This window comes from Ciconia boyciana, chromosome 2, assembly GCF_034638445.1.
Source record: "Ciconia boyciana chromosome 2, ASM3463844v1, whole genome shotgun sequence".
Taxonomy (NCBI): domain Eukaryota; kingdom Metazoa; phylum Chordata; class Aves; order Ciconiiformes; family Ciconiidae; genus Ciconia; species Ciconia boyciana.
In genome coordinates, this window is record NC_132935.1 from 25,109,395 (window position 1) to 25,222,069 (window position 112,675).

A 112,675-nucleotide genomic window follows, 5' to 3' on the forward strand; every position below is an offset into this window, starting at 1 on the left:
TAGCAAACTCCAAGCCAGGTTAGCATCGAGTAGAGGGAGACCCGTACACCGGGTAAGAGGGTCAAGGATCTGGGCAGGGGTATTGGACGGGCTCGGAGGCCATGCTGATGTTTGAGGGTCCATGAATGCAGCTATGCTTGTGAACCTGAGACTGAGGGTGTGGGGTTTCTTTAGGGAACCCCGGTCCGGACCAGCCGGAGCGGAGCAGCAGGACTGGGCTAGCTGCACTTACGGTGTATGTGGTATATGTAGGTGCTGCTAAATGCAGTCTTAGCATCCCGGGGGTGCGTGCTTGTACACATGCAGGGGGCTCAGCCTCGCTACTGGCCCTCCCTGCAAACAGGAACAGCAGCGGATGCATCTGTGGGACTGGGATGGGGAGACCTCTGGGCTCTCAGCAGCTGGGAGGCAAGAAGGAATCCCCAGGTTGCAGAGTCCTCTGGATTCAGCAGCCACCTGTAACACCCTTACCATCAGCCTTAAAGGTAAAATAAAGACAATATGATTTTTATATTTGCATATAGGCAAATCGGCAGATGTCCAGGGAAGTCCAGGTGGCTTAGAAACTTTCCAAAGAGTAAGAAGGAAGAATGTTTGCCATATATTTGCTTGCATAAGCAGGTCCAGTGTATTTTATTTATTGCACCCAAGACATGTTGCATTATGCCCTTCAAATTTAGAGTAATCACCCGTTCTTCTAAATAAATGTTTTTTATCCATCCAGAAACTTGTCCAGACAAATCATATTGTTTTTGGGCATTTTTCCAGGGTTTGTTGATGTACTGCAGCCAAGGTGGAGCAGTAGCAGTAACTCCAGCCAGGCTGCAGGACATACAGAAATCCTGGACGTGGTACACCGTATGGTATGCGTACTATCACTGTAGCACGAGTGTCAAGCTCTGGCACACCTGGGAAAGACTGATACAGATAAGGTATGTATTGTATGGATATAAGGTGTACCCTAGAGCCGTCAGACTCACTGCATGGGCAATGCGCACTGCGTGCACCTGTGTCACTGTGGGAAATCACCTGGCAAACATACGAGGAGCAACACAGGAGGGAATACACCAGGTAAGCCTAAACACATTAACTTCTGCTTCCTCCACATGAGTTCATTTCTAGGACACTTTTTAAAAATAATAGAAAAAACTGTAGGCTGTGTGGATTTCTCTGTGGCTATAGATAAGATTTCTACAGGACACTAGACAGTGAAACGCTGGTAACTTTAGCATTAGCAAAGCATGCTGCTGTGTAAGCACAGAAGCAGAAGTGCAACGAAAGGCTTAGCAACTTAAAAGTTAATTTCAGAAATATCTGACGTTCATGCTGCTGGTGTGAAATCCCGACAGCACTGTGGTGGGAGCTGGGTTGGTTCCCTACACAGCACCTGAGGGTTCCCTGTACAGCACAGATGCGGGTGCCTCAGCGTCAGAGGTGGATGTGCGTGCAAAGACACCTAGGGACCCACCTATTGCCTGCCAACTGGGACGGGCTCTGCTGCCACAGATAGGAAAGTAGAAGCGTCTGTGCTTGCGAAGGAGTCCCAACGGCTGAGGAAGCTGCCTGCAGACAGCACATATGCAGGGGTGGGATGGCAAACATATCTGATATCCCACCTTTCTTCTATGATGTGCTTTCAGAGAACAAAGCAAGGAGGCCGGGCCACCAGGACAAGCTCATCAAGCACTGGGCACTGAGGAAAATAATAAAAAAGGGAAGGCTACATTCTGTTCCTTCTCTTGCCTGCAGAGGAAAATAAAAAAGGGAAGGCTACATTCTGTTCCTTCTCTTGCCTGCAGAGCTTTGTACCTGCTTCCCTCCGTGTCCTAACCAGAGGATAAGTTGTGCAGAGTGCACCTACCATCCATCTTACTGAAACAGTGGAGAAAGGAATTCAAGATTTACGAGGCCAGAGAGAGGGACCACGTGTGGGCATGTATTGACAGCCAAGGGCACTCACCCGGGAGGGCCAGGGCTGCTCTGTACTTTACGTTCTTTAAACAGTCCTTGGATAAGGTACAGAAATAGGAATGGGAACCCAAGGGCCATTTGGCAGGTGACTCCCAGAATCACTAAATAACAATTTCTTGGTATTCTTCCATCCTCCCACAAGTAAAGGAGAAGTTGCATCTTTTCAGCAGGAAGACAACAGAGCCAGTGCTGGAGCTGGACGTAGGTAGGGCCATGGTAGGACAAGGCTGCAGCTCAGTGTATCAGCTGTGTTGCCACGTACCAGGTCAGGCTTGGACAGCCTGTGCTCTCTGCAGACCATTCAGCACACACGCATTCCCACGGGGTAACATGCTGCTCTGCAGCTGCCTCTGTGCCACTGTCCTACTTTGCTGGGAGCACCAAGGTGCTCACCCCGGCCCCAAAAGCGGTAACTCCATGGGTTTACCATGGGGGCAGGTTACACATGCTGATGTAGATCAGGAGTTTACTGTGCAAACACAAACTGGTGCATGCTCCCTTATTCAAGCCTCTGTATGTCCAAGCAAACACCACTGAGGCCAAGCTAGGGCTGGGGCTGATGCCAGTTAGGCTCAATTTTTTTATTTCTACTTTCTAGATAGTGAGTATCACTGTGTTAGCATGCTCACCTATTGGCCAGGGTAAGTGGTAGTGACATGCACGTTCCAGTGAAGATGCAGGGTGAGGAGCTTTGGAAGTAGGAGTCTCGGGGTTGGGGAAGTGAGACGTAAGTGTGAGACTGAAAATGAGATGAGGTTCCTGGGTGTGTGACAGGTGGGAGAAGGCAGGGGCAGGGAGTGAGAGGGAATGGGAGCAGGGGCTATGGCAGAAGCACTCACAAGCTATGCCCCGTGCTTGTACAGAGTCCCAAAAAAATGACTGCAAGTGATCCAGTGGCTGCAGCATGATGTTGGCAGATGAAAATCCTTGGTAGCCTTCCCATCCCTTCCCCTGGGCAGGGCACCTCTCCACAGACTCCCTGCCTTCTCTAATCGGAACCACCCTGGTACTGCCCCAAGTGAAGGCAGTACCAAAGTAGCTTAAAATAACCCTTAACAACAAACAAACTAAACAATCATCTTGAATTAGTTATTTTTACAAAGGAAAACTATTTTATTCAGGAATATAAATTGCAAAATTAAAATAAAGTGTAAACCGGGAGCATTAAGGAATAGCTGTACCTCCAGAGGTAAAGCAACAAATACCTATGTCCTCTTATACGCAAGCAGAAATACACTTCCAAAAGCAAACTTCATGAAGATTTCTCTAAGGTCCTGCCAATTTTTAAGTTCCCCAGGCTAGTCCTACATGATCAAACTTGTTTCACTCATTCCAGAGCTCACTAGCTGTTAATAATTTTGAATATTTTAGATATGATTCCTACTGCAGCTATTAAATTTATATCTACTTTCTGATAGACCCAAATCCTGGGACTTTCCAAATCACAGTAGAACTTCCAAAACATTATATTATTCATGAGTTTTCTTTTTTAAACTGTGACTCCTTTTCTCAACTCTTTGGCTATTCTGTACAGAAAGACCAGTACTGAGCAGGCAATAAAATATTGTAAATTGTTTACTGTGGCAGATAATTCAGGCCAAAAGTTCCACTGATGCAAATCTGTGTAGCTCCGCTGAAGGCCGCTCTGTGATGCTGATTTATGAACTGCAGAGAACTGCCTTCTGAAACCGCTATTTTTGTTTTGTCTGGGATGGCAATGACCTTGGAACTTAGCTCCTAGGACATACCTTGTAATTTTCTGGAAAGGAGGGAATCTGAAGACCTTCTTATCAGACTAATTACTATCTTTAGAAATCTGCGCCTGTGGATTTCTGCACAATTTGGCCCTTAGAAAATGCAAGTATCTTCTTGTACTGGCACTATATTTAAGCTGGCTACACATATAGGTATACAAATGTATGTATTTACATATGTATATATTTATATATGTGCATACAGACATACTCCTTAGCATCCTTTTACTGGCTGAAAATATATCCAAGGTGTGCAGATATCCAGGTATTCACAATAGACAGTATTTAACCTCAAGATTTTCCCTGTTCCCTAATGAGATACCTTTCTGCATTTGGCCCATTCTCCTCTACAGCTCTTTTCTTTCCTTCCTTCCTTTCTCATAGTAAAGCCGCGAGAAGGGTGGCCGAGGAGAGGTTTGCATCCGGGTCCAGCGGACCTGTGCATTACTGGGATTCCAAATTCCCAGCGATCTGAAACAAAGAGCTGCGTTTGTCTGCCTGACAATACCGGGGACAGTTCGGTGCATGACCCTGTGAAAATTGGATGAACTTGTTTGCATTTGCTGTAAATGCGATGATTATCAGAGAACACAGTCTGTCACTTCTAATAGCCCTGACAAGTGCAAAAGGAGAAAGTAATGGCTGCAGGTGTTCACACAACGTTGTTGTGTAATTGTGCAGAGATTTTGACAGAACTAAAAATGTAAGAAAGAACAGGACTGTATTTTCGCATATTTTCATCCTATCAAAATAGTATGCTTTGGTCATATTGGTAAAATAAAGATGTAGGCCTAGCTTTTCAAAAGATCACTTTTTTTTGAATTGAATCTTGCCTTTCAGGGTTAGCGTGTGACCCCTGGCACCTGAAGGATAGCTGAAGATACGCTGCCTCCCCCTTGCAGTGGCTTTAGCAGAAGTTACAACTTGAAACCCCCCCCAATCACATCACACAACATTTCCTGGTGCTTTGCTGGTAACGGGTCAGTACCTGTTATCGTCTCAGGCACCCAGCAGCTCTGACAGGGAGCAACTCCTGAGCTTTACCCCTTGCTTGCTGATGCTCAGGGAAGGGGGGTAAGCAGGGGTACAGCTTCAGATGTTCCTCTGCGTCCCCGGCTGTCAGGGTGATCCCCACTTTCTCTCAGGGTCAGCAATGCTGCTGCTTCAGCTTTATAAAGATCTCCGAAGTTCAGAGAATTTAACGGAATGATCTATCCTGGGCTGTGCCTGGGTGTCCTGGGTCTCCATGTACCACTCGCTTTTTAGACTTCAGTATTATTTTTTCTGTTTCTTCTTTTCTCTTTCCCTTCTTCTTTCCAACCTTTTCTCTCAGTTAACTATGCACCGTCTACAACAGCACATGTAATTAGCACACCTACCTTTGTTCCTAGTGCCTCATTTTACCGTCATTGGATTACATGTCATCTTTTGATGAGCAATGAGACCACCCTGTTACCAAGCTGACAGTGTTATTACCATTGCATTTGAGGGGGCAATGTTTGGGGTTCCATAACGTGGAGAAAAAGTTGCTTTGGTATCTCTCTGCAGAAATGCGTGTGCCTGTGCTGCACCGACGGGCCCGCATCTGCAGTATGCCCAGTGCTTATTCCTTGCAGCTGAACTGCTGCAAGAGACCCCACGGGTGATCCTAGCCCCAACTGTGAAGCCCCGATCTCCAGCCCCAACTGTGAAGCAAAACACATGAACTTGCTTGTTTGTTCTCAAGTATGAGTATACTCGGCCACCATGGCTTGCACTGTCATTTGCCGATACGCTGGCGTCGGTGTCAGTGCTGCCACGGGAGCTCCCTGCCTTGCCCTTTCGTCTCCCCCTCCCTGGCCGCACATTTCCACGCCCAGCAGGACATCCCACCGGCTGTGCCAGTGCTGCTGTGGGACGCATGACCAAATGAAGCACTGACTTGACTTAAAAACAACTCTGAAAAAAAAAATATAAAAAGGCTCAGGGTGGGAATTCCTTCAGCCATCTCTATTGAAGTCGAGGTATCATGAAGTTATGGTCCCAGCTAAAGGATGGCCATTAGACTGCTACTCCAGCCATGACTCAGGGATCTGTGCTTGCATGTCCAGACTCAAAAAAAATAAGGCTTCTTTGTGATTTTAGATATTTTCCATCTTCTAGATCACTTAGAATTTCTCCGATACACTGAGTTGGTTTCATTTTCCTCCAGGCCCAAAATGATGAAGTTGCACTCCAATGTCTGGCACAGGTCGATGCTCCACCAGTGACTTTTTTCGCAGTGCTCTCACTCTCCTAAGTCACCTCTGGCTGGTGCTTTCTTACACAACCTTATCAATGTTGGGGGGGGGGGGGGGGGAGAGGAAAGTGGTGAGATACCTCCTTTAAGTCCACTGCTCTCCAGGTTTGAATTAAATTATCTCCCTCTCCATTGGAAACCCTGTCCCTGCCCTCTCACTAGGCAAGCGCAGAGTAAGGCCAGGGTGCGAGAGGCAGTAAGGGAGGAGTGGCCCTGCTTTCCCTGCATACTCTCCGTTCTCTACGTGCTCATCTTCACTGCCAAACTGAGCACCAGCCTGCAGAGCCCCTGAGCCAGAGCAATACCCGACTCAGCCCGTGAAGGAGCTGATCTCTCAGGCTGAGCGTGGCTGGCGGGGCAGGCAGGAGGGCTGGATGTGGCCACGGTGCCTGCTGTTAGTGCTGGGAGAAGTAATGCTGCTTTACCTGAGGTTGCCAGCTGCTCCCTGGATCTCTCCATCTTGAGACTTGTTTGTTGGAGATGGAGATGTTGCCTGCTGCTTCCCTCCCCTTCTTTTATTTCTGCTGTATCATGGCCTCGTCATGGAGGGGAGCTCAGCATGGAGGGTGCCTGGGTGCCAAACTCTGCCTGACGTGCCTTCCCCAATGCTTTAATTCTCAAACACCTGCATTGTAAATGCCCATCTACTCCTAGCTGCTGATTTTTAACAAAACAGTGGCTGTGCAATATCATTTAAGGAATTTTGGTGGGGCCAAAGCCTTTTCTTCCTTCTAGTGTTGCTTTCATCTGACGTGGACTGGCCCTTTGCCTTTATAAAGGACATTTTATGGACCACAGACCCCCAGGAGAGACCTTAATGGCCACAGAAGGGAGATTTGGGAGGTGAGAGACAATAGTGCCCATTTCTGCAGGTATTTCCCCCCCCCTCAGATCCTTATGCCACCCAGATTTAGGGACAGAATTTGGGGTCCAATGACCAAAGTGTCTGTCAGAAAGTTCTCTAGGAAATCCAGGGTTTTTTTAAAAACACATCACTGGAAATAACTAGTTTTATAAACTCTTAAGGAAAGTATTGCATTCTCTCATAATTTGAGTGGAGGTTGCAAGGGTACCCTTGAAAACAGCTCCCTCTTCCGGAGCCGTGCATGGCTCCCACATCTTGCAAGATAACATAAAAAATGGCATAGTCAAAAGGAATTGCGCTGAGGACTCCACAAGGCCCACTGAGCTTTATATTCTCTTGCCAGTAATTTCAACAAGCAAGAAAAGATGAATGTTTCACCTGACCACAACCAACCAGGTAAAAGTGTAAACAATTAAAAGCAAAGTCACAATTTGATGGTAGGAATAACAGCAATCCACCTGAGTTCTGGGGCACGGAGACGAAGAGGAACAAGGAAAGAATGAAACGTAGAATGGAGTTTACTTTTCAGCTGCCAAAGAAAATAAAAGTTTGAAGTACACTTCAAAATTAACTATACTCTGTAAAGGGCTGAACATTATTTTGTTTCAGTTAGTGAAATTGGACTATAGAGACACATCAAAATGTAACATTTTAATATTATTTTTTATATAGTTCATATATTATTTATATGTGTGTCATGGTTTAGCTTCAGTCGGTAACTAAGCACCACACAGCCGCTCGCTCACCCTCCCCCCCTGGTGGGATGGGGGAGAGAATCGGAAGAGCAAAAGTAAGAAAACTAGTGGGTTGAGATAAGAACAGTTTAATAATTGGGAAAAAGAGGGGGGAAAAAAAAAAATAAATTGTAATGAAAAGAAAAACAACAAAAGAGAGAGGAGAACAAAACCCAGGGGGAAAAAAACCAACCAAGAGATGCAACCGCTCACCACCTGCTGACCGATGCCCAGACAGTCCCCGAGCAGCGGTCGCTGCCCCCCGGACAACTCCCCCGGTTTCTATACTGAGCATGACGTCGCATGGTATGGCATAGCCCTTTGGCCAGTTGGGGTCAGCTGTCCTGGCTGTGCCCCCTCCCAGCTTCTTGTGCCCCTGGCAGAGCAGGGGAAGCTGAAAAGTCCTGGACTGGTGTAAGCACTACTTAGCAACAACTAAAACATCAGTGTGTTATCATCATTATGCTCATACTAAATCCAGCACACAGCACTATACCAGCTACTGGGAATAAAATAAACTCTATCCCAGGTGAAACCAGGATAATGTGCTTAATCTAGAAATTACTCCCAGAGGACTTTACAATTAGAGATGGACCAATGTCTGGGTTTCATCTGGGATATTTAAGCTCCACTTAAGTTTGGTGATATTTTTTCGAACATACTTTTATCTCATCCTTATCTCAGTGTTAGCAGCTTAGATCTTAATCTAGGTGCTTAAACTGATCTGTCAAAACCCAAGGTTGTTACCCACTGTCTACACAGAAAAAATGGTTGGGATGATGGTGTGCATTTTGACCAAAGGCTACTTGTCACTGAGAAGGTTATCCTGTTATAAATATTTTGGCAAGGTGTGTGATCATATACCAGAAAAAAGTCAGCATGGAGGTACCCATATCAGTAGAAAGGCATAACAGTACATTCCTATAAATTTCTCTTATTTGAAATAAGCTCTAATAATACAAGCATACTAGAATAACTGAATACAACGTTTCGGCTTGGATTTTCAGCTTGTTGCTACATATCCCATATTGGCAAAGGCATCAAACTTCCTAAAGCCAACAAGCACAATGGTCTCCCATGCTTGTGCTAACCCAGGCAAGTCTAGAAAAGCTCTTATTCTAGCTTTGTATTTCATAAGAAAATGTATACGCTGGGGTGTCTTTCTGGTGCGGTGTGTCCTAAGAGCATAAAGTCATACCAGGAGAAGACTTGCTGTCCTGTGGGTGGACCCCCATGCCTCCTCCTGGGGGGTCTCGCAGGGGGACCCCCCAAACTCACACCCTGAGCACCCACACTGCTCATCCCCGCAGCGCCCAGGCAGGCGCCAGCTGAACTGGTGCTCGCTGCTCCTCCCTGCACCAACCCGGGGTGTCTGTGCTAGGCCGGACACCACCATGGGATCGACCGCAACTGTTCTTAGCCTGAAACTGTGGGACCCTCATGTCATAGCCATGTTCATAGCTAGTGCGTGTGTCTTCAGCAAGCTAATTTTCAAGCTGATGGTTTCCAGAGCCCATGGGGGGCAGGAGGAGGTTTCCCTGCGCCGTGACTCCAGCACAGCAGAGGCCTGAGCTGCTCTTGCATGGGCCAAGGCCACTGCACAGCTGGGTGGAAGGGAAGTGCCATCGCCCCCAGCAAGCCTGGGGGCTTTACTAGGGGTGCCCAAAGCCGCACCCGCTAACGCAGGCAGCCTCAGGCCCAGAGCTATTCCCAAGCTCAGTGGCATGCTTAATGCTTGAAATCCAGGTGCTCGCTCAGCCCAGGGCTCTCTCATGGGGACAATTTACGGCCGCAGTGCAGAACTGGGGGCAGGCAGCTGCTGTCGGGCCTGGTGAAACGAAGGCACTGCTGCCTTACAGAAAGCCAGCGTGCTCAGCACTTACAGCAGGGAAACGTGGAGTCAGACCCGCATGTGTGTCTATTGCTCCAGCGGCTTGCGACGCCAAAGAATTTATTTTCTCCATACCGTAATTTTGCACATCAGCCCTGTGGCAGAAGTGACAGCCCCACAGGGGACAGGAGGCTCGGGGCCCTTGGGACTCTTTCCTGCAAGGGGCCTCCTTGATCAGCGCCCAGAGTCTCCCGCAAGGCTGTGACGGGAAAAAGGGCATTTAAAGTCGCTCTCTGAAACACAGGACACACTGCGGCTGGGGAAGGGCAAGGCGAAGGGAGGCGGGCAGCGACGCAACCCCCCACCCGCTGAGACCCGGCGCGGCAGCCATGGCGGCGGCCCGGCTCGCTGGCCCCGCCCCGCACTCAGCCAGGCCCCACCCCCGCCAGCCGCCCCCACGGGCGTCCCTCCGCCGCCGCGTCCCGCCCGGGCTGACCACTGGCGGTTGGGCGCAGGCGCATTGGCAGCTGGAGGGAGGGGCGGGGAGGCTGCGCGCGGCTCTCGCGAGAGCTGCCGCGCGGGGATCCGCGATGCCTTGTGGGAGCTCGCTCCTTTCTGGCTGCCCGGCCATCTTGGCGGCGCGTCTTCGGTGAGTGGGGCTCGGCCGGGGCGGCGCGGGCGGGCGCGGGGGGCCGCAGTCGGGTGCTAACCGCTACCCCCGTTCACCCCTGTGTTCTAGTCACCGCCCGACCCGACGCGAGGCAGCAACATGGTGGCCGCGAAGAAGACGGTGAGTGGGAGCGGGCCGCGCCGGCTTCACGTGGCGGCGGCTCGGCCTTCGCCAGCGGCGGGCGCTGAGCGGGACGGGGCGGCGGAGGGCGGCGGGTCGCGGTGCGGTGAGGCAGCGTGGACCCCGGCATGGTCTGGGGCGGGGACCGGGGGCGGCGGGGGGCCCTGGCCACAGCCGGAGACGCCTGTCGCGGCCCTCGGAGCTCGGGCCGTGCCCTCCTTGCACAGGCTGCGGTCGCCTCCCACCTGTTTCTCTGTCCTCGGTTCCCTGCTGTGCGCTGTCCCGGGCTGCTCATAGCGTCTCTGTGCTAGCTGGAGGAAGGGGAGCTGGTCCTGAGTTCCTAGTGCGGGTGGAGCTCAGCTTTTGCATTTCCTGCCATGTTTTTGCTTTTCTTTTGAAGCGACTCTGGCAAGTATGGGTTTCTTGTGAGATGGTGGTGTTCGTCTTTGTAAATGCACTTACCTGTTGTCGTGAGCACCACGCTCTCCTGTTGGAGTGTCAGCTCATATCGCATGTGATTACTTGTTTCTGCTGACCAATATAACGCTATTAGTATGTGTCCTGGGAAGAGACATACTCCAAACCTGGCTTAGATTTGCAAAGCAGAAGTAGTATTTACTTGGACTTGACTAGCTGCGCTTTGATAAAGGCCTGTCAAATACACCTGGACATTACTGATTAATGTAGATAGCAGCAACAATGCTTTCAGATGTATTTTTCTATTGTAACAAACGTGGGTAAGAGATATTTTAATGAAGTGGGGAAAACATAGTATCAGCAACCCCCTTATCCACAAGCTTTCTCATACTCATGTGGTAGGCTGGCTTTTTTATTCCACTTTGCAAATTATTGGGAAATTATTAAAAGATTCCTTGTATTTGTAATGTCTTCATTTTGTTATGTTCTCTGCCATTTTGCAAAATGTAAAGTAACATACAATAATGCTTTTCTACCCCTTTTTCAGAAAAAGTCCCTAGAGTCCATAAACTCTAGGCTTCAGCTGGTTATGAAAAGTGGTAAATATGTGCTAGGATACAAACAGACTCTGAAAATGATTCGGCAGGGCAAAGCCAAGTTGGTCATCCTAGCCAACAACTGTCCTGCTTTGAGGTAAGCAGATGTATGAAAAAACAGTTCTCTTTAAGACAGGTTATTTTTACAAATACAGCGTGTACTTCATCTTAATTGCTGCAGTGAATTATTAGTGCAGAATACTTTGGCATATTCCAGAGTGTTACGAAATAAAAGTGATGGATTGTTTGGTGTACAATGATTTCAGGTCTGGATGTGTTGAAATGCTTCCCAACATTTTTCTTTCTAATTCAAAGAGTTTGCACTAGTGAAGATACTGTAAGCTTTTTGCACTGCGATAGCATTTATTACAAGTATAGTGGGGCTGAATTCCTGTGTTTTTTCGAAGTAGTGTATTGGAAAATAATCTTACAGGTAGGAAAACTAGTAATTGACACTGATTTAAAATATCTGAAGCACACAAAATTTGCTGTCCAAGTAAGTTAAATTTAGGTTCCTGGCCAGTGAAATTGCTTTTTTGAGAATGAAATCTTTACTAACTTCCTGACATTTTCCTTGTTGAATTTCTGGGCCCTTTTTGTCTTCAAGGGATATTGACAGATTCAGGAAACTGTAAATGCAGAAAATCAAAATTAGATGCTTGGGAAATGGCAGGACTGTTACAGTAGGCAGTATGTTAGTGGGAATCCCAGAAGTGCTTGGGGAACAATATTGACCACTAGAATCTCCTGGTGGAATTTAGAAGAAAAGAGAATACAGATTGACTTTTTTTTATTTTTTTGGTAAGAAAAATACCCAGTTTCTTTCACAGCTAGCAGCAGTCAGATCTCTATTCAGCATCTGGCCACTGGGTATCAGCATTAATAATGGTCATCGTTTATGCACTTTGGCTTAGCTCCTACAACGTTTCAGAAGTCTGAATGTTCTGAATCCCCTTCTTTCCTGTAGGAATGAGCATGTGTAGGAGCATCCTCAAGGATTTGCACTCCAAAAGTGGGTTTGCTGTTACATACCTTCAGCGTACTTCTGGATAAGGGTTCCTGAGCCACAGCACAGTAGTGATATTGGCTGGCAAGGAACAGATGAGTTTTTCTGAGTGGGAAGGAAAACTGTGTAAGGTTTAAGTATGATTGGAGTTAAAGCTGCTCTTGCTGTAGTACAGTCAGTTAGAATTGTTTGTCAGTACTGTAACACCTAGTTTTTGAATTTCAGAAAATCGGAGATCGAGTACTACGCTATGCTTGCCAAGACTGGTGTCCATCATTATAGCGGCAACAACATTGAATTGGGCACAGCATGTGGAAAATACTACAGAGTGTGCACACTGGCTATCATTGACCCAGGTATGTCTCTCTTAAGGGATAGTGACCAAATGGTATGTATCGGTGGTTCCTCTCTTCACCTGGGAGTAGCAGCACTGAGCAAGTAACATGCAGGGGTGATGACATACTTCAGTGTCCTGTAATCTCCTCTGACCAAGATCCTGTTCTTCTGTTGTGAGTCCTAGGTTCTTGGAACCTGAAATTACTGCTGCTTGTGTTTGCATATAGCTCCTTTTACTGCCTAACCCTGTGAGCATGTGGTTTGCCTCCCTGTTGGTCTGTAATGAGGTTTCAGTGGCTGGGAAGCAACGTTATGGTACATGTTTCTGAGTCCATCAGCTAGAATATGAGCTTGTGCAACATGCTGTTTACATCAACCTTGTTTGACTGTTCTTAATCTAAGACAAAGGATTGTGAGTTGTCTTGCTTCCCAGAATAATATATACAAAAATAATGCAGGTGGATACTAATCCAGGGTTGAAAATCATATTAAATGTTTTATTTTAAAACTGTAAATGTGTGTGTAATTGCTATGGTTTGGTAGCACTCTTTGTGCCAGAGTTGCTCAAGTTCCTCATAGACAGCTAATCCTTTTAGAATTGAGAAGAGGTGACTTTTCATCCTCTTTCCAAATCTTTTAAGAGAAGAAACAATCTTTTGTTCTGTTTCTTGACCAAATTGCATACACATGGATTTAATGATTTCTATAATAACTTTCACCAAATGTTCCCCAAGCGACATTGGTTTGAATTCTCTGTTTCTTCAGAAAACTTTATTAAGCTTGTTTGTATTCAAATACTAGCTGTAAACTTAGTTTTCAAAATGTTACTTTTAGGTTTGATTTTGGGCAGAGGGGGGACATGACTAACTGTAAGCTAAGGAACTGCGCGTAAAGCTTATTGCTGTGTAATGTACTGCGAATATTCTCGCTGTCCTGATATTTTCGTGATCAGGGGAGGCTAGACATTCGCTATATTAAAACTATGCATTGTGTCCTCCAGGACTAGATGATTGCTCTAGTACTGGCTTTATAAATGCTAGTGACAGGTACATAATTATCGTAAAAATACTGCATATGGATTAGCAAAATACAGTTATAAGTATTTTTTATCAAGCCATCAAAATTACTGGCCTTTTTTCTAAACAGACTGTCTTTGTATTGCTTTTAAGTTGTTTTATGTTTGTAGAATCAGTGTGTTGGATTTTGTTGTTGGTTTTTTTTTTTAACTTTTTGGCTTATTCCTGAAAACAGATCTTTCTGTGGGTCCTCTTGTAACAGTGTATTTTTGTTTTACAGGTGACTCTGACATCATTAGAAGCATGCCAGAACAAGCCAGTGAGAAGTAAATGCTGTAAAGGTGTTATTTCTACAATAAAACTGCTTACAGATCTGTTTTAAGAAAAATTTGTATTATACCTTTGCTGGTTTTAGGGAACAAACTATATAAATGAAGATTCATTACCACTGCTGTGTTTCCTGTTCTGTTAGAAATACAACCTTCACAGGACAAAACTTGCCTGTTACTTTCTTTAGAAGTTGTGGTTCTTGAGAGGTAAGTGGAGTAAGACTTGATCATGGCAAGTATGGTGTCAAATCCCAACAGGCTAGGGCTTCCTTAGTTTTTTGGTTTTGGAGTGGTAATGCAAAAACAAGTTGTAATGTGAGGTACAGTAGCAAATTTGGGATGTTGGTGGGGGACCCCAAAGGGTTTACTTACACTAAAAAAAATCACACTATTTTTACCAAGTCAATCAAAAGTACTAATGCAAATTATCCTCTTTGTCTTTTCATTCCAAGATAATACATATCTGTCAAATGGCAAATAGGGTAGCTGCTAGACATGGTGTATAACATCATACTTTCAATAAGATACCAATTAACTCTTCAAAGCTGATTTTAAATTGGCCCTTTTTTTAAGTTTTTTGAAGACATTATGTTAGAGACAGATGAGTTGGTGTTCTCAAGTGACTACTGCTGAGAACGTTGGTATCTTGCAGATTTGTGCCTGTTTTATGCGAGACCATGACTGCAGGATGTTCCTTATTACTAGTGATTATTAATTGTGGTGCCAGTGCTTTGCTGACATGTGGTAAAAGAAACACCTGACAAAAATCAGTATGCACCAGTATCCTTCCAGAACTTGAATTCTGTTTGCCAAAGTATGCCAAAGCACAAGGTACCTTAAAGCCTTGCTGCTGTGTATCCATGCACGCTTATTAGCTTATCTGATATCACTTAATCTAGTTTTGCTGAAACTACTTCTGCTTCTGGTACAGAATGGATGAAGTTGTGTATTTTCATTTGGAAATGGAAAGTAAAGAGGCAAACCAATGTGTGTCAAAGCAAAGGAGGAAGTGCTGGTGTCTCTACCTATTAAACCTCAGATTTGGATCAGTTCAAGAGATAGTTTAGATGCTGCTGTTGGTGTGAAAGTAAAGCTAGCAGAAGAGTGCTGTTGCTGCCAAGGGGAAGGAGTAAAACTTCAAGGCACTTAAGTTGTCCAGAATGGCTGGAAGCAATTTGCCGTTTTCATCTGTCTTAAGTTTTTGACAAACAGGCGTGCAGCTAGTTGTACTGCCCAAAGTATGGTTTCATAATTAAAATACTAGTTGCATTCAGGAAAGGTAGAGAATCACTGAATGCTGACCAAGGAACAGTAGGTAGAAGCTACGTGCTCTGGATGTGAGAGAAAAAGTACTTGAAACTTTGGATTGTGATGCCCTGATAATCCAGCAGACTTCCCACTTTGCTCATTTACTTTCATCAGAGTTTCCACACAAATATATACATTTCTATTTTTATTCCAACTGATACCAGTAGTCTACTCTTGTTGGAAGAATATAAGTGAAACCTAATTGCTGTGAATGCTGTCCCGCTTGTTCTGTTTTTATATATGTATGTATATATAGAACTATATATATCCACACAGATAGGGTGCTTAAAATACTAGCAGAGTGGAAGAGGGAAATACAGAAAAGCCAGCCAAATAAATTCATACCCTAAAAGTACTTCAAAACATGGAGGTTTCACTTAAAAAAAAAAAAAACAAACAGCATTTTATTGTTTTGCATAGCTTATTTCAGTTGTTTAGTTCTGTTTAATTAGAATTTTTGCTAGTTACTGAAACGTTTATATATATATAAAATTTTCAACATTCCTTATCTGCAATCAATGCAAGACAGAACACATAGTATATAGATGCAGGGATCCAAAATACTCTTCAACTTCAACTCTTCAATCCTTAGATTCAGGGATCCAAAATACTCTTCAACTTGGGATTGAACTCTCCAGTCCCAAGGATTTGTTATTTTACTTTGAACCAGTTTAAGAAAATAGCTCTGACAAGTTTGTATGTATAAATATACAGTGTAGTATACACTTTAAATTTTTATCAGTATTTTAGCCTGTTTTCCAAGTCTTCCATTCTTTTCGTCATTTCTTCCAGTAGACAAAAGTTAAGGAAAGAGCATGCATTAATAGAAAAACAGTATCAGCTGCCTGATTGGTATGGTCCATAAACTTGCTCTTGTTTCTCCTCTTTGTTACCCTCTTTGACTCCCAGTAATTTCTCATACAATACTCCCCTGTATTTTCTTATTCTGCTTTGCTCAGCTGAGTTGAGAAAGTTGTGTGAAGCCCCATTCATTAACAGGTATACCTCAACATGGAGTTCAGGCTACAGCTTATTAAAAAGGCTGGTGGTTCTGAAAATTGGTCATTTCCTTGTATTTTAAAGGGAAGCCAAGTATTTATCCTAGTTAATGCTGTTTAAAAAAATGTTTCACTTAATCACATGGAAAGCTACATGTAAGCTAATGGTAGATCATAAAACCCTACGCAGCTCTGTGACTGCAGTACCAATGTCTGTTGATGACCTTATATTCCTACCCTGTGGTGGTGTAGCATAGGGTATTGTTTTTACAAGGCCAGTGGTATCCAGACGGATGCGGAGTAGAGCACAACAAGCTCCATGGGATCTAGGGCTGGCTCCACTGCAAGTAAGAAGCTGCAGCAATGCAAAGCAGTGGAGCAAGAGTGGGAGTGCTTCTGTGGCGACTAGCCTGCCCATACAGAGGGTTTATGTTTGGTAATTCCTCAACTGTCTGTCATGCAGAAGGGATTACTATATGCATGCTAGCATCAGTTGAGCTGCTTTCTATGCAATGTCAATGTTTCTCAAGTGTTTACTGAGGCAAAGTTCAAGCAGTAGAAACTGCATTCATCTACTGATAGAAAAAAGTTAAATGTATTTGGATAGAAATCATTGACAGTTTGGATTGGTCCCTCTAAATTTGTATTCTGTAACTGGAGCTAGTCTTGTAGCCAGTTCTCCCTTCCCCCTAGATCCCTGGGATGGGGACTGGCCAGCAGAGTCTTTGGCAGTTATCAAGAGTTAGTATATTACTCAGTATCTGAGCTGCTCTTCAGCTCAGAGGAGGCGAAATGAGGTTTGTAATGGAGAGGAAACTGGATAGTTCTTAATCTGTTCAAAGCAGTGGTTGCACAGTGCTTGGCACTGTTCCTGTCAAAATGCATAGGTCTCCAGCTTGGTGTCAGCTGCTCTTCCATCAACTTGAGTCCCTCTCAGACTCTAAAAATCAGAGAGTTGCCTGCTCAAATTGTAAAGCAAAAAAGCACATGTTGCTAAGCTCTGTTTTCTTTGATTCTGAGTAAGTTCAGAGTTCCTCATAGCCCAGCTGCAGGAGATTACAGTAAAGAGGCTAAGGCTTCTGCTGAAGGGGGAAGGAGTGGTCTTCTTTCTTGTCAGTATCTTGGTTGGAACTGTGTGTGTCTGGATGACGCTTTTAAGGATGTGGGAAATGACCTAGAGATTTTCCTTTGAAGTCATCTGGACACTTTGGAGAAGTCTCTCAGAGAAGTATAAATGTTGAAGAGCATCTGAAGCACCTAGTAATAACCTTATATGATGGCTTTCTCCCCTTTCATTAAGTAATTCTACTTTGCATGGAATAACTTAATCAAGTGATCAGAACATCATTTCTTGAGCTATCTGCTGAAGGATTTACTTGGGAAGGTGAGAGAGAGGGAGGCTGGCTGCTGCAGTTACACAAAATAGCTGGAGGTAAAGTCTGAACTGGTAGGCAATATTTTGCATCAGGTTAACAGAGCGCTCTGTGGTCTTGCCTCCTGTCATGACCACTGAGGGCTCTGTTAGTCTGACTCTGGACAGACTGTTCACAGGTTCCTCAGTCTGAAGCTGTTCTTTCTAGGAAGCACACAGTTATGAGCTGCTGGTATCACTGTACTCTTCTCCGCAGGAAATAAGTACTTACTGATCTTGCACACAGTTACAAAACTTAAATAGAAGATGTGATGTTGTCTTACTATTTATTTGATTAGGCAGAAGCAGCTTTCATGAAGAAAACACAGGAATTTGCTGCATAAATACTGCATGATGCAAAATACTGCAGAAAGTTGTATTGACAATTTGCTGCTGTTGTCTCCTGAGACATGGTGGATGTTGCAGATGATAGTATAAAGGCTACTGTACTAACAGCTCCCTTGAAAAGCTGGACTAACTTGTGGGGGTGGGGGGAAAAGCTATTGATCTGCACTTAGCTAGTTTTTATCTGCATATTTGTTTATGCAAAATTAATCAGCCCTCAGTCCTCTGAATTCCTCTTCATTTGGAGTATTGTTTTAAATGACTTGCTGCATCTGGTGCTTCACCAAGCAGTTCAGAAGGGAAACATCACTTGTATTCTGACTCCTGTAGCCAGTAAATGCTATTTCGATACAATCTGAAGAAATAACCCAAAGCGAAGAGTGTTAGTCTTCAATTTGACCACTCATTTCTTTGCTGTCCCTGAAGGTGTTTAGTGTTAGGGATTATTAAAAGTTAAGATCCTTACTAATATTTTGGTCCCTTCTATGAAGGAGAGGCAGATTTCAAGTCTTAAAAGCCTTGCTTCTTGGAGGTTAACATTGTCTATTAAGTAGTTTAGCTTTTCATTACAGTAGATTGATTTGAGCTATGGAGACAGCTTAGACTTAATGTGTTACAGTTACAGTTTCGTTTAACCTGCCCCCCCGTCTTATATGTAAGAAACAATTATTCTGAAAGGATATATCGCTGGGTGAGTTTTCTTACTTCATTGGTTGCATAGTTCTGGAATGTCACAAGGTTTTCACATTTGCACTGGTCTTTATCTTTTGAAGCTTTTGCTGAAAAACAGAAACAGTCAAGCATAGGCTAAATACTGAATAAATCAGATGGGATGAAGGAGGAAATGACAAGGACTTATAAATGCAGAGCAGGTTTAATACAGCTTCCTGTTCTCCAAACAGGTCAACATCCAAAGGAATGCTCTGGGGCAGATTTTGTAAGTACTGGAAAATAGTACACAATGCTTAGGCCAATATATTCAAAGAGCAGTCTGGATTCTTCTAAACAAAGGTAACCGGATTACCTGTTGTTGAGTGAGTGTGACTCTCTTCAAAAAGATACTTGTGCTGTATTGCAAGATGGGGACAGGCAATGACATCTGTGATGGCTATTGTGGTTGATTCAGGTCCTGCAGGAAACCCCCCAAAAGTCTAAAAATCAAACCCACTTCACTTCATTATACAGCATTTTTTTTTCTACTCACATGCACTGAGTTCTCCTTAACTAGTTGAGTTAATCTCACTGACTGCAGTGAGCATCATTCATGGAGAGCACTAGGGATACAAAGATGTGAAGGAACTGAGCTGTTAGGCTCTGTTTACTGTATACATGATTTAAGTTGTGGGTTGCAGAACTGAAAGGGAGTTGTGAAGGTTCCTGTGAGAAACAGAAGTGATTGAAAGCTGAACATGCTTTAAAGTATCAAGCACAGTGTTGAAATACAAGTTTCCCCATGAAGTAATTAATTTGGATGGTGTAAGAAGCATGCAGCCATGCAAAGAATCTGAAATTTTTTTGTACAAAGCAGATGTGAATTGCAGAAAGAAGGGTTGCTTGGAGGGGGTAGGAAGGGGAATGGGATGAACAATTCTCTTAGAGGCGAGTTGTTAGGGTTCTTTACAGAAGGTGGCATGAAGAGGCAACTTAGCAGTAATCTGGGGAGACAGCAGGACACTGAGTTAAAACAGCCAACCTGAAGGCTGTGGACCAGTCTTATGAAGCCTCCGAGATGATGGATCCTGCTGGCTAGCCGAGTCTTTCAAGGCTGGTAGAAAGAAATTGCCAAAGGAAGTGAGATCACAAAAGGAGCAAAAGAAGTGTTCACATTCCCTAGAAATGGGGATGTTTCTTACCAGTAACTCGGTGTTTCTCTCTGTCTCTCATAACACGTGGAGAATGCCTGATACCTGTGCAGTTTAGAAGAGGTCCACTGTTGATGGAAACTCCAGGACTTGCCTTTCAACTCAGACTATCAGAGGAACTCCTCCAAAATCGGAAGTGCTTTACAAATAGATTAACAGTGAAGCAATCTGAAATAACAGCAACCTACTTTGTGTCCTTTAGTGAAAATTATTGTATGTTCATTGTCATCCATCAGTCCTTTGGGGTGAACTGAATAAGAATAAAAACTGCTTGGAGAAGGAAGAAAGTTCTTAATCTCCTTCAATTTTCTCCTTTATAATGGGAAACTGATCAGGGAGTAGGGAGAGGTTAGGTGAGAAGAGTGCAGTAGAGTTTATTTGATGCACTGCAGTTATAAGCAAAAATACAAGTTTCTAATTCATCAAGCACTGCCTTTAAAACGTAGGAATTTATTTCAGACTCCACATACTGATATTTTTAGTCAAGAGTGTCTGGAGAGGAATGGAAGCCTATTTTAAATGTAGGTGTAACTACGTCGAGTCATTCTGTGCACTACCCCTTTCTTGTCGCAAGAGGGTAATGTAGAGGCAGCTTTGGTTCCTTGAGAACGGGTTCTTTTCTAGAAAACAAATGCTTCACCTTCAATTAACTGTGGAGCCCTTGATGGCCCAGATGAGCTGAAGAACATACATTTAACAACTGCACGACTTGATCAACTCTGCCAGGGGAGCGGATAGAGCATCTGGGACTCCCTCCCTGCAAATATACCCAGAGTTCCTTCACTGAAAGTGAATGCGTGAGGGTAAAAGGTGATGGTGCAAACTCTCCTGATATGCCATGAAGATGCTTCTGGGACCCACAGGTTTGTTATAGCTATTGGGATCTTTGTTGGTCTAGTTAATTTTGACAGATGCACAATAATACGCAGCTCTGCTAAGTTGCACTGGGAAGGAGATGAGACCCTCTGGGTGGGGGGTGGAATGACTTGAGCATGAGGAACAGGGAATGAACCAGAGATGAGTGGTTGAGTAAGACGACTAGAGTTCAGTGGGCAGAACTACAATATTTATATATATCAAAAAGTCTGCGTGAGAACCAGCTGATGGAAGCAACACAGATTTTGGAGAAGAGTTCAGGGCAGAGAGGTGGGGGATGAGATCACAAGGTAAGGAATGAAACAAACTGGGTGAGGAGTCTAGCAGAAGAATGATCAACTGGGAACAAGGATGGTGAGATTTCCAGTCTAGGAGGGAAGAAACAGGTAAGATGAGCCTTGAGTGTTTGACCCTGTGTAATAACTTGCTCTAGAAGTCATTTAAGAGCTGTAGGCTAATGAGGAGGCTGTCTAGGAAGGGCAGAGGAACTGACCTGCAAAGTTTGAGCTTTGGACACTGGACTGGTATAGACAAGTAATTAGGATTCAGATGTAAGGGACAGGAAAGAAGACCTACAGATACACTGGTAGAGGTGTGGCAGAAGGTTTCCAGCTTGGGACAGGAATAGGGTATTTCAGAAACTCCTCTTCAGGCTTCATAAACTGGTTGGGGCCCAAAGATTTCTGATCTCATTACCTCTGTAAAGCCGTGAATAATCAGACAAGTAGCAGCAGAGGCTGCTAACCCTAAATGAGTCCCTTTGTGAAGTCAGTGCAGTGAACATAAATACTCAAATTTGTTGGGGAACAATGCTAAAGTTGGGTGTTTGTTTTTAGTGTTCTGTTTTGTAACAAAACCTAAGTATTTTCTTAGGAAAAGCCTGTGAGAAAGTGTCTTCAAAAGCAGTAGCTGACTATTTGCAACAGTGATGACGATCCACAATTTGGAAGGAGATCAGAATGTTAACCAGCAGGCTGCTGAGTACTGTCATCTGATCAGGGCTGGGGTCTTGTGCCAAAAATAGTATGTGACTATGTAATTAAAGGCTCCCATAATGCAGATGCTCAGAACAGGGGTGAAGAGGCAATCATGATGAGCACCTATTACATATGACATTGCTGTAGCCTCGTTAGTGCTTTTGGTCAGATGAGAAGTGAACATTAACCAAGGCAATGGATGGGAACCTTCCAACTGAATTCCTCTTCATAGAGGCAAAAGAGAAAACCACTTGGTATTTTTTACTACTAGTAATCAAGAATAATTAATAGTAATCAGCAGCTATTCTACAAGGCTGATGCTTTCTTGCAGAATAAAAGGAAAAAGCCTTACCCCAAAAGAGAGTTGGAGGACTTCTGCTTTACTTGGAAACATGCAGCCCATCCACAGCTGGGACTGGGGGTGAGAGGCTTTGTCAGTGGAGTCCATGAGGTTCAGAGGGTCTCCTACTGCCCTCACAGGCTGGAGCCTCCAAAGTCCTCAGCTAAGGACCATGACTGGAGTAAAAATTAAATTACTGCTGTTGCAAAGGAGGAAAAAATAAAGCTGTAAACCAAAAACAGAGGAAAAAAAAAAATGAACTTTCAGCTTGTGTAACAGGCTTGGAGGCAGAATTTCTGGTGGAGTGAGTTCATGAGCAATAGGTAGTCCTGGAGGGTCCAGAAAAACAAAGCTGGCTCAGTCCTCAGTTCACAGGTGTGAGGCATTTAGTGTTGGTGAGAGAGGAGGAGGAGGACAGAAGCTGAGAGGCACCAGCTCTGCCCAGTTACTAGAGGTGCAGTTAAGAGCTGCAGTCTAGAAACTGCCACAAAGGGGCAGGATTTACTTATTTTTCATATGGTAAGTAATGTAGTTAAAAAAAATCGTGGTTGCTAAACACTGCTGTGGGTACCTGAAGGATGCATTTCCATCACTGAGCTCTGGGGTTTGCTAATGAGTGAGAATGATTATACTGGTTGCCAGACAGTTTTGGCTTTGGCATCTCCCCAAGCTTTTAAGATGACGTGCTGTCATCAGCAGATTACGTGTCTAAAAAGAAAGTTAATTGAACAGACTTGGTTTCATGTTTTCATAGTATTTTGTATTTCAGAAAGATGGAACTAGGACTTAGGACTGAGAGAAACACAAAGAATATACAAGCTAGGAAACATTCTCAGATTCTTTTTTTTTTTTTCAGATTCTTCCTTGACATCTGCATGAGGAAGAAATGCACTACTGCTTGCCAGCCAATTTTACACAGTAACGTTAAAGAAGAAAGTAAAACCTGTTTGCATTTAATTCCAAGAAAAACAACCAAAGAAAAGCTAGTGAAAGTTAAATCCTCTTGCACAATTCTACTGCTATGACTAATATAATTCACAGTGATGTTTCTGGATTTTGTTTCAGGTACCAATTTGAATGTACAAATAATACCGAATCTTGGGACTGTGTCAATGGGAGAGACATGCTGTCCTCTCTCTGGCCGAACAGCTTTCGTCCCAGTTCACATTCCCCCTTCCCCTTGCAAAACTTCAGCTGGGAATGTTTAGATAGAGGCTATTTGTGCTAGAGTGAGGAAGGGTGCTTTCTAGAACAAACCTTCCACCTTTGTGGAGCAAAACTTGGAGCTTATGCATAACTGAGATCCACTCTTGGTTCAATGACCTATTTTTAGCCTTCTATAAACATGCACAACAGCTCTTGATGATTTGTTTTGCTGTGGTTTGTTTTTGCCACTGGTCTTACAAGTAATTTTTTATTCTCATTAAGACGTTACAAATCCCTGATTATTTTCCCACATTCCTAATGAAGTAGATCATGCTGCTTTGGCAGGGTGGGGTTCAGTGCATGGCTGACTTAACTGTAGAAAAAGAAAGGGGAGGGAGCAATTGATTCTTCTGGGCACAAGTGTACATTTTATGCAACCTTTATAAAAATAAAGACAATTATTATATACCTTTACCTGGTGATAGATTAAGGGTATATATTCCTCATATATTACAGGGCAGAAAAATTACCATGAGTGACTTATGCCTTGCAATGACATCAGTGATCTATACTACGACACCAGTTGTCCTTTTAGGCCTGCAAGAAAATCTGTAAGCATTCATGTCTTCTATCTCAATCAAAGTGGAATACTGTTACCTTCACAGATTCGGGCTCTTAGCTCTTCACTTATGTCCTCCATAGCTGTGAAATCCTCAGCATAGAAGAGATGTTTATATGATGGCTCAGAAGCAATTTCCAGCAGTTCTTCCTCAATTGCTTTTCCTATTCCAATGGCATAGATAATTATACCTAGATTCAAAAGAAATTGCACATAATTATTACATCAGCAGTTCTAAACCCTTGTTCCTCCATGAAAGGAAAATATGAGCATTAGTCATTTTAGAGAGAAAATGAGAGCACAAGAAATGTATATGCTATGTAACTTCAAAATTGGTTTTGAACAGGCTTAATATGCTTTAGTTATTGAGAGATATGTAGAAACCCACCACTTCGCTGTAATTTAATAGATAGTTTTTAAGTTAAAGAGATGACAGTTGCCTGGCCACTACTGATAGCAAATGAACCAGAAGGAGTACTGCAAAACATCCAAGAGAATCACACAAGTCAGCCTCACAGTTGCACTGAAAGTTCCTGGTTTGTGTGTGTCTCTGTACATAGGGTGTGTGCAATAAAGCTAATTACTGGGTTGATGGGAATACCTGTTATATATTAGCAAATCGGCCAGAATCCTGAAAGATGTCAGTAATTTTTTTTAGAAAAATATAAATACTTAGTGTTTCAAAATCCTCAGAGCACATTGAGACTAGATTCTTGCACTCTAAGGGTCACTAGTGGGCTGGGAGGCACTGCAAAGGCACCCAGACCTACGAGGGTAAGAAAAGGGGAAAAAGAAACGATTTGTGGGGCTAGGAGAGAAAGAGCCTTACAACAGGGATGCTCGAGACAAGCATTTCCCCAGCAGAGGTGCTACAGAGAAAGTAAATGAGGATTTGTAATTTTCTTCACTCTGAAATCAGGGAAAGAGAAAGTGGTTCACAGCCCTCTCACTGGACAAATTTTAAACAAGCAATGAGTAGAAAACAGTGATCTTCAATATCCCTTTTTTCAGCAATTATTTTATTATTCTCATGAACATATTAGCCAATACAACATTTCTCTTTACATCAGTTCTGGCTTAGAAAGTGTCCACAACTAGTACTGATTTTGTGATTCATAATACAACTATTAGCTTCATAGTATTTCAAGCTCTTTCGTAAGATTGAAGAGCAGAAGCTGCCTTCTCAGCTGGTTGGTTTCAGATAAAACTTAGGATGAGGAGGTTTGATATCTCTTTATTATCAAGGGGTAATAACAGCTACACACTCACTGAATTGCAACTTCAACCTTTTTGCTGAAGAATCCTGGGCCTGATAACATCAAATATGCATTTTCCAACTCTTTAACATTTAACATAAACATCTCCATACTTTTTGTCATGAATCTGCCTATTATTGCTCTTTAGCCAGGGAAGTAAAACATTCACCAGAAGCTGATTCAATTTAATGAATAGACCAGTCATGCTGAGGTCTGTTGCTTTTTAAAGACTTGGAGATATCAGTGATAAAGCATTCAAGGCCAATTTCATATTCAGCGTTACTACATTGCCTACGCTGCAATTACACAGGGGATGGATTTGGCTTGTAGCATTACAAATATCAGTGTAAGCAGTCCGGAATGGAGGTTTCATTCAGCAAGTAAGCAAGGTTGGCTTGTACTTCTTTTCTTCTTCAGTCCTGTAAATCCTCCATGTACTTTCCCAGATCTCACTAGTTAGCATATAAATATTTGGGTTTGTTTTTAATATTTTTAAAACCACTTTTCTTATATTTCATTGTAATGGCACTCTTGTTAGCACATGCTCTTCTCATACCCTTAGACATTTTTCCCTTTTCTCTTTACAGAAAGGTATCAGTCCTGACCCATGCTATACTAATCATGTATCAAGTTATGATTGATATATCAAGTCAATAAAACAAGAACAGAACAAAGATGTGCAGCATCTTCTAAAGTCTGGCTATCTTCTCTGTGTTGTGGGCCATCAGCCATGGTTCTTAAAGCAGTTTCTCATTAAATAGAAAATGTTTTGCAAAGAAAAAAGGGATCCTCTATTTTCTTGAAAAGTTTTGAAAATTTTCAGTTGACTCTGCTAAACAGCTGAAAAGTTTCTGATTTGTGGTACAGGTGTCCTAGAGGATGGATTTCTGCCCAGACATATTCTAAATTAAAAATCACCAGTTTTCAGTTACATTTCAGTGTATCACCTGATAAGGCACATAGAAACAGAAAGATAGACAGCACTACAACTATATCCTATTGTAAAGAGGACCCATCTTCCTTCCAGAAGACCATCAGCACTATACAATTGGTTAAAAATACAGAATATATGTAAATAAAAATATAATATAACCAATTATTACCATAGTATTTCTCAGGAGGATAGATTTCTGTATTTTGAAGAGACAGGTTGGGGGTTTTTTAAATTGTTTTCTTAGAATTTTTGATGAAGTTCCCAGTGTTCCCAAATCTCTGTATCAAATGTCAACCCTTAGCAGATATGTTTAGGGCACTGCATGGCATGCCAGGTGGGTAGTACCACTAACTGTGGATGGCACAGAACCCAGTGGCGAGACATTCATCATGGGTCCCGCAGTAGGGGTGATATACATGCCTTGTAGCAAAGGCTCCTGTGGACACCAAAGAGCCGATGGTCTGCTACAGTGGTCACTGTACTAGCCAGACTGCTATGGCAAACGCTCTCTTTATTAGCACATACTGTAGCACATCCATTCTATTGCCACATCTTATTTCTAACAATATTTGCCTTTTAGAATGAGTCAAAAACATCTCTGCTTACCATTCTGCTTTGCTCTAGCAGCCCACTCGGAGACTTCATCTTGGGCTCGTCCATCCGTAAACACAATGGAGATTCGAGGGACATTTGCTGAAAATGGTCTTGCTCCTTCTGTTTCTGTGAAGCTTCTCTCAAACATTTGCTTCAGAGCCAGTCCTGTCATGGAACCTCGCCCCATGTATTTCATTTGTGATACAGCTTTCTTCATGTCTTTGGCTGAGCTGAACTGCCTTAACGTAAACTCTGTGCGAACTTCAGTGGAATACTGAAGCAAACCAACTCGAGCAGCTTTGGGTGAAATCTCAAGTGAATCCAAGATTCCTGAGACAAATTGTTTTACAATTTCAAAATTATCCTCTCCGAGACTTTTTGATCCGTCAATCACAAACACCAGGTCAAGTGGGCCTTCAGTGCATGCTGTGAAATAAGCATCAGAGTGTTCAGATCATGAAAAAAACTCCACAAAGCTGAAAAAGGGACCCAAGGACTGCATAAACTCAGAGATCATCCTGGGTACCTTGTTCCCGGCTCATCCAACTTTGCCAGTGTGTCTAAAGCTGTTGTATACAGTCTGTATCAAAAGCTAAGAGTGTGCCTATGACCAAGAGTTTTACAAAAATATAATCACAGTGAATACTTACTGAGACATACTGCTTTGCAGAATACTACAACTCTTAAAAATACAGCAAAAATCAGCAAATTTTAAGAATGACTGTGAAGTGGAGAGAACTGTATAACTGAAGAACATAGCTAGGATATAGAGACAGTGTTGCCATAACTTTCTTCCAGGGATAGGCCAGTATGCTAACTTTACATTTGTGTAGATGACCAACACTGAAAGGCATGGAGGAGAATAATTGGAGCTGCATTTGTGTTGCAGAAGTAGCAAAAGGGTAAAGGTGGTACAAAGAAATGAGTCAGTGAAGCCACGCTTGTATATAAGGTGAAAATCTAGGATTCATATTTAGAGTGTCAGGGATCAGTGAGGCAAAAGCCAAAGAGCTTGGGGAAGGCTGAGCAAGAAGAGAAGGGTTAGGTAGCCTGCCCTAGAGCTTAGGATGAGGTTCAAGTCTGGGGACAAAATTCAGACAATGCACATATTTTTATAGCACAAGCTTAAACCTCTAGTGGCAGAAAAACACCTAAAAAAAACTATAGGTGAGAGACTAAATGCTAGAAGTGTGCCTAGCTGCTAAACATGGCTCATAATTGTTTATATAAGGTTTTTTGCTTGGCTTGTAACTCTTTAACAGTCTTTTAATTAGAAGGCTTATGTATTGCTGAAATTAACCTTTTCTGGTTTACCCATTAAAGCTGGGAGTTTGTCAGGAGACTGACAAATTTAGAGTTCTCGTACTTTTTGGCAAGTGCACACACAAAAATCAAAGCGGTTTGTAGGCACTGTGCATCCATGACAAGGTTAGGGAATTTAGGGACTGGAGAATGTCTTTGAAGCTGCAGACTGGTTCTGCTAGGTGTATTTTTTATTCTGGAAAGCAATTGCCTCCAGCAGGCATAGACTAGTGTGCTTTGTGCGTGGGGCTGGCTACAGAGATGCTCAGCTCCTATTTGATGAATGTAACTTCCAGCGAGAATTTGCTGTACTAAGGAACGTAAGATTTGCATCTTAGCCTGGACCAAATGAACTTTGACCTCCGCTCATCTCTGATGTTTGTATAGTAAGAATGCTGTAAGCACTATACAAGAGAGAATTGCGCAGCAGAAATTACTTCGACTGCAGAAATTACTGAAGATGTCTGTTACCAAGTCAGTGTAGGAATAAGGAATTTTCAGCTTTAAAGCTTCGCTTTTCTTCTTAGAAAATAGCTCTATTTTAAAACTGCTGTCCAAGAATTCCTTTCTGCAGTAATCTAAGGAAAAGATGTGTCACATGTACTAAGGTGATGGAAATGCAATGAATATGAATATCAGAACCACCTCAATATCATTGCGTAAGTCAAGATAGGGCAGCAGTTCATGGTGAATGGTTTTAGTTAGGATTGAGATCAGCCATGGATTGTTACCATTCTTTTGGTAATAATCGTCTCCCAAACTAAGGCATCCATTTTTGCAGAATAAATGTGTTTACTGAGCTCCAGTAGAAGAATTTCTCCTCCAAGTATTAAGGGGTGATGAGATAAATGCTTGTCATACTCTAAGCATGTCATGTTAGAAGATAAGCAAATAGAATTAATGATATTTTAAAATGGAGTATATAAAGGCAAAAGCTCCACAGTATATGAATTTGATTAAAGTGCACATTCCTTGATAATAAGATTTCACTTTGGCTTTTTTCCTGATGTTTGGAAAGAATTATCGTACTTGATGCTATACCAAAACAACTGTTCCAATTTGTTAGTTTTTTGCTTACGAGAGCATCAAGTTAATTGTTCAAGACATTTTCCATCACACTCACATATGTTTTGGGCTTTCAAATATTAAATTATTTTTGAAGTGAGGCATTTTTTGAAGTGAGGCATTTGAAGTGAGGTCAAGTAATTTTAGAAATCAAAGAAACAAATGCTTTCTAAATAAAATGTACTTACTTCTGCATGTTTTCTGATCCTCTTTTAGTACATATCCCTCCTGGCATTTGCAGATGTACGAGTCGTCATTATTAACACAAATGTGTTCACAACCATGGGCAACTGATTTGCAGACATCTTTATCTAGGAAAAATTGAAATATTTATATGTATTCAATTTAACATATTTATAAATTGAAAGGTTCCAAACATGGTATTTGAAGAATGTATGCAAAGGAGTATAACATCTTTGTTCGTTTATGTAGCAATGCCAGAGAAGAGTGGCTGACAGACATACTGAGTTACTTACTTCGACATGTTTTCCCATCTTGTCGCAGGACAAAACCCTCACGGCACTGACAGGTATATGAATTGTTATTATTAATGCACATATGTTCACAGCCATGGTCAATGGATTTACACAGGTCTTTATCTGAGAATTGTTAAGAGAATTTCCTTATTAGACCATTTCTCAAATGCAAAACTGGCATAAACAAGCTTTGAGTGAAATTAAGTCTGTTATTTCTCTCATCACTGAAAAAACAGATTCCCCATAAAAGTTTCAGCTACTCACTCCTGCATGTTTTCCTGTCTCGCCTCAGTATAAATCCCTTGTGACACTGACATGTGTATGAATCGCCAGTTGGAACACAGACATGTTCACAACCATGGTTGACTGTTTTGCAGGTATTTTTACCTTGGAATAATGAAAATTATATTTAGCACAGTTAGCTAGGTAAATAACTTTCACAAAATGTAAAAATTACGGCAATAATCTTCCATGAAGGAGCTCACTTCCATGAAGTTGATTCTATATTAAAGACCCAAATAACATAGTGCATAGTGTGTTTCATTAGCAGATCAGGAAGTACAAAACAGATTAAACAACTTACTCCTACAAGTTTTCCCATCATTCTTCAGTATGAAGTCCTCATGACACTTGCAGATATAGGAATCATCAGTATTAACACAAATATGTTCACAGCCATGGTCAACTGAGTTGCAAACATCTTTATCTGAGAAGAGTGGATGGAGTTTGTCAGCTGAGGTTCATAAGGGAGAGCTAATATCTTTTATTAAAATAGTTGGAAATCACAAACTTATGCATGTGCCAACACCCACAGCCACAACACTTAAAAGCCTCAAATAAAAACATACTTTTATAGCTCAGGCTACTCACGTCTACATGTCTTTCCATCTTCCTTCAGTATGAATTTTTCACGACACTTGCAGATGTAGGAATCGTCAGTATTCACACAAAGTTGTTCACAGCCATGGTTGACTGAATTGCAGACATCCTTGTCTGCAGACAGAAGAGTTGTTAGTCTACATACATCAGCAAGAGGCCTCGATTATATGTGTAATTCATCAAATTAAGCTGTCATACTACTTACTTCTGCAGGTTTTCCCATCTTCCCTCAGCAGGAACCCATCATGGCATTTGCAGATATACGAATCATCAGTATTAACACAAACATGCTCACAGCCATGGTTGACTGATTTGCAGAGATCTTTATCTGAAAACAGATGACAACTCTTGCTGGTTAATGCATTTCTATACAAGCATGAGCTGCAGAGAAAAAGTATGCTGATAAATATCAGACTACTTACTTTTGCACGTTTTTCCATCTTCTCTTAGCAGGAATCCCTCCTGACACTTACAAACAAACGAATCACCAGTATTAACACAAGCATGTTCACAGCCATGGCCGACTGATTTGCAAATATCCTTGCCTGGGAATAGTTAGATAATATTTAATGTGGTTTGCTAGTTAAACTTTTTTTATAAATACAAAGACTGGGGGGGTAATCCCATGAGCAAAGAAAGATGGAAGCTTGCAAACTGAAAGCAAATCTCTAGCTAGTTAAATGATAGACAACTTAGCTTACATAGAGCATGAGTTCTTTACCATCTGAGTAGAAAGAATTGTATAGTTTGGATGGCTTCCCACTGACAATAAATCATTTTAGGATTAATTTGACTAGATTAAGGAGGAGGACTTTACATTAAGAGCAATAAGAGTGAAAGGAGGGAATAATTTAGTACAGTCATTTAGCACAAATTCATGCTGGTAAAACAGAGTTAAGCAAAACACCACAGGACAGGAAGCAAAATAATTCTTTAACATTCTTACACCAATGCCAAGAGCCTACATTAACAAACCCCAGAAGAACAGGAACTACTCATTTAAAAGGACAAATAAAATCTAACTGGCATTGCTGAAAGTTGATGGGAGGATTTGTATGACTGCAATGTTAAACCAGTTGGTTAAAACCTCTTCAAGAAGGATAGATGGGGAGAAAATACAGAAGGAAGTGAGGCCATCTATCACCATTCCCTGTTTCTTTTTCACTGCAACATAAAAGAAAATATTCTTCTCAATTGCTAATGGAGAACTACCTTTACATAGGAAGTAGAACAGCACTGACAGCCAAGTTCAGATTGACTCTTCAGCAAAATACTTAGGTTTAATGTGTAGGGAAGAAAACCATATTTTTACAAGAACTTAAATCCGAGCCAAATTACCAGAGGTCTCATGCTGCCAATACAAAGATCCCAAAAACTACTACAGAGGACAATTTTCTAACTCAACAAGCGTTAAATTTAAGACATGGCAATCTAAACTGGATCCCATTATAGCAGATAAAGAAGAAATTATCATGTAAGTAAAAATTAGCTTATACACAGCTGCATGCAACTCAGACACATTTGTTGTTTATAAACAGATATTTTACAGCAGCAGGACATGGCTATTACTTCAAAAGGCTGAATTTTACATAGCTGAAAGCAAATATGAGCCAGAGTATTTTGGGATGGGGGAGGGGGAAGAATAATAATAAATAATAAAAAAAGAAGTGAATGATTGCACTATTTAAGGTTATTTTACTAGATACCCCCCCAAAATGTAGTCCTATAATCTAAAAATAATGCCAGAGTAGTTAAAAAAAGCAACCTCATTTAGAAATTGAAATCAGCTATAAGATTTGAATAATGATTGAAAGAAAGGAACATTCACTGTATTTACTGAACATGAAAATATTAGGAATTTGAAAACACTGAAGTAATAAGATAAAGGACAAGGGGGTGCATGGCCAACAAAATAAAGGATAGTATGAGTAAGTTATTTAAAGACTAATAGGAACAAAAAGCATTCTAACAATGTATTGTTAATTAATAGATAGAAATGGTAGAGTTGCCAATCTTAATGCAGAAATGTTAAAAATATTTAGTGTATTCAGATCTGAACTTATGAAATAGGCTACTGATGATATTATTGGAATGAAGAGTTTCATCAGCTGAGAAGTAGGTCACACAGCACCTACTGAACACACACATTTTTAAATCAGTAACTCCAGATAACTTTCAGGGAAGAGCTGTAAAAGAGCTGGCTGAAGAACACCTTGGATGCTTAGTGTTATTTTTCAGTAACTCCTAGAACTCCGAGGAAGCCCCAAAACACTGAGCAGTCTCCATCCCCAGTGTATGCACACACACTGAAAAAATAATATTGTTCCAGTGTTTGAAAAGGATGAGTAGTTCACTTTAAGCCTGTCAGCTTGACATTGATCTGCAGTAAAGTAATGGAATGGATAATATGGAACTTGATTCAGAGAAAAATCAAAGAAAGAGAATTAATATCAATCAATTTGGTGTTAAGGACAAATAGATCCTGGAAAACTAAATAAATATATTTTTTAATTGATTATGAAGCTGGTTCATTAAGCTCATGCTGTTCACACAATGGAGCATCCAGTAATGCAGCAGTCTTGGTATTTATTTTGATCAAGAAAATGACTGCAGAATCAACATTATATGGTTTAACACTGGCTAGAGAGGTCTTCAGAATAAATTGTAAATGGGTGAACATCAAGTGGCTTTCTTTCTAAAAATTTCCCCTGCTCCTCTACTACTTAACGTTTTTATGAACAACCCAAAAGAAAATACAAAATAATCACTGACAAAATTTGTAGGTTACTCCAGTTTTGAGAGAATGGCAAATAAAAATAGAGCAGCTGCTGATACAAGGAGACATGAATCTTTTTGCAAGCTGGATAACAGCAAATCATATGTATTTTAAAATAGCCAGAACTAAGCTTATACATTTAGAAACAAAGAATAAAGGTTGTACTTACAGGATGTGGAACACCTGTGTGTCTGAGTCTTAAACAGCTTATGATCATGGTAGATAACTAACTGAACACAAGCACTAGCAGAATATTTTGGTCACAGACTAATGCTATCTTTGGTCATAAAAAAAGATAAGATTAAAAAAACATAAAAGGTAAAAAAAGATAGGTAGATTCAAATAAGAATTACATGAGTTATAGTTCCTCTACCCTGGACCCTGCTCTGTCTCCTGTTAGGGAACTTTGCAGCACTGTGGTGCCCCCACAACGATGCTGATAAGTAGCAGAGGTTTTAGGGGAGCAAGAAGAGATTATGAAAAGATTAGAAAACATATAAAGAGCCTGAAGGAGTTTCATCTGCTTATCACTTACAAAAGAATATGCTAAGAGGTTAAGTTAAGGAACAGGTTAAGTCATGATCTGCATGAATATACACAGAACACAGTGGCAATTAGAACTTCAACCCATCAAAGTAAAATGCGGCAACATCCTATACTCAAGATTAAAACTCAACATACTCAATCTAGAAATGAAGTTCACATTTTAAAAGCTACATTCAAACCTTAAAATTGGCTGATTTTCTGAAATGTATCTTTAGTTCAAACAATAATTAATTCATAGAAGTCTTAGGATCTACAGAGAACATTATTCCATTCTGACCACTATGAATCAGTGAATAATCTCCTAATAAAAGGAAAATGAAATTTCTTCATTTATTCATAAGCTACTTACTTCGGCATGTTTTCCCATCTTGCCTTAGTGCAAATCCATCATGGCATTGGCAAGTGTATGAATCATCATTATTAACACAAAGATGTTCACAGCCATGACTGACTGATTTGCAGATGTCCTTATCTAGGAATAATTTAGATTTTATTTACTACAGTTTGATGAATGAGAACATTTCCAAGCCTTTAAAGACTAAAAGTAGTAAGCCTCTAGTAAATAAAGAATTTATCCTCCTTTTTGTCAGGCAAAATCCGCTATAAGGAGACCTACCTCTAACACAATATGTTCCTTCAGTAGACCTCTGAGTGCAAAAAATACAGTAACATACAAATAACTTACTTTTACAAGTTTTCTTATCTTCCCTCAATACAAAACCCTCATAGCACTGGCAAATGTATGAACTATCAGTATTCATGCAAACATGCTCACAGCCATGGTTAACAGAATTGCAAACATCTTTATCTGGAAAAAAAATAAGGTTGCCGGTATTTAAAACATGTCTACGAATGCACAGATTATAAAAGGAAATCTTCTATTAAAGATAAGGATACTTACTTCTACATGTTTTTCCATCTTCCCTTAGTGCAAATCCCTCATAACACTGGCAGATGTATGACTCGTCAGTATTCACGCAAACATGCTCACAGCCATGGTTAACAGAATTGCAAACATCTTTATCTGGAAAAAAATAAGGTTGCTGGTATTTAAAACATGTCTACGAATGCACAGATTATAAAAGGAAATCTTCTATTAAAGATAAGGATACTTACTTCTACATGTTTTTCCATCTTCCCTTAGTGCAAATCCCTCATAACACTGGCAGATGTATGACTCGTCAGTATTCACGCAAACATGCTCACAGCCATGGTTAACAGAATTGCAAACATCTTTATCTGGAAAAAAATAAGGTTGCTGGTATTTAAAACATGTCTACGAATGCACAGATTATAAAAGGAAATCTTCTATTAAAGATAAGGATACTTACTTCTACATGTTTTTCCATCTTCCCTTAGTGCAAATCCCTCATAACACTGGCAGATGTATGACTCGTCAGTATTCACACAAACATGTTCACAGCCATGGTCAACTGAACTGCAAATGTCTTTATCTGAGAATAGTTGATGATATTTGGTTAAAGCACATCTACAGCAAATGTATCATGTAGGGAGAAGTAATAGGTCTACTGATATCACTGGAAGAAATGGGAAAAAATTTAGGCAGCAAACACTTCTAACTCTTGGTACCTGAAAAATTGTGAGTCTTCTTTGTCTCCAGTCATATCAGTTCGCCTATTAAAATACACTATTTCTGTTCACAGTCTCTTACAAACTTCTGGCAGGTATAACAATACTACTCCTATATTATAACAGTAAACTGTTATTGTTGTATTTGTTAGAACACTTCCACAAATCTACATACTGTAGATAAAAGTCTATGAGTAATTATCAGAGTATTTACTTCTGCATGTTTTCCCATCTTCTCTCAGCAGAAAACCCTCATGACACTTGCAAACATATGAGTCATCTTCGTTAACACAAATATGCTCACAGCCATGGCTAACTGATTTGCAGATGTCTTGTCCTGGGAATGATCAATATAAATATAGGTTTTGAATGAAAACATGTTAAACATGTAGATATCAAAAGGAAGGGGTTTTTCCAGTAAGAAGTGGAAAAACCCTTTCTTTCCTTGCCTGATGCACATGCAAAAATGTTCAGTAGATACCGGTCACTCACTTCTGCACGTCTTGCCATCTTCTCTCAATATGAACCCCTCACGACACTTGCAGATGTAGGAATTGTCAGCACTAACACAAATATGCTCACAGCCATGGTTGACGGATTTACAGACATTTTTACCTGGGAATAATTTAACAGATAAAAAATGGTGTTAGTTAAGGGCGAGATGTTCAAAGTCTCACAGTTCCCAGCTACTGAATGTTCTTGTCCTTGATAGTATACTGGACTCAATCCTGCAAATCATTTATAGCACCTGTTGTCTTTTTTTGTTGTAACAAAAAGGTACATCTTTGTCCTGCTAATATTACAACCTTACTATTAAGAAGTGCACTGTTCCAGTTCTAGAGTTTGTAGAATTTAATGTCCCTAGTATGCAAATTAATGACTCACAGGGATTTCCAATGCATCTAAATCCCACATCCACATTTCAAGTAAACTTTCTGGTGAGAAACAGATCTTTCTATCATCATCTTTTTATCTTCAGTAATGGACCTGCTCAAACCTGAAACAGTTAAGCTTTTTTTTCTCTGTGCTTAAGTTCAGACAGTGTTTGTAATTTTTCTGTAAAGTAGGATTACAGAAGTTTGGTGTATGTAGTATTTAAGGGTAGAGAGAAAGGCAAATTATATGATCCTGCTGTGAAATTCTGGAATATTGCCAGCTACAATTGGGCAATCAGATGTTCAGTAGGGTTTTCTGATATAGAATTTAGATACAATTCATATTTCAAAACAAAGAAAACACAATCTATTAATTAATGTTAGATAAACTAACTTCTTGCTTTTACTTTCTTCCCCATGCCCTTTATTTTCCTGCAAGGACTAGAATAGACTAGACTATTTCTGTCGGAAGGGATGTACAATGACCACCTAGTCCAACTGCCTGACCACTTCAGGGCTGACCAAAAGTTAAAGCATGTTATTAAGGACATTGTGCACATGCCTCTTAAACACTGACAGGCTTGGGGCATTAACCATCTCTCTAGGAAGCCTGTTCCAGTGTTTGACCATCCTCTTGGTAAAGAAATGCTTCCTAATGTTCAGTCTGAACCTCCCCTGGCGCAGCTTTGAACCATTCCCACATGTCCTGTCACTGCATACCAGGGAGAAGAGCTCAGCACCTCCCTCTCTGCTTCCCCTCCTCAGGAAGCTGTAGAGAGCAATGAGGTCGCCCCTCAGCCTCCTTTTCTCCAAACTAGACAAGCCCAAAGTCCTTAGCCGCTCCTCGTAGGACATTCCTTCCAGCGCTTTCATTAGCTTTGTTGCCCTCCTCTGGACATGTTCAAGAACCTTCACATCCTTCTTAAATTGTGGTGCCCAGAACTGCACACAGGGCTCAAGGTGAGGCCACACCAATGCTGAATACAGCGGGATCATCACCTCTTTTGACCAGCTGGTTATAGTGTGTTTGATGCACCCCAGGATGCGGTTTGCCCTCTTGGCTGCCAGGACACACTGCTGACTCACACTGAGCCTGCTGTCAACCAGCACCCCCAGATCCCTTTCTGCAGGGCTGCTCTCCAGCCACTCCTCTCCCAATTTATAGTTGTGCCTGGCGTTACTCCATCCTAGGTGCGGAATCCAGCATTTTGACTTGTTAAATTTCATTCCATTAATCATAGCTCAATGCTCCAATCTAGATGATCCCTCTGGACTTCTGCATGAACAGAACATTTCACTTGCTTTTTAGACTTCTTGAGACAAGCAGAATTTGTCTCTGCATGGAATAACAAAGTAGGGTGGTGTTGTGATACACAAACTGAGAATAAGGAACTTTTCATTTGTCATGGTAATATCTTTAGGTTTTTTTCTGTAAATGTTTTTTAACAGTAGATGTTGATGAGATCTATGGATATTATTGGGATTCCAGTTACAAAATACTTAATGCCTGTGTGTTTTTCAGAGACTTATCCATGATTCTTCTTTGATCACTTAATGATCAAAGCTATAAAAATGGAGAAAAATTTGCAATGAATTTTTTCTTGATATCTGCCACTCATCATAACTGCATAATGTAGTCAAATGTGTAATGAAATTATGATCTCTCTTTTGCAATCATCCTTATTCCACGCTGGACAAAATGAACTTTCCATTAATAATATTGCAAGCTTCATGGTGTATAAGACTTTAGAAACATTATATATTTTTGCCTTGATTTGAGAAGAAAATTACAGTTGTCCCATATAAGGATGTAAGTCAGAATAAAATAGTTTTGGATCCACAACAGTCCAATTTCAGGGTTGCTTTTTAAATGGCACAGACATTTAGGGTGTGATTCAGGTGCCTGAAAGTATGCAACCAGTATCACTTCAGATGCCTTAGCATCCAAGATATTGACATACTGCTGGCAAATATGACACCAAAGGGGAAACTATGACCTTTTGGAGTCCTCGAGCATTTAAAATGACACTGGACAGCAATGTTCAGGTAATTAAATCCTACCTTACAGATTTCTACCATGTGTGTAATAAAAATCTAACTCTGAGTTGCTGAATAATAACTTACGTTTACATGTTTTCCCATCGTTACGAAGCCTGTATCCTTCAAAACACTGACAAGTATAAGATCTGTCGCCATTTACACACAAATGTTCACAGCCATGATCACTCAGAGCACAATAGTCAACTCCTGTAGGAGCAATTGAAGTTATTAAAAAAAATTTACAAATAATGAATCAATTATTTTTCATCTCTAGTATTTGCATGGCATTAAGAAAGTAAATATAAATACACTGAACTGTTTAAACAGTAATCCAATTCCTTATCTGATAATATACATATAACTTCAATAAAATGTAAGAGGGCCTTGTGGTATACTTTCCATTGGTTGCTTTAAGCAGAGTTGAGAACTCATACTTTCCTATGCTTAACATAGTTCAGAGTCCACATCTCAGTACTTACAAATTGAATTTAAAAAAACCAAAACACTTTAGCAATGATTTTATATAAGACAGTGGCAAAGACATAAAAGCTACCTTATTAACATTCTTCTTTAAATACAGACTCTAAATGGCCCGATGTGAAGGTGGCAGTCCCCAGAACTCACTTGTGTGCCTGACCCAGCTGCTGTGGCAGCAAGCAAAAAACCTCTCAGGGACCTCAGTGATCTTCGGCTTAGACTATTCAAGCTTTTGCAAAGAATTGCAAATGACAAATACTGTCAAATATGGTCCATTTTCCATCTCAAATTTCTTATGTGTTCTCTGTAATACAAAGACATAGGACCCCTGGGATCCTGCAGGCAGCACTTGCTACTGTCTATTGGCTACACACTCATTTTTTTGTAATTAGTTGTCAGAGTAGAAATCTGTTTACCATTCAGGTGTTCCCACAGCTGTCTTAAGATACTTGTGCCTGTGTATATCACACCCGAATTGTAATTCCCAGACATTTTCCCATTGGGAGTGGTATATGTTAAATGCTAATCCCTTCCATTCAACTGCTCATTCAGGAAATCCCAGAGTGCCAAGCCTCTTTTCATGATAGCCTAAAAATGTCCACGAGATTTCAACAACTCATCTGGAGCTCAGGAATAGGACAAATCTCTTTCCTAAATATATATGAGGAGAGAGGTATGCTGGCAAGAAGAGGAGCTATTCAAAAGGTCTCAGTTTCATTGCACAGAGGGATTCCAGAAGCCACAGCACTGTTTTAATGCTGCTGATAGGTCTCCAAGTACGGCCTGGAGGAAAATAACTCAAGAGTGAAAAAACACCTGTTTTTACTACAAAGGAAAAGGGATTTTCCATTTGCAAGTTGATAAAACTCCATAGTTTGGCTGTTTCTAAATTTCCAGTGGTTCCTTTAGATAAGTGTCTAGATAAATTGTTTCTAGTAGACCCTATCGCTGCTACATATACACTAGTTCTGCTTTTGCATTACTGTCTGCCCCTTTCAGGAGAGCTGCAGTGGCAGACAGAAGCAAAGTCTGTCAAGGTATTGGATGGGGCTAAAAAGGTTAGTATGGAGGCAAAGACAAGGTTGAAGACAAAACCAAATTGCCTTGCTGATTTGCCTCACTTTTCCCTAGATCACTTTTGTGACTGAGCACTTGCAGTTTGACTTCTTTTAAAACTGTGTTGCCCGAGTGCAAGAAAAGGAGCAAACTCTGGAGCTGCTCCAACACTCAACAAGCTTGAAAAATAATGTACCTCCAAAATCTGTAGAGAAAGCAGCCAAAACCCTCTCATCAAAGAGGTCCAGGAAAAGTCAACAGGCAAAATGCATTCACATTCCTCTTTTCCTGGCCCTTTCTATATATTATTTTTCCAGTGAAGGAGGCAATTTGGCTATTTGTGAAACTGCAATGATTCTCATATTCTTAATTTATAAAGGGTGGAGAGTTGTAGGACAACTTTTGGTCACATATTAAGGGCTCCCATGCAAAATGTAAAGCTCAGTGTGGGACTGTCACTTCTCCTCCTGCCCCAGGTAAGCTGATGCAGTTTGCCTGGGAGACACTGCTGTCAAGATGACCTATCAGTCAGACACATTTGTCATGTGACTGAAAAACTGTCCTCAACACCTGGGGATGAGCAGATCTTCCAAAACTTTTCTGAATATGTGAGGATTTACAGTTATCTTGACAAGCATCCTAACTCCTTTTTTCTGCTTTCAAATCATTATTAAAGTATTATCAAAATACAGACTTGGATACAATTATCAAAATTAAAGGTGGGTCCTCTTCCCTGTATGAAAACAGAAACCTTTCCTAGGTGTCGTGGTTTAACCCCAGTCAGCAGCTAAGCACCACACAGCCGCTCACTCACCCTCACCCCCTCCCCACGGTGGGATGGGGGAGAGAATTGGAAAAAAAAAAAAAAAAAAAAGAGTAAAACCTGTGGGTTGAGATAAACACAGTTTAATAGGACAGCAGAGGAAGAGAAAATAATAATAATAATAATGATAAAAGAATGTACGAAAGTGATGCACAATGCAATTGCTCACCACCCCACTGACTGATGCCCACCCAGTCCCAAGCAGCAGTCGCTGCCCCCTGGCCAACTCCCCAGTTTCTATACTGAGCATGACGTCGCATGGTATGGCATAGCCCTTTGGCCAGTTGGGGTCAGCTGTCCTGGCTGTGCCCCCTCCCAGCTTCTTGTGCCCCTGGCAGAGCAGGGGAAGCTGAAAAGTCCTTGGCTGGTGTAAGCACTACTTAGCAACAACTAAAACATCAGTGTGTTATCACCATTATGCTCATACTAAATCCAGCACACAGCACTATACCAGCTACTGGGAATAAAATTAACTCTATCCCAGCCGAAATCAGGACACCAGGTGAGCTGAGATCAAGGAGGTTCCCACAAGACTTACGTGTGCACGTTTTTAGGTCCTCATTGATGACAAATCCTTCAGAGCACTGACAGACATAGGAGCCATCAGTATTTAGGCACAGTTGCTCACAGCCGTGATTGCTTTCAGCACAGTGGTCCACTCCTATTAATTTGTGTTAATAATTGAAGAAATCACATTAGAGCCTTATACATATACACTATGACACTGTAGTTAATACATGATGCCTTTGCAGAGCAAGAGAAAAAGATCAGTACAGCTTTTTATTTATGCAGTATCCCCACCTATTTGAGTAACCTGAGTTAATTAAAAACACCTGACTGAAATGAAGACAACAACCCCACTTGGCAGATAACAAACTTGATGAAGTGCAGATCTTCCTTGCCAAAAATCACAAAGGGAAACTAACGCGAAGTGGTGTGAAGGGAGAACCTTGAAGTCCTGCCCTGTCTCACCCACAGAATCATGCTTTCTTTCTCTAAAAAGCAAGAGTCTCTCTTTTGTTCACCATAAAATTTTCTCAGAGAGGAAGTATGAATATTAGTAACTCTTGAAATAGAAATTATGGCTTTCAGATTATTTCATAAACAGTAAATTCTTTTTCAGGATGAGAAATCACCAATTTGAAACTTTAAACTGCCAAGAGGTTCAAGCAGTTAAAGCCTAGTGGGGGACAGATACAAATTGTGGGTGTGAGAGTGTCTTAACATGTTCCTTTTCTTTGATTTTCCTATTCCTATTCCAAGTAAGATAAAATGGAATTTTTTTTAGTCTTGTATGCAACTGGTTGTGTGAAAGATGAAGGGGGGGAAGGGAGAGAGAGGTGTGAATTGGGTTTAAAAATTATATTGTCTCATACAATGGCCTGTAAAGCAGTGGGGTGAGATACGTGCACTTCCAGATGAACTATGTAATCTGCTGACTCCATAAGTATAGAAAAAGAACATTTTAGGAAAAAAGCTTTATACTGAACTTCCTCATAATATTTTATTGCCAACTTGTTAATGGCTATTTTTAGTTATATAGGCCCAAATCACTTTAGCTTAACTTGATCAAAAGTAGTGGAGTTCCCTCAGACACAAACACAGTCTCATATGCCTCTGTTTGCAAATAATTTACAGATGTGAACAGGCATGTCTGCAGCTATTTGTTTACATGAAAAAAATTCTGTACTTAATGTAAAATTACTTAGTTCTAAATATTGCTGTTTATTAGTTTATTTAACTAAGCAAGGAGTTTGCAGTAATTGGTCCAGATTTGCCACTATACATAGACAGAGATAATGTTGGCTTGAAAAAGTGTTTTACTAGCTAAAGCAAGTTCCAGCTGGAACATTCTCCTTTTTCCAAGAGTTTACATCATTATGAAGAGGCTTGTGCAACTTCTCAGAACACAGAAAAAATGTGGAAAAAAAAAAAGAAAATAAAACCCCCCACTATTCTCTGTGAAAAATTGCATCTGTTTGGCACCATCTTTTACAATACAAACACCCACACTAAGGTGAATTTTAACATTTAAATACTTTGAGTTCTCCTGCAGAATCTTTTAACACACTCTTTCAAAGAGTGGAGTAATCACAAAGCTGCTAATTACCAGGCTTTAGAAATTAGTATAACTGTAAATTTGGTGATCATGTGTGCTTCATTACATGTGTAAAAAAAATGTAAGAAGGGGAAGGGACAGGGGAAGGCTCAGTATTTTTAAAAACAATGAGTGTCTTGGGATATATTAATTTTTAGGTATTCAACTTGTGATAGCCTAAAACCACAATTGTTAAAAAGTTCTGAGCTCTTGCAACCATCCAAGTTTCCTTAAATGTGGCTTTATCACAGTTTATTTAAAAAGAATTACTTGCTGGCCTATCAACATTTTTTAAATTTCAGTGACTGAGTGTTCGTTTGGAAAAATATGTCATAAGTACATCAGGGAAAAATTATGCCAATATTTGAGATGATGTGCAAAATTGTTCCCTGCAATAAAAGTATCTTCTAAAAACTGGGTGACATCAAGTGGGCAATGTTGTTGGGTGTTTCTGGTGCAACACTAATCCTTTGTTTAGTAACATTCTTATTAAAAGAGGACATTTTATCAACAGATCACTGAAACTGTAAACATATAGAAGGGGGAAGTCTCCACATATCAGCCTACATCAGTATCAGGTACGCTGCAGTTTACATAGCCCATAGCAATTCTACAGATGTTCAACAGTAAGCACTGCGTTTGTGTTAAGACACCTTGGCTGAACACATTTTCCCAGTTATTTGGATTGGAGAAGGTGATGCTTTAGTTCTCTGTTGGATCAGGAATCTCACTATAGCATTATTTCACTAGGCCTGGCTCATGGTGGAATTTACGGTAACACAGGTTTGCATAGCTCAGAAAGATCTCAGAAGGGACCCAGGAGCGTTTTCCCATTCTGTTCACACCTCTCCCCACTGCAGTAACTAGTCGCTGTAGTTCATGAGACACACTCATTTCTGCACGTATTGCCATCATGTCGTTGGGCGTATCCAGGATGACATTTGCACACAAATGACTCTTCCATGTTAACACATTCATGTTCACAGTCATACTGACCTAAAGCACAGAAGTTTACTTCCATGGAGAGAAAAGCAGTGAAGAATTCAAGCCAGCCACGAGGGTTTCTGAAGTAAAACGGCTCAGAAAACCTCACTTTTCTTAAGTGATACTGGATTCTGTGCTTTGGACACCTGTTAAAGCTGATAGTAAGCTGAAGATCTGAGAGCGGATTGCAAATACTTGGCTATGCAAGACTTCACTTTGACCCCCATAGACCTGCTCCTGTAGTCATCAGAAGTCATGCATCATGGTGAAGGAGGAATGCCTGGTGCTAGTCACCAGTGATGCATTCTCCCTGATTTATAAAGAGGCCATATATGCAAATGTTCTGCTTTATTTTTTACAAGCTTATCTAACATGAGCATTGTTATAACAGGATTTGGAATAGGAGCTTAATCCTGGAAACATCACCAGGTTTACAGCCAAATCCAAAGCCCCCTAAGGTTAAGGAAAAATACCCCAAATGGGAATTACAATTTGCCTTTAATTTGCAATTACATCCTTGGCAATAAATATTCTACACAATGCCATTCTCTTGCTCCTATACTCACCAAGGCACATCCAATCTATAAAAACCTGAATGTATTCAAATACCATATAGATAACAAAAAACAGAATAGCATGGATTGCTGTAAAAACGGCACTGTGTAGACAAAGATGCTTCATGAGAATGCATCTTTAAGACTAAAAGAAAATACAGTTCCAAAACCAGATAAAATTTATGAGCATCTAGAAATATAATTGTGTTGCTCCAGGCAAGCTTCTTATTCATAAAATATCAGCAGTACAATTCTCCCCCACAAGAACCAAGTCACCAGTTCAGGCTAGTTCATTTTGCTGAATATATTATCCTTAAACTTTAACAACATTACACTGAAAATCTGCTGTGATTTCAGGCCCCCAATCAAGAAGACCTGTAACACGAAAGTATTTTTAAAGTAAATAGTATGTGTGATTGGCTTAGAACCCTGACATTGCTGAGGCTGTTTTTACAATTTTTTTAGGAAACTGTGGGGTTTCGTGTGTGACTTTAAGTTGATTTTAATAGCTGCGTTACCTATCCAATACTTTTCTACGCTAATGAAATGCATCTGTCCTTGGCTAAACCAACTGGGCAAAGCAAGGTGAATTTTTTTTTTTTTTTTAAAGCTGTTTGTGTCACTACAAGACAAGGTCAGAAAGTTTGAAATAAGTAATGAACTTGTTGTTTTTGAGCCACTCCGGTTCCTATATTACGCCTCAGGTTTCCATAAATCTCTTCAGAAAATGTCTAATATACAATCTAGTCTACAAAACAGCAAACTGTTTTTTCCAGCATGACTGGCTCAGTTAAAATTCAAGTTTATAAAGAAACGTTTGTTTCAACCTTAATTATAGAGAAAACTTTCATCCTTTCAGAACGGAAACCATTCACAGCAGGTTTAAGAAATAAAAGCAGATGAACTTTATTATGTCCAAAGGATTACTCACTTTTGCATGTTTTCTTATCTGGATTAAGTCTAAACCCTTCTTGGCATCGACAAAAATAGGAATCATCTGTATTAACACATTCCTGTTCACAGCCATGGTCCTGAAAAGCACAATAGTCTGGTCCTAAATGGGAAAAAATTGTGTCAGTGAGGAATATAATTCCTCAGAAATAAGCTAGGTAAAAACCAGTTACTTTGTTTTCTTTTCTTTAGCCTTTTTTTTTCTAGGCACCATTCTGACTTTTTACCATATTGTTTCAAACTATAAAAATAAAATGTTCCTTTTTTCCAAATATCTGCTATACTTAGGTATACCTGATGTGTATACTTCAATGAATTCTTCGAGAACACATGTACTACATGGAGTAGAGAAGTTAGAATCTTAAATATTTCTTAACATTTTGCAGCTAAGTCCTATACATTGCTTCATCAAAATTGCCTCTTTATTCTACTCAGACCAAGTTAGATATGATCTGTAATAAATACACAAACATGCTTTTGAATGCTGTTCATTAGATCAAAGCAGGACAATCAGGTCATCAAGAGCACTGGTGTTTTAACAGCTCTGGGTGTGCTGCACAGTTCTTCCATTTAAAATGCTCATGAAAGGGAAGATGAGCAAAGTCTAGAAACAGCTACTATTTGTGTGTATAAAGTACCTTAAAAAGGAAAGTAATTGTGCAGTAAGCACTGGGATATTTACCACATAGTGTTTACCACTATTGATGAAGTCAAAGAACCTGACATTCACTTAAATGCAGTGTCTGGCCATCACTTAGTTTTCTACCAGTGGAGTTAATTAATTTATACTAGTGAAAGAATGGTCTTAACCCCTCAGCACTGCTAAAAATAGACAAACAAGTCACAAATCAAGTAAGTCACATTTTTAAAGACATCCAGGCACTTTTGAACACCTCATTACACAACCTGAAAACTGACATTCAGAGGGTAATTATTATTCCCGGAGGTAACTGGCTTCCTGAGGCAGGAACGGTTCTTTCCTTGTATGTGTGGTGGGCTAATGCATTTGAGCCTTTATATATGACAAAAGCCCTTAGCAATAATAAACCACCTATATTTTCAGGACAAACAAAGAGGAATGTGACTTTTTAAGAAAACCTGAGAGGAGCATTTTATGATTTATGAACTCCACTTCATATATTTATACAACATTTCCTTTACCAAAGCTTTTTGTGACAGCATATGCACATACACATATACATAACACAGGAATATCTTATCTGTTTACAAAAAAAAAATAATTAGAAAATATGGTTTGTTCAAGAGTGCACGGAAGAGACAGAAGCCATAAAGCCACATGTGTGCACCAGAGGATTATAGCTGTATGCCTTCTGGGCCTACTCAATGCTGTGTTGCATTTACCTGCTCAAATCCTTGCTAACTCGTGTGCAGGACAGACTTTTCCTGGGTAACTGATTCTGAAGATGACCACAACAGTTGAAAAATATGTATTATTATCTTTGTTGGAACCTTGAGGCTATTATGTTGGGTACACTAAAAACACATTTCACAGGGCTTCATTAACACAGTCCAGATTAAGGATGCTAACAGAAGGCCTCTACCAGCTACAGCTCATGTGAACCCACCCACAACTCAAACAGGGGCCTTCCCTAAAGAACAGTTGAGGCTCAGCACCCCTAAGTACAAGCAGAAGCTACCATCTGTCCTCTTGAGGGGAGCAGCAACAGTGGCAAAAGTCCCCTTAATAGTTAACTTAGTAGCTAGGAATGACCTCTACCTGCCTCAATGATAATCTGAATTTGCTGCTCTCTTCCAGCCACACACAAGAATACTCTTCTGGTGTTGGCAGGGTTGCCCTTCATGAGCTGTGTTCCTTGTATTTCATTCTAAGAAGTTTGGGGTAATTCCCAGAGAAAACATTTATCAGATATGCATGACCATACTGATAATATTTACATTGTCAAGCTTTTCTTTGTAGCCATAAGCATGAAAGCTTACTTTCTATTTTTGAAAGGAAAGCCAGGATTCTGAGAGAATCACGAGATCTCGGGAGCTGGTGCCCCAGGCCCAGGCCTGCACAGATCTGGTCTGGCATGGGTGTGAGTCTTGGCTAGTTGGCAATCATCCTCGAGATTCAGTACGTAAGTCAAATATGTAGAAATTTATGTTAAAGGTTTTAAATTTACAAGCATTTTAAATCCAGCGATCTGAAGTTTGTTTCTTCATGTTGTTTATGCTGACTCAAAGGCAGCATGATTCATAACATATGGGAGCTAGGGGACACTTCTGCTCTGAAGAGCTCTCATGCTGTCTTGAGTTTCAGAGCATTAAGAGCTACACAGTTCTTTCATTCATGCTTTATTTTATTAGCAAGGCTCAGAAGATATCAAGCGTAAGGAAAAGTGGCTTAGTAAGTTTTATTCATGCTTAGATTCAGGACATGAATCTTGAAAGAGAATGATTTGACATAGCATTTGCTCATTCCTCCCTGACTACTCCTTCTGAATGAATCTCTATGGCCTACCATGTGCAGTCACTTTGATTTTTCCCTAATTGCAACCTGATGGAATTTTCTTCCTTAATTTTAAATTAATTTAAAGCATTTACAACAAAACAGAATGCAGTTAACATGGCAGAGATGCACAGAGCTCTGAGAAGCCTTGTCTGTGGCCTCTGCCCCTTGGCTTGGGAGCTGCATTTAATGTCAGGCTCTCACCCTTGGTTCTTGCCTGAGCTATGTTATAGGTACACCTGTGCCTAGCCTTGCATTTTGCTGATCCTGGCCTGATGACTGGCTGACTTGATTTCCCGAATTGACATTAGACCTCTCTTGACACTATGGACTTGCCTGGTGATCATTGGACTGTTGGCTGAGCCTGGTTACTGTCATAGGACCCGTTTTGTTCTACTTCTTTGGGTACTGTGGGACCAAAGGCCTTGTCAGAGAGATTACTGATCCCACTTGCCTTGTAGCCATCCTTGGCTCCCAGCTTGCACTCCCTTGTGGAGGAGTGTACTTTTGTGTTATATGTTAAAGATCTCCTCCATTCCACAGAGATCCAACATGAAACCATAGGTGTGCCTGCTGAGAGTTTCCAGTCAAGATCAGAAGGGAAATGACACTGGGAATGTGGTGGTGGAGTCTGTTACCCCACCTGACCAAAAGGATGTAGTGAATAAGGCTTTCTACAAACAGACAGCAGAAGTCTCCAACTCATAGGCTTTTGTTCACGTTGGAAATTTCAACCAGCCAAACACCTACTGGGAGGGTAAGACATCATTGTGCAGGCAACTCAGGAGGTTTCTGCACAGACTTGGTGACAACTCCCTAACACAAATTCTTGAGGAGTGATGTTCTTCTTGACTTGCTGCTGTGACCATGAGATGACTGAGTTCACAATCCAGAAGGCTGGGAGGGGAAACATCAGAATTTGGACTCCATATTTTACAAGCTGTCCTGGTTTCAGCTGAGATAGAGTTAATTTTCTTTATAGTGGCTGGTGTGGGGCTATGTTTTGGATTTGTGCTGAAAACAGTGTTGATAATACAGAGATGTTCTAGTTGTTGCTGCACTAGTCAAGGACTTTTCAGCTTCCCCTGCTCTGCCAGGTGCACAAGAAGCTGGGAGGGGACACAGCCAGGATAGTTGATCCAAACTGGCCAAAGGGCTACTCCATACCACATGACGTCATGCTCAGTATATAAAGCTGGGGAAGAAGAAGGAAGGGGGGGACATTTGGAGTGATGGTGTTTGTCTTCCCAAGTAACCACTACGCGTGATGGAGCCCTGCTTTCCTGGAGATGGCTGAACACCTGCCTGCCGATGGGAAGGAGTGAATTAATTCCTTGCTTTGCTTTGCTTGCGTGCGCAGCTTTTGCTTTACCTATTAAACTGTCTTTATCTCAAGCCACGAGTTTTCTTACTTTTGCTCTTCCGATTCTCTCCCCCATCCCACCAGGGGGGAGTGAGCGAGCGGCTGCTTAGTGGTGCTTAGTTGCCAGCTGGGGCTAAACCGCAACAGTCCTTTTTGGCGCCCAACGTGGGGCACGAAGGGTTTGAGATAATGACAAATTTGATTGGAATGTGCCAGATGATAGATAGAATTTATAGCTGTTATTGCTGTTTAGCTATTAGTCAGCAGGCTTCTGTGCTTGCCATAGGCTTGCTTGCCTTACTGTATGTTAGAGCCTAGGGCTCGTTAGTGGCTGCTTTTTGCTTTCACTGCTTGCCGTGCTGCTGTACTGCTGATCATCTGACTCTGCTGTGCCTGGGAACATTTTGATAACAGCAATGGCCTTGCGCCTGGGCTGGCAGATGGCCAGGGCATCGCTGCTGTTTCTGTGCTGCTGTTCTGGACAGGCTGGAACTCCGGTGTGAACTCGAGTCAAAGGGACTGTGACCTGTGGATGAATCCATGTGGGAGCAGGACACCCCGAAGCGTCTGTGCCCATGGATAAGCCCATGCCAGAGCAGGTATATCTTGAAACGTCTGTGGCCATGGTTATGTCTGTGCCACAGCAGGTATACCTCTGAAGGGATTGTGGCCCAAGGATAAGGTCATGCTGGATAAGGTGCACCTCGAAGCATCTGTGGCTGTGGATGAAGTCCATGCTGCAGCAGGTACACCTCGAAGCATCTGTGGCTGTGGATAAAGTCCATGCTGCAGCAGGTACACCTTGAAGCATCAGTGGCTGTGTATGAGGCCATGTTGGAGCAAGTTTACTTCTGAAGGTACTACATTCTGTGGATAAGTCCAAGCTGGAGCAGGGGCAAGGGGAGGACTTCATTGCAATGTTAAACCTGATGGTCTGGTCCAAAGGGACCAGGGGTGGAGATTGTAATGGAAATACCTGTAAATTGTTGTATCTCAGGATTTGAGTTGCATGTTGTGGGAATTACTGTAGCAGGAACCCCTTGTTGCTGGCCAGGCTAGGAGCAAGGGGAGGAGTTTATTGCAATGTTAAACCCTATAACCTGGCCCAAAAGGACCAGGGGTGGACATTGTAATGGATATACCTTTAAATTGTTGTAACCCATGATTTGAGTTGCATGTTATAGGAATTACTACAGCCGGAACCACCTGAACAAATGGAGAAGAAGCCTTAAAAGACGCAGTGCAAGTGCAGCAGTGACCTGACCTAAGCTGGCTTTAGTGCCCAATAACTCCAAGAAACACACCACCTCTCCTGTCCTGAGTAACAACCACAAGAGATGAAGCCCAAAGTCATGGACTAAATGAACTCAGTGGACATCTTGTGGACATTTCTGGACATTTTACAGACATTTTATAGGGGTGGTCCATAGACTAAGGGAAAGATATGTGTGTATTATATCAAAGGATGGGAAGGGTGGTGGTGGGTAATGAGAATGTATTGGATAGTGTGAGACCTGAGCATGACGTAAATGGTATGGAATAAGGGGTGGATACTGTCCTGGTTTCAGCTGAGATAGAGTTAATTTTCTTTATAGTGGCTGGTGTGGGGCTATGTTTTGGATTTGTGCTGAAAACAGTGTTGATAATACAGAGATGTTCTAGTTGTTGCTGCACTAGTCAAGGACTTTTCAGCTTCCCATGCTCTGCCAGGTGCACAAGAAGCTGGGAGGGGACACAGCCAGGACAGTTGATCCAAACTGGCCAAAGGGCTATTCCATACCACATGACGTCACACTCAGTATATAAAGCCGGGGAAGAAGAAGGAAGGGGGGGACATTTGGAGTGATGGTGTTTGTCTTCCCAAGTAACCATTACACGTGATGGAGCCCTGCTTTCCTGGAGATGGCTGAACACCTGCCTGCCCATGGGAAGTAGTGAATGAATTCCTTGCTTTGCTTTGCTTGTGTGCACGGCTTTTGCTTTCCCTATTAAACTGTCTTTATCTCAACCCTCGAGTTTTCTTACTTTTGCTCTTCGGATTCTCTCCCCCATCCCACCAGGGGGGAGTGAGTGAGCGGCTGCGTGGTGCTTAGTTGCCAGCTGGGGCTAAACCACGACAGTCCTTTTTGGAGTTGTTGCTGCACTAGTCAAGGACTTTTCAGCTTCCCATGCTCTGCCAGGTGCACAAGAAGCTGGGAGGGGACACAGCCAGGATAGTTGATCCAAACTGACCAAAGGGCTATTCCATACCACATGACGTCATGCTCAGTATATAAAGCTGGGGAAGAAGAAGGAAGGGGGGGACATTTGGAGTGATGGCGTTTGTCTTCCCAAGTAACTATTATGCATGATGGAGCCCTGCTTTCCTGGAGATGGCTGAACACCTGCCTGCCGATGGGAAGTGGTGCAGGAATTCCTTGCTTTGCTTTGCTTGCGTGCGCAGCTTTTGCTTTCCCTATTAAACTGTCTTTATCTCAACCCTCGAGTTTTCTTACTTTTGCTCTTCTGATTCTCTCCCCCATCCCACCAGGGGGGAGTGAGCGAGCGGCTGTGTGGTGCTTAGTTCCTGGCTGGGGCTAAACCATGACACAAGCTCAGATTTCAGCTTATTCAGGGAATTGCTAGGAAGAATCCCCTGGGAAAGAGCCAAGAAGAAAAAGGATGCCCAGGAGAGCTAGATGATTTTTAAAGAAAACTTGCTAAGAGCTCAGGAACAAATGATCCTATTGTACTGGAAAAACTGCTTAGAAGATCAAAGAGCTTCTCAGTGAACTAAAACAAAGAGGGAAAACAGTAGAGGGAGAAAGAAGGACCAAGGGAAAAAGGAGTATAAAAGCATTGCTTAGGTACTTTGGGTCAAAACCAAAGCCCAGTTGGGCCTCCTACTACTGAGGTACACTAAGGGTAATAAGAAGGGAGTCTACAAATATGCTGGTAACAAAAAGAAAGTCACAGAAAATGTGGGTCTTTTGGCTAGGGAAACAACCTAGTGATGAACAATACAGAAATGTCTGAAAAAAATAATGCTTTTTTTATTCTTGGTTCTCACAGACAAAGCCTTCTCCCAGATTTCCATGTGTACCAGCACAGTTTGGGAAGGAGAGTGGCTAGCAACATTGGCTAGAGACTACTTAGAGAAACTGGATATACACGGATCCATAGGATGACTGGTATTTGCCTGTGGGTGCTGAAAGAGCTAGGTGATGTGACACCACTGTCTATCATGTATGAAAATTCACAGGGACTGAGAGAGGTCCCTGATAACTGAAAAATACTAATGTTACACTCACCTTTAACAAAAGGCAAGAAGAAAGACCCAAGGGAACTACAGACCAATCCGTATCATTTCAGTCCCAGGATCATAGGGCACATCCTCTCCAAATAAATTTCCAAATATATGAAGGACAAGAATATTATCGGGAATAGTCAACATGGATTTACCAAGGGCAAACCATCCCTGACCAACCTGTTCACCTTCAATGATGAAATGACTGCATCTGTGGACAAGAGAAGATTGGTGGATGTAATACACCTTGTCACTAGTAAAGCTCTTGATGCTGCCTCCCACAGCATTCTCATTTGGAAGCTGATGAAGTATAGGCTGGAAGAAAGGTTAGGTGGGGTGAAAATTTTCCAGGACACCAGCCTCAAAGGATAGTGATCAGGGGCTTCATGTCTGGCTGGTTGCTGATAATGACCAGAGTACCACAGGGGACAGTACTGGGGGTCACATTGCTAAACATCTTAATTAGTGCCATAGATGATGACACAAAGCACACCCTCAGCAAATCTGTGAGTGACACTAAGTTAGGGACAGTGACTGAAAGCAAGGAGCAGAACTTCAATACAGAGGAACCTTGATCAACTTGACGATTGGATCAGAAGATGTTTTATGAAGTTCAGCAAAGTTCTGCTCCTGGGTTGGAAACACCCCAGAGTTTGTACAGACTGGGAAGTGACCTGCTGTCAGGGAGCAGCATGGGCCAGCTGCTCCCTAAGGGCAGGAGAGCCAGGAACCAAGGGTGATAATACAGCTGAGCAGGGTAGGGGCCTTGCCAGACAAGCACTGCCCTGCAGTACCCAAGCAAGGTGAGCAGGGCAGGCCTGGAAATGGTAGCCAGGTTTAACCAGAAGTCCAGATCATCAGACAAGTACATGCTGCTGAGGCAGGTCTGAGGTCAAGCCAGGAAGCCAGTCTGCATGTCAGGATGAGGTCAGGCCGCTCCTGGTGAGGGCAGCCAGGGTCTGACACAGCCCAGTGATCACTGGGCAGGTCCATAGCGGCAGGGCAAGGCCATGGTCAAGCTGGGAAGGCAGACTGCAGGTCAGGTTCTGGATCAACAAGGGCTATTGCCAGGCACAGCTGGAGACTGCACTTGACATACTTTGTCCAGTTCTGGAACAATCCCTTCCCTTCTCCCCCCAGTAAAAGGGAATAAACTGAAGAGGGCTCAACAGAGACCTGCTGGGACACAGGGCACCTGACTTGTGCAGAGAACTTGAGGAATGTGGTCTTACTGAGTTTGGTGAAAAGGAAGGTATCTAACTGCAGCCTACAATTACTTCTTGTAGGTCATTACAAACATGATGGAGCTAAACCCTTCTTGGTAGTGCCAGATGATGTAACAAGGAACAATGGTCACCACGTGTGGCTTGGGTGATTCGCATTCGACATGAGGAAAATGTTTTTCACTAGAGGCATAGTACAGCAGTGGAACAGGTTGCCCAGAGAACTTGTGGACTCTCCACTGGAGCTTTTTGAGACTCAACTAGACAAAACCATAGGTGACTCGATCCACAGTTTGTGGCAGTTCCACTTTGAAGAGGAGGCTAGAGTAGATGACTTCCAGAGATCCTGTCCAACCAACATTTGAAAAGTGTCGTGTTTCCAACATAAAGACAGCAGCGCATGGTCAGACTGACAGTCTATATAGCCCAATGTGCTGTCTCAAGCAATAGATACAGAAGTCAGAGGATAGAGACGGGACAAACCTGAAATACTACTTTCCCAGAACACTCTCTCAGATTTTAGCATTCTGTGGATCATCAATTTAAACAGGTTAAAATAATTCATACAGTTAGACCATAAGCTAAAAACCACTCAAGACGTATAAAATGTTTATGCAGTTTTAAGGTCTTTGTTCAGTTCAAACTGGGGGAGAAAACACTGCTTAAAATCCACATTCTTAAATAGAAGGAATTAACAAAAATTTGTGCTTGGGCAGTGGAAAGCATTTATACTATAGTAAGATTTCAAAAATATATGGATGTGGAAGTATATGTGGAAGTATAAGAGAATTTACCCAGCCCTTAGCTGACAGATACTTGACAAATGGATGAGTTCATACAATCTACAAGCAACGTGAGCCAGTACAAACTGTACTCTGGCCCTTGGGGATGCAGGTAATTCATCTCCCCTGACTCTGATCATCTCAAAATTAGGTGTCTAGTCTGGCAAGTCATCCAGGCTCCCTGCATAGTCAAGGAAAATACAGGCACTTCCATAAACTTGTGTTAGAGCTGTGAGTAATCGCCTTCTACAAGTGTGTGTCTCTTTCCCTTGATCATAAGGTCAGATGTACAGCCTGGATTAGATGCTTTCTTTCTAAATGTTAAATTTAAGTGAAATAGATACCAAGCATAATACACAATAAAGTCCATAGGTTAACATAGTCTCTCATCATAAAGACTGAAATGCCCCCAAAGCTGTAAAAAGCACAGAAATGCAGTGCTATATTGATGCGTTTTTTGAGAAATAATGTTTGAACACAATATTCAGTAATACAGGCTAAATTAACCACTGACATCAGCAGTTCCACTCACTTAAAACTAATGGAGTTTGTCTGCTTACAGACACAATAGTAACATTTCTTTATCAAGGCCCATATTTATGAAGAAAGGTAACTAGGAAGGTACGTTACAGTTTTCCCTTCACATTTCCTGAAAGTAAGTTATGACATGAAACACTGTAGAGGTTTTAGCTTGTTTTCCCAATTACAGGAAGCCTTGGCAAGAGAACTTTCTGGTCTGTCAGTTCCCCTCTGCTTTATATCCACTTGTAACTCTGGTAATTTTTGAGCTTGTTAGCCTGGTATCAATCAGATTTGACGAACAATGAACAAGCAAAGCCATGAAGTTATTATAACCTGGTGGAAACATGGAAGCTTGGTAGAAGATACTGATGTTGGCAGAGCTTTGGCACACTATCAAAGAACTCATTCTTGAGAAAAATCCATAGGAAAATCGGCTGCAATGTCTCCTCTGATTGTGGAACTACTCTATTTAATTTTAGCTTGTCCTACAAACCAAGCTGATTATAATTGTCTTGTACAGACTTGTTTGTTTACCCAGCTAGGGAGATTATATGCTAACTGAAAAATCTGAATAATCAAAGAGACTATGCAAGACAAAGCTTTGGGCTTTTACTGTTGAAAAGGAGCCTGGTTTCATGTTAAAAGCTTCCTGTTCATAGGAAGGACCCTTACCCTTAGCCCCTCCCCCAAAACTACCCCCCAAAACAACTTGCATTGCTTTCAAGACCTTTGGCTTCCAGGGCACTCCAACATTTTCTATACCTGATGCATTATTCGGTGTTCCCAGGACCAGTGGGAGTATTACTGCTGAGAACTGGAAGACAGAAGAAGTACAAATTGTTCATAATTAAACCTTACCACAACTTACTTCTGCAAGTTCTTTTGTCTGGATTTAAAATGAACCCTGGGTGGCATCTACAGTAATAGGAGTCCTCAGTGTTAACACATTCATGTTGGCAACCTTGGTTATCCAAAGCACAGTAGTCTACAACTGAAAAAGAACAAGACCAACATGTTCAATTAGAAAAACAAAATTAGAACTATTATGCATAGATATTATGGTACTAGTTACACACAGTAGCTATAAAAAAAGGAAAAGCTGACACAATTTCTGTCCTTAAGAGCCTTTCTGCAAAAAGTAGTGCACTTCCAATACCAGTTGGTAAATCAGATTTTATATGAGTCCTGGATCATTTCTTCTACCCTTTGAACATTTATCAACTCTCAGATTGTCAGGAGCCTTCTCAACATGTTTTCTCAGATCTGGAAACCATGCCTCAGTCAGTAACTCTGTCCAGATGTTCACACTGTAGACCAGTGCATAGCAAAGTTTGTTTGATTTAGTTCTGTCTCTCCAGTCCCAGTCCTGGAATTGCTCTAATTTTCCTTAGTTCTCTCCCAGCTGTATTAGTTCTCAAGAGCTGTTCCCGTACCCGGAGTATATAGGAGACCCATGGCAACACCTTCTATACCGAGGACTGTCACAGCACATTCTTTCCTTCTAATGTGCTCCAGATTCATCCTGTACAAAGCAGCTGCAGCTATGAAGCCTGAGAGCTTCAGGCTGGCATTCACCACTGATATTTTGCTTATATAATGCCTTTTGTATGAGAGAAGTAAAATATTGTAGCTAGTCCAGTCACTTATTTCATAAGTCCGGTCATTTATTACACAAACCCGTATTTACAAAATAGATTGCCAAAGGGTAATAAGGTAATACTTTACAGTTTACTCAGTCAAGCCCATTCAAAAGTGCTAAAGAAGTTAATTTTAAAAAAAAATTATTTGCAGGTTAAGCTGTTTCTTCACAAAGAAAGTCTTAGAAGAAGTTAAAGATAAGTCACAAAGCAGGTGTTATGTCCCCAAAGAGCTGCCAGGCCCACATTAAGCAAGTTTACCTGATTCTTTCTGCAGAAGACAGTAACATGCTCAGCTTCACACACACATTTAATGAGACAGGTTCCTCTTCTTTGCCAGCTGAGTAATTTTTTTCATTACTTTATACTGCTGAGCCTCCTGAATTTCTTTAAGAGGCAGTAATTTGTTTTAATGAAATCAGTTCCTTCTTCAGTAGCCCTGCCTTTGCAAATCATGCATATACTAAGGTGTGCTAAGTCAAGGTCATCTAGTCAGGAAAGTAGATAATCCATTTAGTTACTTTGAAAGAGCTTCTTTTAACCCTTCAGAATACTTGTGTTGAATCAAGTCAAATTAGACTACTTACTGGCTACTATGTGAGACCATTTTCCTGGCAAGCACCTTCCTGTTTCCAGACTGAATAGCTTCCCATAAAAACATATTTACTGAATTTATATTTCAAGGATATAATGTGTCATACAATTAGTCAGCTTTCCTCTTAAATTAATTCTAACCACATGCACATCTTCAAGTGTTTTAAAAGATACATTAAGAAATAAGTAGGCCAAAGAATATATACCTTTTTTTCTATCTAGCATCATACCTGGGAAACAGCCCATATGGATCGCTCCATAAAGTCACCTCCTCCTCTGAATTTCTACCACAATACCTGCAACTGCCTGGCTAATGATTATAAAGCTGAGAATAGAATAGAATAGAATAGAATAGAATAGAATAGAATAGAATAGTTCCAGTTGGAAGGGACCTACAATGATCATCTAGTCCAACTGTCTGACCAATTCAGGGGTGACCAAAAGTTAAAGCATGTTGTTAATGGCGTTTTCCAAATGCCTCTTAAACACTGACAGGCTTGGGGCATTGACCACCTCTCTAGGAAGCCTGTTCCAGTGTTTGACCATCCTCTTGGTAAAGAAATGCTTCCTAATGTCCAGCCTAAATCTCCCCTGGTGCAGCTTTGAACCATTCCCACATGTCCTGTCACTGCATACCAGGGAGAAGAGCTCAGCACCTCCCTCTCTGCTTCCCCTCCTCAGGAAGCTGTAGAGAGCAATAACATCACCCCTCAGCCTCCTTTTCTCCAAACTAGACAAACACAGAGTCCTTAGCTGCTCCTCACAGGATGTTCCTTCCAGCCCTTTCACCAGCTTTGTTGTTTGAGAGACAACTAAACAGGTCTTAGAATGCTTTATTATCAACATCTGAGCAACTATGACCCTAACCACTTTCAGATGACAATCTCTTGAGGGAGGAACTGCGCCTTCTTATGGCTATGCAGCTGCTAATGTACTGTGAACAGAAAGGGAAAAAAAAACAGTGAAATAAATAACTAATTTTTCCAGGCTTGCTTTTTTCCATTTATAGCCTTCTGCAGACCTTTTACTCACAGAATTAGGTCTGTTGGCCTGTAAGATAATGAGCATATCAATTTAAATAATGCCTTTCCACTAACACAGTTAAGAAGGGAGAACATTCTCTTGACAGTTGCTTTTGGAGATAAGTACTATTCCCTTTTTTCAATAATTTTTGTATACAAATTTCCCTAATTCCAGGCAGGCTTAGCCTTGCAGACTGGCACTAGTAATTGACCTACAAATTCATTTCACTTTTAGCTTCATGTTTCATTTTGGTGGTACTTGCTTAGAAGGGAAACTTGGCAACAGCATTCCAGTCAGCAAGTAGGTAAGTTGTCCAGGGAGTTAAATCTTCCTGAAAAAACTGTGAAAAATTATGAATCTATATTTCTTACTGTAATCCTTTAGTTGTTGTGCAGAAAATATACAGTTCATATAAGAGCAAAGCAGAATAAAATTTTCCTAATTTTTTTAAGTTTTATTATTTTCATATTTCTGTACTGAGTCATGAGATATACACTAGAATGTGAACACTTAGAGATGTTGCTGTTTTTAATGTTAGCCCATGTCTATTTCAATAAGAAACTTTTCTAAAGGATGAATGAATGACCTTTTTAGTGAGCAAGCAATTAATTTAGTTGTCATCTCCCCATGTTTGTTCCACCCTGTTTTTCTAGCTTGGAATTAGCTGGTAAGTGATGAGAGCCATCTTTTACTTCCAGTTACCCATTCTGCACTCTCGGTGCTTACATTGCCCTCTCTGAACTGTGGACAGCATGGATCACCTTCCTCTTGTATTGTTGTTTTACTCCTATGAGGTTTAAATAGCTTATTCAGGCTTAGCAGAATGACGTAAGTTAAGCAGAAGGGTAGAAGAAAAGGGTAGGAAGAAAAGGTGACAGAATAAGTAAAGCCATAAGGAGGACGAAAAAGAATGTGGGGGGAGAGTAGAGCAGACTCATGGAAGACTCGTAAGAACCTAGAAAGCAGCCAAAAAAATCCAGGAGTGCCAGGACAGCAGAGAGGTGCCAGCAGCCAAACCACTGCCAGGAGAAGAGGTCCCAAGCCCAACAGCTGCAGCAATATGGAGACAGTCTAGCACCAGTGCCAGGAAAGAGAGGACAGCATGTCCAGCAACACCAAGAAGGTGGAGACACTGAGTGTCCGGCAGCACAATGGAGAAAGAATGGCTCATTACCACTAAACTTTAACTGACAGGATTTTGTTCATGTGAAACGAGGGCAGTTAACATGAAAAGCTGTTTAAAAAGGCAAAGTGATAATGCTCTGCCAGCCATACTTATCACTGAGCAGACAGTTTCAAATATTGTCTACAAATTTGTTCATAAACTGTTGCAAATTTGTTGCAAACACTCAGCGTGGTTGGCCATTCATTAGTCACTTTTAATGGATACATTGTGAGCTTCAGGTTGTGAGATTTTGTTTAATTATTGCCATTCAGGTAACTGGCTGACATGTGTCAATAAAACAATTAGTATTGCCTTTGATCCTTAACCAGAGAAATTAGCCCATCAGAAAGGAGGAAGAGAACTTAATAAACTCACTGTGAAATGAGTTTTCTGCACTTTCTCATTTACTTTTGCTGGAGTTAAAATTTTAGAAGTCTTAGATATCTTAGAGAGAAACCTTCGGCTCTTTGAGAGAACCGTGATGTGTATGTCCTACTGAAATTCTCTCTTCATTCTCTGGATGAAGAGGAGAGAGTAACCTTAATGAAGTCACTGCTTTTTGCAAAATTGTAATTGCACTCCAGTGGTCTCTGGTATATGTGTATGTGAAGATCTTTCTTCTGATCCTGCTCATTTGACAATAAACTGATTCAGTACTATACATAGTCTCCTTTACAAGATTTTCCATAAAGGATAATTATTCATTACTGATCACATCTGCAGAAGCTGTACATTCTCGGTAGTAGCATATTCCTCAAAAATCTCAAATTGTTCAAATCTGAAAAGTCAAATTCTGGAGATTGACAGCTAATAGGTTTTGCAGACAAATTAACATCAAAACCGCAAATTACCCAGACAATCTTTTCCTATTCAGGAAATGTAGAGAGGGTAAATTTTGCATGGGTAAAACATAATTAATATACATTGAACCATTCACGTGCATCAGTAAGAAATGAAAAAGTTAAATGGTCAAATAAATGCAAAAGAAAATGGAAAAACAGAAGTGCTAATAATGTGCTTTAAAATCACAATTAATACTACTAGTTATTGCAGGTGTATGAATAGCATGAGTTCATGGTTTTTTGCTAAACTAGTTGTAAATGAATAGAAATCAAGTGGAGAGGAAAGACAGCTATAAAATGCAAGATACCATAGTGAGCCGATGCATGAACTGTATTTTGAAAGTAATTGAGAATATAAAAGCTTCAAATGTCATCAATAGAGCTTATAATAGGCCTGTATCTCTCCATGCTGAAGAGAGTCAGTGAGGAGGTAGAAAAAAAACGTTAAAGATGTAATCACACCTCCAAATAGCACTCTCCAGACTTTGCAGGGAAATTATTAACTGACAAAAAACAAGTGCCACTACAAGAAATTTAATAAATGGCATAGAAATATTTTGAAGCTTTCAATAAGAAAAATAGCCTTCATATTTATTATAGAGGATAATATTAGGTTTGACATACAAAGAATTTCACCAAAATTTATTTTTATCCCTATGATGCTATGGTAGCTACCTTCCCGGTAAGAATATCTTGGGCTGTAAAGGACCCTTCAACTTAACAGAGAGAAAATAGTAACAACAGCTGATTACACTAAGCATTAATATTTTTGATTAGAATATATGGTAGGAAAGACTTGGGGATGAAAGAACCTACTAACAGAAGTCATGGATTTTCTGCCTCGGGATATAGTCAAATCAATAGCAGAGAAATACATGCTTTATCCTACCACAGGTAAAGGTCATGAGGATTAGCTAAGGTTATTGGGTGAACTTCTGTGGAGTGTTAGATATAGAAATTTGGGACAGAACATCTAGCAGGTCTTCTTGCCTAAATAGCCATTATTAGCTGCATTTTCCAAACAATTCAACTTCAGAAAGCAGGTTCTTAAAATGGTATATTAGTGGCCAAATTATGCTGTGGATAAATTATATTGAGAAATTTAAACACTCCTATACTGAGATCATGAAGCTACAAGTAAGGGAAACATTTCTGAAGAGTAAGTACAGAGTGAATGTTCTTCAAAACCACATATGTTATCCTAGGTCTAGAAAACCTCAAAACCTCATTTGTGTGTCCCATGTGAAACTACATGCAGAAAGTTTAGTTTCATAAACTGTCACCTATTTTGCACCTGAAAATAGGATTATCCTGCAAGGTAATAGCTCTGTGAAGGTAATAAGAGACAGATTATATTATGTTAGAGTTGTTTAAAATGACAAGAAAGAGTAAGCTGTTGGACAAAAGCATTGTGGTGGCCTGTGGCAGATTTGGGGCCAAGGATTCACTTGGATTCACTTCCATGGGATTTCAGCATGTGTTTGAAATTAAGCATGCATTTAAGTGCTTGCCTGAAGAGAATACCTAACAAATAAGGCAATTTTTTTTTCAAGGACTCACTAGGGTTTTTTTGTGGTAGATCCCAGAAGACAATATTTTCCCAAAATGTAGCATGGGATGAAAAGTTTACGAGAAGGCTAATAACTGGTGAAAAAGATTATCCTAAAAGTATTTACTGTGTATAAATGGGGAAGAAGAGTGAAATACTTATTTGGTAATAGAGAAGGAAGTATGTTTTGTGTTAAAAATTATTATACTGTATTTCCACACTTACTCTTTTGAGTTGTAATTCTTAGAGATGATGTTTGCTTCTTTACTGCCCATAGCAAAAATTAAAGGCACATAGTGGATGGGATCTTAAGGGGGACTAAACTTTCCTTAAAGTCATCTTCCCAAAAAGAGTGTGAAATCTCTCCTGGCATGACCATAAAACCAAGTGAGAAATGGCAAGAAATTGTCCACTTTCAAGTTTTTCCATGTATAACTTCTGTCTGAAGAGGAGCTATTGAGTTTGTCTGGCTTTGTTTTTTAATGGCCACATATATCATGCCAGTACATTGCTGGCCACCTACATGGATCTAGAATAAAACATCTGGTGTGTTGTTTCAAAACAAATTAGTTGCAACAATTTTCCCAAGTCACCATTCATTATCAGTAAAGGCCTAGGAACATGACAATATGTATTCTTCCTTATCTACCACTCATATAGGAGAAGATTGCTTCCCATCATTGTCTATGGCTAAACTGGATATTAATTTACGTTGAATTCCCTTTGGTTTGTGTCAAGAGATAAATGTGAATTGCTAAACTCATACTCACCGACACAATTCTTTCCATTTGCATGAAGCTCATATCCTTCATAACACTGACAGACGTAAGACCCAGGTGTGTTCACACAAATCTGCTCACAGGCATGTTTCTCCACAGCACAAAGGTCCTGAGCTACAAAACATAATTGCATGAATATGAAATTCTTTGACCTTCTATAATGCATGGGTAGACTATAGATCAAAAATAAATTTCAGGAAGCTATGAACAGCTCTTTAGAGATGAGCTCATTTTAACACAGATCATGCCAATATTCTGTCAAACTGAAAGTCTTATGCGAGCAGGAACAATCACTCAAAGCTGGGGAGCTCATTCCTTCAGCTGAAGGCAACGACTATTGATGGGCCAATGGTGCCTAGTAGAGTTGCTTGACTGTATGTTTCTCTAAACAGTTTGAAGGGCATTCTTCAGGTTTTTTGGAAAAAAAAAAAAAAAAAAAAAAAATTGTGTTTATTTGTGTCTTTTTTTTTCTTTTTTGCGTCATCCTGCCAGATAAATGATGACGAGGTTGGAAAGGGAAAGAAAAGGAAAACACAACAACAAAAGACTTGGGGATATTTCACTTCTGAGTTTTATAATTTTTCAGTTTTGTGCAAAATACCATAGCAAGTTACCCCTCCCAAGCAAAAGATCTCGTTAGAAAAATTACTACAACAAATGAGGTCAGTTCAGCACCTGGCCGAATGAAGCACATTGGGCTTTCTTTTCAATAGACTAAAGCTTTCTGAGAACCCCAAGTTTCCCCAGTGAAATCACTGGAAAGCAGAGTACTTTGTGTTGCTCAGGACAACATAGTGATCAACACATAATGATCATTCACAGCTACAAAAAAGGCTTTTGGAACATGTTTGAGAAAACTAGCCAAGCAAATACGAATTTTCTTTTATAGCTGTCTGCTTCATATCAAGCAGCATGATGAACAGCAGAAACAGTTGTTTATTAAACAACTCTCTTGTTCCAGTATAAACACCCACAAATAGATAATTTTCCAGCTTCTTTCACCTACATTTCCTCTTTTGTCCTATTTTGTGTATTAATGTAAGATTTGAACATCTCTTGAGAAGAATGGAAGAAATTAAGTTGAACAAATACAGTGTAATGAGTAAAGAATAGCCATTATCTGACACAACCACTCTTCTCTAGAAAAGTTAGACCAGAGTACGTGAAAGGAGCATCCTTTGTATGGATGCAAAACCATCTTAATGAAATAAATGTAAGACTATTTCAAGTTAAACAAAAGAACTTTTTTTTCCTTTTTTTTTTTCACGAGTTGCCTTTTTTTTTTTTCACGTGGAAAGCAACAAATCACAAGTATAGCAGATTTTCTTCCTTCAATGCAAGGAAATATTTGTTTTAGAAATAATGTTATAATGAAATGTATCAAGGAACAAAACTATAATCTATTCAAAAAAGAAATGCACCGTTTTCCAGTCTGAAGCAAAGTTGTCAATTCATTGCTGATTGAAGCCATTTGGTTAAGGGCTTTTAAGAATGGACTACTGATATGGTGTACTCTCACAACATAAAAAAAAGGGAACAGAAGAATGAAAAAAGAGTATAACTTTAGGTACAGAAGAATGAAAAGAGAGTACTTCAGGTACATACCATTCATCTTTTCTGCATTGTTTGATTTAGAAAGTGTTAAAATATATATGTAAGGAAACTATTTGTTCATGAAAGAGCTGACAAATACATCCAAACCTTAGATAAATACATCTGGTTTATGTTGATCATGTATTGCACTAAACATAAACATGATGAAGATTTATTTTACTTAGAGGTCGAGTGAGGAACATGTTGTCTCTGTGCACTTGTGGACAATCAGCAGCCAATGAAGGTAACTAAAATGGTCACAGACTGTGGGTTTTTCTATCGCCATGCTTTCTCTTATCTCCAGAAATAAGCTGTCCAGCTTGTCCAGGCTTGGTCCCCTTTCCTCATGAATTCTGTTACTTCTCTGGGGAGTTTTTAGACATAATGGTCTGACCTTGTCTAGATTGCTACCATATAATCTCCCTCCTTCACCAATGATTTGCACCATCCTAGCACGTTTAAGGCCAGTTTGATGACTCTCAGTATAAGATTTCCAGCACTAATTGCTCAAATTAGTTTATAGTTTGGTAATGTAAAAAAAAGTCCATTAGAAGTAGGCTACAAACACATTGAATGACTCATTTCCCTTTCATATTTAGCAAACTTGCAATCTAGTATCATCTGATTGATGATCAAAGCAAGTACACAGTGAAGCAAACCATGTGTGACAGGTAAGTGGGGAAAACTAATATGACTGAGTCATAGCTAAAAAAAAAAGTAAAGCAATGCAGCAATGGGCTTTGAAAAATGGTAGAGAGGGAACATCTTGAGGGCTACTGTGCATGGGTCACCCGTAGGCAAACTACACACAATTCCAAAACTCTCTTGGAAATTAATCTGTAATTTGAAGCAGTGCAGTGCCCAAAAGCTGAACTACTGGCTGATAAAAACTATGGAAATGTAACACAATAAAAAAGAATAAGACACAATAAAGAAAGAATTTTTCATACTTGTAATTAATTTTTTTTTAATTGACTCATAACAAAAATTTCAATTGTCAAAATTGATGTTAGGGGTGAGGATGGGGAAAATGTGTGAGAGGAAATTAACAAAAAAGAGAAATTTTGAATTTCAAATAATTTCCAGAAAATTGAAAGCAAAATAATTCTTTCTTAAAAATTCTTTAAGAAAATGAATAGCATGAGGAGGGTTTAAAAGAAAGGTTTAAAGGATATATGAAAGTTTAAAATGAGAAGCATTTTTAAGAAGGACACAATGAAAAGAATAGGTTAGAGACTATTATTGAAATGTGATTACATAGTTGGAGCCATCATTTGGGTTCTGACCTCCTCTTTCTGAAAAGCTATAGCAAATATGCGGAAGCAGAGAAAACAGGCTGTGTGAAAAATTGTTCTTGTCACTATTCCTGACTTGGCTCAGCTGCTAAACCAAGTAATAATTAGGAAATATTCCAGATTGGATTTAATTTTTTTGTGTCTTCTTGAGGAAACAAAAACACGAATAAAGTGTTAAATTTGTTCCATTTAACACAAAACATTCCCCTATAATTCACACACATAAATATGACAAATGTCTACATTTGGTGAAGGATGCTGGTGAGAAGGACTAGAAAACAGAGATTCCTAAAAGTAACTCATCTCATAGCTCAACAGCATAGGAGGTGAACAGTTCAAAGGCAGTTTCCTGCTGTAGCCCAAAGGGTCTGAAGACACTTCCATGCAGCAGTGAGAACGCCCAAATCACTCCGGTGCTCACATTCTGTTGTTCCCATTCCTATCTACTGAGGCTCTGACTGAAACCATGTGTCCCACTGCACATGTAAGGACTCTAATTTCCAAGCTGCAGAGTCACCTCAGATACTGACATACTCTCGCTTTTTCAGTGGTCATTAAGTATTTGATATAAAATACAATACTAAGTAAGAGAGACTAAGAATCCTCTAATCCCATACTACCTGATCGTTTTACAGCACTCTCCTGAGGTGTGGAACATGCGAGTTCAAACACAAGGACAGGATTTGAGCCTGCATGCTTCACCTTAATTCTAAATTATCAATTGTGAGGGGTACATCCTATGCTCTCACCATGACTGTCTCCTCCAGCTTTTTGAAAAGACATTTTCCAAAATTTTTCTTCTGGCTAAAATCAGTTTGACAAATTTCACTTGAATCCATGCACTGTTGTGGGATAAGAAACTGCATTTTTAGCAAGTACATATTCCACAAGTAACTAAAAATCGTATTACGTAATTTCTTTAAAATAATGGTGGATACAGAAATAAATGTCATACCAATCTAATATGGTCTGATGTTAATTACTAGGAAGCAAGTTAAAATGGACAAAAGAAATACTGCTTACAAAGATCACAATTAAAGTGAAATACAGTTTGTTATTATAAACTATAAAGCCAATTACTTAAAACTGAAAAAAGTCAACCCTTTTAAAGAAGGAAATGAGGGCATAAGCAAGACTTTTGAAACTATTCTTTGAACAGTTGCAAACCCTTATACTTCAACCAGCAGTTAGGAAGAGCTTTTCAGAATGGCAAGTTATTTCACAGTTCTCTAGTATGGGTTTATTGCACCTTTCTGTACTATTTAGTACTGGTTGCTATCTAGACAAGTTACTAAAGTAGGTGGATTCACTTCATGTGAGATAATAAAACAGTTCTTTCTTTGATTGTTGCTTCATTGTTGAACTTATTACACCAATAAAATCCAAACGCAGTTTTATGTAGTTACAGTGTACCTCTGCAGAGCTGCGTATAAAAATTAGCTTGATGTATTTCAGAAAGGTTTATAAGAACTTCATTTACACAAACCAAGAAAAAGAATTACAACTTTACCTTTTCAGACTCTTTCTGATGATTACCATTAATTATATACTGAGCTCAGTCCTTCTTTATGAGCCCAACAAAAAGGGTATGTGATGTTAAGCACTTTTAGGGAGCATGAAAGAGAAAAGTTAAGAAAGGTAACATACTGCTGCAAGTCTTCTGGTCAGCATTCAGAATGTATCCTTGTTTACATCTGCATACATAGGAGCCAGGGGTGTTTATGCAGAAGTGATCACAGTGATGCTCAACTGTACTGCACATATGGGGCACTGAAAGAAAAAACGTAAAACATTATTAACTGTTGGTCTTACTTACTTGTGGTCACAACTAAATAAAAATGGTGTAGAAAATTTCACTGAAGCAATTTAGAAATTTCCAATTAAGTGTTGGCAGTAAAGACAAAAATGGAAGCTTAAGCCTATAAGACTGTAAAAAAATCCTTAACAAACAGTACTATGTATTTATTCCTAAAAAAAGTAGGAATTTAGTTATTTTCTGTCTGGTTGACATTGGTGGCATGTTTTTGGACATGAAATTACATGTGGAATGGAGATATAAACAAAATAAAAATATACAATAGGGTATCTAGAAAGACTAATTAGTTGGTGGTCCCAAAAAGACAATGAAACAAACCTACCACATTCAAATTTAGAAAATAAGTGGAATTTAAGTACAAACTGTTCTAGAGGACATTCAATTTCTTGAATGAAGAAAATCACCACACAGCACAATACTAAAGAAGAATGACTAAGGAAACAACTTGATGAAGAATCTTGCTTGCTTAGTTATTGATGTTGAGGAACATACAAGCAATACATGACAACACTGAGGTCATGCATCTCCAAGATTCAGTAAGCGGGAGCTGAGCTGAGCTACACTCCAGAGTATAAGCCTTTCTGAGTCTATTTTTAATCTGTTTGTATTTTATGTCTCTAATAGCACGTAGTAAATTGCAACAGACTGAGACAGCAAGAAAGAAAAAGAATAGTGGGCCCATTCTGTCAAATTAATTGCTGAACTATTTTTCTCCAGATCAGTATTTGGGAATTAAGAAATCTCCTTGATGTTTTCTTTCCACTGGAGCATGGCTCGTATGTAATTTCTATAATATATAGGTGAATTACTTCTCAGAGAACATTGTGTGGAAAATAATATATTTTGCTCAACATCAATTAGGGATTGATGTGCTCCTTAGTGTGCTAGGTTGACAAAGCTCAAAATTTATGGAATAGATATTAACAGTAATCTTCTAGCAGCCACAACAGAAGCCTGACAAATAACTTAACATGTGGTATGTGTGGTACTTGTGGAAAAAAAAATGTGGGTTTGAGATATGTACTATGTATTTGGTCTTTGGAATGGTTACCAGAGTTACGCATTTATTACTAATATACAAACCACCACAATTCCCAAATCTCTTAATCAGCTTTTTGGATCTCATCATTTTCTGCCATAATAAAAATTCTCAAGTACTTTTATTTATATGAATACAGACCTGCTTGGACTTCTTGTCTTTTCATCTTTCTGTCATTCTGAAAATGAAGTTTATGACCTCTGATACTTTCTAAACAGAAGTTTCCTCCTGGCTATATTTCACTAGCTTTCAATATCAGATATAGCTTGCTATGACCAAAGAAGCACTTTCAAATATGACAAATGAAAAATATACTCATTTCAGTAGTTTAAGCATCAGAAAATCTTACCATATACTAATGCTATAGAACGTGAATCTATAGAACATTACTACAAAAACAGTCAGTCCTCCCATATCAAAAGAACATAAGGTTGCAAACCAGAGTACTAAAAAATGAAAAAAAAAAGAAAAAAGAAAAAAGAAGCATTCGATGATAGGCATCCCAATAACTCAGTCCCTTCTGAGAATATATTGTTACCATCTGTTACCAATCTTCCGATATACTATCACATAAAAATTTTTCCAAAGTGTCTCTGTTGTACCTGTTTCAAAGAATCAGTGGTACTCTGGTCATCAGTCAGATTTCTGAGGTGAAGGAGGCTGCTGTCTGTATGATTTCTGCAACCTCATTTGTTGCAGGAGGTGTTTGGTGGACACAGCCAGGGACTGAAGTAATAGAAAGGGTGATCTCACAGTTAAGGAATTTGAATGTGAGCCTTGTGAATTAGATCTTACCTCTGTCTATGTCACAGGGTCCTTATTTGACTTTGGGCAAGCCAATAATATCAGTATCATCAAGCAAGCATCAACCTTTACACTGTATGTGTTCAGCTAGAGACACCTGAATCTGGATTTGCAAGAATGCAGGGCGCTCTCAGCTGCAAGTGAAGGCTGTAGAGCTGTGACTGGTATGTTATATTAGTCTAAAAATGCTAAATGCCCCAGAAGATCAGACCAGGAATTGCACTGAGTCAAATATTTAAAGTTAATGGGCGACCTTGACAGTCTTAACCCTGTTTCTGTGCCTCCCTTCCTCCAACGTAAAATGGGGATGACATCACTATCTACTTTACAGGAGAATAATAAAGACTTTATTTGCTCCTGACTGCTCCATCCAACTTCTGTCTTTCTCACTCTTCTTCTATTCAATCTCCACCTCCTTTCCTGGATTCTGTTCCCATTTCTGTTTCTCTTCTTCTGAGTTTGCAACTCTGGTCTCACTCCTCATGCCTCTGATTTCCCAGGATACTGATTGCTTCTCTTTTACCTTGCTGACCGGTAATAAAAAGAGGCCCCTGGAATCCCCAGGCTTCAACTGCTGTTTCTGACACCCCCAAATCTTTAGCAGCCAGAGGCAGTAACTGTAGGGAAAGTCTGACTTAGCAGAGGATGTAGCACAGCCAGTTTATATGGATTCTTCTGAGAATATAGTTGCTAGGCACTGGGTAATCTCTGCCATCCGTGGTTGGCATTAATTTGGTTTACTTTTTATTTTCCCCCCAGAGCTTCATCACTCGGCCAGATTTTTCTCTTATCTTCACAGACACCACGAAGACACATTCCCACAGACGTAAGGGCAATCCAGATGCAAGGACAGCTCAGGTGCCAAGGTCTTTTCCCACAGCATGAAGCCCAGCAGCCTGCATGCCAGGAAACTTGACCAGAGGAGTGCCTTCAATTGCTCTAGCAAAGAAACAAGGTGTCCAGATGTTCAACTCAGCTACAGTGATATTGCCTCTGGGTCCACACTGAGAATGACTTTAAAAAACTAACTACATTTCCTGGGAGGAATGTAGGTCCTCTAGGAAGCAGAGGCTATGGAGGCTTAGATTGCTCTCTTGAAATTCAGCAAGCTGAACGCTGCTTCACAGCCCAGAGTCAATAAAATATTAAGGATCCTATCCACAAGTTAGTCCCTTAAATTGAAATCCTTAAGAATCTAACAGCTTAAATTCTCTGTTGCATCTGGGCCTGGGTTTTTAAGTGTGTTTTTGGATCTCACCTTCAATTCCTGACACAGCGAGTGTTGTGGAGGCATTCCCTGAGAAAAGGAGGCAGCAGCAATCCTTGTCACCTCCATACTCCTCCTTCTGCAGGGGGGGTGGTTTTATGGAGGATCACATATATTTGGATTAAAAGTGAGATATAAAACTCTAACACATTTACTGGACACTGCCTAGTCAGAAAAAAAGTGGTATTTGTACTGAATTTGTTTCTAAAATGCAATTAAAAAAATCCAATAGGATGAAGTTTTGAATCATTTGCTGTTCTTTCCATTCAAACTCTCAATCCATGTTTAGTTTACTCTTTCTTGGTTTTCAAATGTATCTTACTACTCCAGCTAATAATACGGCAAGGAAGAAACAGGAAAAAAATCTATTATCTGATGAAAGCCTGTGATGGTGTTTTGTGCTGATGCAGTTCAGCTGAAGCCCTGTTGCTCTTTGAAACAATTTTGGAAAAGACCAAGTAAGGAAAATTCTCCAGATTATCCTGACAATAAGCCTCAGTTCTTTTCTGGCAAAAGCATCCCTAGAGATGAGTGAGCATTCAATCTCACCATGCATTCTTTTTCTGGACTCTGCTGAAAATGCCTCAGCTTAATGCCAAATCTGTATGAAGATCTTTCATATTTATCTCAGGAAAAAACTAAAAAAGAAAATTATATTAAGTACACAGATTGGAATGAAATTAATTATGTATGCCATGATATTTGTAAAAGGTAATTTCTTATCAGGGAATTACAGATAGAAGTGATTTCTCTGTTGTAAATTCATACCTATAAAAATATTATTTACCTTATTGTATGAATTAATAATATCACTGTAATGGCTTTTCCTAGCTTTCTGTATTTAAAATGGATGGAATAAAAACACTACCATGTCCCTGTGTTACTTCCAGTCACAAGGCATGCACAGAGATAATTGTTTGCATAGAATTAATATGTAAGCTTTGGAACAGGAATCCATGAACTGCACAGAATTTTTTAAATAACCAAAAGACTGTTTATCAGTTTGAAGTTTCAGTACTAAGGGAGATCACATTTAAAATCAATAGATGAAACAACTTATCTAATATTCAAATAGCAGAGGGTTGTAAATTTATTGCTATTATGTAATGAATAGGAAAATCATGATATGCATGTTTGCCTCACTGCTTATGACCACTAGGAATTAGATCATATTTTATGGCACTCAGCAGTAGAATTAGATTTTCCCCATATGTATGACTGCTGTTCTGAACGTTGTTTGGCTAGTCTCCCTTTTTTCCAATATATATATTCTAACAGATAAAGTTCCATGTAAAAAAAAAGTTTAATTATAATGCATATTTTTTTCCTGTGTTTTACTTTCATCTATGCATTCAAATCTATAGCTAAAAACCTTACCACAAAGTTTAGTCTGGAAGGCAGAGGTCAGTGTTTCAATCTGACTGAAATTAGCAACCAGAAACACATGCTCTTCATGTGGTTCACTCCCAATGGACTTCAGCGTGTTCATATCTACTCTTCCCACTCCAATGGCAAAAATCAGGATTCCTGAGTTACGTGCTTTAGTGGCAATCTCTGCCACTGGATCCTGAGGTCTCCCATCCGTCACTATCATGATAATTCGGGGCACATTCTGCTTCAGAGGTCGAGCTCCTTCGGACTCTGAAAATGCGATGTTCACTGCATACTGAATAGCCAGTCCAGTCATGGTGCCAGTTGCCAGGTGCATCATCCTCTTCACTGCTCTTTCAATATCCTGCTTCCTCCTGAATGTCTTCAGCGAAAACTCGTGTTTGACTGTGCTGCCATACTGAATCAGACCTACTCGGGTGGCATCAGGACTGATGTCCAGAAACTGCAAGATGGTTAAAATGAACTCCTTCACTTTTTCAAAGTCGTAAGGACGTACGCTGCGAGAGCTGTCAATGATGAAGACAAGGTCCAGACGTTTGTTGTTGCAAGTATTTTCTGGAAGGCAAAATGCAAACAAAAATACTTTACAAGAATTTCAAAATGCAAATCGGTTCAGGTTGACCTGATGTCTCAAACATGATGTCTAAACAAACACGCTGACAAGTGCTGGGAAAATACAGGAAAAACAGGAGATGCTAGAACTAAGGCTACTAGGGCTATATAAATCTGGCCTCCAGTAAATAACAAAAGCTGCCTGTTACATGATCAGTGTATACATATATATAAATTTTTTTTTTTTTTTGGTGAGATCAGCGGCCAGAATGGCTAATGGCAGTGGAATGGTAGATACTTGTGCCGTACCCTGTTTTGTCATTGTTGTAGAGATTTTGACCTCATACCCCATGCAGGACAGAAACCGCCTCTGAATTACGTAGTTACTACTTGAGTGGGCTGCACTGTGATGCTTTTTGTGGTAGTGCCTGAGAATTTAGAAATCTAACAGTCTGATAAGGCAGGGTGGTATCATTCCTCCATTACAAACAGGGAAAACAGAACACAAAGAAACTCAGGTTAAAAGCATCTGTTAATTGCAGTGACCGATACAAGATGTGAAGGGACTGATTTTTCAGGGAAATTGGCATTAAGCAGCACTTCGCATGTACAAAGTACAGCTCTCAATGACGTCAACTGCAGCTGTGAGTGCTCAGCACTGTTGCAAACCAAACCCCATGATTTCAAAGGCATAATTAATGGCCATCTGGGAAAAGTCTCGTCTATTGGACTAGCTCAGCATCACACAGAAATTCTGTGGCTGCATCAGAGAGAAAATCCTTTTGTCTACAGTGGCACTCAACTTGGCCAAAAGACCACTCATACACTTCCTGAAATCTATTTCAGCCATCAGCAGTCTTTTTTTCCAAGAGCCACTGAAGCAGAAATACCCCAGGGACAGGCCAAGCTATCATGGATAACAGCAGAAGTGAAGGCTGGCTCCCTTCTGGGCATGCTACAAGCTTTCTGGGACCCTGGGTACATCCTCTGGCTTCTGCTCAGCATCCTTCTTTTTTGAAAGAATATGAGACATATGCATGAGTTGCATGATGAGAATGGATAGGGACTGACCATTCACAGAAAGCCAGCACATGGCAGGCTTAAGGCAAGCAGGAGTGAGCCATGAGCCTTGCCACAGAAGGAAGCACAGATAGCAAGAGATTAAAAGGACTTTAAAGGGCTGAACGGGATGCTGGTGAAGAGAAATCAGCTGAGGTTTAATATTTACATTAAAGATCCCTCCAGATTAGGAAATCCCTGAGCCACAAAAGCATGGCAGTTGGGGGAATACCTGCAGGTAGTATTGTCTTGTCCTTAAACTTTTTCATATGCTTCCACTTTTGACTGTTGTCAGTGGCAGGACACTGGGTTAGATAGACCTATGGCTTCAATCAGTGTGTCTGCTCATGTTCTTAAATACCTGTGGCTATGAATAAACCTGTGAGGTAGCTAGTTGCCTGTTTGTCTGCCTGGCTTGAAAGATTAAAGGTGGCAAAATGCTCATCAAACTGCAGTGGTGTCCTCATCTTACTAAGCTGAGATACTCCTAATCAGTAATCTCCCTTATTGCCCAACCCAATTCAATTCCCAGTGCACTCTCATCCATCTTGCGTACTGAATGAGACAAATGCTTCGGTGGAAAAGTAGTATTTGACTGTATAATTAAAGGTCATGTCATACTGCACAAGTACAAGTGGGCCAATCAAAGACTCAACTGGAAAAACATCTGTCTGTAGACAAGCCTTTCCATGAGTTCACTTGTGACTGCTGATGAATGCTAATCGTACTTCTGCCAAGGCAAGGAGTGAGAACGATGCCTGTTTTCACTTGTTAATTCAGAGGCCTCTTTCATAGATTACCAAGAACATTTGTGGGCATAGAATAAAAATGCTCTTTGATGACAATAAAAATGACTGCCTGGATTTATTCATGTGCAATCTACAGTATGGCTTTATTCATAAGCATAGGAATATGCTCGGGTTCCTTATTCTTTCAAAATCAGAGGTTGTTGAATGCAAGCCAAACTGAGCAGAAACAAAATTCCAGTTCTAATGGGATACAAATATCCTGACATATTAACTATTTTCCATCTTGTTATCTTAGTGGCATATCTAATTATTACATTTTTTTACTAATATAACATGAAATATTCCAGCACGGTTGTAATATAAAGATAACACTAAGATATGATTTCTGGAAGCAGAGCAAGGGGAAAGAAAGATAATTACAGAAAAAAGGCTAAGAATATGTGTGTGTATATGAGGGGAAGGACAGAGAAAGGAGAAGGGTAAAATGACTATTTTATTTCCCTTAAAACAAGTCAAAACTAGACCCATGGTGTTGAATCCTTTTAATTTGAATATCAAGATTTGGATCCCAGTCTGAAGAGACTCAGTTATGTATTTTGAAGTCAGGCATGAATCTTGGTGGGAAAAAAACTGGATGGTATTAGTGGATAGTACGACCAGAAACACACCCCATTGTGCTAAATTACTTAAGAAAAATCTCAGTCTCAATGTAATACAGTATATATCAAAACTACTTTCACTAGCGAAATTCTATCTATGAAAATACCAAACATTTCCAAATTAAAATGTATTTAAAATCTTTGTCTTCTGACTTGGTGACTTAATAACCTTGTAATTATTAAAGTTGATTTAGCTGAGATGGGCTCCAAGAAAAATGAAATGTAACTCTTTTACTAAGCAAAACTCCAGCTGGGGTGGTATTTTGAGAAGTGGCAATCAGTAATGACTAACAGATCTGAACACTCATCCCCTCAGAAAAACTTCCAGTGACACCTTTTTAGCATGCCTTTGCACTTGCCCTGTAAACTATAACCTCTTCCTCTTACCAGCTCTCATTTTAAACAGGGAACTTTCTCACAACTTTGGCAAACATCCTCATACCCAAAAGTAATTCCCTTCCACTCTTCTTATGAAAAGTGACATACTCATTGAAAAGAACTACTCATCCATAAACCTGCTTCTAAGTCAGCAGAGGTTTTGTATTGCTAACACAAAAGTTAAAACGCCCCTCAGTGTGAGTTGTATTATCCAAAGGCAAGTCCAGGAGAGGCAAGACAAAGACAGACAAGGCAAGGGAAGGAAAGGTCAAGTCAACAGTAAATATGTTCTCCTCCTCCACTCAATATCCACTTTGTCTGTAAATGACAGTTACAGTGATGCCCCCTTTGCAAAATTAACAATGCAAGGAAATTTCAGTTCTTCTTGGAAGAATCCAGCTGGGATCCAATTACCGACAGATACATAAAACAAAGCTTAAAAGAATATTTCACATTGAGTATCTTAATTTCCTCTAAAGCTGAAAACTCTATTAAATTATTTTCTCTGATCCCTGAAGGTTTCTTTCTACTCCTTTCTCAAAGCAAATTATGCTCAGGCCTGAACCCCTACTTTGGCTTTGACAAAGCTCACACTGCTTTGACTTTGCTCACCCACCCAGGGTCTCTGTCTGAGACTGTGTTTGTACCCTCTCAGCTTACTTCTAACTAATGCTACATTGCCTTAATACAACTAAAGCAGCGCCAGGGAGTTTTCCTGGACATCGGAATTGACTATTCTAGGCTGTTAAATCATTAGAACAGTTACCGGTATTGTTTAGTCTAGGACAATTAACATTTTCTCAAACAATCCTCAGGCATGATATGGGAAGTACCATGAGCCAGGGACCCATGCTAATAAGCAATGTGGATGCAACCACTCTGTAAGCTCAGGGTATTTAGTAGTACAGAAGCAGGCCATTTCATACCGCTGGTCTCAGTGCCAGAGAGCAGTCTAAGACACAAGCTAAGCTCAGAGGCCAGCTGGCCTGCATCCACAGTATTGAACTCACCTTCCTGCTAAAACAGAGTGGCTGTAGGCAAACTGCCTACTGGGAATAATCCCTGTCCCCCTCCAGCCTCTGAACTGTGCACGGGGATTGCCTGGGGAGTGCTAATCACTGTCGGCCAGAGACAGCTCCAACAATTTAACAGCAACAATAATGGTGGAGTCCCAATGCCCGAGAATGTCCCCTGGCACTCTTTAATTTCCTCAGACATTTCCATTTTGGGATATTCAAACTGAACACATTCGAAGGACGCAAGTTTTAGATGGTGACTTTTCAAAAGTTTTTGCAAGCCAGCTCCCTTGAAAAGACTGATTGTTTAAAAGTGAGTTATTTATTTTCTATTGTTGTCCTACATCTTTATGACTTCTTAATACTTTTTTTTAATCTGGATATTACTTATTTGATATGTAGGTCTTCTTCCTAATACATGAGAATGGATAAATGTTAAAGAAGGCTATTGCTGTATAAAAAGCAAAAGGAGGTTAGCTCGATTTAGTAAATACTACAGCAAAGTTAAGACATTGAAAAAGTAATTTATAACAAGTAAATGTGAGTTCCATGAAGATTTTTGTTACTGACTAAGACAATTTAAGCAAAAAGGAAGGATGAGATCAGTTAAGAAAAAATGAGATCATAGAAAAATTATTGCCTGAGCAGGCAATGCATTAATGGCAATTTTAAGACTCAATATGTTGTGTTTCTTATCTCACTCCACAGTAATGTATATACAAAAAATTATATGTCCTGTGACATTGCCAGCAATAACACCAGGTTTATTTTTAGGTTTTATCTTTGTGTAACAGAACAAAAGACTTCACTCAGAATTAAATAAAAGAGGAGAAAACTCTTCTCCCAGCTAGCATATTATAAAACTTCTTCCTAAATTTCTCTTCTTTCTTTGCTATTTTATTATTTCATTTTCCATCTAGCCCTCAACCTTACTTGCCTCTCTTTTCTTTACAACTTCTTTCTTTATAAATCTTCGTATAGTTCCTACCAAATTTGTTTCAAAACATATGAACTTGCTGGGTGTCAAATACTTGTTCTTAAAGTCCAGAATTCTGGTTTTCCCTAGCTAAGTATACAGCCAGAAAGACTGGGTTTGGCAAGTTCTCAGATATTTCCAAAAGATTTATCAGTTCATCAGGAAGGTTTAATCTTCTTGCCATACAATCATACAAGTAAAGAATACTCAAATTTGCAATTCATTCATAAACATACCAAGAGCAAAACACTATGATGGGAAGAAAGACATATCTATGTATTACCCAAATACACCTTCTAGGAAACTGCAGTAGCTTCATTTGCAAAGATCAAGCATGAAGTACACAGCAGCTAATGTAATGTTGTTCCTGTTTGGAAAACGCATTTTGTGGTTGCTCTCAAGAGCAAATGAAGAATAGCAGTAATTCCAAGCACTTCTTGGCTCCAGTGAGACATTTTGTGCAAGTTAACTTCCACTCCTTTTCTTTTTTCTCATTTTAATTCAAATAAGGGCACAGGATGGTATGGTGCATTTCCGATATAATCATACCTAGTTCCTGAAGTATATGTTAGAAACTGCTCAGTACCCCTTTCCCGGCACACATACGTGCTGCACTTGGTTCGGCAGGTGACTCCACCTCTTACCAGCTCTGGGACAGACCCTGGGTCCAAGACCTGCCCCAGTACTCCCTGGCCCCATCTCTGCTCTGAGCCTTTCCCCAAACTCACAGGCCTCTGGCCCTAACCCAAAGATTCATTATGAGTTTGGCAGCTCAATCATTCCTCCTTACAAATTTCTTCATCTGGGAACACTCTCTAAATGCAACACAGCCTCCAGACATTTATTTATTGCCTCTGACAAAATCTTTTCTGAACTTCCAAAATTTCTGGGAGAACTGTACAGCAGTAGGCTCTTGTCCACAGATTTCCGTTTCCTTCTACATGCAAATGCTTCATTATCAGTCACTGCGGGAGGGTCCATTACCTTGTTCTCATTTCATTTCACTATTCCTATTCCTTCCCTGTTATCCTTTCCAAAATAACAAGGTCATTATTAATATAAAGTCCCTCTAACTCCAGAGACCCCAAACTGACTCCTAGTATGTCTCATTATCTTTACTGAGATTGGTGCTGCCTCTGGCATGAAGCCAAAGTATGGTGTAGGGATACTCTCAAGTTTCTTAGTTCTTTTTGCGTATTTCAGGTGTTCTGAAATGGAAACTGTCGGGTTTCCTGAGAGGAGTCAAACCTTCTTTCATGGTCAGGAGGACCAGGAAGTGGGTTGCTTTCCCTTGCAGGCAGGGGAACACCTGGACAGAGGAATGAAGCATCCTAATATCCCCATGCCAGTCCCAGCAGCATCGACATCTACCCACCACTTCCTAATAGAAAAAAATGTTATGTGCTCTCAGCTGAGTGCAGCTCACAACCATGAGAGGAGAGAAATTCATTTTCTGTGCCATGATGGAGGAGCCTTGTAGTACACATAGTTAATACTACTTTGAATCCAGTTCCCACAGACAGCCTGGAGGCATTTACTCTGCTTGTGACTGTCTTTTCCTGCACACATCTGTAAAACAACAAATCACAACCAACACAAAAAACAGGTGGTTGCATGGGAGAAGATGATCTTTGTATCTTACTCCTTGAAGATGTGAAAATCCTCTCTTGCTTGAGCTACTTGGGGCACTGTTGGAAGGACACAGGAATTATCAGAGAAGGAACAGATAGAGAAAGTAAATAACTGTTAGTAGCAGCGTAGAAAATTCAGAGAAAAAATGTGACCTTAATGAGTTTGTGCTGTTCTGCTTTCAGGACATTAGCTTAACATTTTAAAAACTCCTATCCATACTTTTTTTAAAGTTGCCGATGTCTTTGTTTATGGGGAAAGCTGTTAGCAACATCAACATTACTCATTGATCAGCTGACCTGAAACCACATACTTCTATCCATTGGTAACAGTCTAAGTATTAGACTCTTTTCCAGAATACTTTCAGAAACAGCACCATGGGATAGTGCCGTATACCATTTCCCCTTGTCCCCAAAAATATGTGGGATGTCATGCCCACTGGCAAACCATTAGTTCTACCACTTCAGCAGCACTGAAATAAGTAGACAGTGTCTTCTAGCTTCCAAAGCAATTTAAAGGCATGTTGACTTCACACACAATAGTGTCTGATTACCCACTCATGCCTATAAAATGAGACATTCCTTAAGTTATGCAAATGCTGTTTCCAGGATTTTCAAGTTAATTTTGCACATATGTGCTTTTTTAATTATTAAGCTAATGTACTCACAATGAAACCAAAACCACCACACTTTTGAACATACAGTGTTCTTTCTTTTGGCCTGCTCTTCCTTCAAGACAAAATACACAAAGGAGGCTTTGAACTCTTTGAGCTCATACACATAAAAACAGTTTGTAAGTTTAATCAGTGAATTATTGTCAAGGCAAACTCTTTTTCAAACAGAAATGGTATTTCACAGTAATTTGTGGGGGTTGCAACAAACAATTTCAGAATACAAAGAGCATTTGCAGTTTAGTACATGACTCAGTTTTTTCTGTAGCAGCAGATATTCTTTCCTCCTTGTGGAAAACTTATAAATCACTTTAAAAAAAAAAAAAAAGGAAAAGGAAAAAGGGAAGAGGAAAAAAAAGGGGGGAAAAGATAAAAGAATAAGAAAACAAAGCAAAGAGAAGAGAGAAGAGAGGAAGGAGGAAGAAGGGAAAAGAAAAGGCTTTGTTAGAGTAAATACTTACACATTAAAGAAATACAAGAAAATTTCTTGTGCTGCTAGTAATAGAATTATATCCCATATAACATTAATTACTGAATTGCCCTTTAAGCAGGAATGGGAATTCCAAATAGCAGTTGGAATAAAAGGGAATAAAATTCCCTTAAAAGGGAATGCTATTTTGATACATGACTTGAAAATTAATAATGAATACTAAATACGACAATTGGCAAGCATAATGTTGTTATGTGGTTAAAAATTGCTAACACAGACCAAAATCCAAACTTTCTGCTCTCCATGATAATTGGCTGCAGATGAGCAAACTCAGAATAGGACACAAATCCCTGGGGTCTGTCATGGTCCCAGCTAGCCATCATGGCTCATTAATTGGCCCTGTTTAAGGGATAACAGCTTCTTCCGGGAACAACTGACCAGGCAGGGTACAATCGCCGTTCAGATCTCGCCTTCTCAGATTCCAGGACCCCTGTTAGGGGCTAGGGCGGCACAGCTTCAGCACAAGCCAGGCTACCAAGCCTCAGAGCCACAGAGAGAGGGTCTCCCACTGCAAACAAAACCCAGAAACCTGAAAAAGCGGGGTGGTCTGAGCAAGTGCAACCTTCCTGATACTGTTTCACACCCCAGCCAGGTAGGTAATGGACAACAGCTATTGCAGGGGAGAGGCCAACAGCTGAGAGATTAAGATGAAAGCTGAAGTTTCAAGACTTGGCATAAAGTCCACAGGAGACCTCTCAGCTGTTGAGACAATCACTACTGGGAAGCAAAGCACGCAATTGCGAATATTGCCTTGAGGCACAATGATTTTAAGATGTACCTACACACCTCAGAAGGAAGAAACAGGTGATTTCACAGACTGTAAAATGCTTTGCTTTCTCTCTTTCCAAATGTAGCACATCTCTATTTCTATGGCAATTTTCTGCTTTGATTAGAGAGTCTAAACTGATGCGTATTTGGTTACCTTGTATGCTTATAAAAGTTTGGTTAGGATTTTCCTTATATTTTAACTAAATATGTGATAATTCAAAAGATGTAATTTGCAACCTCTTCCTACCTTTATCTACTGCCTGGAATAGTTTTGATCTCACCAAATACTATACCAGCATAGCATGTCAAACACATGATGTAGTTACCATGACACAATTCTGACTCCAATTGCAATGCAGACTTCAGTTACAATGAGTCTATTTAACATGTTTGAGGACAAAAAACCTTGGCAGGGTTGCATTTATGTGAAGAAATAACACATACACACATATGCTGAGGCTGTGAATGAGTTTCTTACAGCAGTTATCATCCCATGGTGGTTCAGCAGTCCACATTAGCAGGATTTAGAGATCTCTGGCCAGCTCTTAGTGTATAAATGTGCAATGAATTCAACCAAAACGAAACAGAAATCTTATCTGCACTCTGCAGAAGCATCATGGACCGGACTCACTTTTGTCACATACTTTCCCCTCTGATTTGCGGCTAAAATTTAACCCAGAATGGTTAACCTGATAATGCTCTTGAGTCCTAAAGTTACATACACACAAGTTTAAGAACTGGGTTGGATGTAAGAATGTTTGGAATAATTTTAACTGACTGTAGTGAGTGATTCATAAATTTAGTGACCACTCTGTGTACTTCATATGACTTCCCTTCATATTGTTAGTGGAATCATATATATACAACCAAGAGATAAATCATTATCTTTTGTTGCAAAATATAATTTAACACAGACAGGGACATTTGTGTCTAGCAGCAGTTTCTACTGAACAGGAGCCAAGTACATTTCCTTCTTGGCCTCCTTTCCCCACTCTGTTTCAGTTTTGTGCAGTATCAGTTAATCTCTTGTAGTTTCTTTCTTCTGGTATCATGTAGTATCTAAAGGAATACCCCCTAAATTACCTTTTCTCCTCACATAAATAGCTATTTTCAAAAACAGGTAGGTGCATGTTTTATATTCCTAAGGAATAGAAGGAATGTTATTGCTTAGAGTATTATTCTACAGCTTATTCAATTATTCCCATGCATCCACTTCAGAGCTCTCCAAAGAAATATACCCATGTGACATGAACTACATGCCCAGATTACAAGAACAGAGTTCACTAAGAAAAAAAACAACACAACAACTTGTTTTTTTTCCACAATGTTGAAATTTTGCTTTGCTTTGTTTTACAATAAATGATTAAGGTGCAGTAGGGTGTAAGTCCCAAATCTGCTCCACCAAAAAAACCCATACCATCAAACACCAAAAAAAGCTACATCTTGCAAGGACTGGGCACATGTTCTTTCTGAACATGGAACCTGCTGGAAGGTGCTGTGGACCTCTGACTGTGGCCTTGAAATCACAGTATGGAAATCACCACTCCGGACAACTGACACAGCTCTTCATCAGCCTGTTTAGGTGCAGAAATCCATTTCAATTATATCTGAAGGGAATCAGCTAATGTAACAGACATAATTTTATCTTTAAAAGCATGTAGCCAAGAATATTTCCATTACTGCTTTTCTTTAGTATCCAAAAAGCAATGCTAAACTGGCAAACTGTGCTTTCAGTGATCTGTGTGTAATCTAACAAAGCAGCTGCGCTCAGCAGGATCAATGATTTTGTCAGAGAGCTAAGTAAAAACTCTTCAGAGCTCTGATAAAGCCTTTAAAAGAGAAGATGCTAAAACAAAAGATTAAAAGGAATCAGGATAAGGCCAAAGATCCAATACTCAGGATCAAATTACTGATGAGAGGAAAGAGAAGGCAAAATTTAGTTTATATGTCACGTAAGGGGAGAGGCGACCGCCCTCTGCTACAGGTAAGACAAGTGGACCATCCTATTTCTTTCTGTTATTACACAAGATCTTGTAGGACTATGGAAATGGTCCTTTAAAATATAAATACACCTACATTAAAACAATATTTTCCAGCAATGTAATACAAATTCTGTTATTATGAGAAATACGTGTCTATTTTCTCTCTCTAAAGCAACTACACATGTTCTACAACTAATATGCTGCAAGAAAGATTTAAGAAAATGTTAACAAATTTAATTAAATTGGCACAATAGACAAGTTTTAAATACTTTGAGGTTTGATTCAGTATTTAAAGAAAGAAAAACCTGCAAAGCAGTTTGGTTTTCAAGGGCCACATACAGAGAGTTCCAAAAACTTTATGTCCAATCAATCCTTGCACAAAAGGTTTCAGATCTTTAATGAAAATTATTAGCTATAGCAATAGTAATTTTAAACAACAATAAGTGATGCAAAGATATGCCAAATTAAAACAACACACATTGAGGTTTAGCAGAAAGACTGGGGATAAGAAAAACATAGAAAAGACATAGCTCATTCCTTCTGAAACCTTCGTTAAAACATATAGGCTATTAGCTCTAACAAGACAATAAGAAATCTATGAAGTATTAGTGCATGGCTGCCAAAAAATTAAATCCTCCTAAAGCTGGATCCCAAAGTACTTTTATCTCTATGTGGACAATCCCACAGGATTTTTTGCCCATTCCACTTTGCTTATTTATGTTGTCAGTTTCCTGGAGCAAGGACTTTTACTTCTGTACCTGGACACTACTAGTATTTTACCAGTAAATAGTTAGCACAGCAGTACACTTTTGTTTTAAAGATTGGTAAAATGATGAAAAAAGGAATTAAATTATTGTAATGCTACTAATATTTACACAGCATAATCCTTCATTTTAGTCCTAAAAACATAGAGACCTCCACCCCCAAAAAAAGAAAAACAACCTGAACTTTTATTACTTTTCCAGGTATCTGTTGGTTGTTTGCAGCTATATTGCTCACTTTTGCCTGCCAACCAAGTCTTTCCACAACAGCAGCAATTGTCATCGCCACCACTATTTATAATATATGTATTACACAGAATGGGACAGCTTCTAATCCCTATTAAATTGCTGTAATTCTGGAGTGATTTTATTAAGTCAATAGACTTCATGTCACTGAGATCATGGTTTGGCCCTGTTCTTTCTCATGTCATTTAAGGAACACTACAGCTTTCCAGCAGAGTGGCATGCATTTTACACATTCTGTTCTTTACACAGAGGCACGTTTTAACCGTGCCACTGTTTATATGCACTGCTGAATTTGAAGCAGGTGACCTAATTTATTATAACAGAATGCAAGGCCCAAGAGTCTGACTCCAAACTGCCACGTACTTTTATGGGCTGGACCAGAGAATGTCCCAAGTTTCTTGCATCATTTAATGTCTTGAAAAGGTTCTTTCAGCCAGAGCTGCCAGAATTGTTTGCATCCTGCACATGCCAAACTGAATAGGGATTCAGAATTTTCCAAATGCAGGGACCACAAATCGCTTGGCTTTTGGAAGAAGAAAGAAATAATTTAATCTGTACATTTTGATTTATATTGAGTGCTAATTCTTTTGATATATTTTCCACTATTTAAAATAAGAAAAAGAGGCTATAAAAGCAACTTAAAAAATCATAGGGGAAGAAAGGCAAGCTGAGAAATGTGACACCTTTTAGTTTCTCCACATAACACCTTGCTATTGCATTCATTTTCTAGAGAGACAGGTAGTTTATTTCTTAAAGTAGTAAGCTCACTTAGCTTTGCTGGGGACCCTAAAATATTCAGGAGGGGCTGCTATTTAAATACATTTTAGAATTTAGGATTTTAGAAAGTTTGAGAGTCTTGTTGAGTAAGGTGTGAATGTGGGTATTTCTCTTTGCTGTTCCACATCCATATTTTTTGATGGACTAGATCTCCAGAGCTGTGGTTTTCAGCCTTCAGTTGCAGAACCCCAAGTGTCTCAAGACTGCATCTATTAGTTTTGAGAAAGATGATAAGAAAGGGAAATCTGTTGTAATTTGACTTAAACTTGTTCTACAGGAATTGGAAACCAATGGTTTTAAGTTAACAGAGGAAAGATTGTGAACGATAATTCACGGAATTTTACATATTTGAAGGACTACGTTTTGTTTGGAGAAGAGTGTCACTGATAAAACTTAGTGCTCCTCTCTCCGTCAGCCATTCTCCCATGTTCTGGCTTTGTTTCTTCTTCTTTCTTCCCAATACATCTTCTGCAGGACATTTCACATTCTTCATGTTCAACTAGGTTAGGTCACCTTTATGGGGAGGCAGGCCACTTAACATCTTCCAGTGGCTGCAGAGAGATATCTGATTAGATCTACTATTGATGTGTATCATGAATCTCTAATGATGGGCCGTGTCCAAAGCCCCATCCATACTATGTTTTCATAATCTGACAATTACTTTAAACGATGGGCAAAAGAAAATGATTCTAAGTCACAAACTGTTAGCAGATGAAAAAGTTGACCAGCAAACTGCTTGATGGCTTACAGGCAATGATCAAGAAGAGAGAGATGAACCTTTTTTTTTTAAATATGACAGCCACAAGCTAAAACTGCTAGATCCTGTCCTCAGATTTTTGGCAAAAGAGGAAAAATGAGCTACTCATTATAAATAAAATTATGCTGGCAAAATGAAGGGATTAACATCAAGTAATGTAATGACAAGCCTCATTTCAATAGCCACTGATTTCCATTCAATCATCATTACACACAGCACATACATATAGACAGCTAAAACTTGCTGGCATGGTAAAAGGCAGCTTTGACACAATCTCCATGGACCAATATGTAGTTTCTCTAAACAGTGAAAATAAGGTCTTTTTTCCAAGACAACAATCCTGTAGCAAATATTTATTTCATACCACTTACATAAAGTAGATCTAGTACTCCAAAAGTAAACACCTTCTTTCAACAGCTGCTAACTGGTCAACAAACTTTCTCATAATCCTGCTTGCAAACGGCAATCTCCTTTTTATTATAAACTAACTCAGCCAAGGTTTGGCCAGCTGCTTATGCCTCTCATCACCTGTATTTGAGACGGCCTTTGGTGGTGGTGTTTGGGGTTTTGGCGTGGGGTTTTTTTGTAACTTACCTAGTAGAGATCGTGAGTTAACATCCCTTCTTCGGGTGAAATGTCCTCCAGGGAGATCTTTTGCCATGACAGAGACAGTGGAAAGCAGAGTATGTCCAAACAGCAGAAAGAAGCATGCAATCATTTTCTTCATCTTCAAGAAATAGAGGAACATTCAAGGATGTGAAACTGCCAATAAAGGAGAGAAGGAGATTAGCTCTTTGATTACACAAAAAGATACCCTGTAACCATGTCAGCCACCCAGCTGCACTGCCTCCCTCCCATCACATACAAACATGCAGATATACTGGCATGGAATAATACCTACACCTTCAAGAAAGAAGATCTACGTAATAAAGTAGCAGTTAGCAGACCCTGCATAGTGTTTATATGTATTGTTAGTTGAACTTCATAGTTAACATTTAAAATGTATCAACTTCTACAATCATTTATAATAAGTATTTTTAAAGCAAGAAAATAAACTTTGTTTCAGTCAGCCTGTCAGCATAAACAGGTTTGAGGAGGACACAAATATATTTTCATTATTCTAGTCAGCGCTCCATTGCATTTTTTCAGAAGTTTAATGGTTCTTGTAGTCTGAAGGGTATTTGCTTCAGAAAATCTTGGAGAATTAAAACAAGAGAAAGGAATATATTCCAGAAACAGCAACTATAAATGAGAGCTGGCGACAGCTCATGCTTCCTTTTCAGAAGACTGTCTGTGGTTGCCAGCATGATGATAACAGTGCAGAATGAATCTTCTTTACTCAAGGAGACTTCTGAGGACTGGCAATGAGCTTGCCATAGGTTATGGAGAAGTTTTCTCACACAGAAGAACAAATTAACAGGCAAAATTCCTACACTAAGAGATGATTCCTGCCCAGGAATTTGTTAAGGCACCATCAAAAGCCATGGCTGACTCTGCCCACAAACAGAAAGCTAAGACTGATATGCCAAAGGCTCATCTTCTGGCCGTGTCCCCTGTTGGTGGGCTTCCTCAGATGGCAATTCCGTCTATCTTCCCCCAAAACTTTATTGTTGTGGGTTGTGAAGAGAGCATCTCACAGGAGTTAGATTCAGCCTTGGAACTGGTGATATGATGAAGCTTAGTCAAGAGCTCCCCTAGGTGTGCAAGAGATGGATAAAACGACCCACTTGCACAACAAAGAACTGTTCTACCTGAAACTGAGTGGAAACTACAAGCAGTGCAAATTTCAACAGTAATTCTTGGTTAAGTAACTAAGATGTTGAAAACAATTTTAATAGGGTCTTGATAAGTACATAGAGCCACAGATCTGTAACAGAAGGCAACTAAATGCCCCAGTTCAGAAAAAGAATTGATTTTTTTCCCACCATGAGGTACTCACTGGCAGAAAAGAAAATTCTGAGTAAATATTTTCTCTCTAATAAAGAGACTTTATGAATTATTCTTCAGTCTGTCCCACACAACCATTACATATTGATCTATTTTTCTGTCTATCAATTTATTTTTCCTTTTGTGTATCCTACTCAGCATCCCCAAATGTGAACACAATATTCTGGTGTATATGCCAGAGAGCAAAATGAACTGAGTCTTTGCACTCAAAATGCCCAGCCTTGCTTAAATGTTCAATATTATCCAGTAACAGGCAATACGTGATTTAAGGACATTCAAACTAGGGAAGAGATGTAAATAGTTGGTGCTTATAATAGCAGCCACAGAAAATTAAATTTCTGGAGCCCTAGCAGCATGGACACCTGGATGGTATTATTGGTAGAGTACTTCCAGTACTCTAGTCAGAAACAAATAGACACTGCAAACAGCACACACCACTGAAAATGGGACAAAATTTTGCTGGAGGTAACAGCAGTTACTGCTGGAGATTACTGATGAAAGCTTCTCCCAGGTCGTCTCCTCACTTCTCAGAACATCACCAACAAACACAGGGCTGTGCAAGGGGGCCTCCTCTCTCTCTGGCCTGTTCCTTCAGCACACAAGGCAAACGGACCTCAAGGATACATGCCAGTTCCAGCACCAATGCTTTAGAAACATAGAAGCCATGCTCAGAGAGCTAAGGAGCATAGAGAAATATGCTCCTTACAGGCTGTCACAGGAACCAGGCATAAACAGTTTGTTCAAGAGGGCTATCTGGCTGTTACCTAGCTATCAGTGGCCTAACTCATCCCTCCTTCCTATCCATCTCTAAGTAAAGGCATTTTCCCTGTCCTGATGGCACATTAATGGAGAACCAAGGATACTGTGTCAGAGTACCTTCACAACACGTTGCTGAACCATCCAGTAACAGCATGATGCCAAAGGAAACTGTGATAAAGAAGTAACTCAGGACAGTCCTACCAGCTCTGCAAAGTACCCCAAACTAAACCCTCTTACATTCTGGCACTTAACATATTTTATACCTTTGTAGTAATTTTTGATATTTGGTCGCAATTTCAAATTCACTAGGCTCACAACTGTCCCCAGGCAACTTCAGAAATAAGAAAAAAAAAAGTGTTTGTTTGCTGTGATTTCAAGTCTTTGAATTCTGTTAGGAACATATTTTTATAGAGCATGTAAATATCATACGATTAGCTGACCATATAAACTGAAATGCCTACATAATAATTCATTAGCTGTCACTGAATTCTGAAACATATTAAAGCAGTAAATTTTCAATTTTGTGTGATTTTACCAGTGCCTTTGAAAAGCAAGGTTGGGGGTACTAAAGAAACAGAAGCATTGAATAACAGTGCCTAGTTTTCTGGGGATCTTTTTATTCAAACTTAAGATAACTTCTATTGTTCAATAGTATTTCATTTTGATTCAGAAACCTTAGATCCTTAGATCTCAATATCCTTACTCGTCTGATAACCAGAAAATAAGCTTACTTACAGTTCCACCAAAAATGATCCAATTCTCATTAAAAAAACCCAAACAACTATTATCAACACAGTCCTACCCTCACAAACAGTGTTTTAAAGTACTGTTTCAGGAGAAAGCAATGCTTAACAGAGGAGAGCTTTAGTTGCCTCATCTTACAAGTTCTGATGTATAAGATAATCTAAAATAAAAATTAAAGTGAAATTAAAGTGAAATCCATTTTCAATGAGAAAAAAACCCTACAAGTTCCCAAAGCCAACGGCTGTGTATCTGATAACAGATACCACTGATCCAAGCCTGTTGCCAGCCTTTCATCCACACTGAAAGCTTCTGTGCTGCTTTCCCGAGGTGATGACAGTCTGGACTTGTGTGCTTTGCTCTAGTTCCAGGTACATATTTGTGTCCACCGCTGCTTGCATTTTTACATGACCAGTTTGTATTGTGGTTGCACAGCTTCTCTGCACACAGTCCTCCCACGGTTCTCTGTTTATTTTCTGGTTTTTTTGCAAGGTCCCCTGTCTTCACTCTTAAAGTTGGATGGTGTTTATTGCACCACATTTGGTATTTAACACCTCATTTTCCCAGCAGGCTAAGCCAGGCTGCTGGCACAGCCCTTTGTAGCTTCATATTGCTTGGCTAACCCTTGCTCTACCAGCTACAAACATACTCCCAAAGTACCAAACTTACAAACACTTATTTTTGTGGCTACCTGGAACACCTGTTCGAACACCTCAAAAGCAAAAGAGACCAAGAGAAGGTGTGGCAATACATGGGGCTCAACCAGGCTGAGCACCAGATCCACTGGCTTCCACTGCTCCATTCTTTTACCCATGGAGAGAGAAAGAAGGTCTTATGAAGGGCTCTCACAGCAACCTTGGAGCAGTCAGTGCAGCACACTGCTCTGCTGGACATATGAAGAAGCTCCTAACAGTGAACAGGCAACTGCTGCTCACAGACATACAACCTGATGAGGGCTGCTTGCAATATCTGCAGCTGCCTTGAAGAAGTTTGGTATAAAAGAGGAGATTCCCCTACAAGATGGCAAGTAAATAGACAGGCTCTTGTTCTTTTCAGGTTTCCCTTGCTCCCTAACTGGCTGCTAGTCAAGAGCTAAATATTTCCATGGTGTTTTCTTATCAATTTTACCTGTGCTTGCTTAGCCATATACCCATGTAACAGAATAATTTTTCTGATGCACTGTTATGGATTTTCAGTTTTCATGAACTACAGTGCAAGAATACTGAAAAATGAAATTGGGACTTCATCTTTAAAATACCTATTTCCTTTGTTGGACAGCACTCGAACAACACAAGCCTGTTTCTACCCTTTCAAATATCTTTCCATGGAAGTCTCCTCATAAGGGATTGATGGCTGTTTTGGACAGAGACACTACTGAATATTCAGTGTCATTGGTGATAAATCAATGACCTTCTCCACTGCATGGTGCATGTTATTAAGATTTGTCCTCTTTCCTGTGTTAACTCTTAAATAATGTCAAGAGAGAAGACATGCTCTGTGGCTCATGCTGAAGTCAGTGTCCTTCCATCTCTTACCCCACTTCAGGGAAATTGCTTTCACACAGAATCAGGAAACCCTTCCACTGGCCTGGAAGGCCACCTCTTTCGTTCAGGTACCTTAAAAATGTACCTGTCTTTGCTGGGCAGATCTTGCTGAAAAAGAAATCGGAAAAACATAGTAGTAAAATGTTTCAACTGATGCCTCCTGCTTCTCTGAGTGGTCTCCTTCCTCATCTTGTAGCACAAGTTCTCTTCCAAGGCTAAATCAGAAACATGAACTCCACAAACCCCTACCTCTCCACCTTCTCCAGCTGCCACCCAAACCGGCAGAATGCACAGAAGGGGAAATTCTCAGCAGTTACCTGGAACATCAACGCCTTTAGTAACTGTAGATAATATCCCCTCTCTTGAACCCTATATAATTTCTCATCATAGATGGGAAGGAAAGGGAAGACAAAAAAAGTACCAGAGGCAGCAGTTATTACCACTAGAGAGGCTGCCTTCAGCTTTCCTTGTTTGATAGTTAAGAGAGACAGTCATTTGCTTTCATTAAGCTGCCATCAGATCTAACTTCACTGTTTTTAAGCTACAAAGAATGTAAGTGCATAAAAGGGAAAACATTCTGAAGTTCTTTCAGCACTCCTTATTATCTAGCCATTTTTAAGATAACAAGAGACTGCGATCAAATCAAAAGCTTTTACTGAAGTTAAAGAAACTGCAAGTGATCAATAAAATAAAGTTATCAGAACTGCAAGAGTCAATAAAATCAGAGTCCCCGTCCCCAAGTTAGCAAGCACAGTGAGTTACTTGGAAAACCAATGAGCTCTTATTACATGAAAGCCACAAAACATCTCATTCTAAATCCCATCACCTTAGAAATTAAAAAAATTAAGGACAGCAGGCACTGTAAAGCCCTGTTAACTAATCAGTTAGAACATGTTCCAAGATATTTCACTATCCACAAGCCAGAACATGCATTACTAGTCCATTACTCATTCAAATCACTGTGTGTGGTATGGGCGTCAGGACATAGAGTACTAATAATTTCCTCCATCTTTCTGGACCAGGTTGCTGACACAGGCATTTTCCAGTTCTGAAAAATAGCTATAGAGTCCTGCAGAGTCCAACATTGTAAAATATCTGTCCCTAGCTATGCAGGTGTTGTGTGGGGGCACCTGGCCACAATCAGGAGGATGATATTTAGCACATCAGCAAGAAGCACCATCTTGCCTTCATCCTTACAAAGGAGCACTCTACTGTCATCCTGTTCCACCAAATGATGCACTGGATTTTCTGCAACTCCTTGCTAGACCAGGAGGGCTTCAATAGGCTCAGCAGCACAGGACAGGTAGAACTCCCCTAAAATCATGGTTGTCAACTTCATGTCACTGATATGGTTAAATCATTAAGAATGAACAACGTTCCTTCTTAGTTCCTCAAGGTTCCTTCAATTCCTCATCTGGCCCCCAACACTGATGGCAAGCCCTATGTGCGTAAGAGCACATGAACCTACCCACCACTGCACCAAGTCCTGCAAAGCAGCAGAGCGGTACTCCCCTTGTTAACACATTCATCACCTCCTTTTAAGAGGCTAACTGTCTATTCATGTTGTCAGTAGTATCAGATGAATCTGGGAAGCCCGTTATCTAAAAGTCAGTTAGCAAGTCAGGTGTATTCTGAGACAGACAACCCAAATGCAAACAGCTTTCATAACAGCGCAGCAAGCAACCACAACAATAAAACTGTTGACTTGGAAACGTCACACAGTCCTTTATCAGTCTAAAATAATGATTGTCCAGACAGTAAGAGGAACCCAAATCTGCAGTGGGCTTAGGACCAGCTTAGGACCAGTGTACTCCAGCACAAGACTGGGACAAATTCTTTGATGGGTCCATGAAGGTCTACTTCCTGACAGGAAGTTTTAGGGCCACACATCATTGTTTTGTGTCTGCAGAAGGACACAATCCTAGGATGTGACGGCAATTTGCCCATTCCAGACATGTCTGCACATGGATGGGGACAGGATGACAACCACAGACTCACGAAGTCTCCCAGATTTGTCTCCTATGCTTTCATACGGTCCTCCTCGTCCAGTGTGTATCCCTACCTCGGCAGCTAAAAGGATATTCCAGTACTCTCTGTACTGAGCGATACCCCTGCCTTGTATAGCAATTGGGCTGCAGCTGAAAGAAACTCCATCGGTACCTAATTATTCTGGCTGCTGCTACAAATGCCCACAGCTGAGTTGTGTCCTGGATTAATAAAAGCAAATGTTACAGTGGACTAACCTTACATCTTGAAATGGTAAACGGAAGACCTAAAATGCATTACAGAGCAGTTCCTAGAATGGAGGTGAATGACATTTGGTAGTCAGCCAAATGTTCCCACAAACCCAGCACTGTGCGTGAGTACCCTGCAGAGTGTGGCTGAAGGGGCTACATTATACAGGAGGGCAACCACGTTCTGGAAACCATCAGAAGAGCGTTGGGGAGGGAGGAAGAGCAGCTTGCCTATTCAAGCACAGAGGTCAGATAAGCACACATTTGTCTTGATGAGTATACACACCAAAACATACAGTGTATGGGAAAGAGCAAAGATCAGCATTTCAATCCTGCATTAGATTTTATTGTGAGGTGTAAATATCATGGTAGAACTTTTACACCACATACTCGGTTATCTAAAGGTCCTAGAGTATATGCACTACATGTATAATATAATCTTCTACAACTCTAATGAAATAAGGAACATTACGGGATCTATTAGTTATTTTTAAGTCATTCATGTAAATCACATATAGACTTCCTGATATCACTGTTGTAAAACTAATAACTACTAAATCATAGAATCATAGAATAATTGAGGTCAGAAAGGACCTCTGTAGGTCATCAGGTCCAACCCCAGCAGAGCTGAAGCTGACGACCATTTCAGTGATTTCAGAAACTTGCCATATGGGTGATGCTGTAGAACAGTGCACCTATAGTATGGCTTACTCTGCATAGTTTCCAGTGGTCAGACTGGAAGCAGTGGGAATTCTTATTTTATGACAGCATCAACCTCCATGTTATGATTTTCTTCAGTTGCCACTTGGACAATAGACCTTTTCATTATCTTGTTCTTTTGGGGAAGACTCATTTGCACTTTCTGGTTCTGAATCTGATCTAGACATCAGAGTTTCCACAAAGTTCCCAGAAAAGTAGCATGGCAAAACTGAGAGGCTTCACTTTTACCATGAAGAGTAGGTATTCATCTGAAAGCATATATTATATGACATATAATACATATGTGGGCTGCTTAGTATTGTCTCTGTGAAGTAGTCACAAACCATAACAGACTGCTAATTGCAAGCAGAAAGGCTTTTTTTTTTAAAAAAGAAAAGGATACAGTAGTTCTGAAACTTATTTGCAAACCCACACTGACCCCGGCACCAGTGTAAAACAGTAATTTGGGGATTAAAACCACTCCATTCCAAATACTCCGTACTCATAATGAAAACACAATCTAACAATGAGTACACTTTATAAAAAGAGCTTGTTAATGATGTCCAAATTATAATAAAATAGCAGTGCTTAGTGTTTTACCCTCCCATGGAGATAGTTTATAAGTCATGGGAGAGTACTGAGATCTGATTAGCCTTTCCCTAGATTGCCTGAACTAAAACATCTTTTACTATTACAGCTGGGTCCCAGGGTCCCAGCTTATAAGCACTAGAGTGTGCATTAGTTTGTTCGTGAGAAATCCCAGTGAAGTCAATGGAAAGACTCACATAAAGTAATTAGGTGCGAGTATTGAGTGCAGGATTTAGGGTCTTAGCTGCAGCCTTGTGTAACTGAGTGCTACATTTTCTTAAGATATAAAATAAATCAAATTTAATTTGACGACTATAGTTATAATCATATTGATATACAGTGCATGAGAAAAAGTTTTTAAAATCCAGTGCTTAAAGCTGACACATCTATATTAAAAGTGTATAATTCAAAAATTATTTTGTAGAATTTTATGGAAAAGCCATATGTGTATTTTATTAAGGTCTTGATTTCAGGAGAATTTATGATGGGATTCAGTATGATAATTTCTTCTGAAGTAGTCGGCTGCCTGACAGTAGCACAGCTATAACATGTAACACAGCATGTCACCTTTTCAGATGTCAGTCAGGATCATTCACCCCTTGAATGATGTCCCCAAAAGAAACCCCAAGCATTTAGGAAGTATTACATAGATCAGTAGGTTGCATTCTTCCCTCTCAGTCAACACTAACCCATGGTTAAGCAGTGACAGCAGCCAGTCTGACACGGAAAGAACTGTCTTCTGAAACAGGAATATGTGGTCATTAAAGATGCCACAACAATTTTTTTAAGGTTAAAGAGCACCATCTAGGTTGGGTTTCCAGGGTAAGTATATTACATGCAGCAAGCCGTTCCCCACTCCTTCCATCTCCAACAAATGTGCTGCTGTCAGGAAGCCCGGGCGGCCAACACGCTGCATGTCAGAGATGACTACTCCAGTGCAGAGATACCTACGGTATCCCCGCAGTGGGGTATGCACGGGGATAAGCCACATCCTGTCCTGCTGGAAGCTGGTAAAGACACCTGCAGGCTACTCACTAACGAGTGTTTCTAGGTAAAGTTTGGCTCCAATTCTGCACTGATTTTAAAACATAGTGGGTTTTTTCCTTACAGCACATACACCGTTAAATGAGTTACTGAAGCATGCACGGGGAAGAGGGCATATGGAGCTTGCTCTGTCCCATGAAAGGGTCCCAAATGAAAGGGTAACATTTCTCCTCCGGCTGAAACACGAGCAGCAAACCACTCCAGCAGGACCCAGCAAGCATCTAACCCAGCCCCAGATCCCGTCGCGGCCCCTTGCCTCGGCCTCCCGCTCCCCGCCAGGCCCCTGCCGCCCGCACTGCAGCCCCCGCCGGCCGCAGGGCCCTCGCCGGCCGCCCCCTCACGCGGAGGGGCCCCCGGGGCACCACTGCCGCGGGGCAGGACCGTCCCTCCGCCGAGCCGGGGCCCCGCGGCGGGGGTGACGGCAGGCTGCGCCGTGCCCCGGCGGTGTCAGCGATGCCGAGCCCCGCCGGGCGGCGCGGGAGGCAGCGGTGTTGCCGGTGCCCCCGGGCGGGGCGCCGCGGACCCGCCTGGCGGGCGGGAGAGGCGAGGCGGGGCAGGGCAACGCGGGCGGTACAGCCGGGCTTACCTGCAGGGTTGGCGGGGCCGCTCCGCTCGGCGGCGGGCAGCGGCGGCGGCCGGGAGCGAGCGCAGGAGCGCCTCCTCCCCCCTCGGCGCGGCCCCGGACGGCGCTCCCCCTCCCGCCGCCCCCGGGAGCGCCGCGGGCTGAGGGGAGCTGCCGCCTCCCGCCAGCCCCGTCCCCGAGCGGCTGTAGCCCGGCTCAGCCGTACTGAAGGGAGGGGAAGGGGGGTCCCTCTAGGGAGACACCGGCCTCCCTGCCCAGACCTCCAGAGCAGGTTCTTCCCCGCGCGGCCCCGGGAGGCAGCCGCGGGTGGCCGGGCCCCTCTCTCCTCAGCCGCCTCCGCCGTCAGGGACGCGGTCCCGCTCCTTCCCGCCTGCCCCGTGAGGGACGCGGGCTGTCGCCCCGCTCCCTCCCGCTTGCCCCGTGCAACGGACGCGGACCCATTCCTTCCCGCCTGTCCCACGTAAGGGGCGCCGTTACGCTCCTTCCCGCCTGTCCCGCGTGAGGGACGCGGGCTGCCGTGAGGGAAGAAACGGGAGCGACGGCCCTCACGGGACACGGGCCGTCGGCCCCACACCTTCCCGCCTGCCTCCCGAGGGACGCGGGACCCGCTCCCTCCCGTCAGCCCCGTCAGGGACGCGGGCTGCCGGCCCCGCTCCCTCCCGGCTGCGGTGGCCCCGTCTCGGCCCCGCCGCCCCGCGCCCGCCGCGCACCTCGGCCCGGCCGCCGGTTCCTCCCTGTCAGACCTGCCCTGCGAGGGGGCGGCGAGGGGAGCTCCTGCAGCCCCGAGGAGGAATGCCTGCCCCGGCCAAGGGGGCTCTCCCCGCAGGAGAGGGACGTGGGGTCCCCGCCAGAGGAAAGTGGTGTGGTTTTGCTCTGGCGGCTCAGCGCCGGGCCTGCGGCATCCTTTCCCCGGCCAGCGCCGTGCTCCCCGGGCCGGGCCCGCGCTCCCTTCCAGGGAAGCCGACCAAGGGAAACGTCGGGGAATGGAAATCCCATTCCCCGCGCGAAGGACCTCCGGGCCAAGGCAAACAGTCCCTGGTGAATCATGCGGGTGTCTGCCACCGCGGCGAGCCTGTGGGAGTCCGTCGGGGAAAACGCTGAGGGAGGCATGAAATAAATGGGCCAGGTAGAAGGGACCGTCGTTTCTCAGCTGTCAAGGCAGCGGCGCAGTCAATAGTCCAGGTGGAAAAAGCTGAGTGTGGGTTTTATATCAACACTTATGGTTTTATTCTGTATGAAGAAGAAAAAATAAAGTTCCTGCTTTGTTCCAAAGCAATTGCGATTTCTGTTTCCTGGAAAAAAACAACAGTGAAAGCCATTCCAAACGGCAGAGGTGAGCCAGGCTCGCTGTCACGTCCAACAGGAAAGGAATAAAATCACCAAGCCGTGCCAATTCCAGTGCATCAGGTGCCAGTGGGGTCCGAGAGAGGAGATTTGCACCCCCCAGAGTTGCTGGGATGGTGAGCAAACTTTGGAAATCAGCAGAGCTAATTTGGATAAGTTTTGTAAGGCACAATTAATTGTCTGTGAGGTGTACAAAATCTAATCCCTAAAAAGGAGGGTGTAAATGACAGGCAAACCTCAAACTGAAAGGGGCCGGATTCACCCCATCTTTCATTCTGAGCACTGGCTCCTGAACCTCTCCTGTAGCTAGAAGAAAGGGAAAAATTTTAATTTTCCTAAGGCAGATGAATATTGATAGACGTTATAGCAAACCCAGCAGAGCCAAGCGCCAGAACACTTCACCCGTTCTGCTTCATCCTTTGTAATGTAGCATAGGCCGAGGCCCAGCCATGGTCCCAATTAATGCTTCATCATCTCAAAATACAGAATCTGTACCCTGAAGATTCCACTGTGCTGTGGCTTGAGGCACCAGCTGAGTTGCCAGAGGAAGACAAAAGGCAGGAGAGAAAGCGTTGTGGTGAGAAGATGATGTGAGCACCCAGAGGCTCGGCTTGGTGGCTTCAGCTCCAACTTACCCATAAGAAATCCCAACACTAGCTCTTCCCAGAGGCCATGCAGCCTGCTGCTGTTGGCAGGTTGAACACGCAGAAGGTATCCCAGCTGGAGATCGGAGGAAGGGGTATCATGGCAGTGAGTCAGCATGATAAGGCATCTATTTGTTTCGTAATAGACAGCTTAGAAGATGGGGGAATTTGTATTGACTTTATTAATCAACTTTGCTATTTATTTACTACTGCACCAGAAGTTCTGTGTATTCCCCACATTACAGAGTCTCACTGTTTCTTTGCCACTTGTCCTTCTTTAAACAACGAGCTTCTGTCCTCCCCTCCCACAGTGTGACTTCTTTTCAATTTGGGAGAGACATTGGTCAGTCTGTCAACATTTGGGAGGATGGGTAGAGGAAAGTTGGAAGATGTTAAGTTAGAAAAAGCTGGAGGCTTCTATCAAGCCATGCTTTGATCTGCAGGCAATTTTTAAGCTTCTTGAAGATTGCTAACTAGATACCAGAAGCTTTCTGAGTCTCTCCTTTCCTGGCTTTTCTCAGTGCCTGGAAGGATAGTTCTCAGTCTGGAAGAAACTCCCAGTGATGTAGGCTGCTTTTGAATTATCACAGGCAACCACATAATGTAAAAATCATATTTCAGAAAGTACGTTCCATCTTAAAAGCAGGTGCTTTAGTAAAACAGCAGTGAATTGGTTTTCCTCCTGCTGTTAAAGGACTCTTTCAGACCTTCCTGGTAGTTAGACACTTCTTACTAATTTCTAGCCTAAATATATTTATGGCCATTTTATACTTGTTTTCTAGTGCCAACATTGTCTTTCAACCTAAACAGCTCTTTTTCTTCTCCAAGGCTTGCCTAGCTAGTGTATTTAGTGACAGCAATCATCCTCTCTTTCAGCCTTCACTCGTTTCGCTCAACAAGCAAGTTCTCGCTGTACATGTGCTGAGCTGGTTCCTGTGGTGCGTGTGGCAGAACTGAACATGATACGCTGTACGAGCTCTCACCAGAACATTTCTCTTTATTGAAAATACTTTGCCTGATGTGCTCTAGGATTTCATTTTAATTTTCAGTGGCCGCATTACCATTGCTGGCTGATGGTCATCTTTTGTTCAGTTCATATATGCAGCTGCACCTGTTTGCCAGTGGATAAATCCTACCTAATACATGATCTTTCATTTTATACTATGGTATTTCATGTCTCTTCTAGTTCTTTCATTCTTAAGATCATTCAGTTCTTTCCAAACAAGATCCTCCTCCTTTACATTTACAATGCCTATTGACTCTCCTATGTTTTATCAGAAAACTTCCACTTTTGCCTGTCAATTTCATGAATGAAAAAGTTAAATGTTAAATAAGATTCATAAACTGATCTTTTAGTAATTACTAATAACTTTTTCTCTAACTTTCCCCTTTGGACACTCCCTCATCCCATTTTCCTATTGCCATGAGCTAGGTCCATACTTAGCTCACAGTCCTTCTCCTAGTTCCTGTTTCAATTAGTAATTTCCTCTGTGGCAATGCTTTTCTGAAGTGCAGACAGATTAGATCTATTGCATTTCATTTGCCTAAAAAAAGCAGGTTAGATGAGCACAACCTAATGCTGGGAAACTAATCCTGCATTCATCACTTGTTCATGTTTTGCAACATCTTTAATTATTCTTTGCTTCAAAATTTGTTCTGAAGTCTTTAGTACTACTTGGATCAGAATAAAAGCTGAGATGGCATTTGTACAAACCAAGTTGCTCTAAGGTATTAATTACTATTCATTGGGCACCATCTGACTCAATCCAATTGTTAAGAAAATTTGGTATGATACCTGTGCTGTCATTTGGGATGGGAATTGTCTACTCCCCTTGATGTGAATGTGTTTTAAGGTTCACGTCTCCCTTGCTTGTGGTTGCTGCTGCTCTGGCTTATTATCCTACCTTTGTCTGTGTTGACTGTAATAAAATATTTATAGATAGCAAAGTTTTTGGCATTGGGTAGACAAGCAGAAGCAAGACAGGTTTCTCAATGGCCTAGATAAAAGTTTTGTTAGTTTCTATTGCAAACAAGAAAAGATTTAGACCTTAGTAAAAAAGGTTGAAATAAATACATAAAAATGGTTGTTAGTGCAATAAAAAAATCTATGGCTTTTGCCAGTGGAGGAATTCAGCTTTTTATTTATTGACATGCAAGGTTTGAAATGCTTATAAACAAGATCATAAAGTTGTTGTACTATTAATGTCTTTATTAGTGTATAGAGAAATCAAACCGTATTTTTTAAATCACTTCAAAAGTTTATATCTGACAGCCTTATGATTGGAAATGTTATAATGTACATGTAATATTAACTCATAGGGTTTATAAACCATGCTGCACTGCAATTAATCAAGCACAGTTTCCAATGCATATGCAAATTGGAGTCTATTGATGGAAGCACCATCCTTAATTATATAATCAGAGGAGACGCCCTTTCCTGGGTCCAGTGCTCATGGCAATGAAGCTGTCTCCACTGACTCCTGAAGTGCTGGATCGGCAGATACTTGGTATCTTAAAAAACATACAATGCAAGTTCCTTCTAGTTACAGCGGGATTTTTAAATTTCTACAATAGCTTGAAAGTAAGCTGTATCAATCTTTTCTTTCTCTACTACTCTTCCTAAAGACAAGGCAGATTTTTTTTTTTTTGGCTTAGATGTCTGTTGTGGTTAAAACTACTGTCATGTAAAGCAGGTATGTTACAGTCAGTCAGTAGTTGTCAATTACTTTATGATTCTCCATTGTTATCACTTAAAATCACTTAAATAAAAGATAAGGATATAGGGTTCAAGGCTATATCTGATCTGTTTTCCTGAGGAAGTAGATAGATAATATGCTATATCTCATCATCCCCCAAAAAACATTATCCTTTTGCTACGCCCACAAGCCCTTTCTACTTCAAGTGTGTGCTTAACTTCTTTTCTTTGCTGTTTTGATCATCTGTTCCATAGCTAGCTACCTCCTTGACACTTACATGATTCTAATTTGTACACACTACATTATATAGCTTCTAAAAAGAAATGAGTAGAGAGATTTTTTTAAAAGCCACACTGTTTTCTTACATGGATCCTTTCTGTTCAGCTGCCACTTTCCATAATTCCAGGAACATGCTGCTGGTTAAAAACAAATTCAGTAAAGATTCAAACACAGATGTAATGACAAAGTGTTCATTTCTCACTTGTGGTAAAAAGGACTCACCTGAGTGTTAGTGATGGACTGATGATACATGAATTGCATGGTTCTGTTCACAGTTCATGGTTTGTGAACTTCATTATATATATAAAACCAGGGGAACTTAAACAGATCAAAGTGTTTGAAGGACTATTAATTGGTAAAGAGCGTGCACTTACTTTTCTCCCACACTTCTGTGTTGATTTTGCTATGTTTTAGTTCCAGATGTTTGAGGATTAGGATCTTGGCTGGCTCTGTACTTAATTCAAAGAATCAATTCATATTCTGAAGGCATCTGAAAAAAGCAAATAACTCACTGGTGTGCATGGCCATACAATATACAGGCTCAGTTCAGCCCTTATTCCTTTGCCATCTATCACTACCACTGCAGGCTTCCATCTTCCTGGTTGCCATGAATAGCAGCTAAAGTCTCCTGCAGTGGCTCAGAGAACTGGGCAAAGGGCAAAAGTTTTGCTTATTGAAGCCCAGATGTTGTGATTACCAAGGTTTTTCCTACTGAAATTCTCCTGGAAACTCCACTTGACTCCTTAAAATGTTTTGGAAGAAGAAAGTGAGAACTCCTGCAGCTGGTATGTGAAAAGCAAGTATTTGTCTTATATATATTATGTCCTTTCTTCATTGTCCTCAGGAGAATTGTGTGGTAGCCTATGATTACTGTCCAGACTGGACAATATTTGCTGGTGAAAAAAATTTGATATATGGTATCATCAGAGGCTGGACTCAATGAAGTTATATGCTGTTGATAAAACACATACTGAATTCATCTGTGGACAGCACTCACCTACTTTAGCTGAAAAATTGTCCTGGGATTGCCACTCTGCCAAGTATATTCACAGGCTTTACTTTTGCCGTAACTTTCAACATGTGGACAGTAAAATTTCATTTTCAGCATTTCCCTAGGTAATTTAAGCCTTCCCATGCTTAAATTTAACCCTCCTTTCCTTCAGAATCCAAGACAATGGTCTGCTCAGCTCTTGGGACAAAATCAAGATCACATACACGAGGAGCTGAACTTAGATTTTACAACATGATCCAGAAAGCATGCAAGTTGCTAGCTCTAAATCACTCCTTGCACAATGAAAAATACTCTAAACGTAGCTATGTGTTTGAATTTTCACCCGTGTCTGGATCGTAAGTGAAATAACAAGGGTCTTCATGAATCTTAGGTAACGGCTGTTTTGTGCTCAAAATAGGCACCCAAATTTCATCTGAACTACAAGTTGGGCAGAATTTAGGCAGTCTGGCTCTTGACCTAACAGTATTCGTACAGAACTATGTAGGTCCAAGTTTAAAAAAGGAAATTTACATCAACATTTAAATTTTGGTGATTCAGATGCCAAGCAACGAAATGGTAACCAATCCAGCCAGATCCCTCGGTGCTTTTGTGGCATCATTTGCAGCAGAAATACCGGCCTGACTGCTCTGTCATTGCTGAGGCTCCTGACTTGAGATTTACCCTGATTTCATCTTCAGTTAAATTAGTTGACGATATTACTACTTTAAAAAGGAAGCAGACTGTCTCATAGCAGATACCAACAAAACCACAGTACTTAAACACATACACTGGTCTGTATTTTAAAAAAAAGCTAATACAAAAATATGATTAGTGGAACATGCCTGTCTCTGAATGACCCAGCTGAAATATGTTCTGTTAACAGGCTATTATGGTAATGTATATTAATTAATACAGAGAACTGTGGCTATTATGAACCAGTTTGGTGTTGAGTAAATGTTGCATACTGGAAGCATCTTTTCTTTTGGCTATGGTACAGCTATAATGCTGACCCCCAGTTAAGTCTGACCCATGAACCATCTTGAGGAGACAATAGGAGGCACCAAAGCCTGCACTGAACTTAGATTTAAAGGAGATTACTCATGGTCTTCAAGTTAAGTGTGTATTCAGAGGTTTTGGTGGTTTCTTAAAAAAATCATCACCTTAAAAAATACTTGACTCCTGAAAGTCTGGCCCCGCAACACCTAGGTTTGTGGCAATGGCCCTGGGAAAACTTGGTGCTTCATGAAGTACATAAGGAAATGTAGATGTTAATTCCCTTTGTTGCCAATCCTGTTCCAACACCCACACGACAAGAAGTTTAGTCCTTGCTGCCAGGGCTGTGCAGAGGACCTTGGGAGCCGAGAAAGGGCAGCAGGTCCGCCCGGCTCTCCGTGAGTCCTTGTGTTGGTCACCCTGTGCTCACTCTCGGGCACGCTTCCAGGGCAGATGCCCCAAGCCTCTGTGCAAACAGCAGTTAGCAACAGCCAAGCCACACCTGCACCTCAGACTGTCCTGCAAAAGACACTAGGAGCCACTTCTGCATTTTGTGAGGAGCAGATTTCTGCCAGTTTGTGCTGGGTGCGTTGTAAGAGCCCACAGGGGGACTCAGGTGGCTGAACGGCTTCAGGGAGCTTGTGTATGAGCTGGGCACCAGCCCGCTCAGCCCTGTCCAAACTGGTGGTGTGTTAAAAATAATTATAAGGTTTTTCTCCTTACCAGATCCCTCTGGGGCCAAGGCAGGAGGTGAATGCCAAGCTCCACAGGCTGGAGAAAACCTGGTCCACAATGCAGAACTGCAGACACCAAGGGAGCAGCAAAACGTTGAGCAAGTTGAAGCATTCGTAACATTGGGCAGCCATAGAACATGCTGTCTAGACATCAGTTTTGGAATTAAACATCCAAGTTATTTTTTTGAGCCTTCTACATACCAAAAGATACAGAATTTCCTTGAATTAATTAATTCCTGAACTAATTTATGGATTGCCTTACAAAACCAGCCCTTTATTACTCAAAAAATTGCCAAGGAGAAAAAAAAAACCCTTACAAAACATTATCAAATATGAAGGATAGATATGTAGAATAGCAGAAAACCAGCATGTTTCTAGTCTGATTTTTCTATCTGCAGGTTTCTATCATTAGGTGCTGTTACACTTCTGTTGGCTGCATTGAGGACACCTTTTATTGAAGTTTTGTTCCCTAAGTACTTACTTATATGGTGTCCTTAAGTCACCTCCTAAATCTGAGTTATTAAAGGCATTGCATTTCCTGAGTTTTTCGCTTGATGGCATATTTTCCAACTCTCTAATGGTTCTTTCAGCTCTTTGCTAACCCACTCCAAGGTCTTTTAAACATTCTGCTTGAATTATTCACAGCTTTAAGGTATAGGCAAAATAGAATCTTTTTTTTTTTTTTTTTTGCCTTTTTATGGATGATTTATGCTTTCTTTAAAGTCATGGATGAAGAATTTTAAGCACCATAGAGTCAAAAACTGATCCTTGCAGAATTTCCCTTGAAACACACTCACTTACTCAGTATTCTTTGCTCACATACAGCTGAGATTTATCAGCTGTTTTGCAATCTATTTCATATGTGCAACGCTGTTGCTGTATCATTCTAGTTCCCCAGTCAAAATATTGTGTTTACTGGATAAAGTGCCTAAGAAATGTCCAAGTGTATAATGTTTACACTCGACCCCATGTTGATCCATTTCATAGCCCCTTTAAAAAAAGAGAAAAGGATAGTTTGACAAAGTCTGTTTTCCCAAGCAGTCCTGTGTTCTATTATCAGTTTTCTGAGTAATGCACTAAATGACAGAATTATGGAAAAATTTAGGTAGGAAGTGACCTAAAAAAAATCCCCAAGGATGGTGTTCAGCTTCTCGAAGTTATAGCCTTGTATGATAAATCTTCTGTTATACCTGAAGTCTAAAAATGTTAATTCAGGAACTCTCCAAAACATGCTTTTTGAGTACCACCACTGCTGGTGGTGGTGGCATTTGCCAATGTTTTGGCTCTGCACCAGATCACTGTGCTTCTAAAGACTGAAGAGGAAGAAAACTTTGAAAAAGAAGTTGTAGTGAAAGGACAAAGGTTGAAAGGCTTCTTGAAAACACTACTAAATATAGTAGTAGATATTGTAGATATAGCTTATCTTAAATAATTTAATGTGATCCTAGTAATGTTAAAAAAAAGTCCTCAACACTCCTTGCCCCCAAATATCTGGAAAATCCATCCAAATGTAAGATGGTATTTCACAGAAAAAGGCATCAGAGCAAAACTGCGGTAAAAGAAAAAGTACAAGATGCCAAAGAAGATTTGTAGTAACCTTGGCACAGTTTGTAGCTGAGTTAGACCTGGTTAGGTAGTAAGAGGATACTGCTAATACTGCCACTGAATCCAACCCAAAGGGAAAAGTTACACTCACAATAAGATGAATAAACTCTTTTTGTTTCAAAAGCAAAGAAGAATCAATTGTCTACCTTGTTATCTGTGATAAGTATAATGCAGGAATGCTAGTTAGAAACTAAAACAATGTCCAGAAAAGACATCATATGCTGGGTGTATGCAGACATCACAAACATGATCAGGGATCACATCTCAAAACTTTCCCAGCTTGTGACTATCTGGTCTCATAACCCCTGGGGCAAAGCCATACTTCCTCAAACATTCATCTCCCTCCTTTTCCCAGACACCCCTTTGTGTAGCTTATCCTAAGGCTGCTCGTGTTAAATGAGCTGGTCCCAGCTCAGCTGGGACTGTGCTGCCCATGCAGCCTCTCGTACAGGGGCCAGAGATAAGGCAGCTCTAGCGGTTAAGTGTAGCCCACATCTAAATGTTGCTGCTGCACAGCTGCACAGCAGCAATTATGGAAGCACATGTTATGTTGCTCAGTGCTAATGGGAGTACAACAGTTACAGATGAGTTTTTCTCAGCTTCATTTTTTCACAGGGGGTCTGCTTTTCTAGACACCTGGAGTGTTTACAGTGTCTATTCAGCATAATGATACTTTGCCTTTATTGTACTTTATTTTTTTCAAACTACTGTGTCAGAACTTTTTATCCAGGCTGAAAAATTTAATTGCAAAGAGAGGAAAAAGCAACCAAAAGGTAATGATGTATTATGTTGTGCTTTGGGCTTTTTTTTGCTGCTAATTCACACGATAAAAAAACACAAAGAAAATATACCTTTGAAACAGAAACCAGCTGGTTCCTAAGATGAAAATGTGGCCACAGATAGCTTTACTAAGTATCTATATTTAAAAGGAAAACATTTGCATTAAAAAAAGAAGGAAATGTAAATATTTTTTTATAAAAAACCCCAAAAAACTACAGTATCAACTAGTCTGGTTCATTAAAAGCATTTTGAACTTCTTTAGTTGCTTTTTCTTTATGAAAAGCAAAGAAGCAGGATCACACAATAGCAGGAAATTTAAGCTGGCCTGTGCAACTGATAAAGCTAATTTCATCCTCAGCTCTAATGCAATGAAGGAAATGAAACCCATTCCAATTTTCTAATGATCTGATGGGGAGAAGACTTTATGAACTCACAAAAGATAAATATTTGTAACTAATTGCCAGCTCTTGCCTTTGTTCCTTTACTTTCATTGCCCTTGCTGCCCTCAGGTGAGAGCATCTGATAGTACCAAGAATGACCACATTCATATAAATATTACCAATCTCCCAGAGTGTCCCACCAATTTATTATTTATCCAGCAGTCTTAAACTGGTGTACTGGTGATACACAAAATATAACTATAAAAGTAATTGTCTGTCCAGCCACCTTTTCTCCATAAGAGACAGGACGCCTCTTTGTGCTTGCCTCTGGCTCAGAGAGGAGCCCGAAAGACCTGCCATCCATAAAGTAGAACGTATCTGTCTTATTAGGACGGTATCTGTATTTTTAAGAACACCTTGCCCATCCTGACACTGAATGTGCTCAGAGGATTTGATGCTAAAAGTCTACCAATGTTGGACCTCTGTCTCTAATTGCATCCTTGCCTCTGCTGTCGTGAAGGGACCTGAAATGGGACACTTTGGAGGGGGAAACAGTTTCAAAATTACAGGTGATCAACTCCCCAGAGTACCTGATGACGAAATAGAAGGAATCTCAAAAAAAAAAATCTCTCAACCCGTCCAAAAACTAGAAGTATTTGGATACTTGGGCAAAGTTTATACGAAAACAGAAACCCGTTAGATAGAGTTATTAGCAGGATGCACTTAGGTACTGTAATGGAGCCCAGGTTCTGGGCTAAAAAGCTGTGTGTGGCTCATCCCTGCTATTGCTGGTCATGTTGAGCTCAAAGAGCAAACAGAAGTCCTCCGAAATGGCTGCAGAGACGCTGCCGTGCTGCAGCTCCCTCTCTCAGAGTAGCTTCACAGCTCTTCTGTCTCTGCTGGCTAGCAAGCTTCTCCTGTAAGCCAAGTAGCCAGCCCTGCTGCGTGCCTGATTCATCTCCTTGCTGTTTATTCAGCCTTCCAAGTGACCCTGTGTCCTCCACTCAGACTAATTAGCTAAGTCCAGCCCTGACTACAAAGGACAAACCTTTTCTGACTTTCTGAAAACCCTCCTGTTTGAAAGGTCTGAATAATCTGAAAGAAAACAACGTAATTTACTGCATTAAATTTCACATAAGTTCTTCCTTAAAATAAACTACTGTTGTAGCTCATTGTCTAGGATATGGTTGTAGAACTGCCTTTGTGCTTTGAAATAACTTTATATCTGCTGGCTCGGTGGCAATGAGGTTTTCACTCCTGTTGCTTCAGTATCCTGTTCTGCTGGAGGTAGACACAGGCTGCAAGCAGAAGGTCACAGAACTGGCTTACACACCCTGCTGAGCTATTCAGCTGAAAAACTGGCCACGTTGCAGAACCATTTTGGGTCAAATCCATGGGTGTGGAGACATAATTTACAAAAACCAGAGTCCTTCTCTGAAAGAACTCTAATCCTGATTTATCAGAGCCAAGCCTCCCTTTAGATAGCTATGGCTGGTGTTTTCGGTTTCTCAGACCTCTGAAATGAGATAGTGCTGGAACAGTGGCAGTCACAAGTGGTGTTCCCCAGGGCTCAGTATTGGGGCCAGTTCTGTTTAATATCTTTATTAATGATCTGGACCAGGGGATCGAGTGCACCCTCAGTAGGTTTGCAGATGACACCAAGCTGGGCAGGAGTGTCGATCTGCTTGAGGGTAGGAAGACTCTGCACAGGGATCTGGACAGGCTGGATTGATGGGCCGAGGCCAATTGTATGAGGTTCAGCAAGACCAAGTGGTAGGTCCTGCACTTGGGTCACAACAACCCCATGCAACACTACAGGCTTGGGGAAGAGTGGCTGGAAAGCTGCCTGGCGGAGAAGGACCTGGGGGTGTTGGTCAACAGCTGCCTGAATACGAGCCAGCAGTGTGCCCAGGTGGCCAAGAAGGCCAATAGCATCCTGGCTTGTATCAGAAATAGTGTGGCCAGCAGGACTAGGGAAGTGATTGTCCCCCTGTACTTGGCACTGGTGAGGCCGCACCTCGAATACTGTGTTCAGTTTTGGGCCCCTCACTACAAGAAAGACATTGAGGTGCTGGAGCATGTCCAACGAAGGGCAAAGAAGCTGGTGAAGGGTCTGGAGAACAAGTCTTCTGAGTAGCGGCTGAGGGAACTGGGGTTGTTTAGCCTGGAGAAAAGGAGGCTGAGGGCAGACCTTGTCCCTCTCTACAACTACCTGAAAGGAGGTTGTAGTGAGGTGGGTGTTGGTCTCTTCTCCCAGGTAACAAGCCATAGGACAAGAGGAAATGGCCTCAAGCTGCACCAGGGGAGGTTTAAATTGGATATTAGGAAAAATGTATTTACCAAAAGGATTATCAAGCATTGGAACAGGCTGCCCAGGGAAAGTAGTGTAGTCACCATCCCTGGAGGTATCTAAAAGACATGTAGATGTGGTGCTTAGGGACATGGTTTAGTGGTGGACTTGGCAGTGCTAGTTTAACAGTTGGACTTGATGATCTTAAAGGTCTTTTCCAACCTAAACGATTCTATGGTTCTGTGATTCTATGATGGCCATAGCCATAGGCACTGAATTTTTGCAAGAAATGCTTTTTCGTGGTACCTGACTGCAATTTCTGCAGCTAATAGAGACATGTAAATGGGAAGGATATAACTTAGCTCCAGAGAAACAGCTTCTAAGGAGAGAGCTTCTAAGGAAAGCAGGCTCTAAGGATATAACTTAGCTCCGGAGAAGCAGCTCAGTGTCTTCTGTCAAACTAGACAGTTTGGCAGGAATTTAACCAATACTCCTTTAGGTTTAGAAAAAGAAATCTGTAGATGTCTTTGGCTTACAACAAGTAAGACCAAGGTATCATCCACTCCAGTGATAAAAGTCTGAAACAAAGTTGGCATAACAGCTAACGTAACAGGTTACAGGAGCAATTATATTTCCTCCTGACCATAGCACAGCAAAAAGAGAGCACATAAGCTAACAAGGCTTGCAGCAGTGAACCCTGACAATGCAATGACATCTGTTTCTCTGTGCTATTTAAAGAATATATATGAATGTTGCCCTTCCATGCTCTGTCCCTGTTGCCGCTCTTCTCTCCATTCTGCCCTTACCGATAGCCGTTTTCCATCTTGCATATTCCAAGCATCAGTGTGCAGACTTGTTGATATTAGCAAAAATTTGTTAAAACTGTCCCTAGTTGCTATACTTTGGCCAACAGGGTAGCGGTGAGGAATGCTCTATTTTGAAAGCACAGAATTTGGAATTTGTTTCAGACTAGTTATCGTTCCCTCTGCTTCCTTGCCAAGCTTTTCTCTGGCCATAAATCAATCTGATATGGCCTTTGGTAACATATCAAGTCTGGATTGTTTTTACCAACCAGAGGTTTTCCCAAAGAAGTATAGACAGGCTAACACCTAAAATAATGGTCGTCAATAATTGTTTTAGAAAATTTAATGTACTTAAAAGCATGAGTGCCACACTGTTGGGTCACCGCTATGAATTCCTCTTTGCTTTCTCCAATACTATGGATGATAGTACAACGAAGGGAAGCTGCATTGTTACATCAGGAATAAGCGCATCAGGCACTGATAAGAGAAATGGGATTTGTGCTTTAGCATGTGTAGGCTTTGTGAAGCCTGCAATGCCTTATAACAGATATTTCAAAAAATTAGAAGATTTCAGCAAAAGATCTACTTACATTTCTGGTACTATCAAGGTTTAGATTCCTACTTGCTGCTTTTGGCCCCATGTTTATGATGTTTGTCCTGGTTTCGGCTGGGATAGAGTTAATTTTCTTCCTAGTAGCTGGTATAGTGCAGTGCTTTGGATTTTAGTATGAGAATGATATTGATAACACGCTGATGTTTTGGCTGTCGCTAAGTGGTATTTACATTGGTCAAGGACCTTTTTTTGTTTTTTTCCCCAGCTTCTCATGCTCTGCCAGGCGCCCAAGAAATGGGAGGGGGCACATCCAGGATAGTTGATCCAAACTGACCAAAGGGCTATTCCATACCATATGATGTCATATAAACTGGGGGAGTTGGCCGGGGGGTTGCGATCGCCGCTCGGGGACTGGCTGGGCGTCGGTCGGCGGGTGGTGAGCGGTTGTATTATTTTATTTTATTTTTTTTTTTTCCCTTTCCCTTTTCTTTCCCTCCCTTGGGTTTTGTTCCTCTTTCTCTCTCATTGTATTCCTTCTCATTATAATTCATTATTATTATTATTATTATTATTATTATTATTATTATTATTATTTTGTTCCAATTATTAAACTGTTCTTGTCTCAACCCACGGGTTTTCTTACTTTTGCTCTTCCGATTCTCTCCCCCATCCCACCGGGGGGGAGTGAGAGAGCGGCTGTGTGGTGCTTAGTTGCCAGCTGGGGCTAAACCACGACATGTTACATGTCAATATACCTTGAAAATATTTTCTCTCCACTCAAGTTACTAGAAATTATTAATAATAACTGCTACATTAGAGTTTAAGATAAGAAAACAGGAAAGAATTTGAGTAAGCACATGCTCCTGATATCTGGGAGAAAGGAAAAAATGCAAGGAATAGTGAAAAAAGCACTGTTAGGAGCAAGCGGTTCCCAAAGCACAGTAACTTAAGAAGCCAAGTTTTTAATGGGTTTCTGTGTCACAGATGACTGACTATTAAAAATGAATTATAGAAAAGCTGTGGTGTGAATTCCACAGGACTAGACATGGAAATGGAGAATTAATTCAACAATTGAGGATGAAAAACCTTCAGCTGGAGTTCTTGTCTCTTCATGTAACCCAGAGAATCTCATTTTTCTTTGGGAGCAGGCGAACTCGTCTCCCACGTGGAGCCACTGATATGTCAGCAGAGCTGAACTTATATTACATTATCTGCTCCCTCCTACCCAGCTGTCTGTCTACAGTATGTGTAGGAATGTCATGGTTTTGATACCATAATCTCCCTGCCCTCTTTAACTCAAATTGGACAAAATCCAAAAGGTATTAGGAGTACTGGCAGGACACACGTACTTGCACTTATGCACGTATGGTGTGTGTGAAGTCTTGATTCTTTAGTAAGACAAGCTAAAGTCTACAGAAATTTCATGTGAATTAGCACAACATTATCCCTATAATGATGTGGAGAAAAAGAAGCCACAGCTTTTGGTGTAGCTCAGTATAGCCCTGTTCTGTATCACACACTTCATCAGACCTAGAAAACTGCCTGCAGTTCTGGACAATGAACTAAAAGCTTGAATTATCTCGTTTTTATTGTACAATAAATTATATAATTTACTGTTCTGTTCTCCATTTATACAGTATGGAGGGAAAGCTGGTGAATGGACTGGTGAGTGGACTGAAAAACTGTTGTTTAGGTCATTTACAGAGAAAGTCCTGCCACATCAGATTTATTGGACAGGAATTTGTGTATGTTTGTGCTTGGAAGACCAGCAAAAATAGTTTCCAAAGTCTTGAGGAAACACTTTTTTATTGTAGATAAGTTTGTATACATAGATGCAATGTATTTACAACCAGCTTTTCTCAAACAGATGACTGTTTAAAATCCTTCACAAATCTGTCAAGAATGAAAATGAAGCTCAGAAGCCCAGCCAGCCAGCCCAACCCCCAAATTCAGATTAATTCCCAAAGATAACTGTAATAAGATAATAATACATGGAGTTATTCTGAAGAAAGCAATAGGACTGTGACAGAGATCAATGGATGGACTTCAGGATTGGTTCAGTCAAAAGCATTGCTTACTTTGATCTCAGAGTAGATGAACCCTGACGTAAAATTCCAACAGCAGATGGGGACCTGCCTTTTTCCAGGGGTGTGGAAGAGACAGGCAGAAAGAGTCTGGCCCTTCCTTCCCTGGCTTCTGCAAAGACAGGTCACAGTGGCAACCTCCGTGAAAAGAAGTTGTTGGTCCTGTATTCCCCTGGAAAGCACTTTTCCAGAAAAAGGCAGGAAAAGGTCCACTCTTCTTCGGTCTGCAGAATGGAGTCAATGTACTGAGGGTGAGAACGGGTGTCCTCCTTAGGAAGGATGTGGACTCACATGCCAGCCCAGTCACAGGAGAGATGGCACCTTGGTTTCTTCTGGTGCCACTCCAAACTGTGGCTCAGCTCTGCACTGCCCTTTACCTGGGGCGGTGTGCAATGGCATCAGTCTAGCTTCAGCCTGTTCAATCACCCCAAATGCAGAGGAGACAACACAGGGGGAAACGATGAGAGGTAGAGACATGCATTATATTCCCTTTTCCTGTTCCTTTTCAATTAAAAGTAGAACCTTCATCAACAACAAAAAGTTACATGTGCAGGAGGCACTTCTCTGGGGAAGAAATAAATACCTCACACAAGCATTCATGGATGGATGAGTCCCATGAGAAAAATTCTCAGCACAACCAGTTCAGTCACAAAAGGAATCTAAAATCCCCATGTAGATGTATATGAGAAACACGCAAAACATACCTGATAATGCTTGAGGAAGTTACATGCATAAGTTTCCCATAGGTTGGGAACATGTATCTTAGAATCTGCATAATTTAGTTCACACTCAGCAGAACATTGCGATATTTACAGGCACATTCCAGTGGGAAAACATTTGCATATTGAGTGCGAAAGACGCAGCTTTGTCACCTAACCATGGGACTTTAAAAGCAGGGATTTTGTGACCTCAAAATACTATTTATGAAGTTGGTGGGAAGGAAAAAGGTGTGTAGGCAGGAAAAGAAAATTACCAGAAGTTGGTAAGAACTCTTTTTTTTGAGCGTTAGAATGGTTGCAGGCTGGGACAAAGGGAGTCCATGTAGACCACAGGTTCTGGCTTGTTACACATCACAGAGTGCTTTGTCTACTTTCATTTCCCATACTTATTCTTCCCAATTAAATTTGTTTCCCATTAGCCAGGTTGATGAGAATAGTGTGTAAGACTCATTCTTCTTCTTGCAATCATCATCCTTCATAGCATAATAACCTAATCAATTCTTGCAGAACAGGAATGAAGTGGAATGTCACTTTTTTGGACTTGGTCTGTATTCTGAAGGTGAAAGTGGGCATCTGAGAAACACATTTGTAATGCTTTGTAAGTTTTACAAATTAAAAAAAAGGAAGTTATACTCTGAACCTGATTG

General features: G+C 40.8%; 2 protein-coding genes and 1 non-coding gene across 3 annotated transcripts; 2 read left to right on the forward strand and 1 right to left on the reverse strand.

Moving 5' to 3' along the window:
• The first annotated feature begins 9,975 nt into the window (after positions 1 to 9,975).
• RPL30 (ribosomal protein L30) lies at positions 9,976 to 14,042 on the forward strand. The gene is made up of 5 exons (XM_072852135.1): positions 9,976 to 10,082; positions 10,173 to 10,223; positions 11,188 to 11,333; positions 12,468 to 12,598; positions 13,875 to 14,042. Exons 2-5 carry the CDS (start codon positions 10,203 to 10,205, stop codon positions 13,922 to 13,924), a joined length of 348 nt encoding a protein of 115 aa, XP_072708236.1. The 5' UTR covers positions 9,976 to 10,082; positions 10,173 to 10,202; the 3' UTR covers positions 13,925 to 14,042.
• On the forward strand, positions 13,492 to 13,626 carry LOC140648703 (small nucleolar RNA SNORA72). Its single transcript, XR_012041316.1, has one exon. It is a non-coding gene; the product is annotated as a small nucleolar RNA SNORA72 (small nucleolar RNA).
• A 1,513-nt stretch (positions 14,043 to 15,555) lies between the features above and the next one.
• MATN2 (matrilin 2) lies at positions 15,556 to 85,742 on the reverse strand. Its single transcript, XM_072852134.1, has 26 exons — positions 85,589 to 85,742; positions 71,511 to 72,080; positions 66,855 to 66,977; positions 62,311 to 62,433; positions 55,599 to 55,721; positions 45,062 to 45,184; positions 41,033 to 41,155; positions 38,223 to 38,345; positions 35,716 to 35,838; positions 35,438 to 35,560; positions 34,965 to 35,087; positions 34,319 to 34,441; positions 33,983 to 34,105; positions 30,734 to 30,856; positions 30,517 to 30,639; positions 30,303 to 30,425; positions 30,016 to 30,138; positions 29,697 to 29,819; positions 29,433 to 29,555; positions 29,145 to 29,267; positions 26,602 to 27,015; positions 23,844 to 23,996; positions 19,679 to 19,750; positions 19,010 to 19,114; positions 18,669 to 18,764; positions 15,556 to 16,022 (listed from the first exon to the last, which is right to left on the reverse strand). The coding sequence occupies exons 1-26, from the start codon at positions 85,740 to 85,742 to the stop codon at positions 15,970 to 15,972; spliced, it is 3,831 nt and encodes a 1,276-aa protein (XP_072708235.1). The 3' UTR covers positions 15,556 to 15,969.
• Between the last annotated feature and the right edge of the window lie 26,933 nt (positions 85,743 to 112,675).

Excerpts from the sequence above, each read along its gene's own strand:
- RPL30 (XM_072852135.1), top strand. The coding sequence starts at position 10,203 with ATGGTGGCCGCGAAGAAGACG. Across the intron at positions 10,224-11,187 it reads TGGTGGCCGCGAAGAAGACG|AAAAAGTCCCTAGAGTCCAT; the intron begins GTGAGTGGGAGC and ends CCCCTTTTTCAG. Across the intron at positions 11,334-12,467 it reads AACAACTGTCCTGCTTTGAG|AAAATCGGAGATCGAGTACT; the intron begins GTAAGCAGATGT and ends TTTGAATTTCAG.
- MATN2 (XM_072852134.1), bottom strand. The coding sequence starts at position 85,742 with ATGTTCCTCTATTTCTTGAAGATGAAGAAAATGATTGCATGCTTCTTT. Across the intron at positions 41,156-45,061 it reads AGATAAGAAAACATGCAAAA|GAGTGGACCACTGTGCTGAA; the intron begins GTGAGTAATCCT and ends ACAAATTAATAG. Across the intron at positions 38,346-41,032 it reads GGACCTAAAAACGTGCACAC|GAGTTGACTATTGTGCTCTG; the intron begins GTAAGTCTTGTG and ends TTGCTCCTACAG.